The following is a 135,772-nucleotide window of genomic DNA, read 5'->3' on the forward strand; positions in this document are numbered from 1 at the left end:
TGAGGACAATTTTATGAAAATGGAAGAGGATGTAGATGAAGATGAAATGGGAGATACGACACTGCGTGAAGAGTTTGACAGAGCACTGAAAGACCTAAGTCGAAACAAGGCCCCGGGAGTAGACAACATCCCATTAGAACTACTGACGGCCTTGGGAGAGCCAGTCCTGACAAAACTCTACCATCTGGTGAGCAAGATGTATGAGACAGGTGAAATACCCTCAGACCTCAAGAAGAATACGATAATTCCAATCCCAAAGAAAGCGGGTGTTGACAGATGTGAAAATTACCGAACTATCAGTTTCATAAGTCACTGCTGCAAAATACTAACGCGAATTCTTTACAGACGAATGGAAAAACTGGTAGAAGCCGACCTCGGGGAAAATCAGTTTGGATTCCGTATAAATATTGGAACACTTGAGGCAATACTGGCCCTACGACTTATCTTAGAAGCTAGATTAAGGAAAGGCAAACCTACGTTACTAGCATTTGTAGACCTAGAGAAAGCTTTTGACAGTGTTGACTGGAATACTCTCTTTCAAATTCTGAAGGTGTCAGGGGTAAAATAAAGGCAACGAAAGGCTATTTACAATTTGTACAGAAACCAGCTGGCAGTTATAAGAGTCGAGGGGCATGAAAGAGAAGCAGTGGTTGGGAAAGGAGTGAGACAGGGTTGTAGCCTCTCCCCGATGTTATACAATCTGTATATTGAGCAAGGGGAAACAAAAGAAAAATTCGGAGAAGGTATTAAAATTCATGGAGTAGAAATAAAAACTTTGAGGTTCGCCGATGACATTGTAATTCTGTCAGAGACAGCAAAGGACTTGGAAGAGCAGTTGAATGGAATGGACAGTGTCTTGAAAGGAGGATATAAGATGAACATCAACAAAAGCAAAACAAGGATAATGGAATGTAATCTAATTAAGTCGGGTGATGCTGAGGGAATTAGATTAGGAAATGAGACACTTAAAGTAGTAAAGGAGTTTCGCTATTTGGGGAGCAAAATAACTGATGATGATCGAAGTAGAGAGGATATAAAATGTAGACTGGCAAAGGCAAGGAAAGCCTTTCTGAAGAAGAGAAATTTGTTAACATCGAGTATAGATTTAAGTGTAAGGAAGTCGTTTCTGAAAGTATTTGTATGGAGTGTAGCCATTTATGGAAGTGAAACATGGACGATAAATAGTTTAGACAACAAGAGAATAGAAACTTTCGAAATGTGGTGCTACAGAAGAATGCTGAAGATTAGATGGGTAGATCACATAACTAATGAGGAGGTATTGAACAGGACTGGGGAGAAGAGGAGCTTGTGGCACAACTTAACTAGAAGAAGGGATCGGTTGGTAGGATATGTTCTGAGGCCTCAAGGGATCACCAATTTAGTATTGGAGGGCAGCGTGGAGGGTAAAAATCGTAGAGGAAGACCAAGAGATGAATACACCAAGCAGACTCAGAAGAATGTGGGTTGCAGTAGGTACTGGGAGATGAAGAAGATTGCACAGGATAGAGTAGAATGGAGAGCAGCATCAAACCAGTCTCAGGACTGAAGACCACAACAACAACAGCAGGAAGAAAAACGGTATTATTTTCTTTGTTCCACTTCGGTCTTCTTCAAAGGTAACAACTCTTTGGATGTAGATTTTTTTCTCTTATATTTCCAGTACCTCTCAATGGATACCTGCAATTTGAACTGTTAAGTAACAGAGATACTTGTTGATACTGATGTATGCGGATTGGGTAGCCCACAATTTTTGTGTCTCATCTGGTTTTACAGGAATGTATTTTGAAGTGTTTCTCTCAGTTATCGTATTAGTATGTTACGCAAATGGTGAAGAGTAGGATTTGAGACCGCAATGCATGTGTCATTGCACCGATATGAACATCCAAAAGAAAAAAAAAAAAAAAAGAAAAAGAAATGAAAATGTCGTATGGCACTGTTGACTGTGATATTCCACAAGAGATCGAGGGGGATGGGAGGTAAAGGGGAGGGGAGGTTCAGCCGCCTGTCGGTAGGCTGTTCGTCTTCCCAGCTCATTGGCCCCTTTCTTCACGAATATGTGAGAGATGCGTCATATGTATATATTTTAAAGCGTATGTTTAAGTGTAATGCACGTGTATGTAGTGTAGTGTCATGTTAGTCTTGTGGGATGATGACTGGGAAGGGTGCCTCTGGAATAGCACCAACGAGGCTGCCGCGTTTTACGTTTCCGTCCGACTGACGGATCACCATCAGTAGACTTTCACGCACTCATTTCATTCTCGGAGGTGTTTGGAATTTAATCCAGGATATTGCCCCAAAGATTGGTGACCAGCAACTTTACGCCGCCACCTCTCCTCCCCTCGTCAACTGCCTAGCCGCAGTGGTCACACCGGTTCCCGTCAGATCACCGAAGTTAAGCACTGTCGGGCTTGGCACTTGGATGGACGATCGTCTGGTCTGGCGAGCACTGTTCGCAAGTGGCGTGCACTCAGTCCTTGTGTGTCAAATTAAGGACTCCAGTCTCGCATACTGACAACGGCTGGGAGAACGGTGTGCTGACCACATGACCCTCCATGTCCACAACCAGTACCCCTATAGTCTGATGGTGGCATGGCGATCGGTCAGTATCGCTGGGCCTTCCGAGGCTTGTTCTGACGAAAAGAGAATCCTCCTCCCCTTTTCATCCAAATGCTGGCAGTACAAATATCATCCACAGGATTCAACTCCACTTCCCTCCGAAGAAATGGCTCTGAGCACTATGGGACTTAACTGCTGAGGTCATCAGTCCCCTAGAACATAGAACTACTTAAACCTAACTAACCTAAGGACATCACACACATCCATGCCCGAGGCAGGATTCGAACCTGCGACCGTAGCGGTCACGCGGTTCCAGACTGTAGCGCCTAGAACCGCTCGGCCACTCTGGCCGGCCTTCCCTCGGAGCTGAGCGTCATTGGAAAGGAGTGCGCTGCCGACGTCGGCTACGGAAGCGTTTGGAACCTTTATAATAGACAGGAAGCTGTTTTAGTGACCAGGACTTGGATCTGAATCACTGCAGGTTGTGGCTCATTGTCGGTGCCCCGTGCTTATTCGGATAGCTGAGCCAGTGAGGAACTCCTACGCTTAAGGTATAAAGATAATATCAAAACTAGTACACGTGGGGTTGCAGAAAAGTTCATTCATTTGTACAGGACAGCATGACATTTTCGTCGATTCGCTTGTCAGAAAGGATGAGTATAGCAAAATGCACCTTTCTGGGCGCATCAGCGGCGGGCACTTGAGTGGGGTGAACAGATTTGATTATTTGCCATTGTATATCTCTAGTTATCATGTTTATCACGCCGGTTCTCATGTTTCTCATTTCCCTCAAATAAGGTAGCAGTGTTGATGACCAAAAAAAATTCTTTTAACCACTTGTTTGCGTTAACATCTAGTCCGTATCTAGCATGTCATATTTTCTGACTCAGAATGGAGAGGTTCCTCTTCCTCAACATTCTGTGAAATTCTGCGGAATAGTAGTTCACTTAGGCAAAGACTCTCCAGCGACCTTAACATGGTGTAATAGCAATCCTACCTCCTACATGACAACGCGTTCAGGTCATCTATTAATGACAGCTGGCCTAGCGCGTCACACTGTGTTGACGAAGAGAATGACAGTAATCACTGAAAGCGACAACTGTCGCAGCTAGAGCATCGAGTCCATGGAAGCTATCGGTGGATGTAGAGCATGTGAAGTTACAATGAAATCATACTGCTCGGTGCAAAAGTGCTAATAACGATGGCTCACCTCACCCTTCAGAGCAATCAGGACGCGTTCACTGGCAGCGTGGCATGCAAAGCACCCAACATCTGTTAGAGACAATTCGTCAAAGGAATAATGGCACTGGGAAATGAATTAAATCATTGGGGAACGTAGATATTGTGCCGGACCGGGACTCGAACCCAGATTTCCCCGGTTCTAGCGAACAGTCGCACTAACCGCCTCGGCCATCCGAACACGGTCCCTGACCGACCCAAATTTCCGTCTTATCCACACATTACTGACTTAGTGCCCCTGCCCATTAGCCTCACTACTCATAGCAATCGCTAATTCCCATAGGAGTTGGGCGTGTGTGTGTATCGCACTGATAGGACCATGTGTGTTTCTGTGTGTGTGTGTGTGTGTGTGTGTGTGTGTGTGGTGTCTATTCTTTAGAACATGTCTGAAAGAACAGACACCACATTTGATCCTGCAGCTTCATATATCAATTAATCAAGGGAATAATGGCAGTAGCTGCTCTTGGGAAATGAATTAAATCATTGGGGAAAGTTGAAACTTTGTGCCGCACCGGGACTCGGGGGTCAAATGTCTCCGTTTCTCGCGAACTCTCGCCTTGATCGCTTCGGCCATCCGCACATGGTCTGCGACTGATCCAAATTTCCGACTTATCATACAATACTGAAGTAGCGCCCATGTATATTATCATCACTACTCGTAGCGATCCGGCACAAATTATCAACCATCCGCAGTGATTTAATTCGTTGTTCAATAGCAGCTGCTACCATTATTTATTTGATTAACTGTCGTATAAATAACCAGGGTCAAATTTGGCGTCTGTTCTTTCGGACACGCAACGAACTATTTATAAGTATTTTGCCAGCTAGCTCTGAACATCGTGTGCCATAACCTGTACAGGACGTATGATTGTCATATTTGATATAACGACGCCACTCGAAACTGTTGCACCTGAAGTGAACGTTAATGTTCACCTACAACTACCAAGTATTCTTTTATTAAATCATCATCCGTTAAAGGGCGCAAATACTTTGCTAATGGTAGTGCAATTTTGCAGCACATCAGAACGGTACGCTCACTTGATTTTTCTTCCTGCTCTTCTAAGAGCTTCCTTTTAAATTTTAAAACCTATTGTACACACTCAGGTCCTTCCCATTACCCGTTTCCACATTCTTCGACGTAATGACTTATGTAGTGCCTATGTCGATTGAACTTGGTGAAAGCAGTATCTTGCGATACATTAAACGTTTTGTGCACCTCTCTTTCTGTGTAGAAGATTCCTCGAACTGCGGATCGACATGCACAGACATTGTCGGTGTTAACAATATCGGTTAGCTGTTACTGCTATTAGCTGGCGCCGCTGTCAAAACTTACGCTCCTGTACTTCACACTCCCTTGTTGCCAGGATCACATGGTGCACAGTGCGAACGCATTTCCCTCACTTCCCATTACGCCGCCAAGTGGCGTGCTCGGAGTACGAGGGTGTGCGGGAGCGATGTGAGTAAAATTAAAAGGAAGGAGAACTTCTTACTGACTCTGAAGTCTTTCGGCACCAAACGTTCCCTTGTTTATAAGGAAACATAAAAACGTAAATCCTCTTGAAACTTAAAATCTCAAAGATGAAGATCATCTTAAAATTATAATCCTCTTGAAATACAACCTCTTAATAAATTAAAGTTCTGTTAGGAGAAACCTGAGATTGCTCTTAACCATGCCAAACTTCTAGCCGGCTAAGTCCCTTCCGGAGACTAAAATGCTCTAAAAATCCTATAATACTTCTTGAAAGTAAAACTCACTGTAACAGAAAGTATTTTTTTGGGGGAAGCTCTTCTGTTGAAATATATATTAGGCTTCCTAAGTTAAAAACTGGCGTCTTCCAAGCTGGGAATCAGTTACCAGGTGATTTCGAGCTGTATTTATCTCCAGGCCTGTTAACTATGTCCCAATATTGTAACGTGACGTAATAGCACTAGTCTTCTAACGGATTTCGTTTTGTTTAGATATAATGCCACGTACTCAGTTAACCACAACTGTCGTTACTGGCCCTCCTGCCCAATATAAGCACATTACCCGAGGATATCGCATTGGCTGTTGTTCTATTAAAAGCACTCTGTCTTCAGGACACGAATGGCCTACCGGGACCATCCGACCGCCGTGTCATCCTCCGTGGAGGATGCGTATAGGAGGGGCGTGGGGTCAGTACACAGCTCTCCCGGTCGTTATGATGGTATTCTTGACCGAAGCCGCTACTATTCGGTCGAGTAGATCCTCAATTGGCACCACGCGGCTGAGTGCACCCCGAAAAATGGCAACAGCGCATGGCAGCCTGGATGGTCACCCATCCAAGTGCCGACCATGCCCGACAGCGCTTAACTTCGGTGATCTCACGGGAACCGGTGTAACCACTGCGACAAGGCCATTGCCTGTTGTTCTATTAACGGGTGCCAATTTCTTCTTGGCGTGGAGACGCACTCTGTCTTAAAAACTTGCAATATTACGAACACTGTCAATCAATGATAAGATCAGTTACACTTGTGAAATTTTTTATTTCCTAAAAGGAAAGGACAACCCGGTTTCGGGACCTATGTTCCATGTTCGGGTGCATCTGCAAGTTTATAGAGAAATAATGATGTATATCCAAATAGTTAGCATTAAGAAAGCTAAGCAGAACTCATAATAAAATTCTTAAGAAAAAACCCAATTTACGTACATCAAATGTGAGTCCATAAAAGTCGAATAACAGAGGTTAAATTAGGTTACAATAGTGCCTCCCGGGTACATGGCATAAACTGGAGAAACCCTCAATTCCTAGGCCTAACAGAAAGCCTTTCACAGAGTAGCAGCCGGCCGGTGTGGCCGTGCGGTTCTAGGCGCTTCAGTCTGGAACCGCGTGACCGCTACGGTCTCCGAATCCTGCCTCGGACATGGATATGTGTGATGTCCTTAGATTAGTTAGGTTTAAGTAGTTATAAGTTCTAGGGGACTGATGACCACAGATGTTAAGTCCCATAGTGCTCAGAGCCATTTGAACCATTTTTGAACAGAGTAGGCCGGCCGGTGTGGCCGTGCGGTTAAAGGCGCTTCAGTCTGGAACCGTGTGACCACTGCGGTCGCAGGTTCGAATCCTGCCTCGGGCATGGATGTGTGTGATGTCCTTAGGTTAGTTCGGTTTAAGTAGTTCTAAGTCTAGGGGATTGATGACCTCAGATGTTAAGTCCCATAGTGCTCAGAGCCATTTTTTGAACAGAGTAGCATCTTCATAAAAAGACATAGCTCCCTAAATTAAGAGCGGAACTATCGTAAATAAGATCAAAATATTATACGACCCAACATCCTATAATTCACATTCCAAAATTTACGAGGGTCCAGGATTAAAGGCGCATGGGAATTCCTAAGGGACCAAACTGCGTAGGTCATCGGACCCTAGACTTACACACTACTTAAACTCAGTTAAACTAACTTATCCTAAGAACAACACACACACACACACACACACCCATGCCCGAGAGAGGACTCGAACTTCCGGCGGGAGTGGCCGTGCAGGCCGTGCAGAAACGCCTCAAACCGCGCGGCCGCTCAGAGCGGCTGCCAGACATGGATCTGCATACGTTAGATAGGCAGTCTTTCAAATACTGAAACAAACAAAAAAGGATATATAGTCTATACAACTACAGGCAAGTTTGAGTAGACCATGTGATCTCTGAGTGGAGGTTGTGACTTACCAGTGTTGCATACACACCTATTAGTCCCGTACTATGCACAAGCGAAAGTTGAAATACCGGCGAGAGAGGCCGTGTACCCATAACGTAAGCGAATGCACCGCTCGCGCCACTGACGGCCAAAATCTGAATTATACCCCTTCAGAACTGTCGATAAACTAAAGAAAATAGAAGAAAAAATTACAAGGCATTTATAGCCTACTAATAATGCAGATGAAGCAGCCAAAAAATTACAGCAATATTGACCACAGTAACAATAGCCAATACAATAAAAATCTCAATGAAAGATTTTTAAGAAATATTCATAACATCAACAATAGCCACATCAATGGAAGAACAAATGGAGACACAATAAGACTACACTTAAACTCATGTCAGGTGCTGTCTCCCACTAGTACTTGGCATCTCCGTGTCCTTCACAGTGTCACTCAACATCTGACACTGTTTACGTCCCTTATACACCCTAAGAGGCGTGCTGACAACATTAAACAAGAATAACCATCTGACAGTGTTCACGTCCCTTATATATGCTACCAGCGTGGTAACAACACTAAAGAAGAATAGCACTAACGCACTCTGGTGGCTTTATCTATATGTCACAGAGAATTTCAGCTCTAATCATTTACATACCTTCCGACGGTGTGTACTTGTACGAAGCTAGATTGTCATCTGTCAGTATCTACAGATTTTCTTCTAGTAAGGCTTAACCACAAACTTCTTTCCTTGCCTGTCTCTATTTAGTACTTCATTTTGTGCCCTATCTCCTGTCATAACATTAGCAAATGTCAGAAAGAGCGTGTATTTTATATGACTTGGCCCACTTGCATTTTTATTCTGGCCTATCAAATTATCTATTAGACAGCCGTATCGGAGGACATCCTCTTCTTATTCCGCTCTTGGTTTTAATACGTTGTTCACTAAAAATATCTTATAGAAAAAAATCAATTTTCCTATGAGTGTAGGGCCACTGGCCAGGCACTCTATTGTATTCATCATCATCATCATCATCATATCCAGTTTTGGTTTAAGCATCCTTCCGTCTACATTTGTATAATATTTTAGGTATTCATTCTTCTGGCATCCTTTGAACGTGTTCGTGCCATTTCTTTCAGCTCTCCTGTATTTTCTGAAACATGCTTTTGATACCCAGTTCATTCCTTATTCCACTATTTTTTTATCCGATCTATGAGTGTAACCAGTCAGAGGTCGTAGGAGTCTCATCTCTGCAGCCTTAATCCCCCTCGATTGAATGGCGATTAGTGTCTGACCCACACATTAGAACAGGCACTGACATCACATTATAAGATTTTAGTACTGTCTCTTTTCTAACCTTTTTGAGGAGGGTGTGATTTATAGTACCTACCAACAGCTGTAATTTTTGCAGTCCGTATTCTTGATCACTGTGTGCGATATATGAGACCTCACATCCACGTATTTCAAAGTATTTGTTTGTTCTAACGGCTTATCTGTAATTAATAGTGTTGCCCCTAAATGCTCCTTACCATAGTACAGCTTTATTTTAGTTTCATTTTTAGATAATGTCATATTATAATCATTTGCCACCTTGTGCAAGAACCAAATCGCTCTCTGCAACTTGTCAACTGGTGTGTATTTATAACTGCATTATTCAGCTAACAATGGTGCACTAGTATATTCTGCCATATATTTATAACGTTGTCTGTGTATATATTAAATAATGTGGGTGATAAAGAACAACCTTATCTCACTCCTTGACAGATGTCAATGTGAGGGTACTCAATGTCAGGGTAGGTTAGTATCCAAGCTTTTGATATTCAATGGTCAACGTGTACGCAAGTTGGAGTGAGCAAAATCTTGACTCAACCAGTACTGTGGCCTAATGCGCAATGGTACTTTACCAAGCGGCATCTGCAATGGCGTTGTCTCCGTGTTGGATCTGAAAAACTAATTCCCTACTCTGGCCTTGACTGAATTCACTCAGTTGCATTTTTCCTGCATTCCGTAGAACGTTAATCCTTCCCTAGTCGAAATAATGGCTATTGCACACTTGCTATTGGTTGGAGTAATGCACACAATTTCTTTGCCCGCAAAAATGCTAGCAGGAACAATTAACTACTGGTTTGCTATTTGTCGCCATGATACGTGAAGCGTATCGTCCTCACTTCCTAGAAAGCAAAGCTACCAGTTCCCTCGCTTATTTCCACACACTTGTGCAGTCCGCCACGATACGAGAGAGAGCCTTAAGGTCTCAAAATGCTTTTATATAATTGGAATTTCTCCACCATGTCGCATCTGCGTCGCCAAGTATTTCTACAGCCAATCACTGTCTCGCTGGAGGTGAATAAACAAATTTATTTTTCTTGCTGGGTCACAGCCTAGCCCTGTTAATGACGTACAGCCACTTACCCTTGGTACCGGCCTTATTTATGTTAAAAGGAATAATGTATTGTTCTGGCCTTATCCCTTTCTGCGCTGAAGCTCGCCATTCCCTTGCTAAACGGGAGTTTTACGGTATCATTAACCACCTGCTCGGTTCGTCTCCAAAATTCGTTTCACTTTAACTTGTTTGTTCATGCCAGTCCATTTATTGCTAGTTATTGTTTCATTAGTTTTTCGTACATGAGATTAACTGCAATTGCCGTTTGTCGATATAATATAATTATTATTTTATGAGGATCTCATACTGCATCGCCCTGTCGTTATGGATCCAGCTCATGTAAGGTCTGTAAAATCTGGATGCCTTAGAAACTCACCAGACATGAACATCATTGAGCATGTCTGAGACGCCTTGCAACGTGCTGTTCTAAAGAGATCTCCACCTCTTCGTACTCTTATGGACTTAGGGGCAGCCCTGCAAGATTCATGGTGCCAGTTCCCTCCAGCATTAAACTAAACTCTGTCCGAACAGGCCTTGGGAGGCCCAACGGTACCGACCGACCGCCATGTCATCCTCACCCCACAGGCATCACTGGATGCGGATATGGAGGGGTATGTGGTCAGCACATCACTCTCCCGGCCGTATGACAGTTTACGAGACTGGAGCCACTACTTCTCAATCAAGTAGCTCCTCAGTTTGCCTCACTAGGGCTGAGTGTACCCCACTTGCCAACAGCACTTGGCAGACTGGATGGTCACCCATCCAAGTACTAGCCCAGCCCGACAGTGCTTAACTTAGGTGATCTAATGGGAACCGGTGTTACCACTGCAGCAAGGCCATTGGCCCTCCAGTATTACTTCAGACATTAGTCGAGTCTATACCACGTCATCCCGTGGCAATTCCACGTGCTTGTGGGGGCCCTACATGATATTAGGCTGGTGTACCATTTTCTTTGATTCTTCGGTGTACTTTGAATTATATTTACTAGATGTTGGGATACACCATTCTTTTCTAAAACTTCCCATAATTTCAATCCATTAACTCTGTCAAACGCTTCCTCATAGTCAATAAAGTTTTTATATATGGGGTGATTGTATTTGGAATGGTTTTCAGTAATTTGGCTGACTGGGAAAACACTGCCTAAACACTTCCCATACAATACCTGTTCTGTTCTTCAGTAAGACACGTTGCTGAAAATACCTTCAGGCTTTTTGTTATTTGTTTTGCATATATCTTGTAACCAGGGTTCAGAAAACGAATACCTGGATCATAATCACATTTTCTGCGATTCCCATTTTTAAATAATGGCATAACAAATGCTGTTTGTCAATCTTATGGTATGTTGCTGTATTTCCAACAAGTATTTACGCAACTCATTAGTCTTGTGAGTAATGATTCCGAAGTATATTTAAATAATTCCTCATCGATCTTGTCTTCCGCTACGAATTTTCTGTTTTTAGATGTTTAGATATTTTTAATATTAGCTTTAGTTCTTCCACGGATATAAGATCAACATGCTCGTCACTAATTGCAGTTTTCACTTCTCCTCATCACCTGTCCATAGATTTATTTTGGAAATAATCCAAACACTCATTTTCTGATGTGGGGTTAATTTGAATTGTCTCTCTTTCATCTTTTCAGCATCCAATAGGTTTTAGTTTCGTTCCCACGTACATCATCCCCATTTCTCCGATTGCCAGAAAATATCCATAGCTCTGACATTTTAGTTTTCTTGTCTCTTTTTTGACCACTGCTGTGTGTCGCTGGTATTCAAATAGCCTTATTGTAAATATTTCCGGTAGGCCTGATATCGGCTAGTTCCTTTCTTGGTTCCAGATTGGGAGTCTCTTTTTGTTTTTTATATTTTATCCTTTTCCCTAAAGCTTCACCAGCAGGTACTTATATTATTCTTAATATTTCTTCCGCTCTTCATTAATATTCGGTTTTTCTGGTACATGTTTTAGTTCCTCGTCTAAACGTTTTCTGTGTAACCAATTAATGGTTGAATTTTGTAGAAAATGTATCATATAGACTTCTTCTGGTGTTTGTTTTTTGATTGTGCTTTTATTTTTATACAGTGGGATTCTTAGTTTTGGTATTACCAGGAAATGGCAATATTAACGTCCTATCATCTGTAGACTTCGGTGTCTTCTATTAACAGTACGGGTTTCTCATTTGCAATAACCTAGAGTATTATAGATCTAGTACCCCTATCACTCCATGTAAATTTATGAATATCATTATGGGGAGGAAAACCTATTTGTTATGTTTAAATGATTTAAGGCAGAAAAACCTATTAACTGATCTCCATTACAGTTTTTAGTATGTTCCCCATATGGCGTCCCTTTTCTATTTCCACAACTGACCGCAACTTTTCTTTCAGAAGAAAGATAGCTATCAGGGGCGCTTGGGGCTTCTTTGTGTAGTAAAATGGATTCTTTCGTCTTCTGAGCCTTTTCCTGTACTAATGCATACAAGTATCCATCGAAGAGTAGCAGTACATAAAGGTACATCAGAGAACCTAAACCGAAAATAATATTTCTTCACCTCTTCCCATTTCAAACCCAGAAAAGGTATTTTGCATTTTATGTAGAAGTTGACACCATCTTCCGCAACTATCAATACATTTTAATAACGACGACATATGGAAGTTTGGGTCTGGTCGTGGATCATGCACGGATAGCCAAAGCGTTTAAGGCGACCGCTCGTGTAAAGAGGGAAATCTGGGTTCGAGACCCCGTCTGGCACAAACTTTTACTATCGTCACTCCCTTAACACAGCTAATGGTTGTTCGTATTCGCAACTGCGAATAAATTTCATGTATAGGTTCATTTGTACATTATCTAAAGAAACACTCGGCCATCCACTCTCTCAGCTTAGGATTTGGCTCAATTATCCAAAGTTATTTTAAAGTTATTGAAATGTACATCTAATGTATGAAGACCTATATCAGTAGTCTCATATGACGAGCAAAGAGACTTCTTCATGTACAGCGAATATTTGCTTATTCACACATTCAGAGAAGGCATTCAGTTTAGTGAATGAAATTCCACTCATTTTATGTGTGGTGCAAAAAAAAAGAAGCATTGCAGAAATAGCATGCATTAACAATTTTACTTCTAACATCAGATGGCAGTTACATTAGGAAGATGTCAACGCCCATTTTCTAGGAACAACTTTTCATGAAAACTGCAGCACCATGAAGATGGCACGAAACAAACTTCTAATTAACATGAAGTGTACCACATGTCTCAACATACATTCTGTGTACAGTGCGAACCAGAACTCCACTAACAAACTTTCAGAAGTGGTATCATGCACCAAAACAAGAAAAAAAAGTCCAATAAAAATGGGCTCTATAATGCATACATTAACAGCTATGAGCACTTGTTCATCTTCGATACTGTGAAACACACCTCTTCTACTGCAAGCTCTTCACTTCCCATATCTTGGGACGAGGTAGTATGGCCCAAAAAAAGAAAAAAAAAGGTCTGGTAAACGTGGGCTCCAGAGTGCATACCTTAAAAGCTATGAGCACTTTTTCGCTATAAAAGCTTCACAAGTGCTCATACGTTTTAGAGCGCATCTTGACTAGACTTCCTTTTTTGGTTTTGGCCATGCTACCACCTCTAAAAGTTTTTCGGAGGTGCTCTGGTTCACCCCACAGAGAGAAAGATTACACTGCTGGTTTCTCATTCAGAAATCACAGTCAAATATTGCTTGATTCTGAGAAGGTCGTGTTATGCCTCGTGTAGGGAGAGGAGACGTCTACCAGCGTGTGTTGGTATGAAACCGTGGCGGATCGATGCCTTTCAAGACTACAATTTATCATACCGTGGTATTTCTGCTTGCGTTTGTCAGGTTCCGTCGACTTTTACGAGAATAGGGAACAAATGGCTACAGGACGGCCATACTCAACTTCGTGCAGGATCTCAACGGCTGCACGTGTCTAGCTCCTCAGAAGACAGACTTACATTGAGGTGACAAAAGACATGGGATAGCGATATGCACATATAAAAATGGAAGTACACTCCTGGAAATTGAAATAAGAACACCGTGAATTCATTGTCCCAGGAAGGGGAAACTTTATTGACACATTCCTGGGGTCAGATACATCACATGATCACACTGACAGAATCACAGGCACATAGACACAGGCAACAGAGCATGCACAATGTCGGCACTAGTACAGTGTATATCCACCTTTCGCAGCAATGCAGGCTGCTATTCTCCCATGGAGACGATCGTAGAGATGCTGGATGTAGTCCTGTGGAACGGCTTACCATGCCATTTCCACCTGGCGCCTCAGTTGGACCAGCGTTCGTGCTGGACGTGCAGACCGCGTGAGACGACGCTTCATCCAGTCCCAAACATGCTCAATGGGGGACAGATCCGGAGATCTTGCTGGCCAGGGTAGTTGACTTACACCTTCTAGAGCACGTTGGGTGGCACGGGATACATGCGGACGTGCATTGTCCTGTTGGATCAGCAAGTTCCCTTGCCGGTCTAGGAATGGTAGAACGATGGGTTCGATGACGGTTTGGATGTACCGTGCACTATTCAGTGTCCCCTCGACGATCACCAGTGGTGTACGGCCAGTGTAGGAGATCGCTCCCCACACCATGATGCCGGGTGTTGGCCCTGTGTGCCTTGGTCGTATGCAGTCCTGATTGTGGCGCTCACCTGCACGGCGCCAAACACGCATACGACCATCATTGGCACCAAGGCAGAAGCGACTCTCATCGCTGAAGACGACACGTCTCCATTCGTCCCTCCATTCACGCCTGTCGCGACACCACTGGAGGCGGGCTGCACGATGTTGGGGCGTGAGCGGAAGACGGCCTAACGGTGTGCGGGACCGTAGCCCAGCTTCATGGAGACGGTTGCGAATGGTCCTCGCCGATACCCCAGGAGCAACAGTGTCCCTAATTTGCTGGGAAGTGGCGGTGCGGTCCCCTACGGCACTGCGTAGGATCCTACGGTCTTGGCGTGCATCCGTGCGTCGCTGCGGTCCGGTCCCAGGTCGACGGGCACGTGCACCTTCCGCCGACCACTGGCGACAACATCGATGTACTGTGGAGACCTCACGCCCCACGTGTTGAGCAATTCGGCGGTACGTCCACCCGGCCTCCCGCATGCCCACTATATGCCCTCGCTCCAAGTCCGTCAACTGCACATACGGTTCACGTCCACGCTGTCGCGGCATGCTACCAGTGTTAAAGACTGCGATGGAGCTCCGTATGCCACGGCAAACTGGCTGACACTGACGGCGGCGGTGCACAAATGCTGCTCAGCTAGCGCCATTCGACGGCCAACACCGCGGTTCCTGGTGTGTCCGCTGTGCCGTGCGTGTGATCATTGCTTGTACAGCCCTCTCGCAGTGTCCGGAGCAAGTATGGTGGGTCTGACACACCGGTGTCAATGTGTTCTTTCTTCCATTTCCAGGAGTGTAGTATGGCCTACACATGGAATAACAGGGCAGTGCATTGGCAGAGCTGTCGTTTGCACTCAAGTGATTCAAGTGAAAAGGTTTCCGACGTGATTATGGCCACGCAACGGGAACTGAGGGACATTGAATGCGGAAAGGTAATCGGAGCTAGGCGCGAGGGATATTCCGTTTTGGAAATAGTTAGGGAATTTATTAGTCCGAGATCCACTTTGTCGAGAGTGTGCCTAGAATACCAAAGTTCATACATTACCTCTCACCACGCACATGCACAATGCTGTGGCCGCAGGCCTTCACTTAACGAGCGAGAGCAACGGCGTTTGCGTAGAGTTATCAGTGCTAACAGACAAGCAACACTGCTTGAAATAACCACAGAAAACAACCTGAGACATACAACGAACGTAAAAGTTGGGACAGTGCGGCGAAATTTGACGTTAATAGAATATGGCAGTAGATGACCGACGCTAGTGCCTTTGCTAACAGTACGACATCGCCTGCACCGCCAATCCTGGGCTCGTGACCATAACGACTGGACCCTAAACGGCTGGAAACCCCTGGCCTGGTCAAATGAGCCCCGATTTCATTTGGTAAGAGCTTATGGTAGGGTTCGAGTGTGGCGCAGACCCTGTTAAGCTATGGGCCCAGGTTGTTAACAAGGCACTGTGCAAACTGGCAGTGGCAAAATAATGGTGTGGGTTGTGTTTACATGGAATGGACTCGTTCCTCTGGTCCAGGTGAACTGATCATTGACTCGAAATGGTTATATTCGGCTACTTAGAGACCATTTGCAGCATTCATGGACTACACATTCCCAAACAACGATCGAATTTTTATGGATGACAATGTGTCTTATCACCGGGCCTCGATTGTTCACGACTGGTTTGAAGCACATTGCGCAACGTGAATCCCATCGGACATTTATGGGACATAATCGAGAGGTCAGTTCGTGCACAAAATCCTGCACTGGTAATACTTTCGAAATTATGGATGGCTATAGAGGCAGCATGACTCATTATTTCTGCAAGGGACTTCCAACAACTTGAGTCCACGTCATGCCTTGTTGCTGCACTACGCCGGTCAAAAGGAGATGCTACACGATTTCACCGAGCGAGGTGGCGCAGTGGTTAGCACACTGGACTCGCATTCGGGAGGACGACGGTTCAATCCCGTCTCCGGCCATCCTGATTTAGGTTTTCCGTGATTTCCCTAAATCGTTTCAGGCAAATGCCGGGATGGTTCCTTTGAAAGGGCACGGCCGATTTCCTTCCCACTCCTTCCCCAACCCGAGCTTGCGCTCCGTCTCTAATGACCTCGTTGTCGACGGGACGTTAAACACTAACCACCACCACCACCACCACCACTACACGATTTCAGGAGGTATCTCACGACCTGCGCCACGTGCCTTGATTCATAAAATGCTCTTCATTGTATCAACAGAGGTGTCCACATGGACAATGTGGTGACATCTGGAAACCATGGATTATAAACTCGGCGACGATTGTTGCGGCTTCCCTGACGCAGCATCAGAGAGCGGTACGAGCAATGACAGCACTTGACTCGGGGAGTGGCACCACCGTCGTCTTTCCAAACGAGTCTCGTTCCTGCGTACAGCTTCGCAATGGATATATCTGGGTCTAGAGGAAAATGAACGTTGTCAGATTGCGACTCAGCTCCTGGTGTGATAGCATGGTATACCACTGGAGACACAACACCATCACCTCTAGTTCACATGTATAATAATTTGGACAGCTGCCGTTACATTTATGAGGTGTTAAGACCGGTGGTTTCTCTGACATTATCTTTCAACAAGATAGGGCACGACTGCGCGTTGCTCATGTTAGACGTAGCTCAATACAGAGGCTGTTCGACTGTTGCCCTGTCCCTTATGCTCCCCAGGCTATAGGTCTCTGGGTTGCCCAGAGACTGGCAAACCACAACGAGCTACCCACTGGGACTGGTGAGCTACGGCAGAGAGTTGAAGCAGCAACTCTCATCGAAGCTCAGGTCGTCTCGGTGTCCAGCCGGGTTGTTGCTTTAGAGGCAGCATCTCTGTATACTAAATGTTACACCCTATATATACCCAAATCACCTACAAACTTAATCATGTATCCTTCCCTTTATACTGCATAAATATAGAAGTAGAACTACTGGTATTGCAATTGCAGTGGTCAGCTGCAAACGTATGGCCACTGTACAGATTTGTCATTTCGGGTGTGCCGTCTGTCGACGTTTATGACAAATTATTGGACAGCCAGGCATAGCATTACAATGAGAGCAATTGGGCAGTGTGTGGTGCTTATTCCAGTGCGACGTGAAAACTAAAGGATTTATAGGTATTTCATAAAGAAGATAAAGTGGATACTCAGTCTACGAGCGCCGCAATGTTGAGCACGGCATCGCAGCTGAGGTGTTCGGACTCTACCGCTGCCTTAGCTAAAATGAACGAGGACTGATGGCATGGGCGGCCGGGGTGGTCGAGCGGTTCTAGGCGCTACAGTCTGGAATCGCGCGACCGCTACGGTCGCAGGTTCGAATCCTGCCTCGGGTATGGATGTGTATGATGCCATCAGGTTAGTTAGGTTTAAGTAGTTCTAAGTTCTAGGGGACTGATGACCTCAGAAGTTAAGTCCCATAGTGCTCAGAGCCATTTGAACCATTTGAGCCATTGATGGCATGGAGAAACGGTAAACTACTCTCGCGACAACCTGGTTGATATCCTGGGCCAGTGTGTGTCCATGAGTGTCGATCTAAATGTAAGGCATGTGCGTAGTTGGTGAACTCGAGTACATGTTTCGTTTCAAGATGGCGACTATATCTTTGACAACAACACATCTAGCTGACTCGCATGTGCCCTGTAGGAATGCCTTGAAGGACTTGTTCAGTCTTGAGTAGTACCCAAAACTCATCAGATTAGTCACCTACTGAGATCTTGTTATACAGAACTACATGTCCAGCAACTACACATATGCCATACCATCAAATCGACTCTGATGGACGCATTGCCTGACGTGCTTGATCTTAGCAGAAGATAGCTACCGAACTGTGAACAACTTATACAACTTCGTCAAGTTGATTTGCCGGTGAAAATAATGCATAAGAATACCTACACGGTTTTAGATAGCTGATCTTACACGGTCCAGTCACATTAATATGAGCACTTGTCAAAAGCCAGAGTAGCCACCTTTTGCAGCGCAGACGTGCAGAAAAAGAGTCACTGAGGTTCTAGAAGTTAAAAATGGCTCTGAGCACTATGGGACTTAACTTCTGAGGTCATCAGTCCCCTAGAACATAGAATTACTTAAACCTAACCAACCTAAGGTCATAACACACACCCATGCCCGAGGCAGGATTCGAACCTGCGACCGCAGCGGTCGCACGGTTCCAGACTGTAGCGCCTAGAACCGCTCGGCCACTCCGGCCGGCTCTAGAAGTTACTAACAGCGATGTGGAGTCATGCTGACTCCAACGCCATGGCCAGGGGGCTAGGTTTCATAGTTGATGATCCACAGCACGAACAGATTCCCGCATTTCTCGATTGGATTTAAATTCGGAGGGTGGAGAGGGTTGGTAGCAGGGGAGTATGGTAAACTCATCGTGTTGCTCTTTGAACTACTCTCGTACCCTGCGAGTAATGTGGCACGTTGCGTTGTCCTGCTGGTAGATGCCACTACATGTCAAGATGGACATGAATAGTTGTGATTCACTGTGGCTTCCAGAATGACGAGATTCACCAGGGAATGCCATGAAAACATCCCCCAGAGCATAACGCTGCCTCCTCCTGCCTGAACCTTCTGACGACTGTGGCAAGGCGATACACACCAAAGGCCATCTGTCTGATGAAGCATAAAACGTGATTCATCTGAAACGGTCACCATTCGCCACTCAGCGTACCACCAGTTGCTGCACTGGTGTGCAAATTCCATCCTTCGTCACCGATGAACAGCAGTCACCATGGGTGCATGAACCCTTAGCCGAAAATCAATTATCATGCCCTTTTGGAAGTCAGATAAATCACTCCATTTCCGCATTACAACGACTGCACTGTTAACGGCGTACCCCGATAAGCTTTGCACTCTCTTCAGTGATACTGCTGCCACCTGCCGCCTGTGATTGGTTGTTGCACGCTGACATCGAACATAGACGGTGCTCACATTAATGTGACTGGACCGTGTAATCCCACGATCGTAGAGTGTAGCTACTTCTTATGACAATTTCGGCAGCGAAATTATCAGCAAGCAGGTAATGAAGATCATAGTTTCGAGGAAACTAGTGCTTAAAGAAAAAACTGTGCCTAGAAGAATGTACAGTAAATAGAAAATTGAAGCTCTTACAATACAAACGTATTCTGATCGGAAGGAAACTTTTACAGATTATAATAGTGCTGAAGCTCGCATGATCGCATTGGACACAAATCCGAAGTAAGGCGATGTTCACGTTTTTAAATCGTTCCATAATAGAAAAAAATAAAAGCCGTAGACGTGAAACGCTACCGACTGGAGACATACACGCTTCTCCCGTTCTTTGATCTTGATTAGATTAGATTAGATTAGATTAATACTAGTTCCATGGATCATGAATACGATATTTCGTAATGATGTGAAACGAGTCAAATTTTCCAATACATGACATAATTAAGTTAATTTAACAACATAATTAAGTTAATATAACAACTTTATTTTTTGTTTTTTTAATTTTTTTATAATTTTTTTCTTTTTTTCTTAATTTATGTCAAAAAATTCCTCTATGGAGTAGAAGGAGTTGTCATTCTGAAATTCTTTTAATTTCTTCTTAAATACTTGTTGGTTATCTGTCAGTGATACTATTTGGTAAGTGACCAAAGACTTTAGTGGCAGTATAATTCACCCCTTTCTGTGCCAAAGTTAGATTTAATCTTGAATAGTGAAGATCATCCTTTCTCGTAGTATTGTAGTTATGCACACTGCTATTACTTTTGAATTGGGTTTGGCTGTTAATAACACATTTCATAAGAGAGTATATATACTGAGAAGCTACTGTGAATATCCCTAGATCCTTAAATAAATGTCTGTTGTTCTGGGAATTACTTGCCGGCGTTCCTCACACATATCTCAGAATGAGTCAGCAGTTCAGAAAACAGTCTCTGATCGCCGCCAGCAGTGTTGCTGATTAATACATCTCTAAGCCACTCAATCACCTTAACAAACAGAACGATAACACATGCTGATATAAAAAGAAGTGTGTTTGTAGTTAATCAGGTTTCGTTATATCTCGCACAATCTTTTGCCTTCATTCTATTCGATAGCGTCCTCGCCTCCCACGATATTTAGACTTTTCTACTTTTATCCGGGACGCAAAATACTAACTTTTCTCGAAGTCACCACATAGATTTTGGAGGAAAAGTGAATACCGTTAGGCTACTTTGGCGTTCATGATCGTACCCGTCATCAGGTCTGACGGCGATAAGTAAACCTTAAAAACAGAAATGTGTCACATAGTTACATAAGCTTACGACAAATTTTGCACAAAAGAGTGTTATTAATACCAAAGTTGGCTTGTTAGAGTCATGTTCGAAATTTATGCTTTCGTAATATTACACCAAGTTCCACGTGGCAGAAAATACAAGGCTACTATAACTGATTCACTTGACAAGACAAGAAATTTTATTACTTTGTTTCCAGTGCAGATCATTAAATATGGTATAATTGTTATGGAAAAATATGTGTTCTGTCCGTCTATTACTGTAGCATTCCCTGTTGTCCCCATTCTGTTTATCTTCCTTTTATTTGTGTGGGAAGTACAGCTCAAAGATTGAACTTTGGCAGGTACTTCTTGGCACATTTATGTTCAATTTTGACTTTACTGTCATAGAAAGAGCATGGTGCTCTCGTAGCTAGTTTGAATACTTGCAAAGTCTTCAAGATACTTGTCTATAGACTTAATATCTTTATCCTACAGTTCACGAGTAGAGTACGGGAAGAAATTCCTTGCAACATGTGTCCGCCATGTCATACCCTAGTTTCATTTTGCTGCAGATCCCAAACTAAGAAGATACGTTTATGAAACTCATACTTATCACTCAAATTTTGTTTTCTGAAAACAATTACAGCACTTAAACGAAGGCTGGTTTGGTTGCACTTTGCTACACGAAAGATTCCCGGTCAGAATTATTCCCCATAAATTCCATTTAAAACTTCCTATTGATGTACATGAATAACAAATCCTTACAGGCTCACTTCGACTGCAAGCAATGCCGAGAATAAGAAAACTATTAGTTGTTAACCTGGTATAACACACATCTAACACGTGAATAACTCAGCAAAATTTGTATAATTTGTGTGAATGGGATAAGACCATAATTTATAGAAGATTCATGAGAGGATAACTACATGGTGATCGCGCAGCGACTGCCTAATTTGCTAGAAGAATGAAAGAACTGTCCATGTACACAATATAAAGAGCCTCCAACTAGTTGCAAAAATACTGAGTTCTGAAATGAGGCTATCATAACACTGCACCTACAGACGCTCATTGATTCTTGTGCCCTGCTCGCCTAAGCTGCAATCTCTCGCCACGTTCAACCCTCAGATGTGTGAAGCATAGTGGATGCCACGATCGGTCGCAAACTGCCACATATTAGCTCTGCCTCCGATCTTCAGATGCCATACCTAACTCAAGTGTTTTGTTCCGTGCCTCGACTAGAAGTTTCCACCAAGTTCCAAGCTGAAGTCTGTTCTACCACTCCTCCAAAAAAAAGTGTACTCTACTGTGCCTCGAACAGAATTGTCCTCCACTGTTCCTCGAACTGGAGTGCCCCTGCCGAGAAGTGAGTTCGTTCTCCACTCTGCAAATCTCTGCAATTCTCATGTGCCAATGAGATTTTTTTTTTTTTTTTTTTTTTTGCCGATAAAGAGATAATCATGGCAAGTTTTCAGTTAGAGGCCACACTTCCTGTGGATGCACATTATGCGTCTTTAATGGAATGGTTTCCATCGCCTTCTCAGCAGGACTAACTAGATTTACTTACGATGGCACCCTAGGCCTGACACCTTTTGGTGTCCCCATATTTTATTTCCCATTTCAACGTTTTCAATTTTCATACATTTTTATTACCCTACGAAGTTAAGATTCCATATTACAAAAATTATGATCAATAATGGAAATAATTAAAAGAAACATGCCATGATAGATTCTGAATTTATAGCCACCAAATGTTTAAGTTTCGCAGGTATCTTACATTTTTCGTTCAGTAGTTCGTTTCCAGTTTTGTACACCACTTAGCTCCTTCACGTCCTTCATTGTGTTAGATCAGACTACTTTTTAAAAAGAATAAGACCTAACTCGTGCAATGATGCTGATACGTGGCAGTCTATTGCCAGACTGGCGCATCTCATTTACCAATCACAATTTGATTTATAATCATTGCTATTTTACCATAATTCCTATCACTTCGTAAAATATTTAATGTTTTTAATGTCAGTGATTATATGAATGTGTGGTGTCCAAAAGAACAGACACCACGCGGAATCTGCAGCTACGATACGTATTATGTAACTGAAGGTGGAGGGAGGAGGAAGGAAAGGAAAGGACTGGGAAGAAACTAATGATATCAGCTACTGCGTCGATGATTTCAGCCGTAAATAGAAATATTAAAAAAGGTAGGAAGATTATTCTGTTTAGCAAAAGTGACAAAAAGCAGATTTCAGAGTACTTGATGGCTCAACACGAAAGTTTTATCTCAAGTACAGATAGTGTTGAGGATCAGTGGACAAAGTTCAACACCATCGTACAATATTCGTTAGATGAGTATGTGCCAAGCAAGATCGTAAGAGATGGAAAAGAGCCACCGTGGTACAACAACCGAGTTAGAAAACTGCTGCGGAAGCAAAGGGAACTTCACAGTAAACATAAGCATAGCCAAAGCCTTGCAGACAAACAAAAATTACGCGAAGCGAAATGTAGTGTGAGGAGCGCTATGCGAGAGGCGTTCAATGGATTCGAAAGTAAAGTTCTATGTACTGACTTGGCAGAAAATCCTAAGAAATTTCGGTCTTATGTCAAAGCGGTAAGTGGATCAAAACAAAATGTCCAGACACTCTGTGACAAAAATGGTACTGAAACAGAGGATGACAGACTAAAGGCCGAAATACTAAATGTCTTTTTCCAAAGCTGTTTCACAGAGGAAGACTGCACTGTAATTCATTCTCTAGATTGTCGCACAGATGACAAAATGGTAGATATCGAAATAGACGACAGAGGGATTGGGCAACAATTAAAATCGCTCAAAAGTGGAAAGGCCGCTGGACCTGATGGGATACCAGTTCGATTTTACACAGAGTACGCGAAGGAACTTGCCCCCCTTCTTGCAGCGGTGTACCGTAGGTCTCTAGAAGAGCGTAGCGTTCCAAATGATTGGAAAAGGGCACCGGTCATCCCCGTTTTCAAGAAGGGACGTCGAACAGATGTGCAGAACTATAGACCTATATCTCTAACGTCGATCAGTTGTAGAATTTTGGAACACGTATTACGTTCGAGTATAATGACTTTTCTGAGACTAGAAATCTACTCTGTAGGAATCAGCATAGGTTTCGAAAAAGACGATCGTGTGAAACCCAGCTAGCGCTATTCGTCCACGAGACTCAGAGGGCCATAGACACGGGTTCCCAGGTAGATGCCGTGTTTCTTGACTTCCGCAAGGCGTTCGATACAGTTCTCCACAGTCGTTTAATGAACAAAGTAAGAGCATATGGACCATCAGACGAATTGTGTGATTGGATTGAAGAGTTCCTAGATAACAGAACGCAGTATGTCATTCTCAATGGAGAGTAGTCTTCCGAAGTAAGAGTGATTTCAGGTGTGCCGCAGGGGAGTGTCGTAGGACCGTTGCTATTCACAATATACATAAATGACCTTGTGGATGACATCGGAAGTTCACTGTGGCTTTTTGCGGATGATGCTGTGGTATATCGAGAGGTTGTAACAATGGAAAATTGTACTGAAATGCAGGAGGATCTGCAGTGAATTGACGCATGGTGCAGGGAATGGCAATTGAATCTCAATGTAATGTGCTGCGAATACATAGAAAGAAAGATCCCTCATCATTTAGCTACAATATAGCAGGTCAGCAACTGGAAGCAGTTAATTCCATAAATTATCTGGGAGTACGCATTAGGAGTGATTTAAAATGGAATGATCATATAAAGTTGATCGTCGGTAAAGCAGATGCCAGACTGAGATTCATTGGAAGAATCCTAAGGAAATGCAATCCGAAAACAAAGGAAGTAGGTTACAGTACGCTTGTTCGCCCACTGCTTGAATACTGCTCAGCAGTGTGGGATCCGTACCAAATAGGGTTGATAGAAGAAGTAGAGAAGATCCGACGGAGAGCAGCGCGCTTCGTTACAGGATCATTTAGCAATCGCGAAAGCGTTACGGAGATGATAGATAAACTCCAGTGGAAGACTCTACCGGAGAGACGCTCAGTAGCTCGGTACGGGCTTTTGTTGAAGTTTCGAGAACATACCTTCACCGAGGAGTCAAGCAGTATATTGCTACCTACAACGTATATCTCGCGAAGAGACCATGAGGATAAAATCAGAGAGATTAGAGCTCACACAGAGGAATACCGACAATCCTTCTTTCCACGAACAACGAGACTGGAATAGAAGGGAGAACCGATAGAGGTATTCAAGGTACCCTCCGCCGCTACACACCGTCAGGTGGCTTGCGGATTATGGATGTAGATGTAGATGTACTTCGGGACTTTATGGGGAATCCTAGCCTAGTAAGCAAGACATCCTGGGTTCGAGTCCCAGTCTGGTACACATTTTCACTCATCGCCACTGATTCCGCATAAAGTCCCGCTTCAGCTGATACCATTTAATTCCTTCCCTTTCATTTCCTTTCTGGCCCCTCCACCTTCTATTACATATTATGTACCACAGCTGAAGATTCCTCGTCGTGTCCGTTCTGTTGTGGATAAGTGGCACTGTAATTCGTTCCTCGTAAGAATGAACCTGATGTAAACAAACACAAACGCGCTGATTGGTCAGAAGCCGAAGCACGCGTACACCGCTGTTGTTACGCTCTTGGAAGTAGGTCCTGCTTATGTACTATATATCTTATTAGTAAGTTACGTAAAATGAAACTTTAAGATACTCAAATGTATTAATAGTCATCAACTTTTTACTTAATCGCGATTTAGCTACGTAGTTTTTATTTCAAAAATCGTGGACAGTCACAGCCTCTGCAGCGTTGTGCTCTGATTGCAATATGCAGTATGAAAATGGCTGAGGCTGCTTTCTGTTCAGGTAGTGAAACACACGCGTGGAACACGGTTAAAAAGTGCCGAGAAATAGACTGTTCCTAATGTTTTTCATAAATTTACGGAGATAATCGGCTTTGAAGTTTCCCAACGTTGTATATACTGCAGTTGATAAATGTATCCACATTGAACGTGTAGCGCAGTCGGTAATGTAACTGAATAACGAAATGCGGATATTCGTGCACTAATTCAAATCTCCCTAGTATATTTTTTTCTCGTTCAATTTGAAATACCTACATCTCGTAATTATAAAACTCATCATATTTTATGAATAATATACGCCTTCTTGTTTCTCATTATATACTGGACACGAAATGCCTGTTTCCATTTCAAATACAAATTCTTAATTATCGATGTTTTATGAAAGACTGTTCATAAAAGTTGTTTAAATTAAGAAAATGAAAAGCCAAATCCTCTTTATTTGGACTATGTCCATTGTTTTATATCACGAAGGTAAATAAGTATCGTAGAAACATGAAAAACAATCTTTTTCACAGCATCGAGCACATCATACAAATGCTGCATTTTTACATTTGCTACTGTAACATTACAATATGAACCCAACAGAACGGATCTGGAGCCAAGCTGAGGGATTTGGCCCGAGAAGTAACAAGACTATTAAGCTGCCAGACGTACTGGAACTAATGCACGCAGCTTTTTTACACGTCACTGTCCAACGCTGGCAGGGTGTAGAACGGTTCGTCATAAAAGACGAAGAGAAAGTGCTGCGCCTGTGATTGGCTTCGGGGATTCTGTTGTTGACAGGCTCGTTATCAACGTAGCGGGTGACACTTCCAGAACTGAAATGTATTTCTCGGATTCGGATAAGGAGGGAGCTAAGAGATTACCAGACGTCTGACTGTAAGTAATACCGTCAGTGGCTTCAATATTTAACTATACGATGAAATCCTTCAATACTCTCTTACGTTACACACAGCTTATGCAAAACAATTACCCTGTGGTTAGGTCAGGAATTTTCATAATTTTTGTTTTTAATTACAGCAGTACGTTAGCTAAAAATGATAACGTGTTGCGGTTTTACTGTAGTCGTCTAAGAAGCGGATTGTGGGAGATTTGCAGTGTATTATTTCATTCTGGTTAAAAAACAAAAAACATTCGAAGCTGTATTGCTCCTCTTTTTACGTGTAAATTGCAGCTGGCCGCGTCACTACAGGCTAGCTGTTCAAGTTAAATGCGCCGGTAATGCTGTTGTCCCAAGTCGGTGTCCGCGTAACGCACAGCACAAAACGTACACTTATTATCATACTTGACAGTACTCGAGACAGCTTGGCTGCAGTCCCACGTGAGAATGAAATCCAACGAGGTTCCAGCAAACGCGGAAGAATACATAGTGCAATGTTTACATCACGTATATTCTTAAGATGAACGGATTATAGGTGGGAGCGTATTTAGGTGGTCCGCGCATTTGTTGTAAACACTGTGCCCGCGTGACACAGTGGTTAACGCAACTGCTTAGTGAGCAGGAGATCCCAGGTTCAAGTCCCCGGTCTGGCACACATTTTCACTCGTCGCTGCTGATTACGCATGAAGTCCTGATGCAAGTGATATCATTAGTACCTTTTCTTTCCTTTCTGCCCCCTCCATCTTCTATTACAGAATAAGTATCACAGCTGCACATTCCAGGTGGTATCTGTCCTTTGGGACACCAGGTATTCATGTAATCACTGACACAGGAAATGTGGCCTCTAACTAAATAAGTGTCATAATTATATCTTCACTGGCAAAAAATCTGGGCTACCCCCTTGTTCAGATCTCTGGGGAAGGACTGCACAGTGGGTGGTAACTATGAGAAACTGATCGAAACACCTGTGAGAAGGTAATATTCTAAGAATCAGAGCGTGGAATATCAGAAGTCTGGGTGTGGTATAGGCAGCTAGAGAATCTGAAAAGGGAAATGCAAAAGTTCAGTCTAGTAGAAGGTGGCCAGTGAAGTGAACTGTAAAGCAGATAATAATCTGCTCAGAAGAATACTGGATAACATCAACAAAGGCATAAAATAGTGCAGAAGGAGTACAATTCGTTATGAACAGGAAAACAGAGCAAAAAGTGAGTTACTGCGAACAGGTCAATAGTCGAATTATTCTCATCAGAAGAGAGTAAAACGCAAACAGAGTAGTACAGGTATACATATGAGCGTCACAAGCAGAGATGAAAATATAAGTGTGTACGAGGTATTGAACAAGTATCTCAGTACCGGTATATAAACGGAGAAAAAATCTAATAATCATGAGTCTTGGAAAGCTACAATAGGAGAAGAAATAGAAGACAGATTTGAGGAAAAATACGGGATAGATAACGGTAATGAAAGAGAAGAAAGTATCCCTGAAACCCCCTATAAATTTCATCTAGTAATAACAAATGTATTTTTCAAAAATAACAAGAAATGAGGTGCATAATGAAAAACCTGGAAAGGCGGAAAGATACCATCTGGGTTACATCGTGGTCTTACAAAACTTCGAAATCAGATACCGGATTGTAATTTTCACCCGGAACAGATTAAGATTCAAGCAAAACTTATTACTGATGTATAAGTAAGGTGAATTTTAAGAGAATCGCATGAAAAACTTTGGGTACTGAAGTATTGAGGAACGCTGAAATATTGATTAATGCTGTGCGTTTGAAATTCTCTGAAGCTGTAGATAATCTGGTAATGAACACTGAAGGACCAAAGAAACTTGTGTAAGCATGCGTATTGCCGCGAGGGTTGCCGCAGGGTCTTGGGCGCCTTACCACGGTTCGCGCGGCTCCCCCGGTCGGAGGTTCGTGTCCTCCCTCGAACATGGGTGTGTGTGTTGTCTTTAGCGTAAATTAGTTTAAGTTAGGTTAAGTAGTGTGTAAGCCTAGGGACCGATAACCTCAACAGTATGGTCCAATAGGAACTTACCACAAATTTCCATATTTTTCCAAGCGTGCTTATTCAAATACAGAGATACGTAAACTGGCAGAATACGGCGCTACGGTCGGCAACGCCTATATAAGGCAACAAAGTGTCGGGCACAGTTGTTATAGCGGTTACGGCTGCTACAATGGCAGGTTGTCAAGACTAAAGTGAGTTTGAACGTGGTGTTACAGTCGGCGCACGAGCGATGGAACACAGCATCTCCGAGGTAGCGATGAAGTGGGGATTTTCCTATACGACCATTTCACGAGTGTGCCATGGATACCAGGAATCCGGTAAAACATCAAATCCCAGGCATCGCTGCGGCCAGAAAAAGATCCTGCAAGAACGGGACCAACGACGACTGAAGAGAATCGTTCAGTGTGACGGAAGTGCAACCCCTCCGCAAATTTCTGAAGATTTCAATGCTGAGCCATCAACAAGAGTCAACATGCGAACCATTCAACGAAACATCATCGATATGGGCTTTCGGAGCCGAACGCCCACTCGTGAACCCTTGATGACTGCACGACACAAAAGCTTTACGCGTCGCCTAAGCCCAGCAACAACGACATTGGACTGTTGATGATTGGAAACATTTTGCCTGGCCGGACGAGTCTCGTTTCAATTGTATCGAGCGGATAGACGAGTACGGTTATGGAGACAACCTCATAAATCCATGGACCCTGCATGTCAGTAGGGGCTGTTCAAGCTGGTGGAGGCTCTGTAATGGTATGGGGCGTGTGCAGTTGGAGTGATATGGGACCACTGATGTGTCTAGATGCGACTCTGACAGGTGAAACGTACACTCTTTGACATAAAACTTGACCGGTGGCCGGCCGCTTCAGAGGCTAAGTCCGCGCCGATCGCGACATGGGACAAAAAAACTGGCCAACTCGCTAATTCTCTAAGTCCGGTTATCTGCACAATCTGGCAACACTGTAGACTGCGGCACTTCCTGGAGGAAAACTTGTCCCATGATAGAGAAACTCTAGGCTGATTACCCCTGTGGTCTAGCGGTAGCGTGCGTTGTTTCTGTTCATAATGTCAGTGGATCGAGAGCAGCTGGCATAAAATATTTTTATAGCCTCTTCTGTCTGAATGCTGAAGACGTGAATGTAATGGTAGCGCAGATTCAATCTATTTCACTTTGTGACACACCGATATCAAAATTTTATCCAGTAACGATTTTGCGGCAGATTTCCTGCAGACTGTCCTCCTCTGGACGCCGTATGCGGCAAAGCTCCGGGATCCATTTGCTGGCTACTGGCAGCGGCCGTGGCGACAGCAGCGGCGCTGCACTCCCCCGTTCTTTATCGAAAGCGCCTGCTACCGCTCATCGCTTTTGATGATTTAAAACTCTTTATTATTAAATGTTGCTCCACAGAAAATTTCTACAATGTCCATTCACGCTCAAAAGCAACGGAGACAGACGCCCTGATAAGTAGGCGGGTATTATATTACATTAATCGGCAAGAGCTGAGTATGGCCCGAAATTAATTTTATAGACTGGGACGAAATTAAACCACCTCACTACATTCGATGAATTTATAAATGCTTCATACCTCGTTTCTTTTCCTTTCAAACTCAATTATTTGTGCAACTTTTGGTCAATGTTTGGATGTTTTCGTCAAGCCAGAGTGAGCGTCTGTGGTGTAAAGTGTATTACAGTTCTTGTTTCATTCCTTATGGTAAGTCTATGCGATAAACTGTGTGAATACCTTGCAATGCATGCTCTGTAGCAGTGCAGGAACACTGCACATTTGGAGTTCCACGTATGGGTTCATGAAGTATTTATTGTTGATCGGAAGTGATAGTTAAGGTCATCAGATTTAAACCAGAAAAATTTGTCGTTTTGAAGGTTTCGGAGAACGGAAAGGAATTGCTAACGCCGGTGTTAGAAAACGTCTACAGTTAAATGCTATTGCAAAAATTTAGAAGAAGAGAACTACATTAATGAACATGTGCACTTCATAAACAACCTTCTGACATGTTAGACCTATATGACGAACAAAGCTCAAATTTATATCGTTGACAGTCGGTTTGAATCTTTTCAGGGTCTATTTTACAGTGAAGCACCTTGGAATTTGCAAAGCAGAAATCCATGATATTAACTTAATTTACTAAGTCGAAATCGGACGAAGATTGATGTTTAAAGGCATTCTTCAGATTTCGCATAAGACATTTTTACTAGCAGTTTGCAACTCCATTAATTAAAATGGAAAATAAAAGGTTGTAGTCAGCGGCTTCTACCGTGATTCGAACTGCTATGTCTTATAGTACAAGCACTGCAACGCACAAGGGAACCTCTGAGCTAACGACACACTGGCGGCCAGAGGCGGAATATAGTCACTGCGATGTTGCCTGAGCCTCAAAACGCAACCTTAAACACACCAACAGAGGAGGTGGAGATTACTGTTTTAACGTCCCGTCGACAACGATGTCATTAGAGACGGAGCACAAGCTCGGATTAGGGAAGGATGGGGAAGGAAATCGGCCGTGCCCTTCCTAAGGAACCATCCCGGCATTTGCCTGAAGCGATTTAGGGAAATCATTGAAAACCTAAATCAGGATGGCCGGGCGCGGGATTGCACCGTCGTCCTCCCGAATGCACACACAAACAGGTGTTACTTATGTGAAAAACGCCGTTCTTGGAGTCCAGAAATTAAATATACTTTCTAATTGTGTCATCTTGACGTGGATTATATCGTACGAGTCTTCGATGTGGAAAACGAATGTCAAGTGAATTTAGCGAGGTAACGCCGACCTACACCCGGAAGTAAATGCACTATCAGAGTGTTGACAAATACTTGCTACGACGCTGCCATTTCTAGGCTCTCTGACGAGGCAGCTCTTCAGCGAAATGCTTGCGGTGATTCTCCGATACGGTTCTTCAGAGTGGAGACGCGCGCGCACGTTTGGTTTTTATGCGGCGTTCTCCCCTGATGGTTTCTGACGTCGCCTTGTGGGCTATGTATACATATGAGGCATTCAATTATCATTAATCCAGAATGATACAAGTTTCAGCTTCCGGCGTGGAAGAAGGCTGTTGACGCCGACATTATATCATTTCAACGTAGGGAAAGCAAAACAGATCATTCAATGTTTCTCATTCAACATAAAGCATGTGAGATAATTTTCCGTAACGTTCATAATCATCTAAAAATACAAACGAAGTAAAAATACACCGGAAGCTTATTCGAATTGAATATAACGCTTTGCACCTCGATGTCGAATTTGTCCACTTGCAATCTTTTGCATCATACACATAGAATGTCATGATTACCACGAGAATGAAGAAATATGTTGGTAAGGATGGAAGCAAGAAGAGACGCAGTCAACAAATATTCTATTCCTCATGGCATTCATTTCATTTGACACGTAAGAAGAGGTAAAGCGGGAATTTACTTTCGTTAACACGAAATATATGCCGCACATATTGATAACGAGGAAGTCTGCGTCTTCATACGTTTCCTCCTTGAAATCTGTATGCTCTATTATATACTAAGTAGCCCGATCATTGTTTCAGTAATGTTACCCTCTTGTTTGACCCCGTAACGATGAACAGATTCCAAATGCATGTCTCCCTTCCTGGGTTGTTTTTTGTGTTTTATTGCTTGGAATTCCTGAAGCAGACCACTGTGCCTTCCCCCCTCGTGGGTTAGGTCTCAAAACTAAACCGCTTTGTATCCAATGGCATAATTTATTCAGACAGCATCAGCATAGGACTATCAAACAAAGCCTTCCATTTACAGTTGCAGCACTCTAACCAGCACTGACCAAAGTGTAATCCACGGTCATGGTCCTAAATTACCAGCTGTCTGCTACTGTGGCAAAGTCCGAACTACACTGTCGATTCCGCAGCACCATTTTATCTGGTAACACTGTGTAGTTGCACAGTTGTGCTACCAGGTCTGTCCTCACACTGTCAACTTTATGTATCTCACTTCTCCTGTAGCGTAGATCACGAGGAGCCGAAGTAAATGAGTGTATTCTGCATGACGTAACATTCAGTATTCCCTTCTTTCATAGCCACTCTTCATGTGCATCGATACCAAATAGGAATGCGAAAACTCTTGCGAGTGAGAGAATGACAATAACAATCGTAACAAGAACAAGCAAATAATGAATGATGTTTATTCCAACGCAGAACGAGAATGGCTTTAAATATAAAAATCTGTATCTATATCTATATCCATATCTATTGATCTTTGAGTTGGCACAATGCAAATATATTCTTAGCATTTAGTTACTGAATTTAGTTCTGGATGTTTGCAGAGAAAAGGAAAAGTCGGTACTTCTCGCTAGTGTAATATAATGTGAACCAGCAACTACCCTTTCCTTAGAACACGACTCAAGCAGGTCCTCAAGTAGGTAGCAAGGCACTGCTGCATTCTGTTCCCTGACATTGCTCTGATGACGGTTAATGCAGATAGTTCCGATTATGAAATACAAAACGTATTGCAGGTTAGTTCCTAGGATAGTAACATTAAATTTGCGTTGTAGACGGCACATGAACGTGACGACTATCCATATTACTCATCAATATAAAAAGACAATATTTTGGGAATTTAGCAGGATTACTCAAAATGAATTCTGAAATTGGGTGACTGACTGCACAGGTGCTAAACGTCGTCAAGAGTATACGATGTCCTAATCGCATTAGGAATATGAAGAACGTCTTCGACAGCTCGCAACTTTCACATTGCTATCTCCACCCTACTCCAGACAGCCCTCGGTGGAGTTGCACTATGTTACCGATGTTATGGAAGGCCTTCAAACCAACAACAGACCACATATTGAAAAATACAAGCGAATTCTCTTGCAGCGTAAGCTTATTGTAACTAATCTAAAAATTATTGGAGAGGAACATTGTCCTATTCAAAAAAAGTAAAATGTTACACACTGTTGACGTCAAACGGACATTATCTATATCCTGTCTTGTGTCCTACTCATCTATAATATCAAGTGTACTATGAAAATGATTATATATAATGGATGATAGGGTAATGCATTGATACCAGATAGTGGGGGCCGGCCGGTGTGGCCGTGCGGTTCTAGGCGCTTCAGTCTGGAACCGCGTGACCGCTACGGTCGCAGGTTCGAATCCTGCCTCGGGCATGGATGTGAGTGATGTCCTTAGGTTAGTTAGGTTTAAGCAGTTCTAAGTTCTAGGGGACTGATGACCTTAGAAGTTAAGTCCCATAGTGCTCAGAGCCATCTGAACCATTTGAACTATTTAACACAAAATGACATTAAAAATTAAAGTTATTCACGAGCAGCTAGTTGAGAATATGTATGAACATTAAATGACACGACGAACTGAAATAATATGACGAAGAGTTCAGCGCTCACTGGGAATAGAGCCCAACACATATCGTTGTTGACTACACACAAAGAGACGTCAGCTACCGAATTTTTCTCCACCAGCTGCTCAGAATAGCATCTTGAACTTACAGTCATCTCGCAAATAGTTCTGTGTCTCACTGGGAGTTAAAAACGTCAGATATCGTTAGTGTTGACAACGAATGAAAATACATTAAAAATCAAAATTATTATCCACCAGCAGATAGGTGTTCTCATGATAGAGCTTGATAATACATAATTAAATCTTTAGTGCCGGGCCAGGATTCGATCCCATTCACGCGTAATATGTGAAGGTGTTGAGGAATCTGCAGTTTTGAACAAACAACAAATTGTAGCCGAGCTGTATTGCCACGAAGGGATCAAATTCCGCGTTAAGGGCGGTCTGAGTTGCATTCCCAGTTTAGAACCAATTTTATCGACATACAGAAGCTCAAATAAAAGATGGAATAAGTGTCCTGTGACCATACATAGCGTTTGTGTCGTCACTTTAAATAAATAACTAGTATAAGAAAGGTTACTGGTGATAGAGTTTCTACATGTCGCCACTCCAGACTTTATTGTGGTTCAACCTACCGTCTACTTGGTAAAGAAGGAATATCATCTTTAATGTGAATTTTCAGACCACGCAGCCATTATATCTCCTTCACTTGGTGTAGCCAGGAGAGAATGGAATCTGTCTCTCCCTATCTAAAATCATTGACGGAAGTGGGAATCGAACCCATCCCATAGGTATAACAACCTACCATCCGTCCAACAGACCACGAAATCCTCTTCTCTGCGAGTCATTTTTCTATCGTAACGCAGTTGCGCCACACTGGATGAGAATTCTGACACACAGGCTCCCTGTAGTAATTTGCAGCATGTTCAGTAAATTCATTTACTTGGTTGACCGAATCACCATGAACTAGCTGCCTCGGCGACCCAGTGCATACATTCGACTATTTTGTAATCACAGAAATAAAATCACGTAACTGCCACCTACACACAACTACCAACAGTGTAGGATGCAGAAGTTTAAATAGGAAGTGTTCCTTTCCACTTGAGCTATTCTATTGCGCTATCTGTTACTAGAAAACGTCGTTCAGTCCAAAAGAAAAGCTGTAACTGTTTGTCTCTCAGAAGTCAAGACCTGGCCATATGCATAATCTCACAGTGCTATGGAATCCAAAAGTTCTGGAGGAATAGTTGCCGAGCTCTGGAGCTGCTGTAGCTACGTGTCAGCTTGTAGCATAGATAAGATGTCGCGAGTTCGAATACATTCAGTGCTACATTTTTTAAAACGCAATTCTGCTCTCTGCTGAAGGTATCAATCTAATGGAATTTTGAACATAATTCCCTTCACTTCTCAACCCAAAGTAGTCGCATGTGGAAAAAGGGCTAACTACTGCGACATTTTGTTCTATTCAGGTTTAATAGACAGCAGGCAGCAGATGCATCTCGAAGATGTGCAGGGAGAGCGCATCGTGCCATAATATCTCAGAAAAGTATTTTCTACATTAGCCGTCGTGTGGTAGTGATATTTTATTCTTCTTCAAACTTTGTTTGACAGCTTTAACTCAGAACAAGTTTTCTACATGCATGTAATCAATAAACTGCATGTGCATTGTCAGACTGTCATAGGTAACATCTGAGAATTCGCATATATCGTTGATGATTAATTTCTCTCTGATGTTTACTATTGTTTTAACAACACTAAAGGAAACCTTACGAAAATTGTGCACTGTATTATAAGAAATGAAATAAAACTAACCATGATAACCTTACGACGAAAGTATCTGTACACAAGCATGCCTCTATCGACACGAATTAGTAAAATACTACTCACTTAGATTTTGATTGTGTCTGTGTTTAATTGGTATGCTGTGTCATACTCAAGAGGTATGCAAATGTGGCATTTCAGATATATAGTTACGTATTCCTAGAAACCCAAAATTCGCTTGTCAGCAGCGGAAAGAGGCCTTACCTGTTGTGCAACATTGCACTATGAGCTGAAAGCATTTTCTTGCGATTTCCTTATTGATGTTTGATCTGACTGCTTGTAGCTCTTTCACAGAAGGGATAAAAACGTTACAGTCAGTGAGACTGGAACTGCGAACCGTAACAGACGCTTTTTCACAGGTCAGCACGTTACCACAGAGCTGGCGAGGAGGTATGGGTCTTAGCTTCCTATTACGAGGGCAATGGTAACTAGAACTCATAAACCGCTATTTGAAGGTCGAGATTAGTTGCGGTTTCCACCTGCAACGACTTTCCTGGGCTGAAAACCGTAAATTTTCAATCTTTTGTTACCCCTCAAGCGATAATAACTCAGATTATTCAATGGAAATGACAGGTAAAATCAAGTGAACTTTGAGGCTGAATTCCGTGCACACCAGGAAGTAACTCGTCGATCACAGAGTTGCCAAACATACGTTGCCTTGTTGCCAAATCTCAGTTACAGTACCAGCAGGAAGAAGACGAACCGATGTGATCCTACAGCGGTCTGGGAAGTGACCATAGCTGGTGTCTCCAAGTCACGGCTGCTACGGCCTGGAATACGTAATGCGTCTGATTCGCTTTCTGTAACTAGTTTTAGGGACTGGAGCGTAGTTACTAATAATACTCAGAACTGACTGCAAACTGAGCATCATAAATCAGTAACTCTCATTGTTGTTTTTATATTTCTTTCGTAAGTGTACTCAAAACTAAGAAAGTCATTCACAGGCGTTTTCGTGCCTCGCCGATAGTCGAGCACAACATACAAATAAAAATAAAAAAGAATGTGTGTGTGTGTGTGTGTGTGTGCTTGTGAGAGAGAGAGAGAGAGAGAGAGAGATAAATAAAACGCAATGAGAGAGAGTGTAAAAAAATGTAGTAAAGAAATTGAATCATGGTATTTAAAGAAATCTTTCATTAAAATGACACGTTCCACATCATTACGAAATGTCGTATTCATGATCTATGGAACAAGAGTTAATCTAATGTAATCTAATCTAATCTAATCACATCATATTGATGATTAGCCATGAAGAGTCATGAATTACCGAAATTTTGGCCAATATCAGTAACCAAATCTAAACTTGAAAATAAAAGACGACAATTTTTGTAATAAACCGTGACTCCTATCAAGACCCTTTCGTCCCTGTTATCTAACCACGAAAGATGTCTGATATACCTCCATTCTGAAGTAACAAAGTGTGCATGCATTTAAAGATGAAGTGCATGATGTGAAGTTCTGTGACGGAGATACGAACCCAGCACATAATCCGATTGTTAACTAAGAAAAATCAAATGTTACGTATCGGTTTTTCTTACGAGCCGCTAGGTGTCTGAATCTAAAATAAGGATACAAACTTTCGTGCCTAAGCGACAATCGAACTGCACACCGCCGGCCGAAGTGGCCGTGCGGTTAAAGGCGCTGCAGTCTGGAACCGCAAGGCCGCTAAGGTCGCAGGTTCGAATCCTGCCTCGGGCATGGATGTTTGTGATGTCCTTAGGACAGTTAGGTTTAACTACTTCTAAGTTCTAGGGGACTAATTACCTCAGCAGTTGAGTCCCATAGTGCTCAGAGCCATTTGAACCATTTGAACTGCACACCTACCGTGCATCCACGAATATAGCTTAAGTATCAGTTGCTTACTCATGAACAGTAAGATGTGTGCGTGTTTGACCAGAAATAACGACACCTGTTGCGATTGTTGGAAACACATGAACAGACATTGAAATTGCGCGTTAATTTTCACTAGCAGGTGGATGTGCACTTGATAAAGCTAGAAATGAAATTATGAATATTTTTGTACTGGATCAGGTTTCAGACCCACATACTTACCTTTGGAGGAGACCTAGAGAAGATTGCAGTCTTGGGAAAAGGAACGAAATGACTGAACTATACTGTTCCGAGAGATTCAGATCCTCGAAAGAGGAGATACGAATTCGAATCACAGTCCAGCACCAAATTTTTAAACGTCTCTAGTTCAATCAAGTACAAGTAAAATAAGAGCCCTGTCCCTTTAAATGGCTATCGGTTCATCAAATAAAATAAAATTTTCTAATGTAAGTAAGCTTACTGGCGACTGTATATCTGTTTACCATGACTTCCGCTGTGTCATTTGCCAACGTAAACCGGCTCTGCCCAGTTGGTAATGAAGGAACGTGATGTTTAATGCGGATTCTGGATTATAACGTCTTTCTCTTGAGGTTACCAGAGGTAAAATAAATCTGTTTGTGCCTCTTAAAAGTAAATGCCTGAACCCACGCATTGCACCTGTGATAGCTCGTTCCACCATACCATTGTGGCCACATTACCCAGCCCCAAGAGTGTGCTGTAACGGATGATGTGCTTAGCTTACAAAATTAGTCACGGTGGAAAAAATGCGAGTCTATTAAATGGTCAAGTAGAAGCAAGCTTCTGACGCAGAGATTATGCTATTCTCATGTCAGCAGGATGTAAAGACTCTTATAGGCATCATAGGCTGGATGTGAAGCCATTTTGATTTTTCACAAATTCAGCAAATTTCTTAGTTCGAGAAAATCCACTGTGAAGTGTGAAGTTGCCGGATAATTCGAGTATTACTGTTATTACTACTATCATTTTATTCATACCGCTGCTGGAACACGACCATAGTCTTCAGGTAAAACGCGAGACCAGCTAATATGACCTCTGGCGACCGAAAGCACATATCGACAAAATATCTATCGCCCCTTTCCTCTCGGTGCTGAAGCTATGAGTGTAATTCAAGCGAATCTACAATATCATATTAGCTGGTCTCGCGTTTTACCTCAAGACTACGGTCGTAGTCAAGAGTAATGTACTAAGACTGGAGTCAAGACTTCCTCTGGGAAGTGCCGCAGTCTACATGTTGCTAGATCGAGCATATTGCCAGACATAGAATTCTGAGAGGAGCACGACTGTATTGTCGACCTTACGTGAACGACTCGGCGGTCAATTTTTTGGTCTGAGACTGTATCTACAACACATATTGCACGCTGAAGACCCAGAAGAATTTAAAAAAAAAGTAGTTTATGAGAGCAACGTTAACCATAGCGTTCGAAGTATTCATAGTATTGTATACGTGTGTGTAAACGCCTTCCAATGACCACTCAAGAAAGACAAGGATACACAGTCTAGCTCCAATATTATAAATACGCCTCAGTTTGTGGATGAACTCAGACTTAGGTTGATAATAATTGTGAAAATTTAGCAGCACTGTACCCATTGGTGTTAAACTCGTTTTCAACCAATGATTCCCACAGCTACAGGGATACTACTTGTGATACCTCTTACACAAAATATTTAAGCAGTGTTATCAGACGAAAAGATCAACCTGACACAAACTGTGGGAAGTTTGTTTTACAACCTTCGTACCTGAATATTCAGCTTTTTCCTATTTGAGATATCTGTGAACGTTGCTACTTAAGACGATTTAAGCAGAAACTAAATTCCCTCAGCTTCGACAATGTTTAAAGAAATCGTCTTATTGGCACTAAATCGTGGTTTGTGAATTGTTTACCGGCCGTACTCTGCCGTATTTTGCCGGTTGGAAGGCAAAAGCTTACTGACAAATTTCACACAGAATTACTGTTACAGTGTACTTATGGAGCCAAATGAGTGAATTGCGTATTTTCCGGTGAGAAAGAGCACTGGCAAACAGTCTTCGCTACATTAGGTTATTTAAACTGGTGTCACTCTGAGCTAGAATTTATGGTCAGCGACTAAGTGTAAGGTCAACGTTTCGGATGCGAGTTTTGCGACTGTGAAATACTTTCCTACATTATAGAAGCGAATATTAAATTTGAACTAATATTGCGAAAATTTTGTACTTGGACAGCTTAGAATGAAAATAATTATGTTTATTTCAAAGGGAAACAATAGATTTTCTAAAACACTGTCTGTCATACACAACTTGAAATAGGTCATGTCGACCAAATCATGTGGAAGAACTAACAGCAACGTATATCGGAAGGCAGTAAGATCTCTTGCCTTTTGGTTTGTCAGTACTCGATAGCCCTTTCTAGGCGAAAGTAAATGAAGAAAGGCAGTGCGTTTTTGTTACCAAGTAACGTCTTCGTCAATTACTTTAGTTTTAAAGTAATCTACGAGTAATTGCTGGTGTTTGATATTAACATGAAAAGGATTCCGTAGACAGGAAAAGAACCTGTTCTTGGGAAACTACATCTATAGTGACCAAAAGGCATTAAATGATGTTCAAGCACTTGTGTTACAGCAGCGGTATGAATAGAATGATATTAATAATAACAGTAATAATCGAATTATCCGGCAACTTCACACTTCACAGTGGATTTTCTCGAACTAAGAAATTTGCTGAATTTGTGAAAAATCAAAATGGCTTCACATCCAGCCTATGATGCCTATAAGAGTCTTTACATCCTGCTGACACGAGAATAGCATAATCTCTGCGTCAGAAGCTTGCTTCTACTTGACCATTTAATAGACTCGCATTTTTTCCACCGTGACTAATTTTGTAAGCTAAGCACATCATCCGTTGCAGCACACTCTTGGGGCTGGGTAATGTGGCCACAATGGTATGGTGGAACGAGCTATCACAGGTGCAATGCGTGGGTTCAGGCATTTACTTTTAAGAGGCACAAACAGATTTATTTTACCTCTGGTAACCTCAAGAGAAAGACGTTATAATCCAGAATCCGCATTAAACATCACGTTCCTTCATTACCAACTGGGCAGAGCCGGTTTACGTTGGGAAATGACACAGCGGAAGTCATGGTAAACAGAAATACAGTCGCCAGTAAGCTTACTTACATTAGAAAATTTTATTTTATTTGATGAACCGATAGCCATTTAAAGGGACAGGGCTCTTATTTTACTTGTACTTGATTGAACTAGAGACGTTTAAAAATTTGGTGCTGGACTGTGATTCGAATTCGTATCTCCTCTTTCGAGGATCTGAATCTCTCGGAACAGTATAGTTCAGTCATTTCGTTCCTTTTCCCAAGACTGCAATCTTCTCTAGGTCTCCTCCAAAGGTAAGTATGTGGGTCTGAAACCTGATCCAGTACAAAAATATTCATAATTTCATTTCTAGCTTTATCAAGTGCACATCCACCTGCTAGTGAAAATTAACGCGCAATTTCAATGTCTGTTCATGTGTTTCCAACAATCGCAACAGGTGTCGTTATTTCTGGTCAAACACGCACACATCTTACTGTTCATGAGTAAGCAACTGATACTTAAGCTATATTCGTGGATGCACGGTAGGTGTGCAGTTCAAATGGTTCAAATGGCTCTGAGCACTATGGGACTCAACTGCTGAGGTCATTAGTCCCCTAGAACTTAGAAGTAGTTAAACCTAACTATCCTAAGGACATCACAAACATCCATGCCCGAGGCAGGATTCGAACCTGCGACCTTAGCGGCCTTGCGGTTCCAGACTGCAGCGCCTTTAACCGCACGGCCACTTCGGCCGGCGGTGTGCAGTTCGATTGTCGCTTAGGCACGAAAGTTTGTATCCTTATTTTAGATTCAGACACCTAGCGGCTCGTAAGAAAAACCGATACGTAACATTTGATTTTTCTTAGTTAACAATCGGATTACGTGCTGGGTTCGTATCTCCGTCACAGAACTTCACATCATGCACTTCATCTTTAAATGCATGCACACTTTGTTACTTCAGAATGGAGGTATATCAGACATCTTTCGTGGTTAGATAACAGGGACGAAAGGGTCTTGATAGGAGTCACGGTTTATTACAAAAATTGTCGTCTTTTATTTTCAAGTTTAGATTTGGTTACTGATATTGGCCAAAATTTCGGTAATTCATGACTCTTCATGGCTAATCATCAATATGATGTGATTAGATTAGATTAGATTACATTAGATTAACTCTTGTTCCATAGATCATGAATACGACATTTCGTAATGATGTGGAACGTGTCATTTTAATGAAAGATTTCTTTAAATACCATGATTCAATTTCTTTACTACATTTTTTTACACTCTCTCTCATTGCGTTTTATTTATCTCTCTCTCTCTCTCTCTCTCTCTCACAAGCACACACACACACACACACACACATTCTTTTTTATTTTTATTTGTATGTTGTGCTCGACTATCGGCGAGGCACGAAAACGCCTGTGAATGACTTTCTTAGTTTTGAGTACACTTACGAAAGAAATATAAAAACAACAATGAGAGTTACTGATTTATGATGCTCAGTTTGCAGTCAGTTCTGAGTATTATTAGTAACTACGCTCCAGTCCCTAAAACTAGTTACAGAAAGCGAATCAGACGCATTACGTATTCCAGGCCGTAGCAGCCGTGACTTGGAGACACCAGCTATGGTCACTTCCCAGACCGCTGTAGGATCACATCGGTTCGTCTTCTTCCTGCTGGTACTGTAACTGAGATTTGGCAACAAGGCAACGTATGTTTGGCAACTCTGTGATCGACGAGTTACTTCCTGGTGTGCACGGAATTCAGCCTCAAAGTTCACTTGATTTTACCTGTCATTTCCATTGAATAATCTGAGTTATTATCGCTTGAGGGGTAACAAAAGATTGAAAATTTACGGTTTTCAGCCCAGGAAAGTCGTTGCAGGTGGAAACCGCAACTAATCTCGACCTTCAAATAGCGGTTTATGAGTTCTAGTTACCATTGCCCTCGTAATAGGAAGCTAAGACCCATACCTCCTCGCCAGCTCTGTGGTAACGTGCTGACCTGTGAAAAAGCGTCTGTTACGGTTCGCAGTTCCAGTCTCACTGACTGTAACGTTTTTATCCCTTCTGTGAAAGAGCTACAAGCAGTCAGATCAAACATCAATAAGGAAATCGCAAGAAAATGCTTTCAGCTCATAGTGCAATGTTGCACAACAGGTAAGGCCTCTTTCCGCTGCTGACAAGCGAATTTTGGGTTTCTAGGAATACGTAACTATATATCTGAAATGCCACATTTGCATACCTCTTGAGTATGACACAGCATACCAATTAAACACAGACACAATCAAAATCTAAGTGAGTAGTATTTTACTAATTCGTGTCGATAGAGGCATGCTTGTGTACAGATACTTTCGTCGTAAGGTTATCATGGTTAGTTTTATTTCATTTCTTATAATACAGTGCACAATTTTCGTAAGGTTTCCTTTAGTGTTGTTAAAACAATAGTAAACATCAGAGAGAAATTAATCATCAACGATATATGCGAATTCTCAGATGTTACCTATGACAGTCTGACAATGCACATGCAGTTTATTGATTACATGCATGTAGAAAACTTGTTCTGAGTTAAAGCTGTCAAACAAAGTTTGAAGAAGAATAAAATATCACTACCACACGACGGCTAATGTAGAAAATACTTTTCTGAGATATTATGGCACGATGCGCTCTCCCTGCACATCTTCGAGATGCATCTGCTGCCTGCTGTCTATTAAACCTGAATAGAACAAAATGTCGCAGTAGTTAGCCCTTTTTCCACATGCGACTACTTTGGGTTGAGAAGTGAAGGGAATTATGTTCAAAATTCCATTAGATTGATACCTTCAGCAGAGAGCAGAATTGCGTTTTAAAAAATGTAGCACTGAATGTATTCGAACTCGCGACATCTTATCTATGCTACAAGCTGACACGTAGCTACAGCAGCTCCAGAGCTCGGCAACTATTCCTCCAGAACTTTTGGATTCCACAGCACTGTGAGATTATGCATATGGCCAGGTCTTGACTTCTGAGAGACAAACAGTTACAGCTTTTCTTTTGGACTGAACGACGTTTTCTAGTAACAGATAGCGCAATAGAATAGCTCAAGTGGAAAGGAACACTTCCTATTTAAACTTCTGCATCCTACACTGTTGGTAGTTGTGTGTAGGTGGCAGTTACGTGATTTTATTTCTGTGATTACAAAATAGTCGAATGTATGCACTGGGTCGCCGAGGCAGCTAGTTCATGGTGATTCGGTCAACCAAGTAAATGAATTTACTGAACATGCTGCAAATTACTACAGGGAGCCTGTGTGTCAGAATTCTCATCCAGTGTGGCGCAACTGCGTTACGATAGAAAAATGACTCGCAGAGAAGAGGATTTCGTGGTCTGTTGGACGGATGGTAGGTTGTTATACCTATGGGATGGGTTCGATTCCCACTTCCGTCAATGATTTTAGATAGGGAGAGACAGATTCCATTCTCTCCTGGCTACACCAAGTGAAGGAGATATAATGGCTGCGTGGTCTGAAAATTCACATTAAAGATGATATTCCTTCTTTACCAAGTAGACGGTAGGTTGAACCACAATAAAGTCTGGAGTGGCGACATGTAGAAACTCTATCATCAGTAACCTTCCTTATACTAGTTATTTATTTAAAGTGACGACACAAACGCTATGTATGGTCACAGGACACTTATTTCATCTTTTATTTGAGCTTCTGTATGTCGATAAAATTGGTTCTAAACTGGGAATGCAACTCAGACCGCCCTTAACGCGGAATTTGATCCCTTCGTGGCAATACAGCTCGGCTACAATTTGTTGTTTGTTCAAAACTGCAGATTCCTCAACACCTTCACATATTACGCGTGAATGGGATCGAATCCTGGCCCGGCACTAAAGATTTAATTATGTATTATCAAGCTCTATCATGAGAACACCTATCTGCTGGTGGATAATAATTTTGATTTTTAATGTATTTTCATTCGTTGTCAACACTAACGATATCTGACGTTTTTAACTCCCAGTGAGACACAGAACTATTTGCGAGATGACTGTAAGTTCAAGATGCTATTCTGAGCAGCTGGTGGAGAAAAATTCGGTAGCTGACGTCTCTTTGTGTGTAGTCAACAACGATATGTGTTGGGCTCTATTCCCAGTGAGCGCTGAACTCTTCGTCATATTATTTCAGTTCGTCGTGTCATTTAATGTTCATACATATTCTCAACTAGCTGCTCGTGAATAACTTTAATTTTTAATGTCATTTTGTGTTAAATAGTTCAAATGGTTCAGATGGCTCTGAGCACTATGGGACTTAACTTCTAAGGTCATCAGTCCCCTAGAACTTAGAACTGCTTAAACCTAACTAACCTAAGGACATCACTCACATCCATGCCCGAGGCAGGATTCGAACCTGCGACCGTAGCGGTCACGCGGTTCCAGACTGAAGCGCCTAGAACCGCACGGCCACACCGGCCGGCCCCCACTATCTGGTATCAATGCATTACCCTATCATCCATTATATATAATCATTTTCATAGTACACTTGATATTATAGATGAGTAGGACACAAGACAGGATATAGATAATGTCCGTTTGACGTCAACAGTGTGTAACATTTTACTTTTTTTGAATAGGACAATGTTCCTCTCCAATAATTTTTAGATTAGTTACAATAAGCTTACGCTGCAAGAGAATTCGCTTGTATTTTTCAATATGTGGTCTGTTGTTGGTTTGAAGGCCTTCCATAACATTGGTAACATAGTGCAACTCCACCGAGGGCTGTCTGGAGTAGGGTGGAGATAGCAATGTGAAAGTTGCGAGCTGTCGAAGACGTTCTTCATATTCCTAATGCGATTAGGACATCGTATACTCTTGACGACGTTTAGCACCTGTGCAGTCAGTCACCCAATTTCAGAATTCATTTTGAGTAATCCTGCTAAATTCCCAAAATATTGTCTTTTTATATTGATGAGTAATATGGATAGTCGTCACGTTCATGTGCCGTCTACAACGCAAATTTAATGTTACTATCCTAGGAACTAACCTGCAATACGTTTTGTATTTCATAATCGGAACTATCTGCATTAACCGTCATCAGAGCAATGTCAGGGAACAGAATGCAGCAGTGCCTTGCTACCTACTTGAGGACCTGCTTGTGTCGTGTTCTAAGGAAAGGGTAGTTGCTGGTTCACATTATATTACACTAGCGAGAAGTACCGACTTTTCCTTTTCTCTGCAAACATCCAGAACTAAATTCAGTAACTAAATGCTAAGAATATATTTGCATTGTGCCAACTCAAAGATCAATAGATATGGATATAGATATAGATACAGATTTTTATATTTAAAGCCATTCTCGTTCTGCGTTGGAATAAACATCATTCATTATTTGCTTGTTCTTGTTACGATTGTTATTGTCATTCTCTCACTCGCAAGAGTTTTCGCATTCCTATTTGGTATCGATGCACATGAAGAGTGGCTATGAAAGAAGGGAATACTGAATGTTACGTCATGCAGAATACACTCATTTACTTCGGCTCCTCGTGATCTACGCTACAGGAGAAGTGAGATACATAAAGTTGACAGTGTGAGGACAGACCTGGTAGCACAACTGTGCAACTACACAGTGTTACCAGATAAAATGGTGCTGCGGAATCGACAGTGTAGTACGGACTTTGCCACAGTAGCAGACAGCTGGTAATTTAGGACCATGACCGTGGATTACACTTTGGTCAGTGCTGGTTAGAGTGCTGCAACTGTAAATGGAAGGCTTTGTTTGATAGTCCTATGCTGATGCTGTCTGAATAAATTATGCCATTGGATACAAAGCGGTTTAGTTTTGAGACCTAACCCACGAGGGGGGAAGGCACAGTGGTCTGCTTCAGGAATTCCAAGCAATAAAATACAAAAAACAACCCAGGAAGGGAGACATGCATTTGGAATCTGTTCATCGTTACGGGGTCAAACAAGAGGGTAACATTACTGAAACAATGATCGGGCTACTTAGTATATAATAGAGCATACAGATTTCAAGGAGGAAACGTATGAAGACGCAGACTTCCTCGTTATCAATATGTGCGGCATATATTTCGTGTTAACGAAAGTAAATTCCCGCTTTACCTCTTCTTACGTGTCAAATGAAATGAATGCCATGAGGAATAGAATATTTGTTGACTGCGTCTCTTCTTGCTTCCATCCTTACCAACATATTTCTTCATTCTCGTGGTAATCATGACATTCTATGTGTATGATGCAAAAGATTGCAAGTGGACAAATTCGACATCGAGGTGCAAAGCGTTATATTCAATTCGAATAAGCTTCCGGTGTATTTTTACTTCGTTTGTATTTTTAGATGATTATGAACGTTACGGAAAATTATCTCACATGCTTTATGTTGAATGAGAAACATTGAATGATCCGTTTTGCTTTCCCTACGTTGAAATGATATAATGTCGGCGTCAACAGCCTTCTTCCACGCCGGAAGCTGAAACTTGTATCATTCTGGATTAATGATAATTGAATGCCTCATATGTATACATAGCCCACAAGGCGACGTCAGAAACCATCAGGGGAGAACGCCGCATAAAAACCAAACGTGCGCGCGCGTCTCCACTCTGAAGAACCGTATCGGAGAATCACCGCAAGCATTTCGCTGAAGAGCTGCCTCGTCAGAGAGCCTAGAAATGGCAGCGTCGTAGCAAGTATTTGTCAACACTCTGATAGTGCATTTACTTCCGGGTGTAGGTCGGCGTTACCTCGCTAAATTCACTTGACATTCGTTTTCCACATCGAAGACTCGTACGATATAATCCACGTCAAGATGACACAATTAGAAAGTATATTTAATTTCTGGACTCCAAGAACGGCGTTTTTCACATAAGTAACACCTGTTTGTGTGTGCATTCGGGAGGACGACGGTGCAATCCCGCGCCCGGCCATCCTGATTTAGGTTTTCAATGATTTCCCTAAATCGCTTCAGGCAAATGCCGGGATGGTTCCTTAGGAAGGGCACGGCCGATTTCCTTCCCCATCCTTCCCTAATCCGAGCTTGTGCTCCGTCTCTAATGACATCGTTGTCGACGGGACGTTAAAACAGTAATCTCCACCTCCTCTGTTGGTGTGTTTAAGGTTGCGTTTTGAGGCTCAGGCAACATCGCAGTGACTATATTCCGCCTCTGGCCGCCAGTGTGTCGTTAGCTCAGAGGTTCCCTTGTGCGTTGCAGTGCTTGTACTATAAGACATAGCAGTTCGAATCACGGTAGAAGCCGCTGACTACAACCTTTTATTTTCCATTTTAATTAATGGAGTTGCAAACTGCTAGTAAAAATGTCTTATGCGAAATCTGAAGAATGCCTTTAAACATCAATCTTCGTCCGATTTCGACTTAGTAAATTAAGTTAATATCATGGATTTCTGCTTTGCAAATTCCAAGGTGCTTCACTGTAAAATAGACCCTGAAAAGATTCAAACCGACTGTCAACGATATAAATTTGAGCTTTGTTCGTCATATAGGTCTAACATGTCAGAAGGTTGTTTATGAAGTGCACATGTTCATTAATGTAGTTCCCTTCTTCTAAATTTTTGCAATAGCATTTAACTGTAGACGTTTTCTAACACCGGCGTTAGCAATTCCTTTCCGTTCTCCGAAACCTTCAAAACGACAAATTTTTCTGGTTTAAATCTGATGACCTTAACTATCACTTCCGATCAACAATAAATACTTCATGAACCCATACGTGGAACTCCAAATGTGCAGTGTTCCTGCACTGCTACAGAGCATGCATTGCAAGGTATTCACACAGTTTATCGCATAGACTTACCATAAGGAATGAAACAAGAACTGTAATACACTTTACACCACAGACGCTCACTCTGGCTTGACGAAAACATCCAAACATTGACCAAAAGTTGCACAAATAATTGAGTTTGAAAGGAAAAGAAACGAGGTATGAAGCATTTATAAATTCATCGAATGTAGTGAGGTGGTTTAATTTCGTCCCAGTCTATAAAATTAATTTCGGGCCATACTCAGCTCTTGCCGATTAATGTAATATAATACCCGCCTACTTATCAGGGCGTCTGTCTCCGTTGCTTTTGAGCGTGAATGGACATTGTAGAAATTTTCTGTGGAGCAACATTTAATAATAAAGAGTTTTAAATCATCAAAAGCGATGAGCGGTAGCAGGCGCTTTCGATAAAGAACGGGGGAGTGCAGCGCCGCTGCTGTCGCCACGGCCGCTGCCAGTAGCCAGCAAATGGATCCCGGAGCTTTGCCGCATACGGCGTCCAGAGGAGGACAGTCTGCAGGAAATCTGCCGCAAAATCGTTACTGGATAAAATTTTGATATCGGTGTGTCACAAAGTGAAATAGATTGAATCTGCGCTACCATTACATTCACGTCTTCAGCATTCAGACAGAAGAGGCTATAAAAATATTTTATGCCAGCTGCTCTCGATCCACTGACATTATGAACAGAAACAACGCACGCTACCGCTAGACCACAGGGGTAATCAGCCTAGAGTTTCTCTATCATGGGACAAGTTTTCCTCCAGGAAGTGCCGCAGTCTACAGTGTTGCCAGATTGTGCAGATAACCGGACTTAGAGAATTAGCGAGTTGGCCAGTTTTTTTGTCCCATGTCGCGATCGGCGCGGACTTAGCCTCTGAAGCGGCCGGCCGCCGGTCAAGTTTTATGTCAAAGAGTGTACGTAAGCATCCTGTCTGATCACCTGTATCCATTCATGTCCATTGTACATTCCGACAGACTTGGGAAATTCCAGCAGGACAATGCGACACCCCATAAGTCCAGAATTGCACAGAGTGGCTCCAAGAATACTCTTCTGAGTTTAAAACACTTACGCTGCCACTAAACTCCCCAGGCATGAACATTATTGAGCATATCTGGGATGTCTTGCAACGTGCTGTTCAGAAGAGATCTCCATCCTCTCGTAGGGTTACGGATTTATGGACAGTCCTGCAGGATTCATGGTGTCAGTTCCCTCCAGCACTACTTCAGATATTACTAGAGTCCATGCCACGTTGTGTTGCGGCACTTCTGCGTGCTCGGAAGGGCGCTACACGATATTAGGCAGGTGTACCAATTTCTTTGGCTATTCAGTGTACATCACAGTAGGCAGTTTATTTGAAGAGGAATGAATGTCCCTAAAAAGCACAGTTACAGAAGTTCGGCAGACAAATATTGATACAAGGAAGGCAACTGCAAAGAAATCTTGAATTACGGAAGAAATCTGTAGCTAGATACGGTAGACGGTATGTCCCATTGTACCAGTTACTAGGGTTTCTTCTCGTTCCATTCACGTGTGTAACGCGGGAAGAATGAATGTTTGAATGCCTCTGCGAATGCAGTAATTTTTCTAATCTTATCTTCACGATCCCTATGTGAGCGATACAGAGGGGATTGTAATATATTCCTAGAGTAATTATCTAAAACCTGTTCTTGAAACTTTTTAATAGACTTTCTCGGGATAGTTTACGTCTGTCTTCAAGCGTCTTCCAGTTTAGTGCCTTCGGTATCACTGTGACATTCTCCCATCTTAAACAAACCGTTGACCATTCATACTGCCCTTCCCTGTGTACGTTAAATACTTCCTGTTAGTCCTACCTAGTATGGGTTCCACACACTTGAGCGATATTTCAGAACCGGTCGCATGAGTGATTTGTATGCAATCTCCTTTGTAGATTGATTGCACTTTCCTTGTATTCTACCAATAATTCTACCACCTGCTTTACCCGCGACTGAACCTCTGTGATCATTCCATTTCATATCTCTAAACAGTGTTACACCCAGACATTTGTATAAGTTGATGGCTTCCAACAGTGACTCATTGGTGTTATAGTCATTTTTCATTTTGTTAAGTCTAGAATTTTACATTTCTGAACATTTAAAGCAGGTTGCTAATCCTTGCACAACTTTGAAATCTTACCAAGATCAGACTGAATATTTATGCAGCTTCTTTCAGATAGAACTTCATTACAAATAACTTCATCATCTGCAAAAAGCCTGATTTTACTATTAATATTGTCTGCAAGGTCATTAACATACAACATGAACAGCAAGGGTCATAACACACTTCCATAGGGCACACCTGAAGTTATTTCTACATCTACGCCGATACTCTGCAAAGCACATTTAAGTGACTGGCAGAGGGTTCATCGAACCACCTTCACAATTCTCTATTATTCCAATCTCGTATAGCGCGCTGAAAGAATGAACACCTATATCTTCCCTTACGAGCTCTGATTTCCCTTATTTTATCGTGGTGATCGTTCCGCCCTATGAAGATCGGTGTCAACAAAATATTTTCGCATTCGGAGGAGAAAGTTGGTGATTGAAATTTCGTGAGAAGATTCCGTCGCAACGAAAAACGCCTTTCTTTTAATGATTTCCAACCCAAATCCCGCATCATTTCTGTGACACTCTCTCCCATATTTCGCGATAATACAAAACGTGCTGTCTTTCTTTGAACTTTTTCGATGTACACTGTCAGTCCTACCTGGTAAGGATCCCACACCGCGCAGCAGCATTCTAAAAGAGGACGGACCAGCGTAGTGTAGGCAGTCTCCTTAGTAGGTCTGTTACATTTTCTAAGTGTCCTGCCAATAAAACGCAACCTTTGGTTAGCCTTCCTCACAACATTTTCTGTGTGTTCTTTCTAATTTAAGTTGTTCGTGATGATCACTCTCCATCCAAGAAAGCATACTGCATCTTCCCTACGAGAAAGTCCTCAGCCCAGTCACAAATTTCACTTGATATCGCGTATGATCATACTTTTGACAGTAAGCATAGGTGTGGTACTGAGTCAAATGCTTTTAGAAATCAAGAAATGCAGCACCTATCCGATTGCCTTGATCAAAAGCTTTCACTATGTCATGTCAGAAAAGTGCGAGTTGTGCTTCACATGATCGATGTTTTCGAAATCAATGCTGGTTAGCATTGAGGTCATATTGTTCGAGACGCCTCATTATGTTTGAGCTCAGATTATGTTCTAAGATTCTACAACAAATCGATGTCAAGGATATTGAACGGTAGTTTTGTGGATCACTTGTATTGCCATTCTTGTAGACAGGTGTTACCTGTGCCTTTGGGCACGGTTTATTGTTCGAGGGATCTACGACAGATTGTAGTTTGAAGAGGGACTGAATCAACTCCAAATTCAATATAGATTCCGGCAGGCAGAGATTCCATCCGCCCCTGGAGCTTTGTTCAATTTTAACGATTTCAGCTGTTTCTTAACGCCACTGACGCTAACACTTATTTCATTCATCCTTTGAGTGGTACGAAGATTAAATTGTGGTAATTCTATTGGGAAACAGTTGATTTTGGAAATGACCCCTTTACAAGGCATTTTATTCTGAATGTAAATTTATTGTATAAAATGCGCCACGCAGTTACGGCATCTTTTTCGGTTTATTTGAGTCGTTTCTTACGCAGATAATAAGTGTCCCTATTTCGCATATTGTAATCGCATATCTCTAATTAACAGTGCGGTAGTGTTTGCTTTCGAATGTGTAACTTTTGCAAATGTATACAGTGAAGGACAGTCCGGAAGTCGTAATATTTAGTTCTCTGAATTTATTTCTGCGTGATTATCTTGGGGTCAAATTTGCAATCCTTTCTTCTAAAGACTCACTACTGCATTTGTGTAGCCTATAACGCAGCAGGACAAGTGGGGTCACACTAGGCCATTTGTTAATAGAGTGATTGTGTTTATTGTCCTAGATATCTTTCTCATTAATAATATGATAGTGCTTATTTTTGAGCAAACTTTGCTGACATGGTCCCCTTATGTCAGCTGTCAATCAACGATGAGACCCAAGGATTTGTAATTCTCTCCTTTTTGAGAACTAAATTACCTAGTCCAAGGCAGATATTGTTAGTCTTTGTAGTTTGTTTGTAATTGTCTGTGTATTGTCTTATTTGCGTTTGCACTTTATTCCAGTTCTTCTGCTGAGTCATTTTTAGCTATGAGTGTAATGTCATCCCAAAAATGATTCTGTCATATCATTTACATACAGAATGAAAAGATGGGGCTCCAGCTCACTGTGTGTGGGATTGGAATGTGGGAAGTATTGAGGAGATTATTATATGGAAAAAACTGTAGGCAATCAGTGTGTGGAGGGATTGATAGATGCGATGTGAGCCTAAGGAGATGAACAGTATGACAGCGGAGCAAAGAAAAGATTGGTTGCAGACTTCATTTGCGATTGATGAGTTAGATAAGGTAGTCTGTATTTGGGTCGGTTTCAGCGATGAGTTCATGGCCTGCAAGAGAAAGGCCACTTAAATTAGGTTGGCATTTAAGCAGTACGAAACGCAGTGGTCTAATAACTTTTGTGCTGTTAAATAGAGGGTTTCATCAGCGCTGGACTATGGTCGGTTAGAAACGTAAACGACGAAAATCCATCGATTACATCCATACTTTGTTGTAAAATATGTAGCATTGTTTTATACGGAAACTCATTTTTCTTTCCATACTATTAGGGGATGGAGCGCGGGAAGAATGGCGATTTCACACCTTGTATACCTGGTCGAGCAATAGTTACCGTAATTTTACCTTTATGATTTGTACATGACGAAGAAGGAAATCTGTTGCATGCTATTCAGAAAAATCGTCCTAGTATTCACATTATCCATTTAAGGAAAATGTGGAAAGCCTAAATCCATGACGATCGGACGGGGATTTGAAGCCCTCTCACTGAGTCCGGTGTTTGTAATTGTATAAAAATGGTTCAAATGGCTCTGAGCACTATGGGACTTAAAATCTGAGGTCATCAGTCCCCTAGAACTTAGAACTACTTAAACCTAACTAACCTGAGGACATCACACACATCCATGCCCGAGGCAGGATTCGAACCTGCGACCGTAGCAGTCGCGCGATTCCGGACTGACGCGCCTAGAATCACTCGGCCTGTAATTGTCTTATTTGCGTTTGCAAACAAGTTGTTTTCACAGAAATATTTATAAGCCTACCTCTTTTTTGTAGCGGCACTTTATTCCAGTTCTTCCGCTGAGTCATTTTTAGCTATGAGTGTAATCTCATCTCAAAACTGCGATGCATCGCTTGATTTACTTAAAAAGAATGTTTGAAAAGTTGTAAGTAGATTGTCTAGAGAGAAATGCGTTAATGAGTAACCAGTCACTCAGATTATCCGTTTCCACGATACAGTCGCAATACCAGTTACCTTAAACAATTCATATCAGCATGCTCCCGGTATTTGGTTTGGCCGGTAACAACTTCGAAGTAGATCACTCAGCTTCGACGTTTTCAGTGCCATATATCTATACAAAGAAGTAGTTTTATATGCCATTTGTTTCACATAGGAAGCATACCGCAGTTTATCGTATCTCTTACCGAACTGAACATTGTCTCTTTGTTTAGACATGCGTTAGTGGTTTCTCAAATGAAATTTTCTGTCACAACATATAATTGCTGCCATTACATTCCACCGTAGATGTTACGATTAGACGGTCGCTTCAGAGAAAGGGCTATTCGCAGTATCACCGTTACTCAGCACATTTGCAATTTGCTTGTGCTGCACTCTCCAGCTGAGCAGACGCTGCTTTGGCCAGCTGTTGCGGTGACCTTGACCGGAGTCCGGACCCACCACACGTCTCTTCCCACACCACTGGCAGCCAACGCTGTGGGACACTCGCCAGTAGTGAGTAGCAATTGTTTTCCTGGTGTATGCCCGGCGGACGCGGGATGCTCGATTTTGTAACAAGTGGTTTGTAAACAGAATTATTGTTTTATTTACTTTCGTGTCTTTGCTCACACATCACTGATGTTTTAAGACTTCCGTGGGAAACATCGAATCTTTCTTGTAGGAGATACGTGTGAAGTGATGTTCAAAGTAGTACTTTGCTTCATGTTTGCTTTCGAAACGCTGGAAAGTTATCACGGACGAATCTAGACAGCAGAAAAACCATCAAGTTTCCCCAGTTGTCAGTAACATTTTCTTACTTATTGATTTACTTTGCACCAGTTGGCCTCACATACTTGCATTTCGGCGTTTCTGCTTTCCTCTTAAGGGACTGAAAGGCGCTGCCTTGTTTATGGAACAATGAAGTGATATTTTTAGATGACAAAAAAGTGCTCTATAAATCGCATGTAATGATCAGCAGCATGCAGTGGATGAGTTGCTAAAGTAGACGTAAAATTGTGTAGTTCGTTGGCTCCAGAGCAGCCTCAAAATTGGGCTGTCATTCAGTCAACAACTGAGTTACCGGCACTTTTAAACATTTCTTTGCAATCAGAACACCAGGAATTGTTGATAGCGACTTAATATTCGTCCTAGGTGATGCAGTCAACTTTAATGATACAGAATGCATACTCTGTACGGTATTGCACAACTTTGAAAATGAACTATTGTAATTTTTAAGTGCACGATTTTGTTAAGATGTGCATGAGGATAGGTGGTTGGCTTACAACAAACACATCTTCACTGTTGATAAATGTATTCCAGAGAAACAGACTCGTACACTGTACAGAATGACACTACCGGCACAAGTATTTACACACTACACAAAGATGCTTTGGAGCGAACTACACAGCTGCCCCAGAGAGCACACGCAGAAAGGAGAAACATAAGCCAGACGCCTCATTAGTTTTTGAGACACTGGAAATGGTGCTGAATTCAAATGACAGCCACCGCATTAACTACACAGAACCACAACATGAACGGGCTCTAATGTGTGTTTATTGATTTATTTATTTCTTACGCCATGGTTCCAACTGTGAGAATTTCCCATGGAAGTAGTGTGTGTCAATTTTTACATTGTTAATGACAAGTACGTATACACTATGTTTACAAGTAAAGATTAGAAAGTTACATAACTACTACAATGATCCGTAACACTACATGATGAAATGAGAAACCGTAGGCCTACAGATTACAAAGCATAAAACATGTTGTTGTTGTTGTTGTGGTCTTCAGTCCTGAGACTGGTTTGAAGCAGCTCTCCATGCTACTCTATCCTGTGCAAGCTTTTTCATCTCCCAGTACCTACTGCAACCTACATCCTTCTGAATCTGCTTAGTGTATTCATCTCTTGGTCTCCCTCTACGATTTTTACCCTCCATGCTACCCTCCAATACTAAATTGGTGATCCCTTGATGCCTCAGAACATGTCCTACCAACCGATCCCTTCTTCTGGTCAAGTTGTGCCACAAACTTCTCTTCTCCCCAATCCTATTCAATACTTCCTCATTAGTTATGTGATCTACCCATCTAATCTTCAGCATTCTTCTGTAGCACCACATTTCGAAAGCTTCTATTCTCTTCTTGTCCAAACTATTTATCGTCCATGTTTCACTTCCATACATGGCTACACTCCATACGAATACTTTCAGAAATGACTTCCTGACACTTAAATCAATACTGGATGTTAAAAAATTTCTCTTCTTCAGAAACGCTTTCCTTGCCATTGCCAGCCTACATTTTATATCCTCTCTACTTCGACCATCATCAGTTATTTTGCTCCCCAAATAGCAAAACTCCTTTACTACTTTAAGTGCCTCATTTCCTAATCTAATTCCCTCAGCATCACCCGACTTAATTAGACTACATTCCATTATCATTGTTTTGCTTTTGTTGATGTTCATCTTATATCCTCCTTTCAAGACACTGTCCATTCCATTCAACTGCTCTTCCAAGTCCTTTGCTGTCTCTGACAGAATTACAATGTCATCGGCGAACCTCAAAGTTTTTATTTCTACTCCACGAATTTTAATACCTACTCCGAATTTTTCTTTTGTTTCCTTTACTGTTTGCTCAATATACAGATTGAACAACATCGGGGAGAGGCTACAACCCTGTCTTACTCCCTTCCCAACCACTGCTTCCCTTTCATGTCCTTCGACTCTTATAACTGCCATCTGGTTTCTGTACAAATTGTAAATAGCCTTTCGCTCCCTGTATTTTACCCCTGCCACCTTTAGAATTTGAAAGAGAGTATTCCAGTCAACATTGTCAAAAGCTTTCTCTAAGTCTACAAATGCTAGTAACGTAGGTTTGCCTTTCCTTAATCTATCTTCTAAGATAAGTCGTAAGGTCAGTATTGCCTCACGTGTTCCAGTGTTTCTACGGAATCCAAACTGATCTTCCCCGAGGTCGGCTTCTACTAGTTTTTCCATTCGTCTGTAAAGAATTCGTGTTAGTATTTTGCAGCTGTGACTTATTAAGCTGATAGTTCGGTAATTTTCACATCTGTCAACAGCTGCTTTCTTTGGGATTGGAATTATTATATTCTTCTTGAAGTCTGTGGGTGTTTCGCCTGTTTCATACATCTTGCTCACCAGATGGTAGAGTTTTGTCAGGACTGGCTCTCCCACGGCCGTCAGTAGTTCCAATGGAATATTGTCTACTCCGGGGGCCTTGTTTCGACTCAGGTCTTTCAGTGCTCTGTCAAACTCTTCACGCAGTATCATATCTCCCATTTCATCTTCATCTACATCCTCTTCCATTTCCATAATATTGTCCTCAAGTACATCGCCCTTGTATAGACCCTCTATATACTCCTTCCACCTTTCTGCTTTCCCTTCTTTGCTTAGAACTGGATTTCCATCTGAGCTCTTGATATTCATACAAGTCGTTCTCTTATCTCCAAAGGTCTCTTTAATTTTCCTGTAGGCGGTATCTATCTTACCCCTAGTGAGATAGGCCTCTACATCCTTACATTTGTCCTCTAGCCATCCCTGCTTAGCCATTTTGCACTTCCTGTCGATCTCATTTTTGAGACGTTTGTATTCCTTTTTGCCTGTTTCACTTACTGCATTTTTATATTTTCTCCTTTCATCAATTAAATTCAATATTTCTTCTGTTACCCAAGGATTTCTACCAGCTCTCGTCTTTTTACCTACTTGATCCACTGCTGCCTTCACTACTTCATCCCTCAAAGCTACCCATTCTTCTTCTACTGTATTTATTTCCCCCATTCCTGTCAATTGCTCCCTTATGCTCTCCCTGAATCTCTGTACAACCTCTGGTTCTTTTAGTTTATCCAGGTCCCATCTCCTTAAATTCCCACCTTTTTGCAGTTTCTTCAGTTTTAATCTACAGGTCATAACCAATAGATTGTGGTCAGAGTCCACATCTGCCCCTGGAAATGTCTTACAATTTAAAACCTGGTTCCTAAATCTCTGTCTTACCATTATATAATCTATCTGATACCTTTTAGTATCTCCAGGGTTCTTCCATGTATACAACCTTCTTTCATGATTCTTAAACCAAGTGTTAGTTATGATTATGTTGTGCTCTGTGCAAAATTCTACCAGGCGGCTTCCTCTTTCATTTCTGTCCCCCAATCCATATTCACCTACTATGTTTCCTTCTCTCCCTTTTCCTACACTCGAATTCCAGTCACCCATGACTATTAAATTTTCGTCTCCCTTCACAATCTGAATATTTTCTTTTATTTCATCATACATTTCTTCAATTTCTTCGTCATCTGCAGAGCTAGTTGGCATATAAACTTGTACTACTGTAGTAGGTGTGGGCTTCGTATCTATCTTGGCCACAATAATGCGTTCACTATGCTGTTTGTAGTAGCTTACCCGCATTCCTATTTTCCTATTCATTATTAAACCTACTCCTGCATTACCCCTATTTGATTTTGTGTTTATAACCCTGTAGTCACCTGACCAGAAGTCTTGTTCCTCCTGCCACCGAACTTCACTAATTCCCACTATATCTAACTTCAACCTATCCATTTCCCTTTTTAAATTTTCTAACCTACCTGCCCGATTAAAACATAGTAAATTAAATATGAAAAGGTGATATAACCCAGAGGGTTAAATATAAGCAGTTAACACTAAAAGTGTTACATATGCGACAAGAATGTACAGCTTAATGTTCAATTTAAATGATAACGCATATTATTTTGTTTTAAGGCAGTTTCTCATTGTGTTTTGTAAACTCTTCCAAACTGTAAAATGGCATGGCTAAAAGAAATTGCTTCAGAAGCTCTTTAAATGTAGATTTGTTGGCTATTTCACATTTGATTTCTGAAGGAAGAGCATTAAATATCTTTATACCAGAGTACTGTACACACTTCTTCACAACCTTCAAATCTTTACCTTCAGTGTGGAAATCGTGTTTCTCTTTGTGTTGTACTGATGGCATTCACTGTTACCTTTGTATAAATCAGTGTTTTTATTTATGAAACACGGTAGTGAATATACGTATTGAGAAGTAGTTGTAAGAATTCCCAGATTCTGGAATAGGCTTCTGCAACTGCAGCTAGGGTCTACACCACATCACTCTTATAACACGCTTCTCAGCAATGAATATTTTCTTTCCATGAGGTTGATTTCCCCAGAAAATAATTCCATATGCCATCAAAGAATGGAAGTAACCATAGTACGCTGCTTTTTTAATGCTTAAGTTTGCGCTGTCAGAGATGATTCCCATTGCAAAAATCGAAGAGATGAGTCTCTTGTAAAGATCTAAAATGTGATGGGACCAGTTCACTCTACAGTCAATCTTCACACCTAGAAACTTTGTTACTTCCACTCTTTCTATGACTTGTGTGGCATATTTAACAGTCATTTCTTCCTCAGTTTTGGCAGTTGGGGTGAACTGAATATAATTAGTCTTACTAAAGGTTAGTGAAAGACCATTTGCAGTAAACCATTTCATTAAATCTATAATAATAATATTAATTTTCCCATTTATCACCATTAACCATTATGTTCGAGTCATGTGCAAAGATGGTAAAATTACAATGTATCATGGTAGAGTAAGGTAAATCATTCATAAACAACAGTACCAGTAAAGGACCAAGAATAGAGACCTATGGCACTTACAATTTATGTTTCTCCATTCTGATGAAATCATTCCACCACCCAAATTGTCTGACTTATCTAAGACTACTTTCTCTTTCTTATCTGTCAGGTATGACTGAAACCAGTTGTTTGCTACACCACTTATTCCTTGATGGTCTGCATTCAGTAATAGTATTTGGTGGTTCACACTGTCAAAGGCTTTTGATAAATCACAAAATAACCGTGTTGTCACCATTTTCTCATTTAGAGATTCCAAAACCTTATCTATAAGGCATATATCGCTTGTTCAGTTGACAGACCTTTCCAAACTGATGTTTGCTAAGAATATTGAATTTATGTAGGTGTTCTAAAATACTGGAATACATAAGTTTTTCTAGTACCTTTGTAAAAACACAGTCAGGAGAGATATTGGTCTGAAATTTGTAACATCAGTTTTCTACCCCTTCTTAAAGAGAGGCTTCACAATAGCATACTACTTTAGTCTATCAGGAACAACTCCTTGTTGCAAAGAGGCATTGAAAATGTGACACAGTATACTGCTTATAGAAGCACAACACTGTTTTAACAATTTTCTAGAAATGTTGCCTACCCCACAGGAGTTCTTGGTTTTCATGGAGACAATTGTTCTATCAGTTTGTGATTCACAGAACCCTTGCAGCCTATTTGCTCAGACACTCATTGGAAGTGTTTACTAAAGATTTCAGCTATGATCTCAGAATTTTGCACAAGATTCCCTTCGTGTTTGATTTTGAAGTTTTCTGTGGGCCTTTTTTTATTGAGCCCTGTCTCCTTGCTAACTATTTGACAGGCTGTCTTCATTTTATTATTGGAGCTATCAATTTCTTTTACATAATACAGTGCTTCTGATGTCTGACTAAATTTCTTTAGGATTTTACAATACATTTTATAATGTCTGATTAATTCTCTGTCCCTGGACCCTCTGGTTGCTCTATAAAGTTCCCTCTTACATTTGCATGACACTCTAATACCCTTTGTGATCCATGGCTTCTTTAAGGATGTAGAAATATTGTTCCTAGCAAACTTTTTAGAAAAGGCCTCTTCAAAGTGGGATAGGAATTCATTTATGAATTTGTTAAACTTTATATCAACATCATCTACTCTATGCACTGAATTCCAGTCTTGATGCTGCAGCGTATGGCTAAAATTTTCCTGGGACTCTTTGTTCATAAGTCTGATTGCCTTCCAAGATGGGACTGTTTTCTTGAGAGGTCTGTAGTCAGGTAGAGTGAGGAGCTCTCTATCATGGCCTGATATGCCATTTAAGATCGGGGTGACAGTGAAGCTCTGGTATAAATTTACATCCAAAAATATACTGTTGCACTGACATCTTTCATAGCCTTGTGGCGGTCTTCAGTCCGTAGACGCAGCGCTCCACATTAGTTCATCCTGTGCATGCCTCTTCATTTTAGGTGTAACTGCAGTCAACACCAATTTGGACTTGCATATTTTATACAAGCCTTGGTCTTCTTCCACAATTTACATCTGTCACACTTACTTCCACAGTCAAACTGATAATTCCTTGATACCTTAGGATGTCTCTTATCAACTAATCCCTTGATTTAATTAAATTGTACAATAATTTTCTTTTTTCCCTGTTGGCTTCAGTACCTTCTTATTAATTATCCAACCTACCCATGTAATTTTCACCTGGCTTCTTCTGCACATGTTCACAGGAACACGCCTCTCCCAGAACCAGTACCTACATTTTATTTTCACCTGCTGTGTTTTGTACTTAACTGCAAGTGTTGAGTGTAAATTTGTGTATATTTGAGTCTGATGAAGATACCTCACTGATATCTACAACAAATCCTATAAGTACAAAAGTAAAAGTATTTAATAAATAGAATTAGTGTCTACTTACAGATGTAAGTGTGGTTTTGAAAGATGATAATTAGATTGTGAGTTGGTGGAGCGAACATGTGTAAATGCTGAAAACCTGCTTGTGGTAACAAATTGACAGCTAGTGAAGCATAATGTTTACATCTACACTGCACTGAAAAATTTAAGGGAAAGGGGGGGGGGGGGGGGTCCAGTACGTCACTTTTACCAAACACTGGCCTTACTAGTTCTGTGAATACTTTAATTGCAAACAGATGGTGAAAAACTTGATTTTAGAAATGATTCAGCTCCAAAGTAACAACTTGGGGACCAGTCTCCCATGAGAAATAAAAGAAATTGTATTTTTTTAAAAAGAAAGGTATGTTATTCTCAATTAGCAAAAGTGTTACAATGAATTGTAACAGTTCAAATTACATGTTTCTGCCAACTTTTTTTTATGGAATGGTGTGAACAAAAGATAAAAGGTAGGTATTCAGTTATCCACATTCAAGTCTTGAGACACCAGATGAGGGGGGAGGATATGACCAGAAATGTTAATAATAGGGAGGACGGCATTGTGTGGTGTTCATATAGAAGGAACATTAATCGCAGTCTCAGTTTGCCCATATTCCTTTGCCATTTATTCCTACTCACTCTTACTGTGTCCATATTTTTGGAGCCCTGAAGAAAGACTTTAATGTTGTAGATTTGCTTTGGATGAAGAGGTGCATGCCTGGATACAATCATGGCTCTGTAGGCAACTGCAAACATTTTTCGATGAATGCATTGACCACCTTGTCTCACAGTGGGATAAAACAGTTGTGGTAATTACTTTTGAAATAATACACAACTTTCTTACTTTATTTTTCCATCTATCTTATTTTCATTTGACTGCTCCCTTATACTCTGTATGCAGGACAAGTACTCTGCTGTGTGGGAAAGTGCTGCCTTTGTGCAGTGGACCCCTGACCTATCAAGGGAAGTCCTACATTTCTCAATGCCATAACACTGGTCCAAAAATATGCAGATAGGACTGTGACAGAATCAATGGAGCCTTTGATTGAGATGTTCACTCAGCTCACAAGCAAAGGATCCGATCAGTTCTGGAAACAATGCTGCAAATTTTGAGCTCTGCTTACATCATGTGCACAATGCCAGGAGGCTTCACCACTTCCGCTAGCCGCCTGTACGAACCCAAGCAACAGACATCAGTGTGCTGACATGAGCCACAACTTGCAGATGGCGCCTTGAATGCTCGATAGCTACAGGCACAGTCTCCTCCAAACATCTCGGATGAGCCCTCCCCACCCCCCCTCCCTGGCTACCAAACCGAGTGTACATTGGATTTCTTTCGGGGCCGGATATTGTTCCCTAAGGGGCTCATAATCCCTCCTTGTGCCTTCTCAGATCCTGCCCTACTACAGAAGGTTAATGGAGGTAGGCAAAGATAGGAGCATACGGTATAGGTTCCCAGATATGTGAGTGGCTCCAAGGCTTCTTGAGTAGCAGAACCTAGCACATTATCTCAACGGTAAGTGTTCATCAGAGACAATGGTACCGTCAGCAGTGCCCCAAGGAAGTGGGATAGGACCACTGCTATTTTCTCTATACATAAATGATCTGGCAGACAGAGTGAGCAAGTGAGTGCAAGATGATAGACTAAATTTCCAGTTGGTGTGATGAATGGCAGCTCACTCTAAATGTAGAAAAATGTAAGTTACTACAGATGAGTAGGAAAAACAAACCTGTAATAGTCAAATATAGCATAAGTGGTGTGCTGCTTGACACAGTCACATTGATTAAATATATAAGCATAAGTTTCAAAGTGAAATGAAATGGAATAAGCATATAGGCTAAGGATCGTATTAGGGAAGGCGGAAAGGTTGGCTTCGATTTGTTGGGAGAATTTTAGGAAAGTTTGGTTCATTGGTGCAACCCATTCTTGAGTACTGTTAGAGTGTTTGGGATCCTCACCAGCTCAGATGAAAGGAAGAAACTGAAGCAATTTATCTGTGAGCTGCTATATCTTTTACTGGTAGATTTGAACAACATGCAAGTATTATGGAGATGCTTCTGGAACTCAAATGGGAATCCCTGGAGGGAAGAAGGCATTCTTTCACAGACAGCACATTTGTGAGAAAATTTAGAAAAGTGGCATTTGAAGCTGTCTGCAGAACAGTTCTATGTTGGGACCATGAAAACAAGATAAAGGAAACTGGGGCTTGTATAGAAAGTAGTTTTTCACTTACTCTATTTGTGAATGGAACAGGACAGGAAATGACTAGTAATGGTACAGGCTACTGTCCACCATGCACCCTACAGTGGCGTGTAGAGTATGTGTGTTAATGTTGATGTAGAATGCATTACCACCCACCACTTATCATGTGGTGCCATAGCTTCCGTCTCGTTGTGTATACTGTGAGGTACCTTGTCAACAGAGCCCGTGAGCAAAACAAGAGACACCGAGGTGTCCAATGTGACATGTCAACTCTTTCTTACTGCTACAGCCAGAAGCAGGAGTCTGAAGATGGCTGTCTGTGGCAGAAAGCATCTTCAGGTGTTCGCAAACTGTGACCAGTTCCTTCTGCATTACAGATAGCATGCATATGCCCTGTCCATCCTAGTACTACTAACTTGAGAATTAATTATAAAAGCACACATAAAAAAACATGCACAGAATTTAAGAATTAACCTAAGAATACATAAAAATCACATAAAAAATTAAATACGTAAGGTGCTGTTCTGCTGGCATGTCACAGGTGGTAGCTGGAAATCATGATCAGCTATTAATTGCACAGGTGAACATCTTATGTGGAGTTATGAAATTTCAATGAAGAGCAGAAAATCCAAACAATTACGAAAAAAATATATTACTACTCACCAAAAAGATGGTAACATTGAGTTGCAGACAAGCACAATGAAAAGACAGTTACACAGCGAGCTTCTGGCCAAAGCCTTATTCAGAAAAGAAAGGAAAATGCATACATTCACACAAGCATCACACTTCATGCACACATGAACACTATCTCCAGTATTTTCACTGTTCCTGCCTGCAACATATTTATGGTGAGTAAAAATCTATCCTTTCCATAATAGTTGATATTCCAACCTGGACATTTTGTTTTTAAACAATTAAAATAATTGTGTTCCATATGTCAGATTGAAGAAGATCTATAAGGGATGCACACCTAGCTTTTGTGTGCCATTTGCATGTACGCTCATTAGATCAGCTGTGAGGGCAAGTTCATTAAGAGATATCTAGTTCTGGCATGAACAGCTCTATGTGTAATGTCCAGATTTTTAAAAAATATATGGAAAGCTCTGAATTGACTCAGAGAACAAAAGAGACCCATCAACTACTGAATGTAGGTATTATCCCTGCAGCTGCAGCTCTGAATGGAAATGTTCTCAGAATTCGAATCCCCTACTTTTTTTAGTGCCATTCATTTCTCAATTTTTTTTCCATTACTCTTGTTGTAAATCACTTCATAATTTTTCAGTGATTTTCAGAGGCGGGGGGGGGGGGGGGGGGGGGGGGGTGCAAGTGTCCCATTCTTTAATTTTAGAAAAAAAAGTAAAATTAAATTAATATACAAAATTTTGTATGGGCAGTTCCTCCATGTTTTCATAAACGACACGTCAGAAAGGATGTTTAGGAAAAAAATTGTCAACCTACTTGTTTCCACATAAAAACTGCAGCCAATTCTCAAATTTTCACAGTTTGCTGTACGTTGCATAAGATGTTTTGCAATTACCTATTGCCAATGGGATGTATATAAAGCAAAAAAATTGCAAGAATTTATAAAATCAAGTTTAATTGCAGTACACAATATCTCATTCTCAGCTAGATAGTGGGTTTCAAGGCCTGGATGATTTGACATGGAATGCCCCATTAACCAAATCGGCTATTTATGCACACTCCCCAGAACAACCCAAACTTTCACGTCGTAATGTGTGTTCATTCCATTTCATATCGCTTTGCAGCATTATACCTAGAGATTTAATTATCATAACTGTGTCTAGCAGCAAACCGCCAATACTGTATATCAGCATTACAGGGTCGTTTTTCCCATAACCTACATTTTTCTACTTTTGGAGCAAGCTCTCATTTGTCACACAAAATAGAAACCCTGTCTAAATCATATAGTCTTTCATTTTTATTCGACTGCCCCTTGCAAATAACTTTGCTGTCTCTTGGCACTCTGTGGTTTAGACATTATGACTGGCAGTACTCTACAGACACTTTTACTTATCTGCTCCTACTTCTGTAAATAGCAACTGCTATTTTGGAAATGTAGTCATTGTAGAACTTAATAACTCTGCTTGTAGAAGAGATGGAACTGTTGTAGCATTGGAGTGTGCTACATAGCATAATTGTAGGAACTGTGGCAGCATGTCGACTTTTATCCCTGTTGGGCATAGGATCCCCATTTGCACCTGTATTTCACAAAATCAATGTAATCCATGATTGACAGCTCTCTCTGTGGCGACTGTAAATACCATTATTGAATGGATATGACACACTGTGGAAGCAGAAGATAGTCCCAGTTGCCGAGTGCCATTCGGAGGCTGCTGTTCAGAACTGAGGAGGCACATCATGGCAAATGATGTGCCTGAGTGATGGAGGCCTCTTGTGGTAAAGCTATATACTGAGGATTGAGTGTGTACACAGTAATTTTCATAGATCAAATCACATTTCAACTTACCAAATGTCCACTAAAACTATACTATTTTAAATTTTAAAAACTTTTGTCTCTTACCAAAGGATATGCTGCAATGCTTAAGTCACTGAACTCATGGTCTCTGAGAGTAGGATTCAAATCCTGTTCAGAGAGATATAGGTTTCCCATAGTTTCACTTCAGATGGAAGCTGGAATTGTCCTTTTGAAAAGACAATGTCGAAGCTGTGCTTCTGTTGAATTTCTAATGAATTCTTCATAAAAAACTGTAAAACCCTCGCCTTTGTTCCTTTTTAAAATCTATCATCCTCCTCCTGTTTATTCTCAACTTGAATATGATTATACAATGTATGAATCTTCAGGCATGTGTAACTCAAAATAGTTAGATACTGTTCATCTTAAGAGGAACAGCCATGTGACCTCTAGTTACCCAAGAAGAATGAGACAGCATACCTTGGTAGTGATACCTGTTTTAAGGATCTAGCCACTGCTGTAACTATTGACATAAAATAATTTCACCAGTAAATATGATGAGTAGTAGTTTAGAAGTATATGTCTTACACAGTTTGACATTATAGATGTTTAAAGTCTGAATCATAACAGGAGCAGTTCAGTTCACCGACCTGGCTGATTAACTAATTTTAGAAACAAGAAAATACAAGAACCATTGCACCACCTAATAATGTAGTTAAATCAGCTATTAAGTAATTTTTTTATCATCATCGTGATTTGGTATATACTACTCGATGTAAGCAAGTCAATTTCCTTGGATGCTAATTTGTTTTTACAGTCATGATTTCATAAAGCAGTTAAGTAGATGATGTCACTGCAGCCAGAAATTCTTCATTGGCTCAGATTTGGTCAAACAGTGTACTAACAGAGACAATGATGGGGGAACATTTTTGATACTGTACCAATATTCAAAACCAAGGAAAGGTTTCCTTATTTTGGTTACCAGGACATGTGAGAAATGGGGGAAATAATATTTCAGACACAGCAGCCAAAGATGTCTGCAGAGATACTTATACTATATACCTGCATTCTCTGATCTCATTACTGAGAAGGAAGCATTTATGAGTCTGTGGGAGGAAGAGTGATTGCAGGTAATATACAACAAGCTGTAAAGTCACTCATTCGTCCGTGGTACTTGTCCTGACTCAGGACATTACTTGGAATCTCACACCTACCTTTGCAGATGACAGGACTCAGTAGATTGTGGTACCTTATGTCCCTCCTCCCCCCCATGAACCATGGACCTTGCCGTTGGTGGGCAGGCTTGCGTGCCTCAGCGATACAGATAGCCGTACCGTAGGTGCAACCACAACGGAGGGGTATCTGTTGAGAGGCCAGACAAACGTGTGGTTCCTGAAGAGGGGCAGCAGCCTTTTCAGTAGTTGCAAGGGCAACAGTCTGGATGATTGACTGATCTGGCCTTGTAACATTAACCAAAACGGCCTTGCTGTGCTGGTACTGTGAACGGCTGAAAGCAAGGGGAATATACAGCCGTAATTTTTCCCGAGGGCATGTAGCTTTACTGTATGATTACATGATGATGGCGTCCTCTTGGGTAAAATATTCCGGAGGTAAAATAGTCCCCCATTCGGATCTCCGGGCGGGGACTACTCAAGAGGATGTCGTTATCAGGAGAAAGAAAACTGGCGTTCTATGGATCGGAGCATGGAATGTCAGATCCCTTAATCGGGCAGGTAGGTTAGAAAATTTAAAAAGGGAAATGGATAGGTTGAAGTTAGATATAGTGGGAATTAGTGAAGTTCGGTGGCAGGAGGAACAAGACTTCTGGTCAGGTGACTACAGGGTTATAAACACAAAATCAAATAGGGGTAATGCAGGAGTAGGTTTAATAATGAATAGGAAAATAGGAATGCGGGTAAGCTACTACAAACAGCATAGTGAACGCATTATTGTGGCCAAGATAGATACGAAGCCCACACCTACTACAGTAGTACAAGTTTATATGCCAACTAGCTCTGCAGATGACGAAGAAATTGAAGAAATGTATGATGAAATAAAAGAAAATATTCAGATTGTGAAGGGAGACGAAAATTTAATAGTCATGGGTGACTGGAATTCGAGTGTAGGAAAAGGGAGAGAAGGAAACATAGTAGGTGAATATGGATTGGGGGTCAGAAATGAAAGAGGAAGCCGCCTGGTAGAATTTTGCACAGAGCACAACATAATCATAACTAACACTTGGTTTAAGAATCATGAAAGAAGGTTGTATACATGGAAGAACCCTGGAGATACTAAAAGGTATCAGATAGATTATATAATGGTAAGACAGAGATTTAGGAACCAGGTTTTAAATTGTAAGACATTTCCAGGGGCAGATGTGGACTCTGACCACAATCTATTGGTTATGACCTGTAGATTAAAACTGAAGAAACTGCAAAAAGGTGGGAATTTAAGGAGATGGGACCTGGATAAACTAAAAGAACCAGAGGTTGTACAGAGATTCAGGGAGAGCATAAGGGAGCAATTGACAGGAATGGGGGAAATAAATACAGTAGAAGAAGAATGGGTAGCTTTGAGGGATGAAGTAGTGAAGGCAGCAGTGGATCAAGTAGGTAAAAAGACGAGGGCTAGTAGAAATCCTTGGGTAACAGAAGAAATATTGAATTTAATTGATGAAAGGAGAAAATATAAAAATGCAGTAAGTGAAACAGGCAAAAAGGAATACAAACGTCTCAAAAATGAGATCGACAGGAAGTGCAAAATGGCTAAGCAGGGATGGCTAGAGGACAAATGTAAGGATGTAGAGGCCTATCTCACTAGGGGTAAGATAGATACCGCCTACAGGAAAATTAAAGAGACCTTTGGAGATAAGAGAACGACTTGTATGAATATCAAGAGCTCAGATGGAAATCCAGTTCTAAGCAAAGAAGGGAAAGCAGAAAGGTGGAAGGAGTATATAGAGGGTCTATACAAGGGCGATGTACTTGAGGACAATATTATGGAAATGGAAGAGGATGTAGATGAAGATGAAATGGGAGATATGATACTGCGTGAAGAGTTTGACAGAGCACTGAAAGACCTGAGTCGAAACAAGGCCCCCGGAGTAGACAATATTCCATTGGAACTACTGACGGCCGTGGGAGAGCCAGTCCTGACAAAACTCTACCATCTGGTGAGCAAGATGTATGAAACAGGCGAAACACCCACAGACTTCAAGAAGAATATAATAATTCCAATCCCAAAGAAAGCAGCTGTTGACAGATGTGAAAATTACCGAACTATCAGCTTAATAAGTCACAGCTGCAAAATACTAACACGAATTCTTTACAGACGAATGGAAAAACTAGTAGAAGCCGACCTCGGGGAAGATCAGTTTGGATTCCGTAGAAACACTGGAACACGTGAGGCAATACTGACCTTACGACTTATCTTAGAAGATAGATTAAGGAAAGGCAAACCTACGTTACTAGCATTTGTAAACTTAGAGAAAGCTTTTGACAATGTTGACTGGAATACTCTCTTTCAAATTCTAAAGGTGGCAGGGGTAAAATACAGGGAGCGAAAGGCTATTTACAATTTGTACAGAAACCAGATGGCAGTTATAAGAGTCGAGGGACATGAAAGGGAAGCAGTGGTTGGGAAGGGAGTAAGACAGGGTTGTAGCCTCTCCCCGATGTTGTTCAATCTGTATATTGAGCAAGCAGTAAAGGAAACAAAAGAAAAATTCGGAGTAGGTATTAAAATTCATGGAGTAGAAATAAAAACTTTGAGGTTCGCCGATGACATTGTAATTCTGTCAGAGACAGCAAAGGACTTGGGAGAGCAGTTGAATGGAATGGACAGTGTCTTGAAAGGAGGATATAAGATGAACATCAACAAAAGCAAAACAAGGATAATGGAATGTAGTCTAATTAAGTCGGGTGATGCTGAGGGAATTAGATTAGGAAATGAGGCACTTAAAGTAGTAAAGGAGTTTTGCTATTTGGGGAGCAAAATAACTGATGATGGTCGAAGTAGAGAGGATATAAAATGTAGGCTGGCAATGGCAAGGAAAGCGTTTCTGAAGAAGAGAAATTTGTTAACATCCAGTATTGATTTAAGTGTCAGGAAGTCATTTCTGAAAGTATTCGTATGGAGTGTAGCCATGTATGGAAGTGAAACATGGACGATAAATAGTTTGGACAAGAAGAGAATAGAAGCCTTCGAAATGTGGTGCTACAGAAGAATGCTGAAGATTAGATGGGTAGATCACATAACTAATGAGGAAGTATTGAATAGGATTGGGGAGAAGAGAAGTTTGTGGCACAACTTGACCAGAAGAAGGGATCGGTTGGTAGGACATGTTCTGAGGCATCAAGGGATCACCAATTTAGTATTGGAGGGGAGCGTGGAGGGTAAAAATCGTAGAGGGAGACCAAGAGATGAATACACTAAGCAGATTCAGAAGGATGTAGGTTGCAGTAGGTACTGGGAGATGAAAAAGCTTGCACAGGATAGAGTAGCATGGAGAGCTGCATCAAACCAGTCTCAGGACTGAAGACTATAACAACAACAATGTCCCTCCTCCACGGAACTCATCTTTGATTGCTGAGCAAAAATAATCAGTATTATTGTTAATATGTACTATGTTTTTGGATGGGGTCCGCTCTTAGCAAAACACAATTTTGTTTTTTACCCCAAACTTGTTTCACTGCAGTTGCAGCATCATCAGTGGGCTTTTATTTTATGGCTGTATGGCTGTTAAACATAAAGAATGTTCTTTACTGTTCGTAAACATGTAAATATTGGTTTTTAAATTGTAATTATAGATTCTTGAAGAACGCATAAAATTATCTATTCATACCTTTTAATCGCATAGTGTGGTTATCCTGCTGTATTATGTTTTTACAGTATCTGTTTTCTTTTACAGTTTGTCATCTGCAACCAAATACAACTTAATGTGTACAAAATATCTAAGCAAAAATTACGATGTGGAAAGTATTGTGGCTGTGTCTGAAATTAATTAAATTTATGTAGAAGGTTGTATGTGTACCTGTGTGTGTGTGTGTGTGTGTGTGTGTGTGTGTGTGTGTGTGTGTGTGTGTGTGAAGATGAGGAAAAAAGAAAATGTAAGTGAAACATAATGAAAACACACACACACACACACACACACACACACACACACACACACACACACACACACACACAGGTGCGCGCGCACGCACGCAGGGGCCTCACCGTTCTTTCGTGAGTTCATGTGTGGCGCACATGGGGCCCCAAGCTATTGCAGAAAATTCTTCTTTCTCTGGCAGCATTTCCTTCACCCTGCCTTCCCTCCCTATCTTTGCTCCTTTCCTGTTGTCACCACCTTCCCCTCTCTTGGTGTTCTGATTTATGTTGACCTGGCCATCCACCTGGTTTCCTGTATTGGTTGCAATTTCGTTCCTTTTGCCTATTCTTTCATCCTTTAGGTCCCCGCTTGAGGTTTGACCTCCACTTCAAAATTTCCTGTTTTTAATGTGAGCCATATGGGAAAGATATCCCTCTCTAGCATCTATGATGTGGATTCCTTTCCCCCCTTCCTTCCCCTCTCCCTTCCCCACTGTAGCCCCATTCCACCCGCTAGGTCACCAGCATGTATAGCCAGTCCATGTGATGGGGCTGTTATGTACCCATACGTCTCTTCAAATGGTAAAGGATCATTGAATGCTGCTTTGTATGACCTGGCAACCTTCCCTTCCCTGGCTACACCATGGGAGGAGGGCCAAGCTCGCCATCTTGCGATGAAACCCTTTCCCCCTTACCTTGTTTGTACTAGGACGGATGGGGGCACATTCCCACTGTTTTTTATTGAAAATATCAAGGATAAGTTTAGTGAAGTGGAGTCTCTTAGTAAGATGCGGTCGGGCTCCCTCTTGGTCAAAAATGCTTCTGTCACCCAATCCACAGCTCTTTGTGCCTGTGATCATCTTGGCAACGTCCCGGCATCTGTCCTCCCCACTGATCTATGAATATGGTCCAGGGAGCTACTTTTCATAGGGTCCTCATCCTGCAAACTGATGACGAACTCCGGCCTAATCTGGTGCAGTGTGGCATTCATTTTGTTCAACATGTGCAGAAGGGTCGCAAAGACAACCACACCAATACTGGTGCCTTTATTCTGGCTTCCCAGAGAAGGGCAAGGTTACGTGCTACAGGATACAAGTCCTTGGATCACCTATCTTATGCTGAGGCTCGTCAAAAGTATGAGAGACTCCATCCAGTTTCACTATCTTCAACTTTTGCCTCTGTTACTTTATTTCCTCCTCTTCCCTTGTCTTTATCCCAGCCCCGTCCCTCTTTTCTCTCCCCCTCCCATGCAGTTCCCATGACCTCCCATCAGGGAGCCACTCCCCCGCATCAGCCAAAGAAGTGCCCCCCTTCTTCGGCATCTGCTGGTGATCAGGTTCCCTCCCAGTACCCCTCTCCCCAGTGTCTCTCAGGCCAGAAGACTCTTCCCACCATTCAGCCACGAGGCACACCATCTGTGCACCCCAAGGTCGCCCCCCTCTCTTTCAGTTCCAGATCTTGCAGAAGCCTGTACTCTCTCTGTGCCCTGCCCACCCCCACTTCAGAAAGAGAAGAAGAAGAAACATAAATCCCAAGACAAGGCACCCCCAGTGCTCCCGGAGGTGCCATCTCCCCCCTCATGACCTGAGTCTGATACTGGCTAGTTTCTAGCTGAAATCTAGATCTGCCAATAAAATTTTAAAGTACGACTGATAGCTGATAGCTGAAATCTATTATTTACAAGTTGCTGAGTGTAACAGCCTTCTGAATGGAAGTTAACCTGATGAGTCTCATACCTTATTTATGGATGTAACCCCATCTTTGTCGGTGATGACTACTGACTGAGTGACCTGACCTCCCCCCTCAGCTTCTTCATGTCTACCTTGGACTCTCACCACAAATCATCCAGTTGACTTGCAACAGATACTATCATCACCTACCCCAAATGCAACACCTTGTCCCTTCCTATTCTGTGTTCTGTCTTGTTCTTCAAGAAACACAAAAATGGTTCAAATGGCGCTGGGCACTATGGGATGATCATCAGTCCCCTAGAACTTAGAACTACTTAAACCTAACTAACCTAAGGAGATCACACAACACCCATCATCACGAGGCAGAGAAACAAGAAACACATTTCTGTGATGAACACTCTCCAATATTTTGTGATTATCAGGCATTCTGTCAGAACTGTGGTGGCCCCGGGTAGCATCTGGTGGGGTCTGCACTTTGATTTGCTCCAGTGTCATTAGTAACTGGATCTCCCTATGTACCAACTTGGAAGCGATAACAGTTCGAGTGCACACAACTCTGGCAATCACCATTTCCAGTGTCCACCTCCCTCCAGGTAGGCCACTTCCTTACATTAAACTGTCTACCTTAATCCTTCAACTCCTGCCCCCATTTCTCCTCCTTGGGGACTTCAATGCCCACCATCCACTGTGGGGGAGTGTCACTTCGATGGGTAGGGGTATCGTAATTGACCAACATATCACGGATCTCGATTTACCTCTCCTTAATGATGGTTCCACTACGCACTTCAGTGCTGGTCATGGCACCTTCTCTGCTATCGATCTCATGATCTCCTCCCCTACCCTCGTGACTTCCCTACACTGGTCATCCCATGATGACCTTTGTGACAGTGACCACTCTCCAGTGATTCTATCATTCCCCTGCTGCCGCCAGGCAGACAGGCCCCCACATTGGGCTTTCCGCAGGGCCAATTGGCCTTTATATACATTTGCTGCGAACTTTGACACACATAGGTTTGCTGTGAACTTTGACACCTCCCTCTTGAATTCCATTGATGTAGTTGTGAAAGGCATCTCTGCCACTGTTCTTCATGCTGCTGGTACTGCTGTCCCCCTATCCACAGGACCCTCTCACTGCCAACTGATTTTATTTTTAATTTATTTACATATCAAGTTCCTTAAGACCAAATTGGGGAGCAAATCTTCAAGCTCATGGAACATGTCAGTACATGAAATTACAGCATAAAAGTAATAACAGATAAAAAGAAAAAGTTTATGAACCCAAAAGAAGTCAGTCCATAAGTTTAAGTAAAAGCAATCAAAAGTACAACAAGAACCAGCTTACTTTTTTCAAGAAACTCAATGACAGAATAGAAGGAGTGACCCTTGAGGAAACTCTTCAGTTTCAATTTGAAAGTGCGTGGATTACTGCTAAGATTTTTGAATTCGAGTCGTAGCTTATTGAAAATGGATGCAGCAGTATACTGCAGATCTAAATGCAGGTTTGATTTCTGCCAAGAATTAACTGAGTGAAAGCTGCTTTTTCTTGGAAATAAGTTAATATTGTTAGCAAGAAATGACAGTAATATATATATTGAGAAGCCAATGTCAAAATATCCAGACTCGTGAACAGGGGTTGACAAGAGGTTTGTGGACTTACACCACTTACTGCGCGAATCACCGATTTCTGAGCCAAAAATATCCTTTTAGAATGGGAAGTGTTACCCCAGAATATAATACCATATGACATAAGCAAATGAAAATAAGCAAAGTAGACTAATTTTTGTGTCAAACAATCACTCATTTCAGATACCGTTCAAATAGTAAAAATAGCAGCATTAATTAAGTCTTTGAACACGATCCTCAACGTGGGCTTTCCATGATGGTTTACTATCTATCTGAACACCTATAAATTTTAACTGTTCAGTTTCACTAATCGTATGCCCATTCTGTGAAATTAAAATGTCAGGTTTTGTTGAATTGTTTGTTAGAAACTGTAGAAACACAATCTTACTGTGATTTAGCGTTAGTTTATTTTCTACAAATCATGAACTTAGGTCATTAACTGCTCTATTTGAAATGGAGCCAATGTTGCACACAACATCCTTTACTACCAAACTAGTGTTATCACCAAACAGAAATATTTTAGAGTTACCCGTAATACTAGAGGGCGTATCATTTATACAGGGTGTTACAAAAAGGTACGGCCAAACTTTCAGGAAACATTCCTCACACACAAAGAAAAAAATTTGTTATGTGGACATGTGTCTGGAAATGCTTACTTTCCATGTTAGAGCTCACTTTATTACTTCTTTTCAAATCACATTAACCATGGAATGGAAACACCCAGCAACAGAACGTACCAGCATGACTTCAAACACTTTGTTACAGGAAATGTTCAAAATGTCCTCCGTTAGCGAGGATACATGCATCCACACTCTGTCGCATGGAATCCCTGATGCGCTGGAGAATGGCGTATTGTATCACAGCCATCCACAATACGAGCATGAAGAGTCTCTGCATTTGGTACCGGGGTTGCGTAGACAAGAGCTTTCAAATGCCCCCATAAATGAAAGTCAAGAGGTTTGAGGTCAGGAGAGCATGGAGGCCATGGAATTGGTCCGCCTCCACCAATCCGTCGGTCACCGAATCTGTTGTTGAGAAGCGTACAAACACTTCGACTGAAATGTGCAGGAGCTCCATCGTGCATTAACCACATGTTGTGTCGTACTTGTAAAGGCACATGTTCTAGCAGCACAGGTAGAGTATTCCATGTGAAATCGTGATAACGTGCTCCATTGAGCTTAGGTGGAAGAAACTAAAATGAGCTCTGACATGGAAATTAATCATTTCCGGACACATGTCCACATAACATCTTTTCTTTATTTGTGTGTGAGGAATGTTTCCTGAAACTTTGGCTGTACCTTTTTGTAACACCCTGTATAAATAAGGAACAGGAGTGGCCCCAACAGTGATCCCTGAGGCACTCTCCACCTTGACTGTACCCCACTCAGAGACCCCACATCATAGCCATTCTCAACATTGTGAATAATGACCTTTTGCTGTCTGTTTCTACAGTAAGAGATGAACCAATTGTATTCCATAATTGTCCAATTTATGGAGCAATATTTTGTGATCAAGACAATCAAATGCCTTAGTTAAATAAAAAAATATGCCTATAATTTGAAACCTTTTGCTTAACTCGTTGAGTACCTTGCAGAGAAAAGAGAATATAGCATTTTCAGTTGTTAAGCGACTTCTAAAGCCAAACAGTACATTTGATAGCAAATCTTGTGATATAAAATGATCTATTATCCTTACATACACAGCGTTTTCAATAACTTTAGCAAACACTGATGGCATAGAAATAGGTCTAAAATTGTCTACATCATCCCTTTCTCCCTTTTTATAAAGCAGCTTTACTACTGAGTACTTTAATCATTCAGGAAACTGACCATTATAAAGGAAAAATTATAAATATGGCTAAATACAGGGCTAACATGTGCAGCACACTACTTTAATATTCTGCTAGGCACTCCATCATAACCACGAGAGTCCTTATTCTTTGGTGATTTAATTATTAACTCAATCTCTCCCTTGTCTGTATCACAGAGGAGTATTTCAGACATCAGTCTCGGAAAGGCATTTGTCAAGAGTGTTATATTATTCCCTGTAGAAGCTAAATTTTTATTTAATTCACCAGCAATGCTCAGAAAATGATTGTTAAATACTGTACGTATGTCTGATTTATCAGTAACAGAAATATTTTTACTGCAAACTGACTTTACATTGGAGACGTTGTGTTGCTGACCAGACTCTTCCTTCACAACTGACCATATGGCTTTAATTTTATCCTGTGGATTAGCTATTCTATTTGCATACCACATACTCTTTGCCTTCCTAATAACATTTTAAGCATCTTACAGTACTGTCTGTAATAGGCTACTGCAACTTGTAACTACTTCTAACATTTTGGTATAATTCCCACTTTTGTTCTACATGATACCCTTATCCCACTATTCAGCCACCTGGTTTGCCCATTACTGCTAGTACCCTGTTTAGAATGTTCTAATGGAAAGCAACTCTCAAAGAGCATGAAAAATGTGTTAAGGAAAGAATTATGTTTATCATCTGCGTTATCAGCACTATAAACATCCTGCCACTCTTGTTCCTTGACAAGTTTTTAAAATACTTTCTATTGCTGTTGGATTAACTATCCTACATAGTTTGTAATTACATGTGACATTTGTTTGAGTACAAAACCCTTTTAGTGTTAAAATTTGTGCATCACGGTCTGAAAGGCCATTCATGCATCTAGTAATGAAGAATGAATAAAAATATTGTCTATGGCTGTGCTACTGTTCCCCTACACCCTAGCTGGAAAAACACAGTCTGCATCAGATCATATGAATTTAGGAGATCTACCAGCATCCTTTTTCTTGCTCCATCATACACAAAATTTATACTGAAGTCACCACATATAACTAATTTCTGGTACTTCCTACAAAGTGAATCGAGAGCCCTCTCTAGCTTGAGCAGAAATGCTCTGAAGTCAGAGTTAGGTTACCTATAAACAACAACAATTAGAAGTTTAGTTTCACTCAATTCAACTGCCCCTGCACAACATTCAAATATCTGTTCAGTGCAGTGCCATGATAGGTCTATGGACTCAAATGGAATACTGTTTTTATGTACATAGCCACCCTCCACCCCACAAGGAAATCCTTGAAAAACAGCCAGATAAGCTGTATCCTGAAAAAGGAAGCCTCTGAATTGTGAAATTATTTAAGTGGTGCTCCTTGGTGGACGAAGGATGTTGCAGTCACTGTCCAGGACTGCCGACAGGTGCTGTAGCGATTTAAGCAACATCCTTCACAGACCAACCTCCTCGGTTTTAAGCGTCTCCATGTTAAGACTCGTTATCTTATTAAGTGGAGTCAAAAGAAATGCTATGAGCGCTATGCTTCCTCCCTGGGGATGCATGCCTCTTCATTGCACGTTTGCTCCAAGCTCTGTAACCGTCTAGGCCGCCAGCAACAGTCAACTGTCCAGGGTCTGAACCTCCGAGGTGCTCTGTGCACTGATCCATTGCAGAGGTCCTAATTGAGTTCAGAAAGGGTGGGCTAAGTACAGTTAGCGGTGTCATGTTTGATGCTGTTAGAAGTAGTGTATGTTGTAGCAACTGAAGTAGATAGTTCCTGTGAGTTAATATGGATAGAGGTCATTAGTCATGACAACTGGAATAAAATAATAATTTGATCCTTTTACTGACTTCCCAAATCAAATAATACAATTGCTGAAAAGTTCAAAGAAAACCTAAGTCTAATTTCAAACATGTACCTGACTCATACAATTATAGTTGGTGCCGACTTCAATTTACCCTATGTTGGGAAAAATACATGTTAAAATCAGGAGGTTCGCATAAAATGTCATCCGAAATTGTGCTAAATGCATTCTCTGAAGATTATTTCAAGCAACTACTTCATGAGACCACTTTAACAGTAGACAGCTGTGAAAACACTATTCATCTCTTAACAATAAATAATTCTGAGCTAACAATGAGCATGTAAATGGATACTTGGTTTGGGGAATGCAGGCTTGTCTTAGCAAGACTGAATACTGTAACTCCCAAGTCCATCAAAACTAAACATATTCAAAAAAGCAGATAAAAATTTGCATGACACCTTCATCAGAGACAGTCTCCATTCCTTCCAAATTGTCCGCAGCTCATGGTCTAGTGGCTAGCATTGCTGCCTCGAGATCGCGGGGTCCCGGGTTCGATTCTCAGCTGGGTTGGGGATTTCCTCTGCCCGGGGACTGGGTATTTGTGTTATCCTCATCATTTCATCATCATCATCATCATCATCATCATCATCATCATCATCATTATTCATGACTGTGGCTAGATTGGACTGTGTAAAAATTGGGACTTTGTATGGGCTCTGATGACCACACAGTTGGGTGCCCCACAAACCAAACATCAACTCCTTCCAAATTAACAGTGTAGGTATACACCAGATGTTGCTTGAATTCAAAGAAATAGCATCAACAGCAAATGAGAGATTTGTACAAAATAAATTAACAAATGAAAGGGCCAATCATCCATGGTACACAAAGCAGGGGCAGAATACTGTCACAGAATCAACAGAAAAAGCATGTCAAATTCAAATGAACACAAAACCTCCAAGATTGGCAATCTTATATGGAAGCTTTAAATTTAGTGTGAACTTCAGTGTGAGATGATTATAATAGTTTGCGCAACAAAACTTTGTCTTGAAACTTGGCAGAAAATCCAAAGAGATTCTGGTTGTGTGTTAAGTATCCTAGTGGCAAAACACAATCAGTGCCTTCTCTGCATGATAGTAATGGAAATACTATCAATGACAGTTCTGCTAAAGCAGAGTTACTAAATGTAACCTTCTGAAATTCCTTTACCAAAGAAGACAAAGTAAATATTCCAGGAGTCAAGAACAGCTGCCAACATGAGTATCTTTGAAGTAGATATACTCAGAGTAGTGAAGCAATTTAAATCACTTAGAAGAGCAAGTCTTCTGGTCCTGATTGTGTACCAGCTATTTCCTTTTATAGTATGCTGGCACAATCATATAAAATCACTCGCTCGACAAGGGATCCGTACACAAAGACTGGAAAGTTGCACAGGTCACACAAATATTCGAGAAAGGCAGTAGGAGTAATCCACTGAATTACATGCCCATATCATTAACATTGATGTGCTGTAGGATTTTGGAATATATATTGTGTTTGGAAACTACAAATTACCTCAAAAGCAACAATCTACTGACACATAGTCAACAAGGATTTGAAAATATCATTCTTGTGAAACACGAAGTGTTGGGTGCTATCGACAAAGGATTTCAAATTGATTCCTTATTTCCAAATTTCCAGAAGGCATTTGACACCATACCGCAAAAGCATTGTAATCAGATTGTTTGCTTATGGATATCATATCAGTTATGCACCTGGATTTGTGATTTCCTGTCAGAGAGGTCACAGTAACTGATGAAACGTTATAGAGTAAAACAGAAGTGATTTCTGGCATTTCCCAAGGTAGTGTTGTAGGGCACCTGTTCCTTATCTGTATAAACGATTTAGGAGAAATCTGAGCAGCTGTCTTAGGTTGTTTGCAGATGATACTGTTGTTTATCATCTAGTAAAGTCATCAGAAGATAAAAACCAGTTGCAAAATGATTTAGATAAAATATCTGTGTGATGTGAAAATTGGCAACTGACCCTGAATAATGAAAAGTATGAGGTCATCCACATGAGTGCTAAAAGGAATTCATTAAACTTTGGTTATACAATAAATCAATCAAATTTAAAGGCCATAATTCAACTAAATACATAGGAAATACAATTACAAACAACTTAAATTGGAAAGAACACACAGGAAATATTGTGGAGAAGGCGAAGACTTCATTTTATTGGCAGAACACTTTGAAGGTGCAACATCTCTACTAAAGAGACTGCCTACAGTACACTTGTCTGTCCTCTTTTGCAGTACTGCTGTGCAGTATTGGATCCTTACCAGGTAAGGTTAACAGAATACATCAAGAAAGTTCAACAGGCAACATGTTTTGTATTATGAAGAAATAGGGGAGAGAGTCTCATCGACATGATAAAGGATTTAGGGTGGACATAATTAAAACAAGGACATTTCTTGTTGCAGCAGGATCTTCTCATGAAATTTCAATCACAAACTTTCCCCTCTGAATGCGAAAATATTTTGTTGCTGCCATCATACGTAGGAAGAAAAGATCGTTGTAATAAAATAAGGGAAATCAGAGCCTACACAGGAAGATATAGGTGTTAGTTTTTTCCACACTATGCTTGAGAGTGGAATAACAGAGAATTATTGTGAAGCTGGTTCAACGAACTTCAGAGTAGCCATGTAAATGTAGATGAGTGGTTTAATTTCCTTGCATCACAGTTTTCCATTACTGTATAGAGTATCTCTATGGTATTTTAAAACTTCAGTGTATTACAGCACTTGAACAACATTTTTTTACTGTTTCAATAAATACTTCTTTAGTCACAAACGTCATCTAATTAATTTGCCTTCTGCCTCCGTCCACAACATCCCTTCCACAACATCCCTTTGTTGACTGTGGCAAAAGTATAAGTGATTCAAGACTTCAAATTGTAGATGTTGTCAAAGGCCCTACGAAAACTCTACGTGTTGCAGAAGTCCAAGATTATATCACTGGAAAATCACCCGAGTGTGTTCTACCTCAATTCCACCCATCCTTGATCAACTAGGGACACGCTTGGCATCCTCACTTTTTGTTTCATCAGGTGTGTGAAGAAAATAATCAGACTGATTTTTTATCTACCAAAGTATTCATTTTTTTCAGACGACAATATTGGGTCCTTCGGCAGCTGTAAACCACCAGAATCATTGTTCCCGTGTTGGCAGTAGCACCGAAAGACTTCAACTGGTAGGGCCTTTAACATGTCGGTCACATTCTTTTGAATGATCTCCAGAGCCCCAAAATGACATATTGTAAGACACTGTTCAATTTTGGGAAAAGATAAAAGGACTCAGACCAGATGAATAGGGGTGCTGTGGAACAACAGGAATGCCTTTTGAGACCAAAACTTCTGTGATGGAAGTGGCTGTGTGGTGTAGGGTATTTTCAAGATGCAGCATCATCTTAACTGTAGTGTCTCATCTCATTCAATTAACCATTTTCCTGAGCTTTTCAATGATGATGATGATGATGATGATGAGGATGAGGATGAGGATGAGGATGAGGATGAGGATGAGGATGAGGATGAGGATGAGGATGTTTGGTTTTGTTGGGCGCTCAACTGTGTGCTCATCAGTGCCCATACAAAGTCCCAATTTTTCGCACAGTCCAATTTCTTTTCTGAGTTCAATTTAACCACTGTCACAAATGATGGTGATGGTGATGATAATGATGTAATGAAGAGGACACCACAAATACCCAGACCCCGGATAGAGAAAATCCCCAACCCAGCTGGGAAACAAACCCAGGACCCCGTGATCCAGAGGCAGCAATGCAAGCCACTAGACCATGAGCTGCGGACTGAGCCTTTCAAGGACATCATTATAAAACACTTGGTTGATAGTGTGTCCTGTAGGGACAAAGTCTTCATGCATAATACCCCTACTGTCAAAAAAGCAAGTCAGTGCTGTTTTGATGTTCAATTTGCTCATTCAAGCTTTTTTTGGTTGAAGAGATATCTCTATGTGCCACTCCTCACTTTGCCACTTTGTCTCAGGATCATACTTGAAAAATCCAGGATTCATCACCTGCGATCACACAACTGAACTAATCATAGTCATTGGAATCCTCTCAAGAAGATCAACACACATGTCTACTCGATTGTCGTCCTGCTCAGCTGTGAGGTTTTTCGGCACAGTTTTGGCCCAAGTGTTTCACATGTACAAAACTTTGGTCAAAATTCGATGAACAGTGAAAGTGTTATTAGTAAACATTGGTCTGATCTCACAAGAGCATGCACATATTTGATGTTTTTGTCAGTTTCTGAAATTGAAAATCTCCCTGAGTGAGATTCAAATGGCTCTGAGCACTATGGGACTCAACTGCTGAGGTCATTAGTCCCCTAGAACTTAGAACTAGTTAAACCTAACTAACCTAAGGACATCACGAACATCCATGCCCGAAGCAGGATTCGAACCTGCGACCGTAGCGGTCTTGCGGTTCCAGGCTGCAGCGCCTTTAACCGCACGGCCACTTCGGCCGGCCTGAGTGAGATTCAGAATGGCTCTGAGCACTATGGGACTCAACTGCTGAGGTCATCAGTGCCCTATAACTTAGAACTACTTAAACCTAATTAACCTAAGGACATCACACACATCCATGCCCGAGGCAGGATTCGAACCTGCGACCTTAGCGGTCATGCTGTTCCAGACTGTAGCGCCTAGAACTGCAGGCCACCCCGGCCGGCTGAGTGAGATTCATCTTCAACCTGTTCTCAGCCTTCCAGAAATGATTTTGGCAGCAGAAAACTTGTGATCTTTATAAGGAATGTTACCCACAGGCCTGTTTCAACTCTTCGAAAGTCACACTCACAGTGTCCCCAAATTTAAAACAAAACTTGATGGCATAATGTTGCTCTAAATTCTGCTGCTCCATATTTGTACTCATAACAAAAACACAACTTCACTGATGATGGCGCTCTCAAAAATCACGTGATGGCAGTGCAGAGCTGGAACTTGGACTAAGTACGTGGAAGGGATGAACACACCAGACTACACAAGCAGAGCAACACGGTTTTGCCAGATTGCTCACAGTGTTGTCAGTCTCATTACTTTTCTCATACACCTTGTATATATGAAATTGCTGAACCAGTGGTATAACGATGGCCATGGGGTTACTTCCCATACTGTGTTCGGTAATTAGTTTGAAACTGAGTGTAATGTTTGATCTGAATAAATCATGTAAAACATTACTCCTTTCCTTTAATGTTATGGCTGGGCTTGTGAGTCAAAACCCATTGTTGCCAACACATTTAGGTTTTTCATTATTTCCATAAAGTACTTATCATGGATGTGGGGATGGATTCAAAGAGCACAGCCGATTTCCTTCCTGATATTTTCAATATTTGAACTTGTGCTCCATCTCTAATGACATCATCAATAGCAAGGCATTTAACCATAAACATTTCTTTCTGTCCTTAAACAGCTATTACTGTTCTGTAGTCTTCATATCATCTGTAACATACACAAACAAAAACTTTTAGTTTGTGAATTTCATACCCCAAAAACTATTTAAATTTGTTAGTTAGTCTGATTTCTGTGACAACATAAAATCATAAAATTCTTTTTGAGAGGTACTTTCAGCATAATGTTAATTAAATTTACTAGTTTACTTTCATATTTATTGCATATACTGTAACGGAGAGCATGTACCTGTTCTTTTAAGTAATTAAAAATGGTGTTTCTTTCAGGACTAATAATTTTATGTTATTACATTGACCTCAGGCTTAAGCTGGCACATTTCCAATGCTGGAAGAAAAAGTAATGATTGATTAGGCACTTCAGTTTGAAAAAAAATTGAGCTCTGTGGAAGAGAAAAGGATACGATCACTGAGAAAGTAAGCAATTGATTTTAAATACAACTACCAGGTAAAATATTGTTTCATGTTTACAGTTTTTTCTTTATCTATTTCAGATGTGTGATAGATGGCCATCTCACCTTCTTGTGTTTCTTCTACTGGTAATATGGTCACCAGAGGAAGTAAAAACTGGCAGAGTACTTGTTCTACTGCCACACATTGGTAAAAGTCATTTCATGGCATTTGAACCTTACTTGCGTTACCTCACTGCAGTAGGACATGATGTTGTCGTATACAGCCACTTCCCACTGAAAGATCCACCCCCTAATTTCACAGATGTAAGTTTGCTTGGCTCTAGGCATCAGGATTATGCCACAAATGCTATTCCACCATTTTTTACACTGTTGCCTCTGAAGGCTTATATCACTGCATTTTTCTTTGGGTTGGGAGGTGTTTTCCAGTGTGCAGAAGTTCTTGGCTCTAAACCAATGCAAGAACTTATGAAATCCGATGAGAAGTTTGATCTCATTGTTACAGAGCTTTTCAACTCTGACTGTGTGTTGCCCTTTGTACACAAGTTTGGTGCTCCCCATATAGCATTAAGCTCCTGTGTCCCTATTCCAACGTCTCTTGATCGATTTGGAAATCCTGACAGTCCAGCATATATTGCAAATATGTTTCTGCCGCTTACAAATAATATGAACTTTTTTGAGAGAATTTCAAACACTCTAATGTATTTATGGACAAAGGCAGTATTTTACATTATGTATGACATACCTTCAGAATTAGTGGCTTGGTACCATTTTGGTTTATCCATTCCAAGGCTTAGTAGCATAGCATACAACACCAGTCTGCTGCTCATCAATACACATCCTGTTATCAATTCTCCAAGACCATATGTGCCAAGTATAATTGAAGTTGGTGGAATACACTTGCCAAAAGTCAAGAAACTTCCACAGGTGGGTATTATTGTATTTTTTAATTAATGAGAAATTTTGAATATTTCTATGTAATAGTGTAGCAATACTTGCTAAAGTACGTATTAATAAAAGTGTGAAAATAATGGAGTTACACCAATAAGAAATTTTGGAGGACTAACAGAAGTACTCATAATCAACCACCTGATGATATTTGGAAACTATAAATTTTTCCCCCCATGAACCATGGACCTTGCCGTTGGTGGGGAGGCTTGCGTGCCTCAGCGATACAGATAGCCGTACCGTAGGTGCAACCACAACGGAGGGGTATCTGTTGAGAGGCCAGACAAACGTGTGGTTCCTGAAGAGGGGCAGCAGCCTTTTCAGTAGTTGCAAGGGCAACAGTCTGGATGATTGACTGATCTGGCCTTGTAACAATAACCAAAACGGCCTTGCTGTGCTGGTACTGCGAACGGCTGAAAGCAAGGGGAAACTACAGCCGTAATTTTTCCCGAGGGCATGCAGCTTTACTGTATGATTACATGATGATGGCGTCCTCTTGGGTAAAATATTCCGGAGGTAAAATAGTCCCCCATTCGGATCTCCGGGCGGGGACTACTCAAGAGGATGTCGTTATCAGGAGAAAGAAAACTGGCGTTCTACGGATCGGAGCGTGGAATGTCAGATCCCTTAATCAGGCAGGTAGGTTAGAAAATTTAAAAAGGGAAATGGATAGGTTGAAGTTAGATATAGTGGGAATTAGTGAAGTTCGGTGGCAGGAGGAACAAGACTTCTGGTCAGGTGACTACAGGGTTATAAACACAAAATCAAATAGGGGTAATGCAGGAGTAGGTTTAATAATGAATAGGAAAATAGGAATGCGGGTAAGCTACTACAAACAGCATAGTGAACGCATTATTGTGGCCAAGATAGATACGAAGCCCACACCTACTACAGTAGTACAAGTTTATATGCCAACTAGCTCTGCAGATGACGAAGAAATTGAAGAAATGTATGATGAAATAAAAGAAATTATTCAGATTGTGAAGGGAGACGAAAATTTAATAGTCATGGGTGACTGGAATTCGAGTGTAGGAAAAGGGAGAGAAGGAAACATAGTAGGTGAATATGGATTGGGGGACAGAAATGAAAGAGGAAGCCGCCTGGTAGAATTTTGCACAGAGCACAACATAATCATAACTAACACTTGGTTTAAGAATCATGAAAGAAGGTTGTATACATGGAAGAACCCTGGAGATACTAAAAGGTATCAGATAGATTATATAATGGTAAGACAGAGATTTAGGAACCAGGTTTTAAATTGTAAGACATTTCCAGGGGCAGATGTGGACTCTGACCACAATCTATTGGTTATGACCTGTAGATTAAAACTGAAGAAACTGCAAAAAGGTGGGAATTTAAGGAGATGGGACCTGGATAAACTAAAAGAACTGGAGGTTGTACAGAGATTCAGGGAGAGCGTAAGGGAGCAATTGACAGGAATGGGGGAAAGAAATACAGTAGAAGAAGAATGGGTAGCTTTGAGGGATGAAGTAGTGAAGGCAGCAGAGGATCAAGTAGGTAAAAAGACGAGGGCTAGTAGAAATCCTTGGGTAACAGAAGAAATATTGAATTTAATTGATGAAAGGAGAAAATATAAAAATGCAGTAAGTGAAACAGGCAAAAAGGAATACAAACGTCTCAAAAATGAGATCGACAGGAAGTGCAAAATGGCTAAGCAGGGATGGCTAGAGGACAAATGTAAGGATGTAGAGGCCTATCTCACTAGGGGTAAGATAGATACCGCCTACAGGAAAATTAAAGAGACCTTTGGAGATAAGAGAACGACTTGTATGAATATAAAGAGCACAGATGGAAACCCAGTTCTAAGCAAAGAAGGGAAAGCAGAAAGGTGGAAGGAGTATATAGAGGGTCTATACAAGGGCGATGTACTTGAGGACAATATTATGGAAATGGAAGAGGATGTAGATGAAGATGAAATGGGAGATATGATACTGCGTGAAGAGTTTGACAGAGCACTGAAAGACCTGAGTCGAAACAAGGCCCCCGGAGTAGACAATATTCCATTGGAACTACTGACGGCCGTGGGAGAGCCAGTCCTGACAAAACTCTACCATCTGGTGAGCAAGATGTATGAAACAGGCGAAATACCCTCAGACTTCAAGAAGAATATAATAATTCCAATCCCAAAGAAAGCAGGTGTTGACAGATGTGAAAATTACCGAACTATCAGCTTAATAAGTCACAGCTGCAAAATACTAACATGAATTCTTTACAGACGAATGGAAAAACTAGTAGAAGCCAACCTCGGGGAAGATCAGTTTGGATTCCGTAGAAACACTGGAACACGTGAGGCAATACTGACCTTACGACTTATCTTAGAAGAAAGATTAAGGAAAGGCAAACCTATGTTTCTAGCATTTGTAGACTTAGAGAAAGCTTTTGACAATGTTGACTGGAATACTCTCTTTCAAATTCTAAAGGTGGCAGGGGTAAAATACAGGGAGCGAAAGGCTATTTACAATTTGTACAGAAACCAGATGGCAGTTATAAGAGTCGAGGGATATGAAAGGGAAGCAGTGGTTGGGAAGGGAGTAAGACAGGGTTGTAGCCTCTCCCCGATGTTGTTCAATCTGTATATTGAGCAAGCAGTAAAGGAAACAAAAGAAAAATTCGGAGTAGGTATTAAAATTCATGGAGAAGAAATAAAAACTTTGAGGTTCGCCGATGACATTGTAATTCTGTCAGAGACAGCCAAGGACTTGGAAGAGCAGTTGAATGGAATGGACAGTGTCTTGAAAGGAGGATATAAGATGAACATCAACAAAAGCAAAACAAGGATAATGGAATGTAGTCTAATTAAGTCGGGTGATGCTGAGGGAATTAGAGTAGGAAATGAGGCACTTAAAGTAGTAAAGGAGTTTTGCTATTTGGGGAGCAAAATAACTGATGATGGTCGAAGTAGAGAGGATATAAAATGTAGGCTGGCAATGGCAAGGAAAGCGTTTCTGAAGAAGAGAAATTTGTTAACATCCAGTATTGATTTAAGTGTCAGGAAGTCATTTCTGAAAGTATTCGTATGGAGTGTAGCCATGTATGGAAGTGAAACATGGGCGATAAATAGTTTGGACAAGAAGAGAATAGAAGCTTTCGAAATGTGGTGCTACAGAAGAATGCTGAAGATTAGATGGGTAGATCACACAACTAATGAGGAAGTATTGAATAGGATTGGGGAGAAGAGAAGTTTGTGGCACAACTTGACCAGAAGAAGGGATTGGTTGGTAGGACATGTTCTGAGGCATCAAGGGATCACCAATTTAGTATTGGAGGGCAGCGTGGAGGGTAAAAATCGTAGAGGGAGACCAAGAGATGAATACACTAAGCAGATTCAGAAGGAAGTAGGTTGCAGTAGGTACTGGGAGATGAAAAAGGTTGCACAGGATAGAGTAGCATGGAGAGCTGCATCAAACCAGTCTCAGGACTGAAGACAACAACAACAAATTTATTTCTGAACAAAAATTCAAAACAGAAAGAAAATGGGGGGGGGGGGGGGAGGGGGGGAGAATGGGAATATTACTAACACAGGAGTAGCAAGCAGTATTGTTTTATTCCTCCTTAGTACCTGCACTGTCTGTCTATGACCCTCTTTCGGGTGATGTTACAATTACTTGTACCTAATTCATAAGAGTTATTGTCTACCAAAAACCTCAGCCTCACAAATGTTGGTCCTATACATAGGGCTGAAATTCAATAAAGCAGAACTGGTCAAAGACCTACTCACCTTCTCCCAATCCCTATAGCGGAAACACTTTCTGACACTAACATCTCTGACCAAAACTAACCAAAATCCAATATGGAACCTTGTGTCTCCCAGTTCATTCCTCTGTCCTACTGTGACTGTTCCCTATTCCTGTCCAATGTACCCTTGGTTACCTTCCAGAAATTTCTTACCTTCAATCTGGCCTTATCCTTTTTTCTCAAACCCCTCCCAAAAACATAGGTCTCTTTTTGAAGGAAAGAAATCACCCAGAACATTAAGGCACACCTAATTTGATCACTCTACCTGCAGGCAAGAGCTCCACCACTGTGATGATGAACCACAGTGATTACTTGACAGGAGTTGTATGCCAACTGTCTCCCTTCCAGCTTCAAATCCTGTTGCAATAATCCCATCCCAGAAGTCCAGCATAAGCTTCAGCACCTACTCAGATCATTAGAAATACCTCCAACCCATTACCCACAGCCTAACTTTCCGTATCAGAGACACAAACCACTTTCTTCTTTGGCCCTCTACCACGTCACCTCATTACCACTTGGGTCCATTGACACCACATTTCCCTTTACATCATCACCACCTATGACCCACTACCTTTACAATGTCCTATCAACTCCAAACCCACCATCTCATTCCTTACACACCTAACAAGCTACACTCTTGTCATTAATTGTTTCTCCTATAAGTGAGCAATATACAAACAAAACTGTACCATGGCCATGGTTTGTGTGTCATCTCTCTTCCTAGCTACCCAAAATCACAACTCCATTATCTAGTGCATTTTCAATTATATGCACCCAGCCCCACAGTCTTAACATGTTATCGGCTATCCTCTTCATTTGCTCCTCCATAGTGCAACGAGTCATCTTTCTGAAAGTTGATCTCTGTTCATATCAAGTCTGCTAGTCATCAATATTACCGCCATTTTGATAGCTGCTATCCCTTCTGGGAAAAAAATCTGTCTTCCATACAGTTGGCCACTTGTGGATGGTGCATCTGCAATGATGAGCACTTAACTTGCCCAGTATGCTGAAGGTCAAGAGCTAGGTGCAATACCTATTCTACACAACCACCCATCACATTCTATTCTACATTAGTCTACATTAACGTCTCTTCTACCTCTGCTAGTCATTCCTTTCCCTGTTCCACTTGCAAAAATAACTGTCTATATGCTGTAATTCCTCTACATAGCCTAATTCCTCTTATCCATTTTTTGTGGTCCACCTCACCTGCAAGATGTACATTGATGGTGGTAGAATAATTCTGCAGTCAGTCACAAATGCTGTTTCTCTAAACATTATCAATAGTGTTTCATAAAAAGAACATTGTCTTCCCTCCAGGAATTCCTACCTGAGTTCAGGGAGCATCTTCGTAATACTCATGTGCAGATTGAACCTACAATAGCAAATCTAGCGGCATGCCTCTAAGTTGCTTCAATGTTTTCCTTTAATCTGACATGATGGGGATCCCAAACACTCAAGCAGTACTCGGAGATGGGACTCAGAATTCTGTATGTGGTCTCCTTTATACAGGGTATTACAAAAAGGTACCGCCAAACTTTGAGGAAACATTCCTCGCACACAAAGAAAGAAAATATGTTATGTGGACATGTGTCCGGAAATGCTTACTTTCCATGTTAGAGCTCATTTTATTACTTCTCTTCAAATCACATTAATCATGGAATGGAAACACACAGCAACAGAACGTACCAGCGTGACTTCAAACACTTTGTTACAGGAAATGTTCAAAATTTCCTCCGTTAGCGAGGATGCATGCATCCACCCTCCGTCGCATGGAATCCCTGATGCGCTGATGTAGCCCTGGAGAATGGCGTATTGTATCACAGCCATCCACAATGCGAGCACGAAGAGTCTCTGCATTTGGTACCGGGGTTGTGTAGACAAGAGCTTTCAAATGCCCCCCATAAATGAAAGTCAAGAGGGTTGAGGTCAGGAGAGTGTGGAGGCCATGGAATTGGTCCGCCTCTACCAATCCATCGGTCACCGAATCTGTTGTTGAGAAGCGTACGAACACTTCGACTGAAATGTGCAGGAGCTCCATCGTGCATGAACCACATGTTGTGTCATACTTGTAAAGGTACATGTTCTAGCAGCACAGGTAGAGTATCCTGTATGAAATCATGATAACGTGCTCCATTGAGCGTAGGTGGAAGAACATGGGGGCCAATCAATAAATCACCAACAATGCCTGCCCAAACATTCACAGAAAATCTGTGTTGATGACGTGATTGCACAATTGTGTGCTGATTCTCGTCAGCCCACACATGTTGATTGTGAAAATTTGCAATTTGATCACGTTGGAATGAAGCCTCATCCGTAAAGAGAACATTTGCACTGAAATGAGGATTGACACAGTGTTGGATGAACCATTCACAGAAGTGTACCTGTGGAGGCCAATCAGCTGCTGATAGTGCCTGCACATGCTGTACATGGTACGGAAACAACTGGTTCTCCCATAGCACTCTCCATACAGTGACGTGGTCAACGTTACCTTGTACAGCAGCAACTTCTCTGACGCTGACATTAGGGTTACCGTCAACTGCACGAAGAATTGCCTCATCCATTGCAGGTTTCCTCATCGTTCTAGGTCTTCCCCAGTCGCGAGTCATAGGCTGGAATGTTCCGTGCTCCCTAAGATGTCGATCAATTACTTTGAACGTCTTCCTGTCAGGACACCTTCATTCTGGAAATCTGTCTCGATACAAACGTACCACGCCACGGCTGTTGCCCCGTGCTAATCCATACATCAAATGGGCATCTGCCAACTCTGCATTTGTAAAAATTGCACTGACTGCAAAACCACGTTCGTGATGAATACTAACCTGTTGATGCTACGCACTGATGTGCTTGATGCTAGTACTACCCACATAAAATCCTGTGCAGAAATTGCAGCAGGGTCGGTATATGGTGTGGCTGTTTTCACGGGTGGCCCTGCCTTTGTTGAGATAGGATAAGTCTGTCACTGGACAAGAGTAGGTTCTGCTGGCTGGTGAATTGGACAGGTCTTGCATCTGTAGCTTCCTCAGGGATACAACCCATGTTGCAGGATGTTGGGAGTGGATGCAGCATGGGGTTGGACTAGGATATTTTGTAGATTATGTGGTTAGCAGATTACCTCTTTAGGTAAGATGGGAAGGACTGCAGGGAGGATGTCCCTCATTGCTTGTTATGGTGGTAGATGGCTGAAGCCCTGGCAAAGAATATAGTTCAGTTGTCTCAGTCCAGGATTATACTGGATGATGAGGAATTTATTCCTTTGCAGCTGATTGTTGGAGGCAGTGGGAGGATTAGGGCATTTGAGGAAATGGCATGGGAAATCTGTTTGTGGACGAGGTAGCACTCTGTCTTAAGGCTACAAGTGGCCCATCAGGACCATCCGACCACTGTGTCATCCTCAGTTGAGGATGCAGATAGGAGGGGTGTGTGGTCAGCACACAGCTCTCCCGGTCGTTATGATGGTCTTCTTTGACCGGAGCCACTACTATTCAGTCGAGTAGCTCCTCAGTTGACATCATGAGGCTGAGTGCACCCCGAAAAATGGCAACAGCACATGGCGGCCTGGATGGTCACCCATCCAAGTGCTGGCCATGCCCGACAGCACTTAACTTCGGTGATCTGATGGGAACCGGTGTATCCACTGTGGCAAGGATGTTGCCTGTTTGTGGACTAGGTTTGGGGAATAGTTCCTGTCTGTAAAAGCCTTAATGACACCTTCAGCATATTGGACAAGTATGGTCACACCATATTGGAGAAGGGTGGCCACATTATATGAGAGTGATTTTTGTGGTGTGCAAAGGATGACAACTGTCAGATTGCAGGTACTGTTGATGGTTAATGGGCTTGATTTGGATATAAATGTGGATGGATCCATCAGAGAGCTGGAAGTCAATGTCCAGGAAAAGGGTACATTGGACTGAGGAGGACCGGGTGAAGCAAGTGGGTGAGGAAGAATTGAGGCATTGGAGAAATGAGGCTAGAGCGTTTAGACCCTGCATCTGGATCATGAACCTGAACCAGGCGAGGGACTTGGGATTTATGAAGGCTATGAAGACTTCCTGTAGATGACTTGTTAACAGATTAGCATGGGAGGGTACCCAAGACTGTGCTGCGGACTGTAACCCCTGCACTCACACCATCTTCGCCGCAGTTTCCCTTTCCTCTATTATGTTGCTCCCTCCAAATTCACTCCCTCACAACACTGCACATCACTGCACAAACTAACTGGTTTTTGTGGGAGTGTGTCACATTCATGTACTATTCACGTTCCGCCTGTCCCTCCCACATTCCTATCTCATCCACCTGCTGCCTCCCTCCATGCCATCATCCATCATTACGCAACCCTCCCTCTCCACTCTCCACTTTTTTTCTCTTCTCACACACTCCACGCAACACAACCTCTCACCCGCATTGTACCTGCCGAACTGCAGCCTGGATTCGTGTAATCAGCAGGGTGTCAGGGAGAGAACAAAAGCTTTCCAAATGTGATTCAGTACAAGAATGCTGAATATTTGATGGGTATATTCAATAATTGATAAAGTGGTACTGAAGTGAATTGGGCAGAAAAAAATGTGTGGTACAATTTGAGTAAAAGACAGGACTGCTAAGAAATAGTCAATTAGTTAATAGTGGGAAAGGAGGAGGGGAGTGGAAGTTGTAAACAGAGATCAGACTAGAATGGTGTGCTTCATCAAAGTGGCCTTCAGGCTGGACACAATAGCTGCTGCTGCTGCCAGTAGTACTATTTACTTATTGTTTGTTTATTTGCTATTTTCTTTTAGCCTGTTACCTAGATACAAGAACAGACCAAATGTTGCACAGGAATTAGAATGTATGAAAATAACAGTTAATATTTTAATATATCTTCAGATGAGTTAATATACCTAAGCATTGTGATGTTTAAGGAAAAAAATTAGTAAAATATCTATTTAAAAACAATATATAAATAATTTTAAAAACCTATAACTACCCATTGTGCATCTGGCAGACGGATACATGTTCATCTAGAATCCAGAAGACACATGATGTTGGTCTACTGTACTATGCTATATATTGCTACATCACAATTTTTTTAATTTCAGACTAGACTATACTACAAAGCACTACATTACACTGCTGTACTGGCATCAGAATGAAACCAGATTTCCTCATAGTCTGAATAGTTAGCCCCTGCAGCACTGAAGCACAACTCAGCATTCATAGGGACTGTGCTATTTCAAGATGGCTGTCAGGGTCCCAGGAATTCCATCCTAGACATTGCTGATGCTCATCTCCAGAAGGTTGTTGTAGGTGGATGTTCTGTTATGGTGTCTCTCTTTGCCATGATGTGTGGCCTCTTCTTGGTTCACTCTTACCCATGTTGGTTTGCAGTTTACAAGCTGATACTTTAGCTGTCAGCAAGTTCAGATTGTGCCAAAACTCCCCATTTATATGTTGTGGGCTATTGTATTGCCAAACATGTTATTTTCCTGGTCTGTAATAGCTTGTCTAATGACGTGATCCACGTACTGATTGCTCCACATTCTTTGGTGTATTTTTTCAGTAAGTAGCTGAGATATAGACCATCTCCCAACAGGTATAGCTCCCTTGTTTGCAAGGAATTATGACATTCTTGATCTTTCTTTTACATTAGAAAGCAAATGTCAGGTTCACCTCCCTGTTCTGCCCTGTCCCAGATTTCTTGCCACTCTCTGTCAATCCATGCCTTCATTTCCTTGAATCCAATATCTCCTTTAATTTACCAAATTTTCCCTTCACTTGAGCCAGTATTTGCATCTTCCATCCTTACTGCTGGCCCTGTGGTAGTAAGCCTAGTATTATCAGCAATGCCCCAGTAGGTGTTCTACATGCACCCATTAGGTACAAGAGTAGACTTCTCACTGCTCACAGAAGAGGTTCTGCTGTCTTTATCTTTCTGGCTCTGTATTATCTTACCATTCTTTGGTAGGTGAAAGTAATTTGAAAAGAAATAAGTTCTTTGGTAGGTGAAAGTAATTTGAAAAGAAATAAGTGTTCAGTGAGTTGATTTATTGTTCCAAAACACACAGGATTACTCTCCTGGCAAATTCTGTCTCATGTACTCAACTATCCACTATTCAAGATCATAATTAGAAGTGAATAAGCCACAGTTTATCCCTTTCAGTAAATAAATTTAAGTTTACTTGCCTTTCAAAAGAAATATTGTATTTGCACCACACTCAGTCAGCAGGGTTTGCTACGAACATCTGAATTCAAGTTAAAGTTCACTAATTATTTTATTATTATTATTGGAGCTTCATAAGTTTTGCACTGTGCCTTCTGCACTTGACAGTAAATCATAAAGCAACTTGTGGGTTTTAGTGTTGTAGTACTGCTGAATCCAATGATGCACACTATAACACATGTAATAAGCGCTATTTTATTACTCAGAAGCACACATATACAGTCATATACATTCTGGATTCTCTGTGCATGTGTGTACACTTTCGCACGTAACCACAGACTACCACAAAGAGCTTGCCAAAACAAAGATATTACACGCAACTTGGTCGATAGTCACCACATTACCCCCCCCCCCCTCCCCCCTAGAGTGTTGAGCAAAAAACAAATATTGGGGCATATATGTAAAGGAAACACCCGGGGGGGGGGGGGGGGGGGGGGGGTGAGTGTTTAAACTGAAACCATACCTTACATTACATTACATTAGTAACTGAAGTCTTTGAGCCAGCAAGGGGGCCGGATGGTCCTGTCTGACTGGCTGAATCCTCGTACAGCAGTCAAGGGATCCGAGGAGGGGATGGTAGGTTTTGAGGAGCCGGGGTAGTGGACCTGAATACCTGTTGCAGTACATAGTACTTTTACCATTGATGGATTAGTACCAAGAAGCAATGAGACAGACTGGAGAAGATGAATTTGGGTTACGTTGTCATTGGGGACGCTGGCTCGTTCGTAGAAGATACACACATTATCCAGCTGCATAACAAAAAAACTCTTTAGAGCTGCAAATAAAATCTGTGTTCACATTCACTACCACTTCCATACACGGGCTGACAGAATCTCCACACGAGTTGTCGTCGGCAACATCACACGTTCTGGGGCTGGCCCCTGATATGTCACTGAATCCTAACAGGGGAGAGGCAGGGGGCTGCCTTTAGGAGTTGGAGTCATCACATGCATCACTCTGTATGGGAATGTCACATGCACCTTTAGCACTGTCACATGACTGGAAATGGGTAATGTCACAAGTTTGGGAATGGGCGTCACTCATCCGCGGACTGTCGGTAGATGCCTCGTGCAAGGCGAGTGTATCAGGGGGTTGGGGCTGACTGGGTGGGGTATCGGGCAGTTCTCCCAGAGACCACACCAGTTTGAGGTGGCAGACAGATACCGTTTGAGGTGTGCCATTAATGAGCACTTCGAACATGTTGGTACGCCGCGATATGACTCTGTGCGGGCCCAAGTATGGAGGTCTGAGTGCTGGTCGGACAGTGTCATCGCACACCATGACGGGAGTGCATGACACCAAGTCCTTATACAGAAGTACGGGAGGGAGCAAGTGCAGTCGAGAAGGAGGCACGCAAATGTTATTGATTAGCTCCTTGACATGCCTGACAAATGTCGAGTCGCAGATTTCATCTGGAGGAAGTGAAGGCTCGACTAGATCTGCTGGGAGTGTGAGGGGTTCTCTGTATAGTACTTATGCCAGGGATGCGCCAAGATCATCTTTGTACGTGGTCCGAACACCTAACATTACCCATGGTAAGGCATCGGCCGACTCACTTCCGTGGCACATCAGGGAAGCTTTAAGCGTTTGGTGCCAGCGTTCAACAAGCCTATTGCTCTGGGGGTGGTATGCTGTAGTCCTAAATTGTTTCACTCCACAGAGTTCACAAAGCTGTCGGAAGAGGGCGGACTCGAACTGGCGTCCCTCGTCAGTGGTGATAGAAGCTGGGCTGCCGAAGTGCGAGATCCACATTAATAAAAGGGCTCGGGCCACTGCATCGGCTGTGACAGTAGTGAGAAGAATTACCTCTATCCAGCGGGTAAACCTGTCAATGGCAGAGAGTATGTAACAGAAGAGGCTCGAGGGGGGTAAGGGCCCAATGATATCAATGTGTATGTGCTGGAATCCTCTTTTTGCCACATCGAACGTACCCATGGGGGGCCATGCATGACATCCTACTTCCTACTTTTGCGTGCTGAGAAGCCACACATGCTCACACCCAACTGTGACATTGTTTTATCACCCCGGGCCAAATGAAATGTTCAGATACCAGATGTGTGGTGGTGCGAATGCCAGGGTGTGCCAAGTCATGGATACTATTAATAATGTCCCAGCAGAGAGGTGTAGGAATCACCAGATGTATGTGTGCTGTTGAAATGTCACACCAGATGGGTGATGAAAAACCAGGAAGTGTCTGTCACTCTAGTTTGAGTCCTGTTTTAACATCTGAGCGCAATGCAGCGAGTTCAGTATCCTCTGTCTGCAATTTAGGGAGTTCACTGAGGTCCAGTTGTCAAGATAAAACCGACACACGAGATAGAAAATCGGCAATGATATTGTCTGTCCCTCTGACGTAATGTATGTCATTCATAAACTGACATATGAGGTCCATATGCCAAAAATGTCTTGGGGACGAGTCTTTTCCTGGGTTACGGAAAGTGTATATCAATGGTTCATGGTCGGTAAATACCACGAGATGGCGACCTTTGATATAGTCTTGGAAATATTTGATAGCAGCGTAAATAGCAAACAGTCCCTGGTCAAAGGTTGCCCATTTACGTTGGGAAGCGTACAGTTTGTGGGAGAAAAATCTGAGCAGCTGTACAACACAACACACAGGTTGCTGAAGTACGGCCCCCACTGCTGTATCACTCGCGTCTGTAGTAAGTGAGATGGGAGCATCAGGAATGAGGTGAGCAAACTTAACGGCCATCTGTAAGGCTGACTTTAGGTTATCAAATGCACGACGCATATCTGGAGTCCCTGTGACTGCCCGAGACCCTGAAGTGTTTTTTCCTGTGAGAGCACCCATCAGTGGGGCTTGTATGTCGGCAGTGAGGGGGATGTGTTTGCGGTAGTAGTTTACCATTCCAAGGAAGTGGTGGAGGCCCTGAAAATTTTTGGGCAATGGCACCGTACTAATGGCCTTGACCCATTTGGGTATGGGGCGAATGCTGTCGGCAGAAACCCCGTGGCCTGGAAAAGTGACACTAGTGCGGCGGAGTTGTGACTTAGCATTGTTCACTGTGACACCATTTGCTTTTAATAGTTGGAACACTGTATTTAAATGGAGTTCATGTTGCTCGAGGGAGGAAGAAAAAATTAACAAGTTGTCCAGGTAGGCATATGCAAAGTCAAGTTTTCCAACTAATGAGTCGATGAACCATTACCATGTCTGTGCAGCATTTTTAAGGCAAAATGGCATAAACAAATACTCGAACAACCTGAACGGGGTGGTGATAGCGGATCTTTCAACATCCGCTAGTGCCATTGGCAGTTGGTAGTACACCTTGTGACAGTCCATTACACTGAAAATTTGTGCCCCATGCAGTTGGGAAGCATAGTCTTGAATACTTGGTATGGGATAATTATCTAGAATTGTTCTGGTGTTAAGCGCCCGATAGTCACAACAGAGGCGGAAAGTGCCTTCTTTCTTGGGCACCAAATTAATGGGTGATGAGCAACTTCTAGAAGAAGGGCAAATAGTTTTACTGTCTAAAAGTTCCTAAATAATATCTGTGGCGTGTTTAAGTTTTTCCGGGTTTAAACGCCTAGCCTTTGCACGTACGGTGGGCCTTCTGTGGTATTGATTCTGTGGACAGTACCGTTGCTGATCACGAACACTGATGGGGATGATGGAACCACACCTGATGGACTATGACTAACCTGTAAATCACACGCTTGTGTGTCCCAGACTGGCAGGTCAGTAGCAGTGGCCATGATCCGTTGGTAGTCCTTGTTGTAGAGCTCGGTGGGGTACTTGGTAGTGTATCAGGCACAGCTTCTGTCCAGCAGTAGAAATGTCACGCAGTGTCAGCGACAGGTGCGAGGAAGCGGTGCCCGGGGTGGGGGGCGTGGCTGTGTGTGACAGCTGGGCAACCTGCTTATGAGTGTCCGTGAGCTTGGCTTGCATGGCAGTGATGCATAAATGGAGGGCTTCATAGCTGTCCCGAAGTTTGTCATTGTGTGATCCAAGAGAGAGCACTGCAACAGCGGTTTCAGCTAGCTCACACAATAGAGTGGCACACTCAGATTAGAGGGAAGAGATGCCTGAACCGGTGGTACCTTGTTGTAGGTTGGGTGACAGTGTGTAGGCTAAGAGAATACCTACCCCAAGCACAGGTTCATCCACCTCCACGATAACAAGAGTCCACTGTAAGGGGGTATTAATGTCCTGCAGTTTAAGACTTAAATTAGTTATTCTGTGAGATTGGATCAGGGACTTATTAGCAGCTCGAAGCAGGGGGCAAGGCTGACGCTCGAATTTAATACCTGCGGACAAAGGTATCACACTAACCTCGGCCCCTGTATCGACTAGAAATGAAGGGCAATCCACTGGGTCTTTCATGTACAAGTGTCCTTGCGCTTGAGGTGAAGAAGTATTTAGTGATAGGAGTCTGTGCGGTGCAACGCGGCCCGCAGCACCTGAATTGGGTCGCATTATTAGTTTGGGAATGAGCATGGAGAACGATATTTCTTAGCCACGTCGCCAAAGCTGGAATGTAAATAACACCAACTTGGACAGCACGTGGTGTCATCCATTGTGCTGGCTGAGGTCGAAGTGGCAGTGGAGGGGTTCTTGTTTGTAGGTTTCTCCGACGGTGTCGTTGCAATAGTGCTGGTAGGAGAGGAGTTACGGTGGTGGCTGCCAGGTGGCGTTGGCCAGCTCACATGTGCGGAGCAAGTTGTGCGAACTCTGTAGGACCATCTTGGGGCGGGGGGGGGGGGGGGGGGGGGGGGTATGTGGGGCGGGCAGAATGTTGTAAACCTGGTCTGCGATATTCAGTCTGGCGTCTAGTGGGATTGAAGTCATATGGAGAAGTTGAATTTGAACTTCCAGAGGAAGTTTGAGCAACCAGATGGACCAAAGCGTAATGTCTGGCATGTGATGTGTGTCTATCATGGCGCGGAGATGGCGCCAGACCTGCGACGGGGATCTGGAACCCAGCGACTTTTGACTGATGAGGTGGATAGCTTCCTCTGTCGATGTGGATAGTCTCTCAAGGATGGTGCGTCGGGCGGACGCATATTTGTCTATCATGGGGGACGAAGCCACAGTATAGATCAGGTTAGTTCATCATGGAGGTGACATAGTAAGTAAAGGAACTTCGAATTGTAATAGGCAACGCCGTGTTGCTGCAAGACGTGGTCAACCAGGGCAAACAATGTGCGTGGGTGGTCCTTGCGAAGGGGTGGTAGCTTTGGCCAACGGATGGGGAAGTCTTGACATAACTGTTTATCAGAAACTGTCACTCCCTGTCCATAGTTCTGCAGCGTAATTGGCTCGGGTGCAGTAGCGGTGCACCAGCTTCCACACTGTCAGTGGCATGCAGCATGGTAGGTGTGGCTGCCTCAACCTTGGTCGAGAAATCAACGAATTGGGCATTCGACGGAGTAATGCCAACAGGCATAGAATGGACCAGTGTGGTAGAGTCGACTATAGTCGACCGATGTGCGGAGAACGACGGAGTACAGTTTCCAAGTCCCTCCCCTACAGGTGCATTAAAACTGTTAAAATCACCTAATGTTTGTGGAACACACACGGTAGACGTGGCAGGAACAGCATGTGCCATTGGAAACACTTGTAAAGCAGACGCTGGTAGTATGGGAGGGGGGGGGGGGGGCTAGAGGTGGTTGGTGCAAAATCTGGAGTTCCAGGATAAACAAGAAATTTCCCATCTTGAGTGTCCAGCTTGATTTGTACCGCCACTGATTCAGGTGGAAAGATCACACTGGCACTTGGGAAACCTGTAAACATAGTCACTGGGGTTTGAGTACATTGTGTCGGCCGTCGTACACTCGGAACACATGGGAAGTTCATATTCAAAGTGAAACATTTGCATTCAAAGTTTTGTGCACGAAAAACGTTCTGTTGGTAAGGAACATGGCTACACAACTGCTGACTCATGTACGGTAACAGAAAGTTATTGTTCGTACCTGATGCCAGCACACATGGCTGTGGCAATGTAGAAGCACTGTCCTGTTGAGTACAGCTAGTCAGTGTGTTCGGGAACTGCATCAAACTATTGCAAACATGAGATAGATAATTGGAAAACCATACCAAAGCATCCTTTGGAAGACTTAGTTGGCATGTGTATGGTGTAGCGGGTGGCAAGCGATCCATTGTGTACCGCTCGATGGTACGAGAGTTCGTTGTAGCACTCATGAACAAAATTCAGGGTCACCAGTATGGGTTTTAGTGTTGTAGGACTGCCAAATCCAATATGCACACTATACCACATGTAATAAACACTATTTGATTACTCGGAAGCATACATGTACAGTTATATACATTCTTGATTCTCTCTGTACATGTGTACACTTTCACGCGCGGCCACAGACTACCACAAAGAGCTTGCCAAAACAAAGATATTACACACGACTTGATCGATAATCGCCACAAACTAAATAATGGATGAATAATGAAACTTAACCACAATTTGTACTCACATGATTGAAATGTTTCCTTACAGCTCGTGCATGACTTGACTGCCTAGTACCTATCTCCAACTTTCATGTGCGGATCGTGTATCATCAATACTTTTGAACAGTGTCCGTCATCAGAAGAGCCACATCATATTGCAGGAAGTTACAAGAGTCAGTTCCTTCGAGTAAGAGTTGCATCAGCACAAATAGCACCAGGGACTGAGATATTGTACCCTTACACACTTCCGTAACCACATACCTCATTCAGCAGATTTCTAAATGTTCATATTTACACCAGTTGTGCTATTGTTTGCAGCAAAGATTTTGCCCTGAATGAAAAAATGAAAGATGGAAATTGTGATACCTCACAGTAAAGCATCACAAACATTGCATAATGCTATATCTTGTTTGCTCCTTTTCTATTCACGTAATGTATAAAGCTAATACTTCCAGAACTTTTGTTAAAAATTCTCTTAATTTCAGGACATAGCAAAGTTCATGGATGAAGCAGAACATGGTGTTGTGTATGTTAGCTTTGGTTCACTACTGAAAATAGATGCTTTGCCAGATGAAAAACGTGATGCAATGGTCCACGCATTTGCACGTCTCAAACAGCGTGTACTTTGGCGATGGTCATCTGAACTGTATGAACGTCCAGCAAATCTGATGACAAAATCTTGGATACCTCAGTTTGATGTACTCAGTAAGTTTTCAATTGGAAATAATATTCTTCAGTTAATATGTTATTTATTTATATTAAATACAAATTTGAATAGCAGTTACTTACCAATCAAAGAAACAAAGTTAGAGCAGCAGCTTACAGAAATTTGGAGTTTTCAAAATCTAGCATCTCTTCATCGTGAGATGAATGGAAAAGAAGAAACATGCAGGAATTCACAATATTCTGTTATGTGTTTCTCTTATAAAGTTATCAGTACATAGAGTTGATTCTTTTCTTTGCTATTCCTGTAACTTCCGGCACAGATTATTCAGAGTACAAAACCTCGAACCACGTTATGTAATTGGCTTTTGATTATAGTGATCTTTCTTCAGTGGTGATATAATGAAGACTTTCTATATTTATGTAACCCTTGTGGACACTGGACCTTTCCAAGGTGGGTTGGCTTGTAGGCATCACCAGATAGCTGTACTTAGGTGCAACCAGAACAGAGGGATACCTGTGGAAAGACCAGACTAACCTACTGTTTCTGAAGAGGGCAGCAGCCTTTTTAGTAGTTTTAGAAGTAATAACATGGATGACTGGTTGATCTGGCCTTGTAACATTAGGCAACATGGCCTTGATGTGCCATTACTGTGAATGGCTGAAAGCAACAGGAAAATACAACCGTCATTTTCCTTGTGGGTATGGCGCTCTACTGTATGGTTAAATGATGATGGAACCCTCGTTGATAAAATATTCTGAAGGTAAAATAGTCCCCCATCAGGATCTCCAGCTGTTGACCATCTTACAGGGAAACATCACCAACTTGACCTCATATTTAAAGGAGAGCAAAACCATACTTGCAAGATATCAGTCCCAGCAATTAACTCCATGTGAAAACTAGGGCCATAATTCTGAGGGTACACAGTTATGAGCATTGGAAGTACAGTTTTTAAACTTTTGCACCCGCTGGTTGTTTGGCTCGCTCCACACCACTGCTGCCGATGAATGCCCACGAGAGAAGTGCTGTACAGTGAAGTGACAGCCAGTTCCATCCTATTCGCACAATGTTGAAGGCAAGGGAAGAGAGGTGGTCAGTGGACACATTAACATGTTTTGAAATCATATTTGAGAATATCTCATTCTACATGACAAGTAGTAAGTAATATGAGTACGTAATATGTCAGCCTACGCACAAATAATGTAAAATTATTTTAATGATATTCTTATATGGATATTTTGCAGCTATATATACATCTCAGAATCAAAATTAATAAGCTTAAGCACTGAAGAAATATTGCAAAATTAAGTTAATTATTTAAACAATGGAATATTCAGGTTGGAATATCAACAATATTATGAAAATGGCAGATTGCTACTCACCATAAAGATTATGTGTTGAGCTGCAGACAGTCATGATGAAAAGACTGCTACATGTTAGCTTTTGGCCAAAGCCCTCTTCAGAAAAGAGAAATGCTCAGACATTCATACGAGTGAGCACACCTCATACACATATGACCGCTACCTCTGTCCACTATGGTCACACTGGAACAGAAACACATTGAACGGGAACCAAAATCCAGGGTGGAGTGGGGAAGGGGGAGGGATAGCAGGGTACAGGTGAGGGAAGAGGAATCAGCGCCACCCAGTGGAGCGTGCAGGGTCTAGAGGTGGCAGGACATAAATATATCGGACACAATAAGCCGTATATGATTTGATGTCACATCAGTGTATACGTGCATTCCAATTGATGAAACAATTATCATCACACGAAGACTGAAACAAGAAGGAGGCATATCAGATGCACACATTGATGAAATAGTAGCTATGCTGAGGAGCATAAAAGCACAAAACTACTTTGTGTTCGACAGAGAACTAGAAGAACAAGATCTTCAGATACATAATAAAACCAACCAAATACAAAGATGTAAACAGGTGCCGTTATTTCAGTGACATAATATATGCTTTATTGATGAACCACATACACACACAAACAGCTACACAATGAAATAAACAATTTACACCCAAAAATTTATCTCACATTAGAAACAGAAAAAGGCAACTACTAAATTTTCTAGATCTTAACATACAAAAGTTAAACAACACTCGAGACTCCACAATATTCAGGAAACCAACAACCACCAGCATCACTATTCACAATCAAACCACCCATTGGCCCGCAAGCACACAAGCTTCATATTCATGCTCCACAGAGTAAACAGAACACCGATAAGCAAACAGAACTACACACAGAAACTAAACATAATAAAACAAATAGCATTGGAAAATGGTTATGATACGCATATAAAAGAGATAGTAAACCAACAAATATGTAGACGGAGAAGGAATGAGCAGTCCACGTGCACACTAGACCTTACGCAATACAGAACACAACAGGCAGACAATGAGCATGTGCGGCACATAAGACCAACACCACACACAGGAAACTAAATGGCACTTACTGACCTACAATAATAGGCAACATATTAAGAAAACAGAGACTTTGCGTAGGGTACAAAAGTGAAATGAAATGATCGTATGGCATTGATGGTCGGGAGGCCCCATGCGGGGAAGTTCGGCCGCCGTATTGCAAGTTCTTTTTAGTTGATGCCACTTCGGCAACTTTGCTCGTCAATAATGATGAAATGATGAACACACAACATCCAGTCATCACGTGGTAGAGAAAATCCCCAACCCCGCCAGGAATTGAACCTGGGACCTCGTGCGCAGGAAGCGAGAACACAACCCCAAGACCAGGAGCCGTGGACTCGCATAGGGTACAGAACAGACAGCACAATATGGAAAATGATCTGAACACTGGAAACATCCACAGATTCAACTTATCGGGCACATATAAACTGACCAGACAGTATACATAGGACAAAGAAGCAGGAACTTTAAAACAAGATATTTAGGACACCTCAGAGCTCTAAAAAGTAACAGCTCCCACAGCAGATCTGCTGACCACCTAATATAACACATCCATCACCCCAACTGCAATAGAAACAGATTTAAAAGTACTAAAATACATCCATGGCCTCTACCATAAACTAACAATAGAGGAAAGCTTCTGTATACAGAAGGCAGTAGCAGAAGGAAACAGGTTATAAATGAGTACACTACAATATACAAAGGCACACTATTTAACACAGCAAAGGAACTTTACAAAAAGACAGCACAGGAAGTTTAAAACACACACACAAACACAGAGAGAGAGGGAGGGAGGGGTTAACAAAATTCAAATTCGGTGCCATGAAATAGGGCACACATTAAAAACATTTACACTATGTTTTGGTGAAGTGAAAAGCACTCATTACAAACAAAATTCTGCAAAATATGTGCAGAGTTTGTTTGTACTTCTCAGTAACTCATGCAAAAGAAAAAGGCTCTGCCAAAGCAAAATGTAACTAATAGCAGATACATGCGTGAAATATCCTGGCACAACAAAATTACACTGTAAGATTAACTCTCAAACCAAATTCACATTACCATCATTTGGTCACAGGTAACACGCTACCAGTACATGGTAGTATGCTAAGTATACATGCACAAGTACATAAGCACTAAGTAAATGAACATATAATGTAAAATTAAGGTAATAACAAAAAAATTACAAAAAATATTCTTTAGGCCCTATTTTTGCAGATCAGTTATCAGTTAAAATATGTTCACATTTCACAAATTTTGATAAAGAAAATCTGTTGATAATGGTACAGAGATGTTGAACCATGTTTAGGTCACATGGGGTTTTGTGTAACAGGCGGACTTTATATCCAATAATTTTGACTGAACACAGTAAATTCAAGATCATCAGGACCAAATAATGAATATTTATTTTTTCATTATTTGTCAGTCATCAGTAAATATTGTATTGTTGTTGTCCAAAAGCACATGATAATTTTATATGAAACCATTACAAGAAAATGGAAGATACAAATATGTACACAAAATAATATATAAATACAATGCATAAAACAACAGACACATACAATACATAGGTGATAAGTATATAGTAATACAAATTTATACATAGATAGCTTCTGTTATTAAAAATTATGGTCAGTTCTTCAGTTCTACTCCACCACAATATTATTGCACTTGGCCTCCTGTCACTGATATCAGAAACAAGTAGTGTTTTACAGTAAACAAGTACAGTGGTGACTAAGGAAAACCATTGCATTGTGAATGATTTCAAGACAGTTGTCCAAATACTATCAAGTAGTTCATTGTGTCCTCATGAAATATCATGACAAAAGCTCACAATAACCTGACGAAAGTGCCCTCATTCCCAGGTTCAATAATACTGTGGTAGACTAATACTGAGCCAGCAAGTCCTTTTGTACAACAGTGGAGCAGTAAAGGTTTTATATCATCCAACAGCTGTCTGTTAGATATGTAAATACAATGAAAATGTTTTGGGGAAGAGACAGTATTTTGAGTTTTTATTTAATGTAAACATTACCAGAAAAATGTTACCAAACAGTGTAGTTACTCACTGATTAAAAACATTATTCAAGTAATTTTTTTTTTAAACTTCTACTTTAAATATATTTTCATCTTGCAACTTTCTGACATACACTGGAAATAAGTATGCAAGCCAGCATTTATCTGAAATCTTCTTGGTGGGCCCTGATATATGAAACATGTCAGTATATGTATAGTGAAGGTATTGTTAGTACAGGGTGCAAAAAAAAGAACCATTCAGTTTTTAAAAAATAATAACTATCACGTTATTTGAGATGTGGGCATGAGCAATTTACTGTTGGAAAGAGCAAACTCTCGAGTTTTACATGGCATCTCAAAAAGAATCATCTAATTTTAAAAAATCGTAACTATACTTTATTTGAGATAAGGTATATGGTCCATTTTTCTTTGCTGTGAACACTGTTACGGGGAGCACATATCTCAGTATGCTTGAGAACTTTCTTTTCCCACAGTTGGAGACTGATTCAAACGACTTCATTTACTAATAGAATGGGGCACTGCCATACTGACATCTGGGAGTGGGGAAATTTTTAAATCAAGGGATTACTGAATGATGGTTTGGTCGCACTGGACCAAATGATTCAACCTTACATTACTGCCCTCCAAGGGCACCAAACCTGACCATATGTGATTATTTCTTGTGAGGGTAAAAGACTATTTATGTGTCAACAACAATGTGTGAACTGGGACATGGCATAACAGCAGCTGTAGAGAATGTAACTCAAGAATGCTCGCTGCAGTGTGTGAACAGTTTGAATACCACATTGACATATGCCGTGCATCTAAAGGGGGGAATATTAAACAGCAATGAAAAGTTTTGAAAAAAGCTTTTTGAGTTTTCTGTCATCAAAAAACAAAATTCACTGTATATGTTTATTAGTTTCAGAAATATAGACGTGCCAAATTGGATGATTTTTCTGATACACCCTGTATTTTACATTTTCAGAATATGAGTTTTCAGTATGTCTGTCAGAGATTGTGAATTATTATTCTGACAGCTCTCTTCTGTAACAAAAAAATTGTTTTAGGTGGCAAGTGGTTGAACCACAGAACATTATTCCATATGTTACAATAGAAGTATGCTGTCCTGGAACCGTCTGATGTACAAATGTTGGTGATAATGCTAAGAGCAAAACAGATTGAATTGAGTTTCTGCACAAGTTTTATTACATGGTCATTAAAATTTAAGTTTTCATCCACATGAATCCCAAGCAACTTATACAATGCTGATTACTGTTTTATCCGTGTCGCCTCTTTTGACATGTTGACTGCCATGTGACCACCGGTGGACACAACAGAGATTTACACGTGATGCAATGCATCCACCAGTGACCACATGCTCCACTCTCCTTAGAATGGTGCCATCTAAATATATAGTCAAAGAACAGACACCATTGATGACCTGCAGCCGTCCATCATGAAATTAGAATTATATACTAGTAACATCAGCTGCTGACGGGCGTTCATATATATCAACAGGGACAGGTGAAAATGTGTGCCCCGACCAGGACTCAAACCCGGGATCTCCTGCTTACATGGCAGACACTTTATCCATCTGAGCCACCAAGGGCACAGAGGATAGTGCGACTGCAGGGACTATCTCACACATGCCTCCTGCGAGACCCAAGTTCTCACCTTATATGTCCACACACTACATTCGTAGTGTCACTACCCAACACGCTCATTACTCGTGGAACACATTCTTACCAAGTCCCATAAGAGTTTGGGTAATATGTGTGCATCTGCATGGAAGAAGGAGGCCATGGCCAGTATTGCCAGAACTATATATTTATATGGATGTGGTGTCTGTTCTTTCAGACATGTCCCAAAAAACAAACACCATTGATGACCTGCAACCATCTATAACAAAATTAGAATTATATATTAATACCTTCAGCTGCTGATGAGTGTTGATATATATCAACAGGGACAGGTGAAAATGTGTGCCCCAACTGGGACTCGAACCCGGGATCTCCTGCTTACATGGCAGACACACTATCCGTTTGAGCCACCGAGGGCACAGAGGATAGTGCAACTGCAGAAACTATCTTGCGCATGCCTCCCGCAAGACCCACATTCTCACCTTATATGTCCACACATTACATTTGTAGTGTCCCTACCCAACACACTCATTACTCATGGAAGACATTCTTACCAGGTCCCTTAGGAGTCGGGTAATATTTGTGCATCCACACAGAAGATGAACGTCATGGCCGATAGTCTGGGAGGCGTGCGTGAGATACTTACTGCAGTCGCACTATCCTCTGTGCCCTCAGTGGCTCAGATGGATAGAGTGTCTGCCTTGTAAGCAGGAGATCCCGGGTTCGAGTCCCGGTCAGGGCACACATTTTCACCTGTGCCCGTTGATATATATCAACACCCATCAGCAGCTGAAGGTATTAATATATAATTCTAAAAATATAGTCGTCTATTCAGAAGTGGGCTGTATGGCTGCTTGTGCGGTTTGAGGTGCCATGTCACGGATTGCGCAGCCCTTCCTGCCAGAGGTTTGAGTACTCCCTCGGGCATGGGTGTGTGTGTTGTTCTTAGCATAAGTTAGTTTAAGTTTAACTAGTGTGTAAGTCTAGGGACCAATGACCTCAGCAGTTTGGCCCCGTAGGAATTCACACACACTTGAACATTTTTGTGTGACTACCAGCAGGCACAGGGTGATGGCATGAACCTCTGCTGTGTCTGCTGGTGGCCTTGCGGCAGTCAATGTGTTCAGCAATGGCTTCACTTGTGATATCTTCAACCTTCTACGAAACTCTCCTTCACTAAAAGATCAGGTGGCTATGTATGCTAAGGGCCTTGTAATTACATGTAGCAGCCTTGATTATAAACCTACTGGTACCTCATCTACCCCTGCCAACATTTTATGTCTCAAGGATTTTTTTTAATCTCTTTTAATGCTTCTTGTTTGTCTGTCGAATCTACCTTCACACTACAAACAGCTTTTGAACGTTCTCTGATTTTTCTTGAATTGTGAATTTCAAGCTGAATAAAGTGGTTCCATTAATAGAATAACTGTTTATACAATTTGGCAAATTTTATTTTTTAATATTAATATTCTCTACATTTTTGAGAATGATAACCTGGTCTGCATATGTTCTCTGTTTGTCCTCACAGTTCCCCAAATAGCATTTGATTTGTTTTCAAACTGCCATATGGAGCTATCATTAGCCAGAAATTTGCCTTAGCAATCATTTTTCAATATACCCTCTTGTTGTTCTTAACACCCATACATATTATAAAGAAAAATTGTGCTAAACAAGTAACGTTCAGCCAAAAGCCCTTCATGTTAATTCGACAACACACACGCGCACACCCATGCCTGCCCCTGCATGCACGTGTGCGCACACACACATGACCACTGTCTCAGGCTGGCAAGGCCAGACTTCTTGTCTGTGACTCAACATCTTCATTACAAGGTGAGTACCAACTTATCGTTTTCATAATAGTGTCATTATTCCATGCTGCATTTTCCATTGTTTGATACATATTATAAAAATTAATTCCGCAGACAGTATCCACATATGCAGTTAAATGTGCCTACAGAATTATCTCATGGTACCACACATGGTTCAAGAGATATCATAAACACTGAGATGCATGAAAAAATGCCACATCATGTTTGGAGTTTACTACTAACAAGGGAACCTCCCCATCGCACCCCCCTCAGATTTACTTATAAGTCAGCACAGTGGATAGGCCTTGAAAAACTGAACACAGATCAATCGAGAAAACAGGAAGAAGTTGTATGGAACTATGAAAAAAAATAAGCAAAATATACAAACTGAGTAGTCCATGCGCAAGATAGGCAACATCAAGGATAGTGTGAGCTCAGGAGCGTTGTGGTCTCGTGGTTAGCGTGAGCAGCTACAGAACAAGAGGTCGTTGGTTCAAGTCTTCCCTCGAGTGAAAATTTTATTTTTTTATTTTCAGACAATTATCAAAGTTCAGGCACTCACACACAATCAACTTCGCTCTCCAAAATTCCAAGACATGTTCAGATTTGCTTGGGCATATGCAGGATTTGATGGTCTACACACGGAAAAATTTGAAAACGTTAAAATCAAATGTTTTGACAGAGCACAGTGAAAACTGTGTGACTGTGAAACTGTTGCGTTCATTTGTTGCAGTTTATGTGACAAACTCTTATGTTTTCATCACTTTTTTGGGAGTGGTTATCACATCCACAAGAAAACCTAAATCGGGCAAGGTAGCGAATCTTTTTACCCATTCGCCAAGTGTACAAGTTAGGTGGGTCGACAGCATATTCCTGTCATGTGACGCACATACTGTCACCAGTGTCATATAGAATATAACAGACGTGTTTTCCTGTGGAGGAATCAGTTGACCTATGACCTTGCAATCAAATCTTTTCGGTTCCCATTGGAGAGGCACGTCCTTTCGTCTACTAATCGCACGGTTTTGCGGTGCGGTCGCAAAACACAGACACTAAACTTATTACAGTGAACAGAGACTTTAATGAACGAACGGACAGACCATAACTTTGCAAAAATAAAGAATGAAAATTTCACTCGACGGAAGACTTGAACCAACGACCTTTCGTTCCGGAACTGCTCATGCTAACCACGGGACCACGGCGCTCCTGAGCTTACACTCTCCTTGATGTTGCCTACCTTGCGTGGACTACTCAGTTTGTATATTTTGCTTATTTTTTTCATAGTTCCACACAACTTCTTCCTGTTTTCTAGGTTGATCTGTGTTCAGTTTTTCAAGGCGTATCCACTGTGCCAACTTATAAGTAAATCTGAGGGGGGTGCGATGGGGAGGTTCCCTTGTAAGACACTCCTACAGTCAAGCCAACTTGAGGCAATACGAGTCAACTTGAGGAAATCGCTGACAATTGGCAGCACTTTTGACAGCTTTCAATTGCAAAGCACAAATGGCTATAGGTGAAAAAAATAACCATCTATACATCTATGAAGAGATGTTGCCATAGAAACGTTTACAAAATTGTGTTGTAGACACACAAAGCATATTGTATGTGCATACAATGCAAAAGTCCATACAAATACCGGTTTGTTTCCATATGAGGTGGTGTACAGGCAAAAAGTGCCATCACCATTTGATTTAGTGAAGCTACTACATACAGAAACAGTCTGACATTTATATGCCAGAGAGATATTATTTTTGAAAATGTAGGTCAGATAATATTATCTGACAAACACAGTTCTTTTTTTAAGAGTTCTACAACTGGTTTTTTTTTTTAATGCCAGATGTGATAGAGGGACTTGCCTGTGCATTACCTTAGGGTCTGATTCTTGACAGCTTCTTTGGAAAGCACGTCTCAAAAAACTGAGGAGAAGGAATTATATGCGTCATCTGTATTAGTTTTGGACTGCATTTCTGACCAAGACTCAATGCTTTGATATTTACAAAGTTTGCACAGTTTTTTTGTAGAAGAATTACTTGTATACATGAATTGTGCTTTTCTTTCTTTCAATGCCACTGAAGGAATGTTGAGGACAAGATCATTGTGCTCTGATAACCCTAAAACAAAATTGGTTATCTCTGTAGGACCTACATTTTAAAAAAAATATTACATGTAAGACAGTTAGTATTATTTGTTACCTTCTTAGGGTCAAAAAAGTTAGGAAATAGGTTAAAACTACGTCAGAGATTTAAGAATGGGTCTTTCAGCCTACTTTTGTTCATAAAGTTTGTACTGAAATCCCCTAACACAATATAGTGGCTCTTGCAGTAAATACAATTTTAAGTATTGTTTCTAACTGATTAATAACTATTTTTGTATCTTCAGTAGGTGATCCATATACTGCTATAAGACTACGATTATGACTGCACAGCTGCTGCTTCAAAATGCTTTTCGGCATTTAGTGATTCAGCTTCACACCTTCTTTTAAAACTGATACCTAATTTGGTAAAAATACATGCACCTCCATTTTTGGGATTCTTTTTACAGTATTAACTTGCTAACTTAAATGGGTAGATGTTAATGCTGTTTAGTTCAAAATTTCTACAAAAGTCCTTCATAATGCACATGCAGTCAATAATTGTATCATTCATTGTTACCTCAAGTTCTAATGATTTCTTTCCAAGACATGGAATGCTTAGGTGTAAAATCTACAGGTAACTAGGATGCAGACTGGTTATAGTTGTATTTACTTTATGCAGTATCCTGTTCTGTACTGTGTCCTGGCAAGGTCCCAAAAATCCCTGAGAAGCACAAGTCTTCTGCACCTCATGGAGCATTCACTGGGTTATGCTGAGTTGCTGTTGTATCTAAGAACAATAAATTGCAGTACTCTAGGGTCTGAAGGCAGATGAGTGGAGTTGGAACAGTAATTTAATAAGATCAAATAGGATTCAATAAGGTTATCAGAAGGGTACTGAAAAAATTGAAGACCGAGTAGAATTTAAATCAGGACATACGTTTTACTGCTGAGAGAGTGGGGAGGAAATTTAGGTGTAGGCTTGATTATAAACAAGAAAATATTGTTACTGAAGGAAACTCAAATGCAATTTAAGAATAATCAAAATTACTTACATCCCTTGGAAATCATTCAAGTCTTTAACTGGTGTGGTTAAACTGTTGAAGTCTTTCTCTAGGTTCACAAATGCTAGGGTATCCTGATTTTAGTTCAGTCTGCCTTCTGTTATTAAATGCCATTTCAGATTTGCTTCTGTAGTACCTTTACCTTTTCTGACATCAAACTGATCACTTCCACTGTTTAACAAACTAAGGTAAACAATATACACTGACGAGCCAAAACATTATGACCACTGCCCATCGTGACAATGGATGCCGCCTGGTAGCATTACAAGCACATGATGCGATAACAAAAGTATGTAAATAGAACAAACAGACGAATGATCATCATAGTGAAGATTGGGCTGCAAATGGGGAAATCCATTGAGATACACGACTTCGATGAAGGGCAGATTATTATTACGCAGAGCCTGTAAACAAGTATCTCAAAAACAGTGAAACTGGTCGAATGTTCAGCCGCTACTGATGTGAGCATCTATGGAAAGAGGTTGGTCAACGAAACTACCGTTAGGCAGTAAACGGTTGGACATTCACGACTCTTCATAGAACATGTGGTTCGGAAGCGTGTCTGCTCAGTAAACTAGGGTAGCTGGTAATATGTGGCTTCTCTACCAAAAGAGCACAATGCTGGTGCATGCACAGGTATTCCAGAGCACACTGTTCATCATACATTGTTGAACATGGAGCTCCACAGCACCACCCCTACATTTTCTTCTGTTGACCCAGTGACATCATCAATCACAATTTCAGTGGGCACAGTACCATCAGGGTTCAATTGTTGATCAATGGAATATGTTGGCTCGTCAGGTGAATCACATTTTTGCTGGATTTGGTCGATCTGTCATCAAGGTGAATGGTGGCTCGAAACATGCAGCACACCACTGCCACAAACGCAAGCTGGTGGGAGCAGTATTATGCTATGTGAGACATTCTCCTATACTTGCATGGGACCTGTGGTAGTAATTGAAGACAGGCTGACAGCTGTGAACTGCCGTCATCACTCCATGCTTGTCTCCCGCGATGGCGATGTCATCTTGCAGTAGTATAACTGTCTGTGTCTCAGAGCCAAAACTGTGCTACAGTAGTATGTGGAGCATTATTGTGAACTCACATTGATAGCTGAGCAACCAATTTCACCTGATGTAGATCCTATGGAACCAATCTAGGTCGCTAGGAGGTGCCATTACCGCATATGCAAATCTGCGGTTCATTATTTATGTGAATTACGTGACCTGTGCATAGACATGTAATGCCACATACCTCCACAAATCTACCAAGAAATTGCGATATGCAGAATGTGTGACATATTTTATTCCAGACTGACAAACAAGCTGTAAAGCAGTTGGTCATACTGTTTTGGCTCATCAGTGTAATTTATCATCACTTCCAGGAAGACAGTTTTCTCCCCTGCTCAAACCAGGGATCATAAAAATATGTGGTCTAACTCCTGGAAGCCAGGAAATTCTGTAGTTACTTCTGTTACGGTTTCATGGGCACCTACCTGCAATTGGTAATGCGCTTGTAACCATATGACTTGCTTTCTTATATAAACAGCATCTCATTTTTGAAAATAACCCTCTCTTCCATTGCCATCAAGAGCACACACAGTAAGTAGTACAGTGCAGTGCTCCTTATTATTGCCATTTTTGTTCCTCCTCCATCCCATCGCCAAGACACTACCAGTTGCAGTCGCAAAATTAGAGGGCTTGTAGAGTGCACAGAACATATAGGATGCAGATTCTCAGCAGAGAAATACATATGAGGGTTTTTGATCATTGTCATGCTACTTTTAATTCACCTCGCTTTCAAATGGGGATCAGCAATTAGAGTTATAAGGATTTTTTTAGATTTCTGTGGTATATAAAGGGTGATTATAATTCAAGTTCTGGTTTCAAAATGCTGTAAAAAAAAGAATCACTCTCAGAATGATGTCAAATTTGGACAGAATGTTATGAAAGATGGGAGAAACATTGATGACGACGATGATGATGATGATGATGATGATGATGAGGTCCCATACTCTGAGAAGCATAGGGGATGATGCCGACTAGGCAAAGTCCTAGCAGAGGTGGTTTGCCATTGCCTTCCTCTGACCGTAATGTGGATGAATGATGATGATGAAGACAACACAGCAACACCCTGTCATCTTGAGGCAGGGAAAATCCCTGACCCCGCCGGGAATCAAACCCGGGAACCCGGGCATGGGAAGCGAGTCAATATGACCGTTGCACGTTAAACCAACTGTACTATGCAATGTGCACTGGTGTACAAGTTCGGTAGTCAACAGTTGTGGCACTGTTACTTTGGTAAGCCCATCCACAACAGCTAGGTTATACCAGATTGGATGAGAAAAATTGGTTTTTAATTGTTCAAAGGCCACAAACGGCATGAAAACCAACAATGAAATCAGTTTTTAGTTGTGATGAGACGCACAAGATATGTTCTGCCCGAAGTTGAAATCGAGAAACAGCCTATTCGACAACAGGTCAGTGTCTTAGGGATAATGTTCAGAAAGTATTGCACAATGCACATCTGCAATTCAGTTGCATTTATAATCAGAGCACCAAACATAGTATCTTTCAGATAATCCCACAGCCAGAAGTCACATGGGCAAAGATCATGTGATCTGGATGGCCCAGCTGTAGGGAAATGACAGCTGTTAATTCTACGATTTCCAAAATGCCTTTGCTGCTTCACAGGCATGCAATGTGCAGAGGAGCACCATCTTGCATAAAAAGGATCCTATCCACACATTCATGCTGCTGAAGGGTTGGAATGATGTTGGTGCACAAAAAACTCTCACAGCATTTACCAGTGAGGGTATATTACCCATTCTCCTCGAAAAAGTATGGCCCTACCATAAACGATACTGTCAACCCACACCACATTGTTACCTCTGCAAAATGAAGCATCAACCCACACCACACAGTTACCTCTGCAAAAAGAAGCAGTACTGGCTGATATGCGAGTGGATTTTCCATTGCCCATAGGCTGCAGTTCTCTGTATTGACATGTCCTTGGAGATGGAAACAGCCTTCATCTGTCCACAGAGCATTCCATGGGCAGTCATTGTTCACTTCCATGCAAGCAAGAAATGCTAGGGCAAATATTTGTCTTATTGGCAGGTGACCATGAAACAACTCCTGAGCATGGGTGACTTTATATGGACAACAATGCAGGATCTTTTCTGCACTTTACTTGCAGGTACGTTCAGAGTTCAGGCAATTCCCCCTGTACTGCATATTTGCACCCCATTACCACCATCACCACTTTTTGTTAAATTTTTCCTGCCAATTGGTATTCAAAAGAACCTTTCTTTTTTAATTTCGTAATCATTTTCTCCAGGCTGTTGGCAGACATCAGACTAATGCCTTTTTTTCACGTCATTGGGGGTCCAGAATGTCTGCAGAGTTAGTGGCACACAGTCATGGTTCTTGTAAAAGAGCTTTATTGGCAACAGACAATTTTGCATATTCTGCTACTTATGGTGCCATCTAGAGGTAGAGTTTTTGTTAGATTTTTTTTTTTTTTTTTTCCCCCGTAACATTTCCATAATATGTTAAAATTTAATGCCATTCTGAGCAGTAGTTTTTTTTTAATGGCATTTTGAGACTGGAACTTTGATTATAATCACCCTGTACTTCATTGTAGGCTGCCCTGGCTGCTATTTCAAGATAATTCACATATTGCACTGACAGTCTTGAAGAAGTGTCTTAGTCACATATCTTCAGGTGAATTTTATCAAGTTTTGTTAAACTTTTATGCAATTTTAACTATGGGTGTACAGAATGAATAATTTTGAAAGATCATCAGTATTATACAGCACAAGGAGATTATGCTGATCACATGCCTTCAGAACCAACTTCACATTTAGTCTCTATGTTTAGGTTAGTGTGTTCCCATTTGCCATCAAACAATAGCTTGAGATAGAGATATTTATCTTCCCATTTCGTCACTGCATTATCCCTCCCTCCCTCCCCATTCTCAATTTTATTCCTCTGCTATTTCTGTGCATCTACATAGTCTAATAAAACTGTTTTTTCTGTTATTTATGTCCTTACAGATCACCCCAATGTAAAAGCGTTTGTGACACACAGTGGATTATTGGGCACAATTGAAGCCATACATAATGCTGTTCCTGTGGTGACTATACCTTTCTTTGGAGATCAGGATCACAATGCTAAGAATATTGTTCGACAAGGGATAGGTATTCAGCTAAGCTATAGCAATTTAACAATGGAAAACCTGTTGAATGCTTTGAACCAAGTAATTTACAATGTAAGGTATGTAGTTCACAACATTTTTTGTAAAAATTTTAAACCTGAATAGTTTGCAAAACAAGCTTGGCAGACTAGTGTGTATGTAATCTGGCATAATGGAAGACATGTAAGTGCCCTATTCTTGTCACAGTAAAATGTTTCACAACATCACTCCCCATAGTTAACTACTATAAATTTAAGGAAAATTGTTACTTCTAGTGAAGGGCTATTTCTAAAATATTTTTCAATCTGTTATTTGCCAGATGTAGTAACCATGTAATGTTTCTCATTGTGTCAAAAGTTGATGGACCAAGTGTTAAACTGTTTTTTTGTCAGCTAAAGATCTAGAATTGTAAGCAGCTTCTGATATTTTAAAAATGAATCATTTATTTTTTCCATGCAAAATTATTGCTTGTGACGATTTGACTGAAACACAAAAAATTCCTATTTTAACATATTGTTTCAGTTATAAGGAGAATGCGATACAGACATCTAAGATATTTCGTGATCGTCCTAAGTCTCCAATGGAAACTGCAGTTTACTGGACAGAATATGTTCTTCGACATGGAGGTGCACCACATTTACAGTCAGCAGCTAAAGAACTCAATATATTTCAGTACCTTCTCTTGGATGTAGTGGCTGTTCTGTTGATTTTTAGTATCATTGTTTTAGTAGTCCTTGGCTATTGTTTTAAAATTCTGCTTTTCGTATTACGTCCCAAACAGAAACTTTTATGATATATGGACTGGTATGAAAGCAGGAACTCACTGACATGGGGGGCAGTGGAGGGTAATGAAATGGTGTTCTGTATGTCAGTAGTTAAGTTTGCAAAGTTTATGAACTACACAGAATGTAATAACAATTTTTGCACTTCTGCATCAGAAGTCATGTAGTTTACCAGTGACGTGAACATTTTGTTGTTACTATTAATTGTGAAATGCTTCTCAAAATAGAGGTTCAGAAATGAAGAATTTTCTTGAGTAGGGTATAGTTATAATGATCTCAAAAATTAGCAAGTGTATTACAGATGGTTAAAGCTTCTCAGTTGCTGCTTCTGGGCCATCAATTTCCATGGACAACAAACAGCATTCTCGTTTAGTAGCAGCTTGTTTATTCATGTTTTATTAAACTGAGATGATGAATCTGTGTATATTATTGAGGTTGGTGATTTTAGTAATTACTATATTTATTGTGTAGTATAATTTCGTCAGACATGATGCCAAATATGTTGTTATATGACGCAGTTTTTAATTGTACACTGTTTTATTCAATACCAACTAAAGCTAATACTACAATGATGATCAGTGTTATTGTTTTACTTATAAAAGCTTCCAAGTGTTACTGTTACTCAAACTGTAAATCTCCAGTCTGTTAGATCAGGAGGAAACTTAATAGCATCTCACTAATGGTCCTATGTAATAACACATATGCAGTTTTTGTTTTTGTTCTTTTTCTTTACATTAGATCTTATGTGAAATATTCAAACTATGCAGTGTATTACAACTGAGAGTTCAAACAAGAACAATCAGAAACCTTTGTTTAATTGATTTATTCCTACTGTCTATGGAAACTAAGCAAATCACAATACAAACTTCCTCAACAATTCATTGTTGGAATTATGGATTCGATGAAAATAAATCTGGGCATTACTTTTTCAATGATACCATTGCAATAGTTGTTTATGATCCACACTTAAAAAAGTTGTGGTAATATTTTCCATTTTGTGTGGTAAATGGACAAAAATATGTCAAACAGCAACATGCTCAACAAAATACCCCCACCCTGAGCATAGGAGGGGGCAGGGAATTACAGTTCCCTTGTGAGCATTTGATTGTTGAATATGCGTTGTTGGATGTTTTTAGCACAGAAACGCACAATACTGTTAACTTAAGTATCATTGACATACACTGTAGACATGTCATGGACATCACTGAAGTACCTGGCCTTTGCTGATGACCTGTCTATATTAACAAACAACAAAAATGAAGCTGAACTAGTGATAGATGTACTACAGTACATTAAATCTCCTGTAAAACTGAACTCCAAATTTCCTATTTAAAAAAAAAAACTCAGTATGGACACCAAATCAAGTGGAAAACTTCCACTGAAAACATTGTCTCACAGGTCACTTACTTCAGGTACTTAAGACAAACCATCCAACACAGGGATGAACACAATCTCAAACACAGAAAGAATATTTAAACTGAAAAGATGTACAAATTGACTTGGAATCACTGGCACAAACGAACAGTGTTTTGTAATTTAAGACTTTGGCGCTACAACAAAGTTGTTTTACCAGAAGCCTTGTATGCAGCAGAAACCGCAGTTATTACAGGGATGACCAAAAGTCATAACAGAAAGAAATAAGAGCGAAAAATTCATAGAAAAATGTACGGCACTCTTCTCCAAGATGAAACTTGGGTAAGATGATCTACATAGGAAATCTGTGAACACACGATCATCATCTCAGATAAATTTAGGAAAAGACACCAACAAGTCTATGGATACCTATTGGAGATGGATGAAAACAGACTCCCAAAGCAAATTTTTAACATCATTCATGCAAGCAAATTAAAGACCAGTTGGATGAAAGAGACACAAGAAGTCCTGCAACAACTAAAAATTTCAGAAGAAGAAACTGAGGACAGATAACAGATCAGTATAACCCTTGGCCACGAAACTAGTTGGACAAAGCTGTTGAACTGTTGCCATACAACTTCCATCACAATTAGTTTTGTCTTATTATAATTCATTTTGAGATCTACTTACAAATTTGCTCTAATAAGTTATTTCACTCATTGTTATATTTATCTGTATCAGAAGGAAGCAGTGTAACATCACATGTAAAATGGAGGTGGCTCAGATATGTTCTAGTAACAAATATTGATTCATCATTTTTCAAACAATGGAAAACTCAGGATGGAATAATGACAATATTATGAAAATGATAAATTGTTACTTATCAAGTAGAGGAGATATTGAGTTGCAGACAGGCACGACAAAAAGACTGCTATATATTTAACAGGAAGGCCTTTTGACCAAACACTTAAACGTGTAGCAGTCTTTTTGTTGTGTCTGTCTGCTGAGTGATTAGCAATCTATCCTTTTCATAACAATCATTCATCATTTTTTCTAGTTTAAGGATCTGAAAACTTCCTCTGGGAGTGCTGAGATTTTTTTTAAACGATATGAAATCTCCTTGCCTGCTTCCTCTTTAAATTTTGAATTTCTCATTACCTTGATTAAGTGTAATGGGATCTACACCACTGAAATATTCTTCACTGTGCTACCACAGTTGGATACCTGCCATGTTTCTCAAGGAATGTTATTGCAGATTTTGTTGAAAATATCTTAAAGATTTCTGAAAATGTATAACGGTAATGGAAACGTCTGGATGAAACAATGTGTAAAATAAAGGAAAGGCAACCATTCAGCTACAGCATACTAATGTGTGGAGCATAGAAACACACAGCAGAAAATTGAATATTGTTTCATAGAAGTATGAAAATGTATGGATCCCAGGAAAAGTGGTCATTCATACTCTTTGCTTTGTTCTGTAATTTTATTTATGGCTTGCAGAACATCGTTTGTGCTGAATCTACCCCTGAACCAAACCTGGTATCTTCGATTGATTAAAATCATTTTTTTTTTTTTTTTCTATGTAGTTGGTGATAATTTTGGTGAATATCATCTATATAACAGAGAAGAGGCTGAGAAATCTATAGTTCTTTCCTCTTTTTTCCCATATTTTTTGGAAAAAAAACTTGTAGAATTGTTCCAGTTTTAGGAAATTTTCCTGCTCTATAGACATTCTGTAAAGAAACTGCAAGTTCCTTTATACATCTCCATCTGTACTCTTCAAACCACCATGAAGTGCATGACAGGATACGTCCCATGGTACCAGATATTAGGGCTTTTGCCTGTCCCACTCTTGTGTGGGGCACAGGAAAAATGATCCTACATACCTGTGCACACTGTAATTAGTCTAATCTTGTTTTTGCACTCCCTATGGGAGTGATATGTGGGAGCTGGAATATATTCCTAGATTCATCACTTAAAGTTGGTTCTAGAAATTTTCTAAGTAGTATTTCATGGGAAGGTTTGTGTCTATTTTCAGTCATCTGCCAGTTCAGTTCTTTCAGCATATTTGTGAAACCCTCCCACAGGGCAAACCATACTATGATCAGTCATACTGCCATCATTTGTATCTGATCAGTACCTGCTGTCTGTCCTATTTGATACAGGTCCCAACACTTATAGAATGGCTCGCATGAGTGTTTTGTATGTAAACTGATTGCACTTCCCTAGTATTCTGCCAATGGAAAGCCTTATGTCGCCAGCTTTACCTACAACTGAGCCTATATGGTTGTTCCATTTCATATCATTAAATGGTTATACCCCGGAACTTGTATGAGGTGACCTATTATAACTGGAGCTCACTGATATTATAGTCATAGGATGCTATGTCTTTATTCACCATATAGCAGAGATACTGAGTTACAGATGGTACAACAAAAGAGACTGTCAAACAAAGCTTTTGGCCCAACAGGCTTTCATCAGAATTAGGCAACATACACTCACATAAACACAACCCACACACACATGACTACAGCCTCTGGCTGCCAAGGCCAGATAAATGCATTGGTAGCCAGAGACTGTGATCACGTGTGCATGAGTTGCATTTGTGTGTGTGTGTGTGTGTGTGTGTGTGTGTGTGTGTGTGTGTGTGTGTGTGTGTGTGTTGCCTAATTCTGGTGACGGCCTTTTTGGCTGAAAGCTTTGTTTGACAGTCATTTCGTTGTGCCTAAGCGTGACTCAACGTCTCCACAATGTGGCGAGCAGCCTTTTCATAATATTCTTCTTGTTCCATCCTGGATTTTCTGTTGTTTGATACTATGTTTTCCCCATTTTTGAAGTGCATAATTTTACATTTCTGTACATTTAAAGCAAGTTGCCAATCCTTTCACCACTTTGACATCTTATCAAGATCCAACTAAATATTTGTGCAGCTTCTTGCAGACAATTGCATTATAGATTGCTGTATCATCTGCAGAACTTCAAAGGTTTTTATTAATATTGTCCACAAGGTCATTAATATATAGTACGAACCACCAAGGCCCAACAAACTTCCCTGGGGCACACCCAAAGTTATTTCTACTCTTGTCGATGACTTCCGGCTAAGACAACATGCTTTGTCTTTCCTACCAAAAAATCTTCAATCCAGTCCTTTTGTATTACTTTCCTCCAGCTTCAAAGACTGATACTGAAACACAATTATCTGCTAGCTCTTTCAAGAAGTATTCTGTTAAGTCTATCTATGTATATCCGAATCCCACTCCAGCTACTGCCAGGTCTGGGTGCTGACGAGTCCTCTCCATTTGGCTCGGTCCTCCCACCACTTTTCTTCCTCCACTTGCTGCCGGGTCACACCTCTCCTTTCAACAGATTTTCTCACTCCCATTTTCCACTGTGTTCTTGGGTGCCCTCTTGGTCTTTTCCCATCCATCTTTAGTTCTTCCATAATTTTAGGGAGTCTCTGCCCATGCATCCTCTTAACCTGCCCATACCATCTTAATCTGTTTCTTTCAATTTCTTCTCTCATACTTTCTTGTTTGAGGTCCTTTCTAATCTCTACATTCCTTACTCTGTCCATTCTTGTTTTTCCCTTAACTGCTCTGAGAAATTTCATTTCCCCTGCTTGCAGTCTGCTCCAGTCCCTTTCTGTCATTGTCCATGTTTCTCCACCATAGGTGACAATAGGGATGTAATAATTCTTATACATAAGGAGTTTTGCTCTTTCTGAAACTTCATTATTCCAAATCAGATATTTTATTGTTTGGTAGAAATTGCCTCCCTTCTGTAACCTCCTATTAATTTCGTTAAGTTATTCTTCCATCCCTAGAAATTTCACTCCCTAAATAAGTGAAACTTTCTACCACTTTGAGGGGGTTCTCCATTCAAGGTAATATTTCCATTGATTCCTTTCTCTCTTCCAAATACCATTACTTCACTCATATCTTTATTTATTTTTAATCCATACCTTTTCATTATTTCCTTCCACACATCAAGCTGTAACTGTACATCTACCTCTTTATCACCCCATATTACCATATCATCTGCAAAAATCATCTTTTTGTCTTTTTCTTTTACTATATCCTGCCCTATTCATTCCCTCCATCACAACATTAAAAAGCGCAGGAGATAGAATACTTCCTTGCTTAAGTCCTTGTCTTCAAAGTATTCAGAGTTCCCCAATGGTGTTCTAATTCTACAATTGTGGCCTCTGTACATTGTCTTTATAACATGAATGCATCCATCTTCTATATCTATCTTCTTCAGTTCTTCCCAGAGTCTTTCTCTGTCAATTGAGTCATATGCCTTTTCTATGTCTATAAAAACCATTATCACCCTTTTGTTATACTCCCAACTTTTTTCCATCAGTTGACGGATAGAAAATATCAGGTCGCTCATGCTCCTTCCTTTCCTAAACCCATGCTGTTCTTCACTCAGCTCCTTTTCTATCTTTTCACTTATTCGATTCAGTAAAATTCTTTCAAAAATCTTGGCTGTATGACTCATGAGGGTTATTCCTCTGTAGCTTTTACAAAGTCTTTTATTGCCTTTCTTCAAGATTGGAACAATGTCTCCTGCTCTCCAGTCATCAGGTATTTTACTATTTCTCCACACGCTTGATAGTACTCTATATAGCCACTGCATTCCCACTGGACCTGCTGCTCTTATCATGTCCACTGATACTTCATCAGGTCCTGGGGCTTTCCCCCCATTCATCTTCTTCACAGCTTTTTCCATTTCTTCCCGTGTAATTTGTCCTAATTCTGCTTCCCAACTTCTCTCAATTTCTCCATTATTTGTTGTTTCCTCATGTACCTGCTCCTCAGTGTTTAACAGCTTCTTAAAATGTTTTTTCCAGAGATCTTTTATATTCCCTGGATCTTCAATAATGGTACCGTCCTCTGTTTCCATCTTTACTGGTACTTCAGAAGCCTTCCATTTATTTTTCATCATTTTATAGAACATTTTCTTATTGCTCTTCACATCTTTTTCAAGTTTTTTTGTAAACTCTTCCCATGCCTTTTTCTTTGCTGTTTCCACTATTTCTTTGCACTTCTTCTTTTCCTCTATATATCTTTTATGTTCTTCGTCATTTTTAGTTTACAACCATTTTCTCCATGCTCCATGTTTTCTTCTAACTACTTGGATTGTGGTATCATCCTACCAACTTGTCTGTCTTATTTTTTCCTTTCCAGATGTTCTGCCACATACTTTTTGTGCTGCTTTGACTAAAGTGTCTTTGAATAAACTCCATTCTTTTTCTACATCGCAGAAAACTTCTTTTGGAAATTTTTGTGTTATTAATTCTCTGTACTTCTCAGCACATTCACTCTCCTTCAATTTCCAATCCCGTATCCTCATCACTTTCTTCTGTTTTCTATTTTTCACACACTGATTCATTTTCCATTGTCCCACCAGTAATCTATGGTCTCCATCTGCATTCACACTTGGAATTACCTTCACATTTGTTACTTTCTCTCCCCATTCCCTATCTACTAGAATATAATCAATTACACTCTTCGTTCTTCCATTCCAACTGTATCTGGTGATAACATGACTTTCTCTCTTCATAAACCAGCTGTTTGCTATTTTCATTCCATTCCTCTGGCACAAATCGAGGAGTCTTTCCCCTTCTTCATTTCTGCCTCCATATCCAAAACATCCCAATACTTGCTCAAATCCCTTTCTGTCTTTGCCTACCTGTGCATTAAAATCTCCCATCACTATATTAGCACTCTCTATATGGTTTTCTAACACATTTTCAAAGTCCATCTTCTCTTCTTCACTACCTCCCACTTGAGGTGCATAAATCTGGGTTACTTTTAGTGTTTCTTTTTGGAATCTCAGGTTTAAGATTATGATCCCGTCTGATATATATCTCACATTTTCAATACAGCTTTGTACATTCTTATTCACCATCACCGCCACGCCATTTCTTCCAGACCTGTTATTCCCACTCCAGTACAGTTTTCCTCCTCCTCCTCTCAAATTCTTCTCACCTTTTCCCTTCCACTTTGTTTCACTTAATCCCAATGTATCTAACTTCTTCTCTGTTAGTGCATCTGTCATTTCTTCCATTTTTCCATTGAGGGTTAATATATTAAGGGTGCCAATATTTAGGTTATTTTTTAGTCCAGTTGGTTTCATCTTCTTGTACTGATGAATATCATCAGGCCTCCCATCATTTGCACCAGTACTTGAAGAAGCATTGGGGTCAAATCCTGAGTGGTTCGTTCCGAGGCTCGTCTGTGTTTTGAAAGCAATATATGAAGACTTTCCTACTGGCTTGCTAGGCCTAACGCAAGGAAGGATTTTCTGTTGGGGTTGTCTCCCTTAGCCTTTGGAGTTTCTCCTCCACCACAAGGCAGTGGTTCCCTTCTCATTTAATCCCCAGAAAGGAGGGTTGCCTCATCTGCCAGCTATGCCGTTCCGAAGTCTTCCTTCTCTGCCGTTGCTGCCATTAAGGTCTTCACCCGTAACCCTGGGCATGGGTTCCATGTTATACCCCACGGGATTGGGTCTCTGCCTGAACTCAGCCATCCTAGCACTCCGGCCTACTGAAGTGTAGGATGCTCACCTTGCGACGTGGACGCGCCAGACAGGAATTACCCCAGTGGAGGAATAGAGAAGGGCACCCTACCTCCCTGGAGCCAGGTTAATGATTGTGTATGGTGCCACAATCAAAAGGCATTCTGTTAAGTATGAGGCAATATTCAGTTCCAGGTTACTTACTAAATTCATGAAAGTAGTGGGACAAGTTAAATGGCTCTGTAATCAGAGAGGATTTCTTTATGTCAGTTTTTGTAAATTTGTATCCCTATTGCATTTGTAAGTCTGTTGGAAAGTGTCCCTTAAATTGTTGACTACAATCAGAATAACAAAGTGACTGATCTGGTTGTAGGCCTGCTACTGTAGCGGCAACAAGAAAATGTGAATGGTAACACGTTCTGCCCCGTTCACCACTGGTAAATTGGTTTGGTACACCGGCTAGTGATTAAATGGTCATTCATAGACTGTGCTTGCTGCTGGTAATGTAACTATTGTGATTTTTTCGTTTTTCCTGTGAATCACCTTACGTTTATGCTGTAGAATGCCTGAAACTTGCAGAAAAAGTGTGCAGGAAAGTATGAGTGCTAAACAGGGCATCAGTGATCTGGTAACATTTTGCAGGCTTTCACACATGAGTTTGTGTGCTCAGTGCTGGATTATTTTGAATAGAGAGGCAATAGTACATCTCTACTCCCTCTAACAAAGGCAACTGAAAGAACTACAGACTCACAAAAATGTGTCATCGAAACTGGCAAGAAAAAGGTAATACTGTGCACAAGGGGCTGGTTCACTTAAGATAAGGACTCTAAGTAAAAAGAGGAAGACAGTACTAGGACATATTTTGACAAGATACTGTTTAAATCATTTTCTTGAAAGAAAAATGCCTAAGGAAAGGGCAAAATAGTATATGGCAATAGTATGAAAGAAATAACATTCAACCTTAAAAAGACTGTGTTACTGTGAGGCAGAATTGTTGACAGTTGTCAGTGCCCTCAGTTTCAGGTACACAAAATTAAAGAACATACAATTATATCAAAAAGAAGTGACATTGTTGTGTGGCATTGTTGATTCTTGAGAGACATTTTTGAGATACAGTTTGAAGGTACTGTTTGGCTGGATGGAACCTCTCTAAGGACCAGTCATTCTGTTGGAAAAGACTGGACAGACAACAATATATATGTAAGTATTGCTACAAGAGTGCAAATTTGCACGGGAGGAGGGGGGTGGGGAGGCATTGGGCGAGACCTGTGGATATGGAGTATTTTTAATATTTTGGAAGATGAATGATGACTTCCAAGTACCCACAAAAAGTTCTAATTCCAACCCTTTTAAAAACCTGCATAATACTGTCATTTAAATCATTTTCTTGAAAGAGAAATGTCTGAGGAAAGGGCACAAGAATTATTTTCTTACACACTGGAACTTTTTCTGGTTTTGTACCAAACTGTCTCCTTGTTTACAGATTGAGGAAAACAAGCAACTACCACAAGTATTTTCTTAAGTGGTTCAAGAACCAACAGCGGGTAAACTTAAATCAGCCATGGTTCATTGTTCTTGATAATACCCCGTAACATTCAGTTGTGGCGCCAATGAGGTCGACACCAACATTGATCTGAGTATCGTCTTTGAACTAAGCTACGCATTATCTTTGAGATGTTCCGCCATGTCAGTTCTTTGTGAGCCTTTGATGTGTTTAGGTGAATAAACAAACTACTGTTAAATTGGTGTTGTTTGGTGTAACCAACCCGAACATCCACCTCACTGGTGACCCCAAGTTGTAACGTCTTCCGTTTTTGCCGTTTTACTGTGTCCGCAATTTCCACATTGGTTATTTTCGCGTGTATTACATCGACACAGCATTCAAACAATGACTTCGGCCCAGCGCCTAACACCGGATTTTGTGATCGACATGCATCGTGTTGTGGACGATGTACACCCGCCAGGACTGCAACACGATGCCTTTCACTCGACGATTACTCCGATTTCGCCAGATGTTTTCAAGCCTGCAACAATAAGTTAGGTTAGGAGTGTGCATGACTCCTGCTATCAGACACCTATGTTCCCACCACATGTGCCCTCCCTCATCGACGGTGCAGTTACCTCTTACGGATCTTCGTGCAGTGCGGGACCAATGCCGATTTCTGCAAATGATTCATTGGAAAACCTACCACCGCCAGGACAATGATTTGCCACGCCGCAATCTGTGCAGTACCACCCGGATACCTGACAATGGCCGGAACTGCTTCATTCACAGGTCTACCTCCTCAGCATCCGACCATGCCCGCACCTGCCTCGGTTCAGCATCAGCACATGCCTTCCTGCTTCAGTACCTCGGCCTGCAACAGGAACAATAACTTGTTATCTGTGCCTGACCGCCACCTCCATCCCACTGCTACACCTCAGTGTTTTGTGACATGATATTCACCTTATCTGCACACCGTTTTGAGTGGAGTGACTACGAACAGTGAACATTCACACATTCTGTCCCACGTTCCACATCATTTTCCACACTGTGCTTCTGCACAGCCCGCATCTCCACAGCCTCCCTGCAACACAGGTGGCCCCAGATCATACATCAAGCTTTCCGTGGACTAACACGCTTTTTCAAACATTGAACTTTTTCTCACCTGTCGCCCCCGCACCAGCTCCAGTCGAGCTTCTACTACTGTGCTCAGCACATCTCGGTGCCTCATCCGTCTCGATCTACCGCAACACGTCAATCCAAACACACCCGCAACGTGTTGAGCTTCCGCAACCGCAATTGACACATTACGGTGTCTCACCCACATCGGCCTTCCACGTTGCAATGGATCGCACTTAACCGCAATGTGTGTCTATCATGCTGCCACCCAACAAGCCGTCGTCACTACATACCCTGGAGGCACACTCTCCTGGAATACTACAGCAACAACAGCTCGTTTCAGGCAGTGCCCCGACGAACTCAACTCAACCTGTTCTTCCGAACATTCTACAACGCTTACTGACGCTGCCACCAATAAATCCCGACAGGGCAACTACCTGGTTCAAAATTGTGGACGAAGTGTTCGACCATTACAAACTCGAAGAGTCAACCAGATTTCTGTGCCTCATCACCCACCTGCGCGACCAGGAGGACTTGATTGCTCACCTGGTCGACACCCCAGACTCAGCTACCGGGTGGTACATCCTAGCCAGACAGTTCTACGTCGGCTTGCACACTCAACTGAGGCAGCAATACGGCAAGTGCTCCACGTCGAGCTAATAGGCAATGACAAACTTTCCCAGTTCTGAAGACGGCTACGTGCCCTGGTCAACGCCGATCTACTCTCTGACACAGCTCTCCTCGCCATCTGGTCAGATAAACTGTCTCCTCACATCCGCTTTGCTCTGACCCAGAGGTCTCTCAACCCTGTCGAGCAACAAATGACAATTTCTGACAAGCTGCATGATGCATCAGTGCTCTATTTCGCCAGCCACTGCCTACCTGGCAAGTCTCTGGTTCAGGCTCATCGTCCTGCAACCGGACACGGCTGGGGCTGCACTGTACCGACTGTTCCGCACGCTCCGGGAAGCAGTAAACAAGCAGCTGGGACATCACCGGCTCTGCCCACGGTCACGCCCTCTCCTGCAACCGAACCTGCTGTGGCCACCAAGCCTCGGCCACCACCTCTGGCTACGAACTACCCATACTGTTACTTCCACACACGGTTCGGTGAGGCAGCACGGAACTGCAGACCACCCTGCTGCATCCCAAACGCCAATCGCAGGCCTCCTGCGTACAACATGACAGGCAGCCCCCAGTGCTCCATTCTGTCTGGACACGACCGGATAATTGCAGACGACTTTATATTAAAGACATTTCGTCGGGATACTTTTTCCTAGTGGACACAGGTGCTGATGTTTCGCTGCTGCCTACGTCCTTAGTGTCGCTGAACATCCACCCTCATCAAACTTCATTGCAAGCCGTGAATTCAACTAAACTATAATGCTCGGGTTCAGCTTCCCACATCGTCTCACTCTCCACAAACTGCAAACTCAAGTGGACTTTTTTAGTGTGCGAAATTGACAAACCTATTCTAGGCATTCACTCCTTACGACACCCTAAACTTTCACCGAACCAAGTGCAAAACACCGTGTTCGTGACACATCGGTCCAGGCTCATCTCATCCATACATGCTCATTTCTAATGTATTGTCGAGCTTGAAAACGTCGCTCGCAAGGAAAACTTTGAGCTCTCCCTCTGGCTCCATGAAACTCAGATCCAGCTCTCCGATGCAGCAAAAGAATTACAGACACTACAGCAAGGACAAAGCAAGGCCAGTAAGTGCACCGAATCTGCTTGCAGTCCCAGCAATCGAGCCTCCGTGTGTTTACCTCCTACTACCCCTCGCAACTGTGCTATCAAGACTGCCATAACATGTACTGACAGCTCCGCAGGACCACACCCTCCTAACACGGCAGCGTTTGACACTCGGCCGGACACGAGTGCGCATGCCTGATGAGCGTCACGTGTCCCCGAACCAACGGCTCCAACCCTGCCCCTCACGGACAGCACCTCAAACTATGCAACTTCAGCTCCTGCATGCCACTGTGCGACCGCCACTGACAACACAAACAGTGCACTCGTGCCAAGTGTTTCGCCCGCGACCGTGCTGCCACAGGCCGCGCCCTCGGACAATGGACTCGCTAATGGTTCACAAGCTCTTCCGAGCTCACCTGCCCACAGTGCCACTGTTTCGGGCCAGCGGCCATCTTGTCGCGTTGACTCCTGGGACACTTTGCCGCCTCGGATCCTGTCAGATCCAAGCTCACCTGCCCACAGTGCCACTGTTTCGGGCCAGCGGCCATCTTGTCACGTTGACTCCTGGGACACTTTGCCGCCTCGGATCCTGTCAGATCCGCCGAGTGGCTCCGATCACCACGACCTCGCCTAGCCCGCCCCGCCCGCCACATATTGTAAACAAACCGCCCCCCGGCAACATTTCTGTTGTCACCAATGGCACGGTTCACAAGCTTCGCCTCATGCCAGGTCCCCCAATCGCCAGCAAACCACATAGACTTTGTCCCGAGCGACTCGCCGACCTTAAAAATCAGATTTCTCAACTACTAAGCTCCAGCGTCATTGAACCCTCTGCCAGTAGCTGGTCCATGCTCATACATATGACACCCAAGAAAGCAGATCCTGGCGCATGTGCAGAGACTACCGTCGTCTAAATGCACGAACAATTATGGACACCTACCCCATACCCAACATTGGCGACTTTACCAGTTACCTCGCAGGTGTGACCACGTTCTCTGTCATTGATTGCAAACGGGCCTACCACCAGATCCGCATGGCACCTCAAGACAGTGAGAAGACAGCAACCACCACCCCGATCGGGTTATTTCAGTTTCTATTCATGCCCTTCAGTCTGAAAAACACAACCCAGACCTGGCAACGCTTCATCAACGAAGTGCTATTCAGACTAAAATTCTGCTTTGCATATCTTGATGACATTCTCGTGTTTATCTCCTCCATCAAGGGCAACATTCGACATGTGCAAACTGTTATGAACACACTCGTGGCAGCACGCATTGAGACCAACCAGGACAAATTGTAGCTATATCAACCCGCTGTCACTTTTCTTGGTTTTCGGGTCTCTGCCGACGGCATTTCACCGCCCCCTGAGAAAGTACAAACAATAATAAACCTACCCAGACCTTCGTCATTCAAAGAACTCCGTCATTTTCTGAGGACAGTTAATTATTATCATCGACATCTACATCAGGCTGCGGAGATTCAGGCTCCACTGACGAATGCCTTGGCAGGCACCAAAACTTCTGGATCTTGGCCCGTTCTGTGGGCCCCTGCTATGACTGACACTTTCACTGCCCTCAAAAATTTTCTTGCTGAGGCCTGCACCATTGCTCATCCTCATCCCAATGTGCAGCTTTTCATTACCACAGACGCAAGTGACACTGCCATCGGCGCTGTCCTTAGCCAGACAATCGATGGCCAAACTTCGCCTCTGCAGTTCTTCTCGCGCAAGCTCACCAATTCACAATAGAAATATTCCGCATTTGACAGGGACTTTCTCGTGGTCTACGAAGCAATCAAGCATTTAAGACTGACGTTGAGGGACGCCCTTTCTATGTTTTAATGGACCACAAACCCCTGGCGGCGACCATTACAAACCCGCCAGCTGACCCACCTCCTCGCCGCTTCAGGTACATGGATTTTGTGTCTCAGTTCACCACCGATGTCAGACACATAAAGGGTGCTGACAATATAGTTGCCGATTTCTTTTCACGAGTCGACGCCGTCCATTCGCTGTTAGACCTCTCTGAACTGCCTAACCTCCAACCCGCTGATGAGGAGACACAAAACCTGATTTCAGACTCTACCTCTTCCCTACACTTCGTCCGCACCCCCTTCCCTGGCATTTCTGCTGAGGTCTGGTGCGACGACAGTATGAGCACGTTACGCCCCCTCATCCCAACCACACTCCGTCGAGCTGTCTTCAACGCATTGCATAGTTTAGCCCACCCCGGTGTTCGTGCGTCTGCCAGCCTTGTAGCGGAGCACTTTCTGTGGAGAAATGTCAACAAGGACTGCCAGCAATGGGCACAGTCCTGTGTAGCGTGCCAACGCTGCAAAGTACACAAACACACTTCAACCCCCTTCGGCGCGTTTTTGATCCCCCTTGGGCATTTCCAGCATATTCATACTGACATTGTCGGCCCTCTCTTCCTCTCTAACGGCTTTCGTTATGTTCTCTCGTCTATCGAGCGAACAACTCCCTGGGTCGAGGCTGTCCCCCTCCCCAATGTAGAAACTGTTGCTCGAGCTTTCGTCGAGTCATCAGTATAGTGTTTCAGATGTCCTCAAAGGCACAATAGCCGAGTTCATATACGGCCAGAACATTGTTCTCCCTGGCGAACTCGTGAGCTCTACTGCTTCTCTCCCTCATTCTGACTTACCTTCCTTCGTGGACCGTGTCAGACGCCAGTTCATCAAACTCTATATCCCTGTGCCCGCCAGCCATTCCCGCCGTAAGGTTCACATCCTGAAATCTCTGGACAATTGCGAGTACGTCATGCTCCAAGTTGAAACTGTCCGTGCTCCCCTCCAACCTCCATATACTGGCCCGTACTGAGTTCTCCGGCACTCAGCCAACACCTATGACATCCAGATGAAACATTCAGCTGTCAGAGTCTCTTTCAACAGCCTTAAGCTGCTCATGTCGAGCCTTCTTCTACCCCCCTTCAGGCAACGACCACGCTACTCACTGTCATAGCTCACGACGCTCCGACCACTCCTTCCATGTCGGACTTACACAATTGATCGAGTGATTCCCAGCTCCAATCATTGAGCTCTCCTCCGACCTTGCCCTCCGTCGAATGACCACATGCTCCCCACGTCAAGCTTACCTACGATCAAGCCCTCGCTGCCGGGTCCTTCGCCGGCCCCTTTGACCTCTCTACCACTGCCTGCCTTGCCCTGACAACGTTTCTCACGCCCACCCCCCCCACCCCCATCTTGAAAGTGCCCTCGCTCAAGGTGTTTGTGCCTGTCCCCCCGGACATAATCCACAACACCTCAATAATACTCCACGATGATACACTCTTCATCGTGTATTTCTCTTCATCCACTTTTCGTGACACAACCTCCATCATTCCCTACCATCTGGTGAAATGTGTTCCCCTCCCGCCTGATGTTGACCTGGACATGCTTCATGTGTTCGCCATGCCCACCGGAGACATCATCATTGTCGCTCCGTTCCACCCGCAAACCACTGGCCTACCTGTCACCGCACGACCAGTACGCCTAGTACCTCGCCCGGCTCGCGTCAACGGCTTCCAGGTTCGGTGGCCGAACCTTCCTTCACGACATTTCACATGGTTTCCCGATGATGCTGTCAAACTGACCGTGGTCCAGCTCCCATGGACCACCCCTGCCGACGCCTTAGCCACCTCCCCAGCCTCTCAAGAGTACTCTGTACTGCGGTGAAGGGAGGGGGGGCGGGGGGGGGGGGGGGGTGCTATGTGGCACCGATGAGGTTGACACCAACATCGATCTGAGTATCGTCTTTGAACTAAGCTAAGCATTATTTTTTAACTGTTCCGCCATGTCAGTTCTTTGTGAGCCTTTGATGTGTTTAGGTGAATAAAAAAACTACTGTTAAATTGGTGTTGTTTGGTGTAACCAACCCGAACATTCACCTCACAGTTATCAGAGATAAAACTCCGACAAAGGCAACAAAAAAGCAGACACTGTTGAATGGTTAAAATATAAGAATGTGCAAGTTCATGTTGATTTGTGCAAGGACTAGTTCGTGGAACTTATGAAACAAAGTAACCCACAGTTTCAACAGTATGTGATTGAGGAGACGGCAAAAGAAAACTGTCATAGGATTATAGGCTTCCCATATACTACTGCCATTTTAACACCATCAAAGTAATTTGGGTGCATATCAAGTATTATGTGGCAACAACTAATACTGTGGCAGAAATCAAAAAAATATTAGAGGAAGCAGTAGCTGATGCCAGAGAATTGGAATAACGTTGTCAGAGAGAAACGTTGTTTTAATAGTGTGCTAAAGTGAAGCGAGTGTATAAAACAGTATAAAAGATAAAATTGCATCCATAAGCAGTTCGGGTAACTCTTCCATGGACCATAGCACAGATATTGCCAGTATCAGGAAAGGAAATGAGCTTGAACTAAGTCGCTGTAAGTTGTTGCTTGAGTGTTTGCAGGTGTGGTTGATGATTTGAACTTCAGGTGAATGACTTCTGCACTTTCACAACAGTTCTCATATTTGTATTTAGAAGTACCCTTCTGCACAAGTGTCATACTACATGCATACTACAGTGACTGATAAGTAGTTAAACAGCTTGTTAGTTGTTGTATTCATATGGATGATTCAGATTCATTGGAGCATCCCTTTCACACCAAATATGTCACTTAAATGTGAATCACACTGTTTGTTGTAGAAGACAGCGTAAGTCCACTTCCTTTTGTTGAGATATTCAGGCACTAATCAACTCAATAGTGCTAATTAATAGAGTGATCTGAAGGTAGTACAGAAGTGTGCAATTTTTGCTTTCACTGCTATTCTGCCCACATACACAGTTTGATGGCCGAAGACTTCAGGTATAAGAAGTTATCCCCATTCTACCAAAAGGCCTTGTCAAATAGGGTGGATGAGTGGACTAAGGTTGAGGATTCTCTCTGACCTTGGGGAAGGAATGTGTCCCTAAAAGAGGGAAGAATCAACAATGATCAATGGCATGAGGATGCAGAATGCAATGGAACCACTGCTTTAAAAACACATAATGTGTGCCCACAGGACATGTGGCTTCTAACTGAAAAAGTGTCATGATGATCTCTCCATTGGTAAAAGATTCCAGATTAGTCCCCCGTTTGGCTCTCTGGGAGGGGCTGCCAAGAGGGAGGTGACCATGAGGAAAAACTGGAATAATGACCAATGGGATAACATTCTACAGGGCGGAACTTGGAATGTCAGAAGTTTGAATGTAGTAGGAAGGCTAGAAAATTTGAAAAGGGAATGCATAGGCTTGATACAGATATAGTGGGGGGTCAGTGGAGTGAAATGGATAGAAGATAAAGATCGGTTCATGGGTGTCACACTGGATAATGTTCTGGAAGCTGTACAATATTCTAACGAGACAGTTGCTCATCATCTTCAGGTGATTACTGATGTGTTGCTGCAGTGGCTCGATAGTATATATGCTGACTCACTGGGAAAGTGTAGGCGCGAGAAGTTGGGGTTGTAACATTGTCGCAGATGAATCATAGAGTGTGGCGATATCTGGTGCTTCGTACTAGAGAAATTAACCACGGTCTTTGCAAATGTGGCGCGTGAAAAGTGTGGCCGCAAATCGTGGCCAGGCACGCATGCAGACAGAGTGCTCACACCCAGTTTAAGTGTATGGTCTCTGATTCTCCATCTGTGTTGACTCGGATTCATTCATAGGCATTGCTGAGTTGAAATCCCATGTCTCCATTAATCAGGTTGTTACTTACACATATTTTGAGTGCTTCTTTAATGCTGTGGTCCAGGTACATGAAAGCAGCTGAAAGGATCTTCGTCTCTCCATAATTCATGCTGTGTTCTGTGTCAAGACAGTGTTCAGCAATAGCAGACTTTTCTGGCTAACCCAATCTGGTGTGATGCCTATGTTAAATGCTTCTACCCTTAACAGTGCGACACGTTGGGTCACTTCAATATTTCCCACACTGGTGCGGG

General features: G+C 41.8%; 1 protein-coding gene, 1 non-coding gene and 3 pseudogenes across 4 annotated transcripts; 2 read left to right on the forward strand and 3 right to left on the reverse strand.

Annotated features, from left to right (window-relative positions):
* Window positions 1-6,060: 6,060 nt before the first annotated feature.
* On the reverse strand, window positions 6,061-6,178 carry LOC126482795 (5S ribosomal RNA; annotated as a pseudogene).
* A 4,377-nt stretch (window positions 6,179-10,555) lies between these two features.
* On the reverse strand, window positions 10,556-10,673 carry LOC126482611 (5S ribosomal RNA; annotated as a pseudogene).
* A 43,397-nt stretch (window positions 10,674-54,070) lies between these two features.
* LOC126482316 (UDP-glycosyltransferase UGT5-like) lies at window positions 54,071-118,220 on the forward strand. Of its 3 annotated transcripts, none has more exons than XM_050106356.1 (6): window positions 54,071-54,166; window positions 83,513-83,659; window positions 83,737-84,579; window positions 101,462-101,681; window positions 116,726-116,945; window positions 117,388-118,220. In XM_050106356.1, the coding sequence occupies exons 3-6, from the start codon at window positions 83,737-83,739 to the stop codon at window positions 117,656-117,658; spliced, it is 1,554 nt and encodes a 517-aa protein (XP_049962313.1). In that variant the 5' UTR covers window positions 54,071-54,166; window positions 83,513-83,659; the 3' UTR covers window positions 117,659-118,220. The 3 variants fall into 3 exon arrangements, with proteins under 3 accessions (XP_049962313.1, XP_049962312.1, XP_049962314.1); XM_050106355.1 differs by having other exon boundaries at window positions 54,113-54,232; XM_050106357.1 differs by lacking the exon at window positions 54,071-54,166 and adding an exon at window positions 54,192-54,232 and having other exon boundaries at window positions 83,547-83,659.
* On the reverse strand, window positions 91,892-92,009 carry LOC126482582 (5S ribosomal RNA; annotated as a pseudogene).
* Window positions 108,393-108,467, forward strand: Trnat-ugu (transfer RNA threonine (anticodon UGU)). Its single transcript has one exon. It is a non-coding gene; the product is annotated as a tRNA-Thr (tRNA).
* Window positions 118,221-135,772: the final 17,552 nt, after the last annotated feature.

The sequence above is a fragment of the Schistocerca serialis genome, chromosome 5 (genome assembly GCF_023864345.2).
Source record: "Schistocerca serialis cubense isolate TAMUIC-IGC-003099 chromosome 5, iqSchSeri2.2, whole genome shotgun sequence".
NCBI lineage: Eukaryota > Metazoa > Arthropoda > Insecta > Orthoptera > Acrididae > Schistocerca > Schistocerca serialis.

What these genes read in the sequence shown, in the direction of transcription:
- LOC126482316 (XM_050106356.1), top strand. Translation starts at nt 83,737, where the DNA reads ATGTGTGATAGATGGCCATCTCACCTTCTTGTGTTTCTTCTACTGGTA. An exon ending in AAGTCAAGAAACTTCCACAG is followed by an intron (nt 84,580 to 101,461) that starts GTGGGTATTATT and finishes TCTTAATTTCAG; the next exon opens with GACATAGCAAAGTTCATGGA. An exon ending in CAAGTAATTTACAATGTAAG is followed by an intron (nt 116,946 to 117,387) that starts GTATGTAGTTCA and finishes ATATTGTTTCAG; the next exon opens with TTATAAGGAGAATGCGATAC.